This window comes from Phascolarctos cinereus, unplaced genomic scaffold (genome assembly GCF_003287225.1).
Source record: "Phascolarctos cinereus isolate Bilbo 61053 unplaced genomic scaffold, phaCin_HiC Scaffold_5;HRSCAF=322, whole genome shotgun sequence".
Taxonomy (NCBI): domain Eukaryota; kingdom Metazoa; phylum Chordata; class Mammalia; order Diprotodontia; family Phascolarctidae; genus Phascolarctos; species Phascolarctos cinereus.
The window spans coordinates 15,169,572-15,313,750 of NW_027555958.1; the positions used below are offsets into that span (position 1 = coordinate 15,169,572).

Sequence of the window (144,179 nt, forward strand, 5' to 3'; positions counted from 1 at the left end):
TTACCAAAGGTATTCACCACTCTCATGGAAGATATCATGCACAAAGCCCAAAAAGACATTGGATTCTCCATAGATGGGGAAGTTCAGATGCTTCTGCTTGTGGAGAACATTTTACTAAATGCATCCAGCCACAGGACACTACAGGACATCCTTAATGGCTTCCATGGCTACTCAAAACAGATCAGCTTAACTATCCACACAGGGAAAACCAAGTGGATGAAAATACATATTGTCTAAATGATGGTATGCATTTGGAAGGCACAGCCCATTGAGTTAGTCCATCAGTACATCCATTTTGGATAGATACAGCAAATCAATAATTATGTGGAATTGAACAGGGCAGCTGGATAGCACAGTGGATAGAATGCTGGACCTGAAGTCAAGCAGACTCATCTTCCTGAGTTCAAATGCATCCTCAGACACTTACTAGCTGTGTGACCCTGGGCAAGTCACTTCACCCTATTTGCCTTGGTTTCCCGTCTATAAAATGAGCTGGAGAAGGAAATGACAAACCGCTCCAGTATTTTTGCCAAGAAAACCCCAATGGGGTCATGAAGAGTCACTCGTGACTGGAAAAGACTGAACAACAACAACAACAGAATTAAACAAGAGGAGAGCAGGGTGGATTTAATTAAAAAACAACCACAGCTTAAATTAAAAAATTATTTTGAGCGGCTCCTTGATGACAAAGCACATGCATTTAATATCGGCATTTCTCCGCTGATGCTCTACAGTTGTGAATCTGGAATATCATGATCTCAGAGGAATCAAAATGATTGCAGGTACCCACAAGACCAGTGCTGCGGTGAGGAGAAGTCACTTTCAGCCTGAGTGCTACAGTGACTTGCACAATACTTACGGCGAGCATGTCTTGGGGAGGAGAAGGAGTTCTTTATGTGGCAAAGAAGTACAGAGCTGAGCAGTTCCACATTTACTATAAAGGGAAAGGACAGAGATGCCATTGTTTTCTTCAATGCCTGAACTTTTAAAAGGGAAGACATGGTGCCTTGTCCTCTGTCTCAGCTCTCTGTCTCCCTCCCTCCCTCTTTCTCCATCTCTGTCTCTCTCCTGGTCTGTGTTTTGATCTGACTGGCCGCAACACCAGGAGAAGATGCTGAGAAGGCATCAGACTGCATGAGTCTCAGGCTTCCTAGGACCATCACATGAAGGTCATTGATCAGTGGATCACCTGGTGAATGGCCAGCAGTTCAAGTGATAATTGCTAGAGGATCAGCCAGACAGTGGGAGCCAATGATGGTGAGGTGGTTTCCTCTCTCCACTTGTGATTTTGAGACCAAACAGTAATGAGTAAAAAAGGCCTTTGGATGTGTCTATAAAAAGATGGAAGGTAGGGTGGGAGGTCAAAACCCAGACATTACCAGGAGGGGCTATTTACAGCCCACAGAGATGTCCTCTTTCCTTCTATAATCCACATCGATCACTAAGACTGAAATCCTTAAGGATCCCCGTCTTAAACTCTTCCATTTCCATAAACAAATCTGCGTGATCCAGATCCAGGCATTTGCTTCTTTGTTGACATATTGTTGGTTGACGTTGTGGGGATGTCACCCATGGAGGGCACCCAACACCACAAACTTGGCCACAAGCCCCCACATGAAGCTAATCCAAGATGCTCCTCCAGAATCCCAGATTGATTTGGGAAGGGCCTCACTCTGTAGGGCTTAGAAGAGGAACAAGAGTCTCAGCTTAAGCCCTTCTGCCATGGATGCCTTTTTTCCAAAAACCATCTCTTATCTGTTCTCACCTGAAAGCCAAATCCTGGTCCTCACAGGGGCTGGTGGCACTGAGTGGTTAGTGCTTCCTCAGGGCGTCCCTTTGAGCGATGGTGCTTTCAATTCAGTGGTGCCATCTTAGCTATACACATACCTGTTTTATTGCTGGCACCAGAAGAGTCCTTGACACACTTCAAGAGTCCAGAAAATCATGGTACTGAGTGAGAAGGTGAGAGGGAAAGGCCTCTTGACTTACAGAAAAGCTCACATTTACGGCTATTTTGTAACGTAGAAGATTTATGACTTTCAAGTATAAAACACATCATAAATGTGGATATAAATAGGCACGAATAAAGTCAAAGTCTCCACTGAAGCCCTGGTAAGTACAATTACAGTTCACCAGAGAGGTGTTACACAATAGCTTACAAAACTCTTGTATTTGCTCATTGCTAAGAGGGAAAAATCTAATCTTTCCCTGGCATCTAAAGCCCTTCGCCATCTGGTTCCCACTTATTCACTTATTCATCTGATTAACAAACATAATCAACCACCTTCTATGTTCCAGGCAGTGGGAAGTACTGGGTATGGAAAGGTGAAACCAAAACAATGCCTGCCCTCCAGGAGCATATATTCTATTAGGGAGTGAGAGTGGGCAATGTGCTACAGTGAAAATATGGCATGCTGTGTCTAGGGGTAGGGGACCTAGGCTCAAACCAGCTTCTTTTGTTAGCTTGGGCAGCTAGGTGGTGCTATAATGGATAGAGCTCCAGGCTTGGAGTCAGGAAGACCTGAGTTCTGGCCTCAAACATTTACTAGCTGTGTGACCCTGAACAAGTCACTTCATCTTGTTTACCTTAGTTTCTTCATCTGTAAAATAAGCTGGAGAAGGAAATAGTCAACCACTCCACTATCTTTGCCAAGAAAACCCCAAATGGGGTCATGGAGTCAGACGGGACTGAAATGACTGAACAATTATAACCCATAGGACACTGGGCAAGTCTGCTAACTTCTCAGGGCCTCAGTTTCCTTATCAGTCAAAGGAAGGAGATCAGACTAGATCAGTGAACATAAATTCAAATAGAAACAGATCCCTGGGGTGGCATTTTGTCTTAGGAAACAACAAATGGATATGATTCATGCTGTATTTTTATTTATTTTGTTAAAGATTTCCCAATTATGTTTTCATCTGGTTCTGCATACTGGGCACTTTTGCAGGCTGCATGACGCTGAGTTTGACATCTATGGCCTGGATGGTCCCTGGGTCCCATCCGGCTATGAAGTTATGATCCTATGGCTCTTGTCTTGCTACTGGACTCCAATGATTGACTTTGTGCAGCTCTGCCTCACTTAAATCCAATTCATGGGGAAGTCACCCTTGTGATGTCATTGATCCTCTTCGAGAATGAAGGAAAGACAGCAAACAACAATGACATGATCCTCTGAACATTTACTCAGAAAAGTGAACAAGCGAACACACATACCAACTTTTCCAGCCTAATTTCATGTTACTTTCCTTTGTATAATCTTGTTTCAGTCAGACTGTATCATGAGCTGTTCCTTGAACTCAAGACTTGCTGGGTCATAGGAGCATAGATTTAGAGCTAGGAGGGACCTTAAAGGGCTATCTAATTTAATCCTCTCATTTTAAAGATGAAGAAACAGAGGCCCAGAGAAGTTAAGTGACTTGCCCAACATCATAGTTGTTGAACTGAGATTCAAACTCAGGTCCTCTGTTTTCAAGTCTAATACTCCTCATTTCCTGTGTTTGCTGTATGCCATGCCTGTGTTCCATCTCCTCCTTATCTCTCTTCCCAGAGCCTTTAGCTTCTTTCAAGGAGCCATGTCCTCCATGAAGCCCCCCAGAGTTGTTCTTTTTTTTTCTTTTTCTTTTTAGGCAATTGGGGTTAAGTGACTTGCCCAGGGTCACACAGCTAGTGTCAAGTGTTTGGTCTCAGGTCAGATTTGAACTCAGGTCCTCCTGACTTCAGGGCTGGTGCTCTATCCACTGCGCCACCTAGCTGCCTCTTGAGTTGCTCTTTTTTTAAGGTCCACTGAATTAGCAGCTCTTCTTATTCATCTGAAAGTGAAAGGCTTTCAGCACTGGTCCACATATGTCCCCAAGGTTGCCAAGGCAACTCAGAGCACACTTATGGGATGGCTGCTACAACCATGTTCCATGGGGTAAAACCTCCTGCTGCACACTTAGTTATGTGTGTGTTGTATCTTATACTCAATAGAGTGTAAGCTCCTTGAGGGAAACATCTGTTACACTTGTGTCTTTGTGTCTGTGCCTGGCACAGAGAGGGCACCTGCTAAGTGTTGAGTTGAGACAAAAATGGTGTTTACCATATAAGATGTCATTGTGAGGACCCAAAGTTAAAGTCACAATGAAGGAATCCTTAATTTCTTGAGCTCATGGTTCAAAATGTTACTGACTATAGACTAACTTAATTTTCTTATGAAACAGTAAAAATCTATGAGGCAAGTAATTCTTTTTAGCTTTTTACTCAGTTTGGATCAGGCAGGCCAGGACTGCATCATGGCAGATTCAGAATGAGTGGGATTCAAATGAGTCAGATTGTATTATAATTCACCACTGATTTGGAAACAAAAATGCCCTGAGCAGGTTAGCCTTAAAAAATCCAGAAGAAAGATACTGTTTTGCCAGCTCAGAAAATCTCACTTTCTTGGGCAGAACTGGAGAAGCAGAGATGGTTCTGCTTTCAGAATCAATGGGTTCCCAGAAAGTATATCTTGAAAGCAGCTCTCCAGACCCATCACAATATAAAGATTGCTAGCTTTGTGTATTTGGTCATCATTTAATAAAGGGCATTTCTTCAGCACTGCTTTTATCTCCACAGGGAGCTGAGAGGCCCCAGCAAAGGTTCTGATAAAAGAAAATAGGATTGTGTGACACTGAGAAATAAGAGGGCCATCGTGCTCCCAAGGGGGCAGAGAAGGCATGGAAGAGATGAACTCTGTGAATGGACGTAGATGTCTAGGTTTCCCTTTTCCTTCTGTTACCTTGAGAGAAATTTCCTGGTCGCCATGCAGGGCACCAGGAGGAGGCAGCTACTGCGATTAATGAGATTTGGGACTGCCTGCTTGACATGTGGAGAACTGAGACACTTGGCAGCTGCCAGATTACAAAGTAGAAGGCTTTCAGCATTGATCTGCCCATCATCCACCTGAAAAAAATGACCCACATCTCTTTGTTGTCATGGATCATCTTGGGGGTGGACAGCAAGTGACTGGGGGATTGGGGATTGGCCACAAGCTCTCCTGGTCAGAGTCAGAGTCAGGGTTGGGATCAGCAGACGATGAGCCATGGACACAACTAATGATCCCCAAATCTATGGGTCCCAGAGACCTGGCCAGGAACTGGCAGCTACTGAAAATTCCATTGGCTGTTGATGAGACGGCAGGGCAAACAACTCTCTCCCCCTATGTTTCCCTTGCTTTCTCTTTGGTATAGTCCCTGATTCCAAGAGAGGTCCTGGATACTCACTTCTTTCCTTCATCTTTAATGTGACCTACAGGGTGTATGGGGTGTTCCAGGAGCTCTAGCACCTTTTCTATGAGGGCTTGCTGAGTCCTTTTCAGGGCTGCTCATCCACCTTTGGGTCACCTTTCACCTAACTCTCACCAGTGGCACCAAGAAGCTGTAACATGCACAGTGGCCACACCCCAGTAACCATCTTAGCAGATGGGCTAAACCAGGTTGAGGGTAACTGACAGGCCTCAAACCCATCGGTGAGTTAGGGAATCGGCTATCCCAACTATGAGAAGACTTTCCCCAGCAGAACGGGCAGATGAGAATTTGTTCCAATGGCCATGAAGATGGCTGAAGTAGGCACTGTGGAGTGCTTAGAGCTTGGTCAGGCATTGAAGATGCCAAGGTCATCCACTGCCTCTGGGGCCACTGCCAGTCATCTTGACTTTTGTCCTGCCATTGGACTTTGATGACTCAGGAAGAGAGAGTGAGGCTGCCGACTTTGTACACCTGTCTCACTTAACTCCAATTCACCCCCAAGTCAAGACATCACCCACAATTTCATTGGTCCTTTTGGAAAGACAACAGCAACAACCACGACCTACAGAAATAGGTGGCTCAAGACTGTTGCCCAGTACCACGATGACATTGGAGGGCAAGTGGAATGAGTTTCAGGAGATGGTTGGGGGAGGGGGACTCTGTTTTCCTTCCATTTTCACTATATTCAATGAACTATGCCACAGTATATTGAGTTCCTGTGCCCTCCGTATGTGGGAGGTCATGGTGTTGAAAGAGGAGATTCTGGATGAGGGACGAGAACTAGAGCCATGGATTTCCTATTTTCAGTATTTTGAGCAATATTTCATATCATCTCCTAGTTTATATTCCAAACCCGCCCAGTCCACTGCTTGAAACCACTCGCCTTGGCCGTGGTGGGCTAGGTACCAAGTTGGTAGGCTGAGTACTCTTTGGCAACCACTGAGAATACTAAGTAGCCTTTTGGGAGGCTGTGCCATGCCTCCTCCAGGGAGGACCTGAGGTAACTCCTGGGCTGGTGGCTGGAGGAGAGGTTCCTTTGTTTGATGACTCAGATGCCATATGCACACAAAGTGACCCGAGTCATCCACAAATGTTGTTTGAGAAAATCGCCACTGTCAGATAAGCAGGGAAAGGTAATGTGAAAAATGAAACAGAATCTTTCTGAAGCAATATTGAATGACTAGGGCAGTGACATTCACTTGTTCATTCAACTCTCATCTGGTGGGCATCTCTTAAAAATTTTGTGCAAACATGACTAATGTGGAAATGTTTTGTTTGACTGCACCTGTATAATCTAGATCAAACTGCTTTCCTTCTCAAGGAAGGGACAGGGGAGGGAGGGAGAGAATTTGGTACTCAAAAGTTTAATAAAAAAAAAGTTAAAAAAAATTTTTACATGTGAGAAAAAAAATTATGTGCACAGCTTTGGGTAGGCCTTGAGGGACATACAAAGACAAATAAGACACCATGTCTGTTTCTTCTGACTCTCAGAATCTATGATTCTGTGACCTGTCCTCATGTAACTTACAACTTAGACATGGGGATGACATGAACAGCAAGCAGTGGGGACTGCATGTATCCCACTGCAAGCACTATGTTCCAAGCCAAAAATGAGGACATGGTACCTGACAAAGTTTTTCCTCCTTTGTGAATTTACTTTTGTGAATTTTTTGCCTGGATCTAGGAAGACTCTGTGATTTTGCCAGCATTGGGAACTTCTGTGTGAGAACTCCCTCTATTAGCATAGGCTGCAACCAAGCTTGAACAGCTAAGTCTAAATGAGTGGCCTGAGATACAAAAAGATTAAATCATTGGTCATAGTCACAGAGCTAGTATCAAAGGTAGGATTTGAACCCAGAGCTTTATGACTCTAAGCTTAGTACTCTCTATTCTTTATACTAGGCTGACTATAAAAATATTTTTTAAAGTGTAGACATTATGTCCTATTTAATTACACATTTAATAAATCTTTTTTTTTATCAAAAAAGCGTAATTACATGAAAGGAAATGCTATTTACAAAAAAAAAGTATCTATTAGTGAATCCAATATCTGAGTTGTCATCTTCATTCATTGTTGAAATCAATGATGGTCTGTTCCACTTTTGTTTGAATAACATAGCTTCCTTGCTCAATAATTGATTATTCTTCTTAAGTACTTAAAATGTCTCCTGGCAAGTCTCCGAGTAATCCATTTGTATTGTCAAGAGAGATTTTACAGTTTCTGCAACTGTCAATGATTTTTCTAATACCTGAAATCAGCAAAGTGATTGTCTTCGTGGGAGAGTTCACAATGGGCAGTAAGAAGATGAATTGGACTCTTTTCCTTTATGTTTTCGGTAAAATGCAAACTCTGTGAAGGCAGGGGCTGTTTCATTTTGCCTTTGTATGCCCAGTGCCTTGCACAGAAGGAGGCAATAAATATTTGTTCAACTGAAATAAATTTGGAGTAATTATCTTTCCATGAATGACACCTTTAAATACATTCAAACATGTCTGATCTGCACACACTTTCATCTCATTTGGCCTTTAAATTCTCAGAGCCCAGGACACATATTTAAGAATCCATAATTCATTAAAAATCATTGTGTGAACACTCACTTTAGGGAACGGTGGTTGGAAAAATCATGTGTCCTGGGGGGCAGAGCCAAGATGGCGGAGTGAAAGTAGTGATTTGCTTGAGCTCTCCCCCAGACCCCTCCAAATACTCATAAAAAATGGCTCTAAACAAATTCTGAAGCAGCAGAACCCACAAAAAGACAGAGTGAAACAAATTTCCAGCCCAACACAACCTGGATGATTGATCAGAAAGGTGTATTGGGCCGGGCTGGGTGCGCAGCGTGGTGTGGGCACGTAGGCTGCAGTGAACCTGGAGCAGGCCTCAGAGGAAATCTTGGGCAGCTGTGAAGGTTTCCAGACTCCTCAACCCACTAATGCCAAAGACAACTTAGAAGGTCAGTGGGAAAAGTCTGTTTCTGTCGGTGCTGAGACAGGAAGGTGGGGTTTCAGCTTCATTCCCCAAGAGCATGACCCTGGGTGGTGGTGGTGGTGGGGGGACAGCTGCTTCCTGAGCTTGCAGCCCACAGACTGAGGGGGAATCCAGTGGCTGATCAGAGAGGGATTGCAGGGATCTCTTTGCCAGTGTTGAGGCAGGAATCTCTTGCTTTGCCCATGTTTGGATCTGGGTCACAGTTCTGGGTGGCAGCGCTGGGGTGAGGAGGAACGCTGGCATGGTGGAGCTTGGAATGGCTGTGGAGAGAAGCCCTTCCTCACAGTTACAGGACAGAAAGGAATACTTGTGGTCACAGGCCAGGAAAGGAGTAAACACCTCACCCCTTATCATACCACCTTGGAAGAACTGAAAATTTACAGGTCCCTACAAGTATCTCTGAAAACAGCTATACAAACCCCTGAAGCTTGGGACAATACATTCTCCACATTGGAAGCAGACTCTTACCTTAACAAAGAGTTTAAAACTCAAGTAATTGGCTGGGATCATGAGCAAGCAGCAAAAAGAGTCAGACCATATCTTACTTTGGTGAAAAGAAGATCAAAATATACAACCAGAAGAAGACAACAAAGTCAAAGCTCCTACATCCAAAGCCTCCAAGAAAAATATGAATCAGTCCCAGGCCTTGGAAGAGCTCAAAAGGGATTTTGAGAAGCAAGTAAGGAAGTAGAGGAAAAACTGGGAAGAGAAATGAGAGTGATGCAAGAAAATCATGAAAAACAAGTCAACAGCTTGCTAAAGGAGACCCAAAAAATACTGAAGAAAATAACACCTTAAAAAATAGCCTAACCCAAATGGCAAAAGAGGTCCAAAAAGCCAATGAGGAGAAAAATGCCCTAAAAAAAAATTGGCCAAATGGAAAAGGAAGTCCAAAAGATTACTGAAGAAAATACTTCCTTAAAAATTAGAATAGAGCAATTGGAAGATAGTGACTTTATGAGAAATCAAGACACAGTAAACAAATCCAAAAGAATGAAAAATTAGAAAACAATGTGAAATATCTCATTGGAAAAACAACTGACCTGGAAAATAGATCCAGGAGAGAGAATTTAAAAATTATTGGACTATCTGAAAGCCATGATCAAAAAAGAGCCTAGACATCATCTTTCAAGAAATTATCAAGGAAAACTGCCCTGATATATAGAACCAGAGGGCAAAATAGAAATTGAAAGAATCCACAGATCTCCTCCTGAAAGAGATCCCCAAAGGAAAACTCCTAGGAATATTAGCCAAATTCCAGAGTTCCCAGGTCAAGGAGAAAATATTACAAGCTGCCAGAAGGAAACAATTCAAGTACTGTGGAAACACAATCAGGATAACACAAGATTTAGCAGCTTCTATATTAAAGGACAGCAGGGCATGGAATATAATATTCTGGAGGGCAAAGGAGATAGGATTACAACCAAGAATCACCTACCCAGCAAAACTGAGTATAATCCTTCAGGGGAAAAAATGGTCATTCAGTGAAATAGAGGACTTTCAAGCATTCTGATGAAAAGACCAGAGCTGAATAGAAAATTTGACTTTCAAATACAGGACTCAAGTGGAACATGAAGAGGTAAACAGGAAAGAGAAATCATAAGAGACTTATTAAGATTGAACTGTTTACATTCCTGCATGGAAAGATGATATTTGTAACTCATGAGAACTTTGTCAGTATTAGGGTAGTTGAGGAAAAAAATTATATGTATATAGTAGATAGATAGATAGAGGGCACAGGGTGAGTTGAAGATTAAGGGGTCATATCTGGAGAATAAAATTAAGGGATGAGAGAGGATTATTGGAGAAGAAGAAAGGGAGAGGTAGAATGGGGTAAATTATCTCACAAAAAAAACAGAAAAGTCTCTCACAGTGGAGGGGAAACAGGGGAAGGTGAGAGGGAATGAGGGAATCTTATTCTCATAGGATTTGGCTTAAGGAGAATAACATACACATTCAATTGGATATGGAAATCTGTCTTACCCACAGGAAAAGGGGGAGAAGGGGACAAGAGAGCAGGGGGATGATAGAGAGGAAGGCAGATGGGGAAAGGAGGTAATCAGAAGTAAATACTTCTGAGGAGGGACAGGGTCAAAAGAAAGAATAGAATAAATGGGAGGGCAGGATAGGATTAAGGGAAACAGAGTTAGTTTTTCACAACATGTCTACTATGGAAGTGTTTTGCATAACTGCACATGTACAACCTATATTGAGTTGCTTGCCTTTTCAATGAGGGTGGGTGGGAGGGAGGAAGGAGAAAATTTGAACTCAAAGTTTTAGAAACACATGTTTTTAAAAAAATGTTTTCACATGCAACTGGGAAATAAGAAATACAGGAAATGGGATACAGAAGTCTATCCTGCTCTACAGGAAAATAGAAGGGGAAGGGGATAAGAGAAGGAGGGCAGAGATTGAAGAGAAGGCAGACTAGGAGAAGGGGTATTCAGAATGTATGCCATCTTGGGGTGGGGGGAGGGGTGAGATGGGGCAAAAATTTGGAACTCAAAAACCTGTGGGAGTGAATGTTGAAAGCTAAAAATAAATAAATTTATATTAAAAAATATCATGTGTCCTCCTGGAAGAGAGGTGGGGGACAATAGGTACAGAGCATAGCATATACAGTCAGACACAGTTGCTTCAATGATCAGTTATACAAGACTCTTTTTCTTTATTATAAAGGGGTGTGTGTGTGTAATGTGTGAGGAAGTGAATATGATATAAAGGGAAAATAAAAGGCATTAACAATGAAAGAAAAAAAATTTTAAATAGGAAAAGCGCTTTTGAAAAGGGTCCAGAGTCACAGAATTTGAGAGTTGGAAGGGACCTCCATGACTCATATATGAAAGAAAGTGGCACTATACCATACTCCAACAAGTTGTCATCCAGTTCTGCTGGAAGATTCCAAGGCAGCAGAGCCAATTTGAGGCGGCCCATTGCATTTTGGGAAAAGCTTCCTGACATCAAGCTTAAATCTACCTCTTGATGACTTCTGCTTTTGGCTTTGGGTTCTGTCATGTGGGACAAGGGGATGATGCCCTTCAAATAATGGCCCTTCATGGCCATTGCGCTCTACTCCCAACTTGGATGAATATGCAATATTTGATAGATACTATCCAGATTTGCCTCCCAAATGTCTACATCAGGGGATCTTAACCTTGTCTGTGTCATGGTGCCCTTTGACAGCTGTCTGCTGAAGACTGTGGACCCTTTCTAGGAATCATGTTTTTTAAATGTAGAAATAAAATCCATAGGATTTCAAAGAAAGTCAATTACATTGAACTAAAGATGTGGTTTTCCCCCTTACTCAAGTTCATAGACCTCTGGGAATCAATTCACAGATCCCCAAGTCTATGGACCTCAGGTTAAGAATTCTTCCTCTAAATCATTAGGTTCTCAAAGTGGGTGGTACCACGCCCTGGGGGGTGCTGGAATGTTGGGAGGGTGGTGGTGGTGGTGGTGGCCTCAGGTGCAATTGAAGGCGTTGAATAAAAATAAGGGGGTGGTGGAAGCATGAGGAAAGAAGAGAAGAGAAGAAAATTTTGAAAAACTGTTCCTACTCATTTGATCTGTTGTGTAACAGAGTTAAAATCACAATGATTACATTGCTTTCTAAATAAACACACAAAATGCAAGTTATAACTAATCAGTGGTCAAGTTCGCCAACAAGTCTTAACAAGCAAATGTTGGCAGGTGATCATGTTGCACATATCGAGAAGTCCAGCACGCATTGGCAGGAATATGTGTGTGTAATGACTTATTTACAATATGATACTATACGGATACGTGATGCAATATTGCATCATCAAAAATTCAATGCAGGAAAAAAGCCACAAATTCGCAATAAATTATTAAATTTAAGATGTGTCATTTAAAAACATTAGTTTTTGAAATGATGCAAATTAAAAAAAACTGTTAGAGTTAAAGAAAGTAGATTTCCAGAGGAGCACTGAGTAATTTTTTTTTTAAAAGGGGGCAGTAGGCCAAATAAATTTGGGAACCTCTGGTCTAAATAATCTGAAGCATTAACAAAAGAACTCTGCCATTACCTACTCAACCCAATTGAAATAATGGTAAACGCTACTATTGGCAATTTTTCCACTTTTCTTGGAGGGTCATAATTTGTCATTTATTATTTAAGTTAAAGAATAAGCATCAAAGGGTATCAGAACAGAGAGTCCAAGGTGGAGCCCTAGGGGAGAGGGAAGAAGGGAGGACACTTACACTCTTCTTCATTCTAAAACCTTAGATTGCTTTCTCTCCCCTTTTAAAATCTTTCTGCTATTATAGATATAGTGTATTCTCATTTCTATGGAGCTGCTGGGGCTTATCCATTCTGCCCCTCCTTTTTAGAAAGAGCACCACGGAAAGCAGTGGAGATGTGTGAGACTCAGGGTCAGGATCCTGCCTTAGACTCTTTGAAAAAGTTTTTTAAGCTCAAGGGGCACATTTTCACCCGATAAGATGGAGACATTGTTGGCATTTTTTCAAGAATGGGCATCAGTCTCACTAATCTTAAATTGAGACACGATGGCTTCTCTGGGTCACACACTTTGGCAAAATCACAAAATGTGAATATTCACAGTAACAGTTTGTGTCAAGTAGAGGGACATCAACTATGTTAATACAACTGTTGCAAATGTGTACCACAAATGTTGTGACTATCTGACCTTTTCCAGAAAAAGTTCTTAGAAGCTGGATGCTTTTTCCCTCTGAGGCTGGTGTCAGCTTTCTTGGAGGCTGTGTGGCTCAGTGGGTGCAGGCACTGGGTTTGTAATCCAAAGACCAGTTCTGCCACGTAGAACCTGCACGACCTTGCTCGAGTCACTTAAGGAGCAGAAGGAAGGGAACAAAAAATTAAGCAAATATTTGTGAGGTGCTGGGCTCTGTGCTAAGCTTAACCTCTTGCAACCTCAGTTTCCTTGTCTGTAACAAAGGAAGGAATTGGACTAGATGACCTTGTTTGACCTCTCTCAGCTACATGTCTATGATCTGAAGATTCTAGTTCTGGCTTTGCCAATCAGTGCCTGTGTGACCCTGGGTAAGTCACTTACCACCTATGGATCTCAGTTCCTCATCTGTAAAATGGGTGTGAAAGTCCCTCCTTAGAAGAGAGAAATGATGATCATGTAATTGGCCACTTGTCTCATCTTGCAGGATGTTAAGTGTAAGCTCATTTCCATTTACTCTAATTAACGTTTCTTGGCAGCATGGCCCCTTTTGGCAGTCTGCTGAAGTCTGTGACCCTTTTCCAGAATTGTTTTAAACACTTGAAGGAAATACTAAATTTCACTTAGAGGTTACTGAGAATAAAGATGTAATTTTTTCCTATCCAAATTCACTGACTTCCTAAAATCTATCCACAGACTCCTTGGTGGAGGATGGGGTATCTGTAGACCCCAGGCTAAGACCCCTGCTCTGATACTTTCATGAAAATGTCTTATTAAGATAGGAATAGTCTTCTATTCCTTTTGGTTTGATGATTCCGTCATGAACAGCAAGGCAAGGAAAAACTGAGGCCCAGAGAGGTTCGGTGAGTTGTCTGAGGTCACCCAGTAAATAGGAGACAGAACCAGGATTGGAACCCAGGCTCTGGTTCCAAAAACAGCATTCTTTCCTCTTGCCCTATTGCCTCTCCACAAAAATATCTCAAATTTCTATAACGACTTACCAAAAATAACTTACATTTCTTTAGTGCCTGGGTAACTCCATCGAAGACTAAGTTGCTAAGGCAGTATCATCCTGCCTGCTTAGAGGATGTTTCCTATACTAGTGAACTCACAAGGCCAGGCCTTTTCAGTGTCTGTCTCACATTTCTATGGCACAATGCCTACCACACAGTAGGTGCTTAATGAATAGCTGTTGATGGATCGAAGGTTTGAAATCCAGCAGGCCTGAAAGAGAAGCAGCACACGTATTGTCCTCACTTTACAGCTAAGGAAACTGAAGCGCAGAGAGGTTCTGTGACTCTCCCACAATATTATAGATGGTGAGTGCCTGAAATAGGATCAAAGTCAGTTCCTGACTCTAATCCTTGGAATCAACAAGAAAAGCAAAACTCACCTGAAATACAATGGACAGATTGGAAAGAAAGCAAAGGCAAACTCTGTTAAATTTATGAATTCTTCCTTACAGGAAAAACAGAGGGAAAAAAAATCTATCTCAAATGCAATCCTAAGCACCCAGAAAAGCCAAGGAGATAAGCTCAAATGGATAACTGGGACCAAAAGAAGATTTTAATTCATATAAACGCTCTCGGAAGGGATGATAAAATTTATGAAAATGGAAAATAACACACAAGGACATGATTGAATCAGCAAAAAACCAGAAGCGATGCAGGAGATAGGGGAGCTACAGACAGTCTGAATGAAGTTGAAGAGCAGATCCAGACCATACAGGAATTGAAAAGACCCATAAGAACAAAGAGAGACAATTCAGGGAAAAATGACCGACCCAGACGACAGATCGAACAGATCACATCTTAGAATTACCGCTGGTCCTCAGGACACGGAAATGAAAAGAAGGGGGATGGAATGCTTCAAGAAATTACTCGAGGAGGCTTCCCAGAATGACCATGAAGAAGCCGGGCTCTGCAAATAAAGGGTTCCAAGGAGAAATCCACACTTGAAACTGTCAAGTCCATGATCATCCCACTTCAAAATGTAGGAGATTAAGAAGGTAAATCCTTTAAGCCACAAGAAAGTAGGAAGAAAAAGTCCCCTATCAAAAGGTACTAATCAGATTGTTCAGCCAAAGCCAGAGAACACGGAGGCTGGACTAGAATGTGTGTTAGTCTGAAAGACGTGAGCTTCGGTCACAAATCCATTCCTCAGCCAATCCAAGAATTCTGTCTGAAGGCAGGCAATGAACTTTTCGAAGCCAATAAGCCTTCAGAGAATTTGCAGACCAAAATCCTCCATCGAAAAAGGTTTTTAAGCAGAGGAGCCAGCGCCCTGGAAAAGATGAGTGGCTACTAAAAATACTGGGTATTTAAAGTCTGTTAATTGTCACCGTGGAGCTAACAAAGTAAAGATCTACAGGTCTCTAAATGACAGGTCAATAGAAATATTCTCTTAATGGGTAACTCAACACAGTATGCTTCTGTAGTTCGGGGTGGAGAGCATCCATGGAGCATGTGTGGTATTGGACCTGCCCTGGCTCTTTCCAGTGGGCCATATGTGCTAGGACCCCATTGGTCTCTGTGACAGGAGCTGGGGAAGAGGGCCCTGTATCAAAGAGGACTGGAGACTGATCCAAGAAGAGCTGGCCAGTCCATAGGCTATGAAAAGGGAGGAGCTAGAGTTTCCAGTCTTTTTAAGGCGGCTTCTGACAAGACTCACAGAAAATGAGATGAGACGGATGAACTGTTATCAGTGCCTTTGGAGGGAATAGTCAAATTGATGACTTCATGGAACCATCGAAGCCATGGCTGCTTTAATGAGAAATAGGTTGGGGTGAGTTTTAGTTGACCTTATGGAGACTGAATGAGTCAATGGATATAATTTATGCTCTATAATATTATGATGTAGCAGCTGAAAAACCTAATGCAATATTTCATTGAAATTCACTGCAATTTTGTTTATCCCTCCATTCTCAATATGGCATAAAGACTCTATGGACTCAAGTTATTCCTTGACTTGGCTTTTTGTGGCTTTTTCAGAATTCCCCTTACCTGTAATTTCCATATAAATGGTTTGAATGACCATATATTATCCCCCTCTGGGTTATTTCTCCTACTTAATACTCACTCCTTGGTTAGGTCCTCAGTAGTTGGTGGTTACTTCGTGTTCTAGGAGTAACCCTCTGGGTCTACATGCTTAACACTATAGCTTGCGAGCCCCCACTGGTATTCTTCCCATCAACAATTAGCCATTAGACTCAGTTACTTCTTAGCGAGGGCATTTACTAAGATGGCATAATAAAAACAGTTGCTACAAAACATTCCTGGAGTATGCTTTCCACAAACATGCATCTTCCATTGGAAGAGTGGGCTCAAATTTAGAGGAGAATGATGGCAATGCAAAAGCAATTCACAACACCTGGTACTCCAGGGACCAGAAGAACTTTATCTCTTATTAGGAAGAGTGCTCACACCTCCTTCGTTGGGTATAGTAGCTCAGCTGGGTTCCCAAGGTCTGCTCTTCTTCATAGCCTGACTCCCTTCTCTGCTTGCAGAGGTCAAGATCTATGAAGTTCTTTCTTTCCTTAGGTGACTGTTTCTCTGAATCCACGTCTATCTGGATTGTGTGTGTCTTTGCTCCCTGAAGAATACATCTCTTACAGTTCCAATGCCTCCCCTTCAGAACAGGGAGAAACATGTCTAATTTTATGAAGTAGCCCACTGGCATTTTGTTAAATCTCTACGTTATCTTGGGTAGTTTTGTACACTTCTCCACTTATTTTATTCATTCTTTTTGACACTGGACATATTTTGTATTTATTTATGTATGTACATGTTAGGTGGCAGTGGATAAAGTGCCAGGCCCTGAGTCAGGAAGACCTGGATTCAAATCCAGCCTCAGACACTTACTAGCCTTCTTATACGTAAAATGAGCTGGAGAAGGAAATGGCAAACCACTCCAGTATTTTTGCCGAGAAAACTCCAAATGGGATCATGGAAAGTTGGACACAACTGAAAAATGACTGAGCAACAACAAATGTACATGTTATCTCCCCGATAGAATGTAAGCCCCTTGAGGGCAGGGTCTGTTTCATTTTTACCTTTGTATTACCAGTCCCTAGCAAAGTGTCTGGATCATAATAGATACTCAATAAATGCTTGTCGATTGATTGATTGATTGATTGATTGGTGTTTCTGCAAAAATTGTCCCATGGTTCAGTTCAATCCAGTTTGTTGTTCGATCGTTTCAGTAGTTCCAACTCTTCATGACTCCTTCTGGGGGGTTTTCTTGGCCACGATACTAGAGTGGCTTACCATTTCCTTTTCCAGCTTGTTTTACAGATGAGGAAGCTGAGACAAACAGGGTGAAGTGACTTGCCCAGGGTCACACAATTAGCAGCTGAGGCCAGATTTGAACTCAGGGAGATGAGTCTTCCTGCTTCTTGGGCTGGTACTGTGCCACCTAGCTACCAATCCTAATATTTATGGTTGAGTCGTTTCAATCGTGTCCAACTCTTCATGGCCCCATTTGGAGTTTTCTTGGCAAAGCTACTGGAGTTGTCTGCTATTTCCTTCTCCAGCTCATTTTATAGATGCAGAACTGCGGCAAACAGAGTGCAGTGACTTGCCCAGGGTTACAGTTAGTAAATATCTGAGGCCAGATTTGAACTGATGAAGAGTAGTCTTCCTGACTCCAGGCCTGGCACTCTATCCACTGTGCCACCCAGTTGCCCCAATTCTAACATTAAGAAATACAATTTCTCTGTTTCAAAAAGCCTTTTCCAAAGTCTTTGGAAAAACCCTTGGAAAGCAGACATTTATTGAGGGCCTACTCTGTGCACAGAACTACTGAGGTTATAAAAACAAAACAACAATCAAGGGGCCCTTGCCCCCAGGGAGCATACATTCTATCAGTGATAGAACATTTGCCTGGCACATAGTAGGTGCTTAACAAACGTTCATTGACTGACGGGTACACTTGTAAAGAAAAACAAAAAATACGTTTGCATTTCTTTGAATCTTGTGAATATCTTGGCCCATTAGTTGATTCAATTTGTTATTATGTAACTGGTATAGTTTAAACCATCAAGTGTTTCCTGGTTTCTGCTAGTGATACAGTATATGAAAATGAGATAATTTTATGGGTTTATCTTCCTAACATCATTTATTACTTCAATTGAGGGGGTAGGGCGGTTCTGGTTTTCCAAATATACCATCGCGTTATCTACAAATAGAGATAGTATAGCTTCTTCTTTGTCATTCATTGCTTATTACCCTATTATTTTGTTCCTTTGCCTTAGTGTTACATGTAGAATTTCTAATTCGGTGCCAAATAATAACGTAGAGTGAAAGCCTTCTTCCTTTTAATTGAAATGACTGTTTTCCCATTGCACAGGAGGCTAGCACTTGGTTTCAAGTAAATGCTTTAACACGATAAAATGTTAAGGAAAAATCTTACTATTCCCTCATTTTTTAGTGTTTTTTAAGCATAAAAGGTTGCTTTTATCAAAAGCCTATTTTGAATTCTTATGAATATGATTTATTACACTGATTATTTTCCTAATATTAAACTAAACTACCATTGCCTTCCTCATATAAATCTTAATTCATCATAAGGAATAAATGTTTTCCTATATTATCATATTATGTTTGATGACATTTTAATGACTACTTTTATTATCAATAGTAATTAAAGGTTTTGACCTACAGTTGTAGGGTTTTGTTTTTGTTTTTTTGCTGTTATCATTCTTGGGCTTGGCAATCAGAACCATATCACTTCACAGAAAGGATTAGGTAACCTTCTTCTGCCTTTCACTATTGCTGAAAACAATTTGTGTAATAGATTATTTGTGTCTTGAATGTTTGACAGAATTCATTTGTGAATCCTTTTGGCATGTCAGTTCATTAATGGTCAATTTCTTCTTTGGAAACTGACTCTCTTAGGTTACTTATTTCTTGTTTTGCCAGTGATGATATTATTTATATTTGTAAATATTTACCCATTCTTTTAAATTGTCAGTTTTATTGGCATAAGGCAGTCTCTAAAAGCTTAAAATATTTTTCTTTTGCATTTATTGTGATCTCTCTTTTTCTCATTTCTGATTCTAGTAACTTGATTTTTCTTGTTCTCTTTTTAAAAATAAATTTACTAATGTCTACCGATTTTATTGGCCTTTTCAAAGAAAAAAATTACACATGAAACATGAACATGGGCAAGAGTTGAACAGAATGGGCATGAATGGATGATGGGTTGTAATTTACATGATTGGTGGAAATAAATGCATTAATGAGATCAGAGATATATTGAAATATTTTAAAAGCTTGATCTTGGTTATATTTATCAATTTGATTTTAAAGTTCACTTATTTCTCTCTTAATATCTTGTCAAATTCCTCTTGTATGCTTGCTTTTGGTATACTGAAATATTCATTTTCTAATTTCTTTGACTAAAAATGCAAATCATTATTTTTCCTTTTTCTCTCTTTAATATTTTCAGAGATAAATTTACTTCTTAGTACTACTTCAGCTTCATCCCATAAACTTTGACATATCGTATTTATGTTATTTTCTTTGAGATAATCCTTTTTCTGTATTTTTTCTTGAAGCTGGGTATTTAATAATTTCTATAAGTGACAATTTGCAGCTTTTAATGATCAGGACATTTTCATTGTTTATTTCTACTTTTATTTCATTATGACTCATAGATACAATACTGAATATTTTTGCCTTTTGGAATTTATAATTTTTTTTTGTGGCTTAGCATTTGATTGATTCTTGTGAATATTCCATGTTAGTTAAAAAAAAATCCACATATATTTGGAGGGAAAAAGGACTGTTTTTCTTTTAGTTTTTCCATGTCTTTGAAATTCAATTTCTTCAGCACTATATTCAAGTCATGTTTCCTGTTTGATTTATGCTCTCTTACTGGATGTTGATATCACAGAAATTCTTCTACTAATATTGATTTTCTATCTAATTCTTGCAAATCAGCTAATTTTTCTTTATTAATTTTACCGCTCTATTATCTATTTTGTGTATACATCTTGAATACTGATATGCTATTATTCTTAATAGTACCTTTACATGTCACATGCTTTTTTTTTTTTTTGCTAATCTTTTTCAAGGCACTCTAGTGTAGTGAACAGAGAGTTGGCCTCAGACTCTGGAAGACCTAGGTTCAAATTTATGTAACCTCTCAATTCTTCCAGACAGTTCTCTAAGCCTGAAAAGTTGCTGACGTAGTATGGGTGTTTCCTCAACAAGAATTCCCTATATGAATGAAATCATGTTTTTCCCTTGCCCCAAATCTCTCTCAATCCTTTTAATTTGAAATCACCTTTTTCAGATATCACTGCAACTCCAGATTTTCTTGAGCATGTTGCAGCAGATAAAATTTACCCTATCTTAAATGTCAAGTCTATGTATATCCTTTGACATCAGATACACTTTCTGTTGGCAACATATTTTTTTTTAATAGTCCATTCTATCCTTTTTCTTTTTTGCAGGAAATTTCATCCATTTACATTTAAAAGTATAATTATTTAATTTGCCTTATCTTCAATTATTGTTAATTTATTTACTTTGTCCAAAATGAATGAAGCCTTCCTTACTGTATTACAGTAATTCTAATCCATTACCAAATTTAACAAAAACACTATAAAATTATTATATTTTATTCTATTAACTTTCACACTTTTACCAAAACCCAACCTCTTTTGTTAAAGATAGGAGTTTCATTATAGAATTTTCCTTTCCTTTTTCTTCCTGCCTTAAAAATTAATGTCTTTTAATTCTTTTCATTATTTTTAGTTTCATATCTACCTCTTTTTAAAAAAAAATGCCCAATAGTCTCATTCATTAGTTATCCTAAGCAATACAACTATTTTTTTTCTTTCTCTAAGACTCTATTTAGTTAATTATAATTATGAAATAGCCAGTGTTCACAGTACTTAGCTCAGGGTGTGTCTCAGATCTTTTCTAAGAGTTTTTCTATTTGTTCTCTTAAACTTTTAAGCTATTCAAATATTTATCATTTACTTCTGCTGATCCTCTAAGTCATAAAACTATGCTGACACTGGGCTTTTTTTTTCTTTCAGGATTGCTTACAGTCATCTCAGTCTTTGCATGTTCGTTTTTTTCTTTTCTTTTCTGTTTTAGGCAATTGGGGTTAAGTGACTTGCCCAAGGTCACACAACTGGTAAATGTCAAGTGCCTAGTTTGAGACTGGATTTGAACTCAGGTCCTCCTGACTCCAGGGCTGGTGCTCTATCCATTATGTCACCTAGCTGCCCCTATGCATGCTCATTTTTTTTAAAAAAAGCTTAATATTCTCAAAAGCCAAGTGTGAGATCTATTCCTAAACTCTGTGCTATCATATGTCAGCTTCTTCTGTTATTTCTCATTGTTGTAGAACAATTGAAGCCCCCTTTTGCCTTTATACCTTCAGCGTATATACAGTTCCTGAAACGCAGAAGGGGCTTAACTGCTTGAAATGAATTGAATCAGAATTGGTATTGTTTTGGTAGGTTAAAGCTTTCCTCCTGGAAGCTTACAGAATTTTTTTTTTCTTTTTCATCATTTCCAAGTTTGACCACAATGTTAGGTGTGGTACAGTGGGGATAGAGTGATGGACCTGGAGTCAGGAAGACCTATGCTCAAAATCTACCCTCAGACATTTGCTGTCTGTGTGACCTTGAGCAGTCATTTAACCAGTATACCTTAGTTTTCTCAACTGTAAAATGGGAATCGTAGCACCTATCTCTCAGGGATGTTATAAGAATTGAATGAGATGTTCATAAAGCACTTAGAATGCTTGCTCCACTCTCCCTGAATTTTGACCCTTTCCATGTCGATGGCTTGTAAACTTTTCCTATTGACATATCTCTCTCGTTTTTGAAATTTTTTGAAATTTAATTTAATTTTTTGTTACATTTTAAGTTCCAAACTGTCTCTCTCCCTCCGCACCCTACGCTAGAGAAGGCCACCATTTTGACACAGACACATCTACATCTATATCTACCTATATCTCCACATATAGATAGATCTATAAAACCATACTATGCATGCTTCTATTTATCAGTTCTTTCTCTGGAGGTAGATAGCATCTTCCTTCATAGGTCCTTTGTAGTTGACATGAATAGTCTTAATATTCAGAATAACTTAGTTGTTCATAACTATTCTTCAAACAATATTGCTGTTACTGTGCACAACATCATCTTGGTCTGTTCATTTCACTCTTCGTCATTTCATGAAAGTTTTTCCATGTTTTTCTAAAATCAACCAGTTTATCATTTTTTATAGTACACTAGTATTCCATCACAATCATATACTACAACTTGTTTGGTCATTCCCCAAATGATGGGCATCCCCCCAATTTTCAGTTTCTTGCCACCACAAAGAGAATTGCTGTAAATATTTTAGAACATGTAAGTTCTTTTCCTTATCACTTTGAGAAACAGACCTGATAGTGGTGTTGTTGGGTCAAAGGATATATACAGTTTTTATAACTCTTTGGGAATTAATTCCAGATCACTTTCCAAATGGTTGGATTAGTTCACAATTCCACCAACAGTGTATTAGTATTCCATTTTTTCCACATCCCCTCCAACATTTGATATTTTCCCCAGTTTTTAAAATTTTTTACAAATGTTCTTGTACAGGTATCTGAAATATGGTGAGCAGATTTATTTCTTCTTCAGTTTTCAGACAACTACATACTTCTCAGATTTTCCTTTTTGTTTTGTTTCATGGTGAGGCAATTGGGGTTAAGTGACTTGCCCGTGTCACACAGCTAGTAAGAGATTTTCCTTTCTTGATGTGCTTTCCAGATCAAACTCTGGACCTTCCATCTTGGGGCTCCACTGTCCAGATTGTGAAGATTGAGTCTTGTGTGGCCCACTACATCTAGGAAGTTTACCGCCCCTCCCCCCACCATTTTCTTGTCAGTTGACTTACAGTAATGCATGCATCCTTTCTACCTGCACCCTCACTTACAAATTCCAGGACTATAACCAAATTAATACTGCCATTGCTACCAGAAAGGGTATTAATCTATTTCATTCACCATCCTTGTAATTTTCTAAACCAAAATATGCCAGCCCAATACTCCCCTGTATATATTGTCTCCTCCCAAGAGAATCTAGGAGTGACATCATACTTAGAAAACTGGCCTTGAAAACAAGAAGACTTGGGTTCAAGTCTCACGGGACACATCCTAGCTTCATGGACCCTTGGTGCAATATCTTAGTGTTCTAATCAATTCTCTAAAATTATAAGACTTCAAGAAAGTGCCCATCTTCAATGTTAAAGGTACTAAACAGAATGACATATGTTTACCTGATATGTTTGCTACCATATGGAGAATTCCTACCCAGAGTCTAAATGGAAGATGAACTCCTCACAGCTGATGAGTGACGAAGTGCTCCAGGTGCTCCTTTGTTTGGGTGATGGTGCCAAATGGCAGCTAGGTTGTACGGTGGATAAGGCAAGTAAAAGAGAAAATGACCGAGGAAACAAAGGTTTGAGCTTTTGAGCACATTGATTTGTTAAGCAACACATGCCAATTACATAACAGATCAGGACTAGGACTCCTCAGCTTGGCACTGAATTCTGAATACAGGGGGGAGGCAGATTTTTTATGCATTAAAAACAATTCATCAAATAAAACCAATTAATTAAAGGAAAACAATTGACCAGGATATAAAATTAAGTAATCTAATTTCTAGTTGGAGGAACGATCAGGGACTTTCCAAGCTGGGAGGGGGAGAGTGTATAGATGTAATTCCCTGAAAACAGAAATAGAGGTATCCCACTCCCTGCAAGTGTCTAAGCAATCAAAGGAACATGGAAACAGGAACTTATTGACCAATACGGAGCCAGTTTTCAAGCAAGATATATGGGTTGCTGGAGATGTATAATTGTGAGAAAACTCCTTGTATCAATCTTTAGATCTGACTGGGTTTCTGGTCAACATAACCTAGATCCTTACTTAAGGGTCTGTAAGCAACAGGGAGAGGTGGTCCAGCTTCTCAGCCGTGCAGGGCTAGGTTCAAACGGTTCAATACAGTTTTCTCACAATTCCCACAACTGAATACAGTTTTGTCACAAGAAAGAAATTGGAGTAGACCCACGATTGAATAGAAAGGGAACTGAGCCAGCTTCAGAATTGAGTCATAAGATGGAGTCAGTGTGATTAACTCAATTCCCACAATTCCCCTTTTGATTCATGGGGGAAGGGCCAGCCAACCCCCCCACCCCGATCACTTATCTATAAACAAAATCTATAATATTTTTCATATATTCATGATCAGAATTACTTATGACAGGCAACAAATCAAATTACAATGGTCTGATTTTGAGAAGAGAGATTTACATGTCACCAAGGTAACCAAGAATACTCAGCAAACATAAACACCATGAAACAAAAGGCCTAAGTAATACAATGATGGTCATTAATATTCAATAACATCAAGTCTCCTTGTATCCTAGTAACGCTCCCCCAATGTCCATTTAATCATCACATTTTGTCTTGAGTCCCAGATGTTCCATATAGTCATCTGGTCCCTGGAGATATCGTCTCCTGGATGTTCTGGAAGAGGCCTCATTCTCAAGACAGCTCTGAAGGGGCTCTGCTTCTCTGGTTCCAAATCACTTGTAGAGATTCCTAGATAATTCTGCTACAATCTGCCAGTAACAAGACTTAATACAATTTAGTACAATTTCTATACAATCTTTCACCCACCATAATAGAATGCTGAGCCTAGAGCCTCAAGACCAGAGTACAAATCTAGCCTCAAGCACTTATTAGCTGTATGAACCTGGCCAAGCCGCTTAACCTCTCTCAGTCTCAGTTTCCTTATCTATAAAATGGACAGCCTACCTTTTCAATATTTCTTCACTGGGTACTTCTTTCCTCTCTTCCTTCCAAATTTGTTGTAAAAATCAAATGAGATCATATTTGTATAGAACTTTGCAAAACAAAGTACTTACAGAAACACAACAATTACTGTTATTATGAAGCCTGAGAATGCTATGGGGCCTTCTCAAGGAGATCCACTCAAAAGAGACCAGTTTAATAGTCCATGCAAGAAAAAACAAATGCATAAGAATGCCCACTATCCAGATTACGGCATGCCCTTAGATGAAAGAAGTAAGCATTTATTAAGTGACTACTACATTCTAGGCACTGTGTTAAATGCTTTACAAATATTATCTCACTTGATCCTCACAACAACCCAGGGTGGTAAGTGCTATTATTAGCCTCATTTTATAGTTAGGGAAACTGAGGCACACAAAGGTTAAGTGACTTACTAGTAAGTCGGCACACAGCTAGTAAGTGTCTGGGGCCAGATTTGAACTCAGGTCTTCCTGACACCCTGCCCAGTGTTCTATCCACCGTACTAGCTGCTACGGTAGAGATGAGGGAGTCCATCTCCAGGGCATTGCAAAGTCCCCCTATCACATAAAGAAGATACACCTGAGAAAGTGAAATTTCACCCATCCTCAGCAGAGTGAAGGTATTTGAACAGGAATTGAATGGCAGCAGAACCCAAGAGAGTAATCACAAACAAGTAATTCCAATTCCGATTCCTAAAAGAAGGAAACTTTATTTCACGCCCAAAAGCACTTTAGAAAAATAACAACAAGGTTACTAGAGTGGTAGATCAGGGGAATGCTGTAGACACTACACCTGGATTTTGGCAGCAAGTGTCCAACCATCTCGAAGAGATATCTTTGGGGAGAAGATGGAGATGTGAGATGGATGCCAGGACGGGGATGTGGATTCCCAACTGCTGAATTACTGGACCTGAGCTAAGGGCATTGATTGTCATCTTGGAGGGGAGTCTTAGGATGAGAGCCACAGTACACTCCTTGGTCCCATACCATTCAAGATCTTTATGCATGGCTAGGAGGAAGGCAAAGATAACAAGCCTTACCAAACTGCAGTTGGCATGAATCTAGGAGGAAAAAATGTAGGAATCTTTTGGCAGAATTGGGATCCAAAAGGACCTCAAGAAATTTGAATGATGAGCCAAATGCGACATAATTTCATAGGGACAAATGCAAAAATCGTATGTGTAGATTAAAAATCAATTGCATTTATATAGGCAGAAGAGATTTAAGTCAAGGGGAAAAGACGAGCACATATCAGTGGCCCATTAGCTCCATCTGAGTCAACAGTGTAACTGAGAAGCCAAGAAAGTTCCCGTGACTCAGGGAAATGTTCCTCCTCTGTATTAAACAGGACCAAAGACATCAGGAGTGACGTTGTGACTCGTGGACGAACTGGATTTATGTGAGGCAGAGCTGCACAAAGTCTTCAGCTTACTCTTTCCTCCAGAGTCATCAAAGTCCAGTGACAAGACAAAAGTCAAGACAATTGATGGTGGCCCTGGACGCAGTGGATGACCTTGATAGCTTTTTTGGTTTTAGTTTTTTTAGGCAGTTGGGGTTAAGTGACTTGCCCAGAGTCACACAGCTAGTAAGTGTCAAGTGTTTGGTCTGAGGTCGAATTTGAACTCAGGTCCTCCTGACTTCAGGGCTGGTGCTCTGTCCCCTGTGCCACTAGCTGCCTCCTGACCTTGGTCTTTTTGATGCTTGACCAAGTTCTAAGTGTTCCAGAGAGCCTGCTCCAGCCTTCATGGCCATTGGAACAAGCTGTTCTGATCTGCCCTTTCTGCTGGGGGAAGTCTCCCTGTGCTTGAGGTAGACATCCCCCTAACTCACAAACAGGTTTGAAGCCTGTCAGTTCCCCTCGATCTGGTTTAACCCATTAGCTGAGATGGTTTACTGGGGTGTGGCCACTGCTCGTGCTACAGCTTCATGGAGCGCCAGGTAAATGCCAAAAGTGGATGAGCGACCCTGAGAAGGGCTGAGCAAGCCCTCACATCAGAGGTGCTGGTCCTCCTGGACACCCCCAGGCATGCGGCATCAGGCAAACGAGGGAAACGCTGTAAGCAACAAGGAAAGTGGTTTCTTTTTTTAAAATTAATTTATTTTGATTTATCAACCACCACTTCCATAAGCTTTTGAATTTTAAATTTTTCTCCCCCTCCTTCTCTGCCTTCCTCTAATATAGGCTCTACATATACATTCCTATTAAACATATTTTCACATTAGTGATGTTGTAAGGAAGAATTAGAACCAATAGGAGGAACCACAAGAAAGAGAAAACAAAAGAAAACAGAAGGAAAAAAAAGCAAATAGTATGCTTCAATCTGCATTCAAACTCCATAGTTTTTTCCTTGGATGTGGATAGCATTTTCCATCATGAGGCCTTTGGAGATGTCTTAGATCCTTGCATTGCAGAGAAGGGCTAAGTCTATCAACATTAGTCATCACACAACGTGACTGTTACTGTGTACGACGTTCTCCTGGTTCTGCTCACTTCACTCAGCATCAGTCCATACAAGTCTTTCTAGGTTTTTCTGAAGTCTGTCTGCTCACCATTTCTTATAGCACAACAGTATTCCATTACATTCATATAGTGGTTTCTTTTTTTAAAAAAAAAGTATTGAGCAGTCTTATGAGAAAGGCATTATATACACAGGTCAAAGTGGGAATATCTCAAAAAGACTTAACAGTGGAAGGGCGTGGAGAGAGAAAAAACAGCTGAGAAATTTCATCAGAGCAATTAGAGGCAATTCCCAAAGAACAATTAGTTTTTATTCCATGCCAAGCGCAGATTATTTTCCACAGTGTATTTTCCAGGGCTCTTTTTTTCTAGTCCTCTTTTAAATGATTCACCATTTCCCTTGAAGGGTTCCATTTGACAATTTTTACTTGGTGCAGCTGATCAAGGTAAACTGTCCCCCCCCTCCCCTTCTCTTCATTGCTGCTTAAGGTTCTATACGACCTCACTTTAGTCTGTGCAGATCCTCTCAGGAGCTGGTATGGTACCTCTAGACCTTGAGGTGTTGGGTGAAAAGTATCTTTGTGGGTTTTTTTTAGCTCCATTCTTTCCATTGCCAAGAAGAGTGACTTGAGTGAAACACAAGCATTTAGCTTGTCAAGACCTCCCCTCTACCCTACGAGGACAGAAACTCTTTGAGGGCAGAGACTATTTAATGTTTATCCTGGTATCTTCCCCACTTAGCCCAGTGACTTGCAGAAGGTAGGTGTGGAATGTTTGTTGACTTAATTGAACAGCTGTTAGAACTCAGCCACATAGCCAGAGAACTTGATTCCCCCCTTATTTTCTAGCTATGATAATAAGACTTTCCTTCTGCCAGTTCAGCTTGGGAGCTTAATTCCAATGTTTATGCATGCCAGCAGTACACTAGGCAATCCAATCAAACAAGCATTTATCATGTGTAAGGCACTGTGCATACAAAGACAAACAACAACATAGATGGTTCCTATCCTGGTCCTACCAGCCTCTGGTAGGGGGAGATACTGCACACGGAAACATGGTCGCTTTGAGTACGGAGCAAACTCTAAGGAAAGACTTCCCATTGGGAATGGAACAGGAACTGAGCCTTCAACAGAGGGAGGGGGGAGGGCACAGAAGACCACCTAGGAAAAGCAGAGGCAGGAGGTCGAGTTTTAGGGTTTAGGGAAACACCAGTAGACGAGTTTGGCTGGTCCACAGAGTGCATAAAAGGGAGTGATGTGTAATAAGCCCGGAAAGATAGGTTGGAGCCAAATTATGAAGCACTCTGAACAACGGACAGAGAATGAAGTTTACCCTTGTTCGTGCCTGGGGCTCTGCCAAGCTCCTTCATTGTGACTGACCTGAGGAAAGGGGAAAGGTCAGAATTCATTGGTGTTATTGACAAAGGCTAGACTACGCTGCTCTCTCAGATTTTAAACACCCCGTTTCTCTGTGCCCATAGACCCAACAAATATTGATATGATCAGTCCTGGGTTTGGAGGCAATTCGTTTCCTTCACTTTTGCTTCAAGAGCAACGTGCACAGGCCTAAAAATCCCTAATGCAACCTCAGACCCTGTTGTTGGCCATGCTAAATTCCTGCCACTGAAAGGGATCAGCTGTCCTTGTACATGAGAACCATTTTGATTTTCATTCGGCACCCACTCGTGAACCTGCCAGTTAATGGGGCATAATTTCTTTGCCTCATTCTACTTCCTAATTAGAGACCAAAAAACGGAACATTATTATATCCCATTTGGCTCATGAAGAAGAGGCAGCCAGGCATAGTACAGTGGTCTCTAGGGTGGGGGCCCCACTTGTGGCAAGACCCCAAAGGTGTGTGATCAATTAAGAGTGGGAAGATGAGTTGCATACCATCCTCTCCAGAGGGCCACTCACTGGGCTTATTTTCCAACACACTTACACTGTCCCCTTCACTTATTATAGCTCAAATGCCCCCCCTCCCCCCACCATTCCACCCCCTTCTGCCCAACCCCCTCCTTTTTCTCAGTCAGGTGTTAGTCTCTCAGGGCAATTATAGCCTAACCTTAACTCTGATACCCACAGTAGCAACTTTGCAGGTACCACTAGGAAAATCTACCTCACTCCTCCCCTCCTGAACATACCCACCAAGAAAAAAAGTTTTATATAGATTTGGGTGCATGATCAAAAAAGAGCCTTACACATGATAAATGCTTGTTTGATTGGATTGCCTAGTGTACTGCTGGCATGCATAAACATTGGAATTAAGCTCCCAAGCTGAACTGGCAGAAGGAAAGTCTTATTATCATAGCTAGAAAATAAGGGGGAATCAAGTTCTCTGGCTATGTGGCTGAGTTCTAACAGCTGTTCAATTAAGTCAACAAACATTCCACACCTACCTTCTGCAAGTCACTGGGCTAAGTGGGGAAGATACCAGGATAAACATTAAATAGTCTCTGCCCTCAAAGAGTTTCTGTCCTCGTAGGGTAGAGGGGAGGTCTTGACAAGCTAAATGCTTGTGTTTCACTCAAGTCACTCTTCTTGGCAATGGAAAGAATATCCACTATGGCATAGTGGATAGAACCAGTCAGTTTTATAGGACTCCAGTTTGAGTCCCATTTTGGAAAACAGTGGCTTGGCTACGTGACCCTGGACAAGTCATTCAACCTTACTGCTAAGCAACTCTCTAAGACTAAATTGTAGGAAAATGCTGAACTGCATTGGTGGGAGTTTGCTCATCCAGAATTCCCTAGATCAGCGAAATCACAGGTCAGCCCACATCCCTAGGCTCACGAAAGGAGAAACCAATCATGACTACACATCACGTTTCCTGTATGTCCTTGTCCTAGTTCAAACCCCTAAATGGGAGGGAGTGCTTTGGGAGACATTATTAGCTTAACCCTTGATACAGGACACGAGCTGGAGAATCAGCCCTTGGATAATGGAAGGACTTGGACAAACCTCATTATGCCCGGAGCCAAGAGGGCCCGCCTCCCCAGCTCCCTCTTCCCTTCCCTTCCCTTCAATGAACCTTTTTTCTTCATCAAACGAAGCCATTAGATTGATCTGACAGGGACACATATTCATTCTTTAGCAGTCTTTATTCCAGGGGCCCACCAGCTATCACCAGGCTCCTACGGTTTCAGAGCCCTTCAGACAGCTGGGAGGTGCACAGGCAGCCTTGTCTTCTAAGCCCTAGGGGAGGCCATGGTGTTGTTTCCCTCGTAACAAGAGCTCTGAAAGCCCAAGTTCGTTTAAAGCTGTGAGGCCAGGAGGAGGAGAAGGCACTGAAAGGCGAGACATCCCTGACAAGACCCTCAATCTCTGGTACTCTAGGCTTTTTGGAAAGAGTGGAAGAGGACAGGTTGGTTCTGGGGCAAAGGACTTCCTTTTACACAGTTGGGGAAAATAAAAAGATCCCCTAGACTTTTAGGACAGACTTTAAAGAACCAGCTGCTAAAAAATTTAGAAATGGAGAGAACCTTTAAAAAGGTAACTAGAAAACCCAGTTGTCACGGTGGCCCTTCCTCTGGTGGGCTTCAGGCGGGCCTTTTCAGGACCCATTTTGGTTGTTCGGGTCATGCATCCCTTTAGACTGGAAGCTCCGCAAAGGTGGCAGCGAAGTTTGTGTGGCGAGCTCAGAGGGCACTGAAGTCGCCGGGCCAGGCTTCAGGCCTTGTCACTTACCTGGGTGACCACGGGCAAGTCTCAGAACTTTTCATAGCCTCAGTTTCCTCCTCTATCAAATAAATGTTCTCATACTTGAAAGACACACTAAGTGGAGGCGTCTCGGTTTTGCAGAGCTAGAGCGAGAAGACACCACCCGGATGCTCATAAAGGGAAGGGGACTTGGGCGCTTAGATCCAGAGCACCTGAAGAGACCTGAAGGTCACCCGATCCAACTCCCTCACTTGCGAGACATGGAAACAGGCCAAGGAAGGCTGTAATCAGGTCAGAGGCCACACGTAGCAGAGCTGGGATCTGAACCCAGGTGCTCTGATCACAAATTCAGCGCTCTTTCCACTATACCATGCCCTTTCCCAGAGGGAAGACCTGAATCTCATAGTCTGCATCTATCCCCAGGTCCCACAGCTGGTAAACGTTTGGGTCTGGGCTTCAACTCACAACCACTGATGTGCGATACCACTCGGCCGCTATGCATGTTCTAGAAATGACTGACTCAACCGTAGGACTGTTTTACTCCAGTTGGGAGTGTGGAGTAGAGGGACCTAAGGTTCTTCTCTAATGCTTTGGAGACAAAGAGAAGAAAACAAAGTCTCTTCACACAGTTCCTGCGGCCTCACCAAGAACCAATCCTAAGGCAACCATGAAGACGAAGGGGCCCCGGCTCACCAGTGTCCAAGTGGAGGGAACCTGGTTGGTTCCTCCCAAGACATCCTCTGAGCTGGGGCCCTGGTGCATGACCAGAACGTTCACGGGTGGTTCTAGGTAGGAAAGGCAGCTTTTGTTTGCTGACTGACGCCGACGCTGGAGGAAAGAAGGAGGCCGCTGTGGAGAGGAGAGTGAACTCAAAGCAAACGTCTTTATTGTACACAGTACAGAATGTAATGCAGCTTGGCAGGGTGCAGATGGCCCTGCTCAGGGGAAAGGCTTCCAAACCCACTCTCAGATTCAACCCTTTCTGCCCTGGAGACGTTCTCCACTCTGGAAAAGAACCCAAGGCCATCCAGGAGCTCAGTGCGTCTGGTTCCTGGGAAGGCCACACCAATGCCACCATCCTATGCCTTGGGAGGAGAGCTCAGGCTACAAAGAATTAGCGTCACCCTGACTAAAACAGAAGAAACCCATCCAAATGAATCCCAAACCAGTGAAAGTAAAAAGAAAGGAAGACAAATTCTATACAGCATTTACAACAAATAAATTTTTAGCCAGCTTTTTTTTTGGGGGGGGAGGGGGGAATAAAATACATATATGTATAGAGTATGTGTAGGTTAGAGAGCTATAATTACACCGTCTGGAACAGTTCTCTTGATTACAGTATGGTGCTAATTAGGCCAAGGTCACAGGTTCAATTTCTATGGGCTAATTAGCTTTGCACAGAGAAACACTCTGTTCCTAGCCACAGACTACACCCTTCGTCTCAGCTGATGACCCAGCTCCCAGTGTGCTCTTGGGGATGAGGGGGACTATTTGAAACCACGTGGCTGGCCAAGCGTGGCCCATCACCCATCAATGGAAAAATAACTCCGAGCACATTTTATTGATAGTGAGTCAAAAGCGTCATCCCCACAAAGACTCATCCGTTCACTCTAATTATACTCGACGGCCGGGGGAGCTGAGACGGACACCTCAGATTACGGCACGGGAGCACCGCCTAACAACCGACATTTGCCCTAACTAGGCTTCAAGGTCTTCTGAGCCTTGTTTAGTTGCTGACTCACTGACAAAGAAAAAATAATCGATGAATGGACCAGACCGATATAAAAGGGAAGCATGGCGGGGCATGGCACTATTTTACCTGTTGGCATCACGCGCGTCTCAAACCCCATGAATCCTGTATGCAGGGTTGATAGGAAGAAGGATGAAATGGAAGTCATCAGCTATATCCACAGAAATAACCTCCAAGGTTCCCACACTGTGACCAGGTTCCAAATTGACATGAAACGCATTATGTACATACACTTTCCAGAGAGAATATGTCAGTGAATATGGGTAACTATACACAGAAGAGCTAGGAAGAGTATCCATGCTGCCCCGTAAGCTTCCAAAATGTACAACACAGGTGCGAATGTTCCATCAGGGTAGCGGGTGCAGAAAGCATAATGCAGACGGCAGATGGGCTTCGGGCCTGGCTCTGGTGGACCCCGAACAAAGCCCTTTTCAAGCTGCTGCAGCATCTTGGGAAGGTCAGCACAGCCCTCTCTAAGGAGAGTGGCGCTGAGCTCCCGAGAGAAAGGATTTTTGCTTTAGATACCAAAACTACAAAAACCAGTTTTTAGAAACTGCTTTGCCAAAACAAGCATTCCCCCCCCCCACTCCCAAATTCCAAAATCAAAAGCAAAACCCAATACTGTCAAGAGTGTTAATCACCCTCTAAAAGTAAAGCCATCCCCAGCAGAGCCTGGTGATCGGAAAGAGGATGAAGGCAGCTTGTTCCACTGGTGACAGGAGAGGGGAGAGGCTCCTAGGGAGAGTCGAGGACATAGGACCTGAGAGCCATTAAGTGGGTAGTAACACTGTCCTGATTTTGCGTCCTCTTTCTTAGCCAAGAGAGAACAGGTTGAGTCTTCATTTCCGATTGAAGTCTTGTCGCTCTGAAACTCAGAGCTATGGAGTTCCAAGTCTTTGTGATTGGAGCCTCTCTCCCCAGCTGAGCCTAGCTAGTTTTCGGTCAGAGTAGAATTTCTTTTTCACCTCACTGTCTGTGCAAATTAGAGCTCCTTCAGCAGAACGGGAAGGTACCTATGAGCCTTGATCAATGCAAAGCAATTGTCACAACAACTTTCTCCTGCCACAGCCTCCTCAAGTCCATGAGGCCCATCTGTCCCCAACATTTTGCTTTGCATACACTTACCAGTATGAAGTAGTTGACATGAACTCAAACCCCACTGGCATCCTCTTCTCCCTGACTTCTTTAGGGTGACAGTTGAGGCTCCAGCCACATGTTGTGGCTCCTTCCTGCTCCCACCTCCCTGGCTAGTATCCTTCCTTCAAGGGTGCCCATCCAGGCCGAGGCCCACCAGAATAATCAGGGGCAAGCTTTGGGAATGGCAGGAAAAACTCCCCCAAAACAACCAATAATAATAATAACAACAACATTAATAATAATAATAATAATAATCAAAGAAAATCACTGCCTTCATTTGCCTGAATGGGAACTGCTAAATCTGGCATTGGAGCTGCTGACTCAGCCACTCAGTAAGCAAAGCCTTCTGCATAGGGGAGGCTGGGGCAACGATCCATGTCGAGGAGGTAAGCGGGGTTGTCCTCAAAGTGAGTCAGGGGCAAGGTCTCCTCCTCATTCAGGGGGCAGTCGGACTCGGCCTTCAAGAAGGGACGCTGATTGTCTGGAAAGGCCATGGAGAAGAGAGCGTCTGGATCGCAGACAAATTTGTAGACGTACCGCTCGCCGGCCACCTGATGGAAGAAACACATCATCCGTCTGTAGGCCTGAATAGCACATGAAGGATGGAAGGTGTGGGTGGGGGTGGTGTGTCTCTCTGGGAGCCACCAGGGAAAGGGCAGCATCTACAGTGTCCAGATTGACCCCACCACATCTTGCCTTCTGCTCCGTGTTGACATCTCTCCCTAGCCGTTACCCTATTAATAAAGACCACCACTTTTTCCTTTCATTGTTTGCCTTTGAGGGTCTCAGTCCACCTACACCCTCCGGCAGGTTAAAACTGACTTTGCTCTACTGTTCACTAAAGAATGAATCAGTGTACAACCTAGTAAAACATGGTTTTGCTTCAAGTGATGCCAACCATCTTTTCAGAATGGAGGGGACTTGGGGGGCCACGATGGAGACACCTGATGCTTTCACAGCTGATCTCAAACTCAGGCTCCACAGCATGGGCTTAAGATTTTGAAATGCTATGAATCCCCAGATCAGAGCACCTGTGCTCAGTGGAAGGCCTGAGACACATTCCAAGGTAAAAGAAAAAATTATCTTACGATCACTGGATATTCTGCATTCCCCAGGCCATCACTTCCTTATGCTAAAGTCAGACAATTGAGAAACTACGTAAAGATTTCTGAGTAATGTAGTAGCATCTCAAACTCTTGCCTATTCAGTTTGGAATGAATGAGCCAAGGCCTTGAGGATTTCCCCTCTATTCTCTCCTTAGCATCTCCGAGGGGTTGGAGAGGGAGAGAGAGAGAGAGAGAGAGAGAGAGAGAGAGAGAGAGAGAGAGAGAGAGAGAGAGAGAGAGAGAGAGAGAGAGAGACTTTTGACTCAGCTGAAAGCTTAGAGAAGACTAGGTGGGACAGATGGGAGGCTAAAACCATAAAACTGACATTTCCTATCATCTATAGACTTCAGTTATTCAGCCTAACCATCATGGAGGAATGAAAGTTGCCTCCCCTCAATATGACTCACATTCCAGTGTGTGCTCACTTTATTGGCCGGCTCTAAGAAAATCTCTAACGGGGGGAAAATAGCTTTGCTTCAAGAGCCTCGATTTAAGAAGTTTGTTTATTACAGTGCCCAGACAGAGACATGATTCTGATCATTTCAGAAGCTCCTAGCTGAAAAGTAAAGTGCCACAGTCCCCAGTTCTGGAAGATGACAAGTTGGATCTGTGAACGTGGTCAGCTATGTCCAGCACTCTCTGGGGCATGAGCAACATTACAAAACCTGAGGGCTTGACATCTGTGATGGGCTCCTCTACGATACTGGCTGACTCTTGGAAGAGAGTCTTCAGGAATGAAGGTGACATATTAATGATCAGCTCAATCTGCCCTGAAATCATACTACTTCTATTTCCACTTATCACCTCTAAAACAAATGGTTCTACCTGATGTGTGCACCAACTTTTGGGTCTCGTCTACCTTTTTAAGGTTCCTACTTACTCCTGGGCCACATGACATGTGACAGCCACTGACCACAAGCTGATTTCACTGTCAGAGACCAAGTGCTTTCTCAGAAAATTTAGGAGTCTGTAAATGGGAATAGCTCCTGTCTATTTACCCACTAAGTCAATGGGTCTCCTAATGCTCATGGCTTGGCTGCCCCCATCACTGCAGGGAAAGAAGAAGGGCATGAGCCTCCTATAGTCTCTGAACCATCACACCTGGCGGGGGGAGCAACAAGGTTGGGAAGAGAACCAGAGAACATTGGGACTGTTCCTCTTCTTCACATCTGCCCTCTACTCCCCTTCCCACCATGCCAGGCAGGGGCTGACAGAATGTTCTCAAGATGCCCTCACAATAGGGTTTAGGGACTGGACCTGTGATTTCACTGAGTTGGCCAACATTCTGGAGAGAAAACTCCTCCTATCAATGTAGATTAGCGCCTTCTCTACAACTTAAGAGTCTCAGTCATCTGGGGTCACGCAGCCAGCAAGTGGGAGAGGTAGGCCTGTGACCTTGGCAGTGTGGCTCAGTGGGAAGAGCACCGACTCAGAGGACCAGAGTTCAGAGGCACGCTGTGGCATGATGCTCCCTGGCTGTGTGACCTAAGGCAAGTCACCTAGGCTCTCTGAGCGGGAGGATCACAGCATGGGCAGTAAGCTCTCCAGCAAGCATATCCACCCAAAATGTTGCAATATAAAACATCAGGAGTTCATAAATGCCCGCCTCCAAGGAGTAGTGAGATAATTCGAAGGGTCACTAATTTCTCGTCCCTCTCATCTGCTATTTACTCTATTTTTGGCCTCCAAACTCTCTCACTTGCCCCATTCAAGGAACTTCAACGGTTCTTTCCAAAAATGTTCTAACTTAGCCCTAAATCTCCTTTCTGGTCGGCATGTATTCCGCTTTTAGGAAATCTGGCAGTAGCGGGACCTGGGGCCAAGCAGGCACTGCCACATCCTAGACGTCACCTCAATTCTTGGCTCTATGACTCCAGGGAGAGCGTCTGGATTTTCCAGGAAATCTCAGCCTTCCTGGTTCACTGTGAATCACTGAGCTAATGCTCCCACTCTCACAGGCTCTTGTTCTGGCTGGCATAAGCAGGCCCATTTCAGAAAAGTCATTTTGTAGGGAGTCCTTTCTTTTCCCCCAGGCTTCTCCGGGGGCTTCCCGGGTCCCTACCTTCTGCATGATGCCCTTTTCATAATAATAGCGCAGAGAGCGGCTCAGCTTGTCATAGTTCATTGCTGGTCGGTTCTTCTGGATGCCCCATCGTCGGGCAACCTGAGGAAAGAGGAAAGCAGAGGGTGACAAGTGGGCCCCACGGGCCTTACCTGTGCCCTGGCGCTTACGGCCTGGGCAGCGCCACACCTTCCTGACGTGGTAACAAAAGGGCTCCATCTCTGCAGCCAAAATGCCAAGACTAAGCCCAAGAGGGGCCTTGAGTAAAACGACTACAAGCCCTTTCAGGCTGCAGCGGGTTCAGCTCCTGTCTCAGCGGAAGCTGACGTGCTTCTGTTCTTCCATGTCTGAATTATTGACCAATGCCCAGAGCCATCAGCATGCTGCCGTTAAGTGCTGTGGTTTCTGTAGCAGTCAATAAGGAATAATTAGAATGGTCATCCCTGAAACATTAGAAACACACTAGTGAGTCGCTAATGGGCTAAGAGAACAAAAGTTCAATTCTAATAAGATTGGAGAGGGGCCGGGAGACATTCACTTCTTGCAGCTTCCACAGTGAAGGGGAATCAGATGGTTTGAGTCTGCGGCCGTCCAATCCGAGGCTCCCAGGGGACTTTCAGAATGGGCCTGAAAGCTTAGAGCACCATTATCCATCTAATGAAAAATTAACAGGGCTTCCCAAACAGTGCTGCAGTGCATTAAATCCCACCCAGTCCACCTGAGGCACACTGACGAGGAGATGTAATCTGAGGCCTGAGCAGACAAACTGAAGCAAACAGCCAGGAAGCCTTTCTAGCGGCTTGATGGACTAGCAGGCAAAGCCATCTTTTAATCTCACATGAAGATACAGGGAGAGACACTGAACCCCACAAACACTAATCACTTCAGCTTTTCCTTAGAAGGATCCTCCCTATCAGAGTCATGGAGAATAAACCATCCCCAAAGTGATCCAGCCAGGAGCTTTCACTTCTTTAGCTACATTTTAGAAACAATTTCTGCACAAAATAATTGCTGACTGATCAGTTGCAAATCTTTGTGCTTTTACAAACTCAATGTTAAACATGTGGTGTAGGAAGGGAGAGAACCAAAGGTAATCAGACCTGTATGCTCTGTCCTGGGTACTCATGGCACTAAGGGTCTGTGCTGGGGAGACAAAGACAAAAAAAACCCATTCCTGCCCTCAAGGAGCCTGCGTTCTACAGGGCAGTGGGGAAGGAATCTGGCTTGGTCATCATCAACAGTTTCTCCATTCCTATTTAGCATATGAAAATGAACTGTAAAAGCATAAGCCCACAGCAAAGAAAAAATGTACGCAGAAGTCAATTTGGTGCCCAGACCTCTACCATATCTGTCTCAAGGCTCAAATTCAATAGATCTAGAGAAATGAAGGTCTTCATTGCTGAATCTGAACTTCGAGACTCAGTTTCTGGTAGAGGTCTAGGCACCAAATTGACTTACATGTACATGAAGGCACTGTCCAAGGTGCTGGGGCCATAAAGATTTAAATGACATGAAGCCAGTACACGCATAAGTGATTTCACTTTAGGTGAAGAAAAAGTATCGCCCTAATTTTAGCCTTAATTACCTGTTATGGGCTGTGCTGTATTACTCAGATATGAATTCAACATAAAGGTCAAATAGTCAAGCAGCTTAAGAAAATTAGAAAAAAAAATCAGATGCTACAGAATGGAAACCCTTTGTACCATTAATGGCTCCGTGATCTAATTAACATGGGAGCTTGCTCCAGAACTGCCCCCACTCCATTCCCTCTAGTCTTCTTATCCTAGGGGTATCCTGCCCACAACTGCCCTCTCTTCTGGAGGCTGAGGGCACGCCGGGAGCCCTCTTCCCAACCTATGGCTATTAGCATGCCCATAAGCCTGGGGGCTCTTGTGTTTCCTCTACAGCCCTGGTCTCTCTCCTTTTCTGATCACAGTAGCTTCTACATAAGCTTCTTATGCTACAACCAGCATATGCCCAACCTGTGTCTCCACAGACTGGTTGTGGCAGCCAGGCCTCTACTGTCCAGGATGCACCGGCATACTGGGAGGCCCTTCCTCAGGGGGCTGGCCACTAAGAGATGAATTCTTTGGTCAAGGCAACCCATAGAGAAGAAAAGATATAAATAAAAAAAAACCAAAAGGAACTAGAGGGAGAAGGGATAAGACAGAAAATGGTCCCTTCCCCCTCCTAGTGTACAGTTTGGTGGACATGCTCGATTATATCGGAGCCTACCTGCCCTCCCAGCCCCCAGGATGCACGTGCTCTCAGCACATCCTGCAGCTCCACAGCTCAGCTCTACCCCGACTTCACTCACAGAGGCAGAACATTGGGGAGAGCTCCTGGGAGTGTCTGCCCTGATCTCAGGCTGCTCTGGTAGCCATAGAGACGAGTCCTCGCTCAGCACCCACCCGCGCCTGGCTGAGCCCACTCAAGAGCTCGTCCTTGGCAATGCCTGGCACACAGCACGTCCCACACAGAGGGCTGCAGGCTCGGCTGCTCGGGCAGCCAGCAGTACAGAGAGAAGCCCACTGTGGATGGTGGATCAACTATTCAGGCTCTACAGAGTCAGACACATGACTGGGTCCTCTTTAGGATGACCTAAGGACCAGTTGTTTCCAAGGAAGGCTCTTTTTAAACATTCCTTTTTAACACTGCTTTTTAAACATTCACCCAGGGGAGGGGGGAAGGGCACAAGACAGGCACTGGGGAGCTCGGACCTGAGCTCCAGACAGGACCAATTTATTTCATGACCTTGGACAAGTCACTGAACCTAGTTTCCTCATCTTTAAGAGGAGGGGACTGGACAAGTGATCACTAAGGTCCCTTCTGGCTCTACAGTCTATGAATCAAATCAGTGATCTGCCACATGTTCTCCCAACCCTTCTCCCCCACCCCCAAATATTCATTAATGCAGATTCACAGCTAAAATGGTTCCAGATTAAAGTAGAGTCTGTCATAATTGAGAGGGTGCTAAGCTGGATGACTATCAAAAGACATTTGATTAGGGGGACCGCCATTTCCCTGCACAGTGTAATGGATATTGTGGCTAATTACCCAGCATGCACCACTCAGCTCCGCAGCTGCCTACAATTACGTCCCCAACGGCTTTTTCCTTGGCTTCACCCTTCAAACTACTCATGAGATGTCTCCTTACAGCAATTCCAAGGTGTTACTTGGAAAACCCAGCTTTGTCCTGGGACTGCATAGAGTAGGACCCCCAACCCACGTTGGGGATTTATAAAGGAATGTTCTAGAGGGCAGGAGAAGTTATTAGTGGAACCAAATCTGGACATGGATGAATGGGAAAAGGACACGAGGCATCACCGAGTTGGGGGCAGGTGGAAGAAGAAAAGTTGATTAGTTCAAGAAGGTTTAAGGGTCCAGCACTGTGGGCTGCACACAGTAGGTGCTTAAGAAACCAGGACTAATTCCCTCCCTGATGTCTTGGCCACATGGTCCCATTAGTTCTCTAGAGGACAGTTTCCTTATTAAATGAGAAAGCTGGGCTGGTCTTCTGGCTCCCCCTCTTCCTTACTGACCAGAGGGCAGAGTCTATCCTCACTGGGACAGAGGCTCAGAGCCCGGTGCACCTGCGGCTGCACAGTCTGTTTAAGTCTAAGCCTGCTGTAATAAAAGGGCCGCCCACAGGACAATGTGGGTCCCAGCAAGGTTTGCTGAAGTCAAGGTCCCAGGCTCTCCCCTCGTTCGGCCGTGTCTGTGAGGCTGAGGGGACACAGGGCATACAGTCTGAGAGCTAAGTGAGGGATCTGTGAGCCATCAGCCACCCCTTTTTTTTCTCTCTCTCTCTCCACCAGAACCCTAATGCAGCTTATGTAACTTAACCATCATCCTTGAATCACCCTTCTGGCTCCAGAGCTGGGTTGGGTCTTGATGGAAACAGAATGACTCATTCTATGTCTTGATAATACAGGTTAGAATAACCAGGGGAGTCTTCTTTGGAGCTGCGGCTTTCCAGGGAAGCATGCTGTATAGTCTCTAATCAGGACTCAATGACTTCAGGCCCTAAGAACCTGCTTTCCAATCTCTTACAGTCATGGACTGAAGAAAGTCCAAACACACTGGCCCACACAACAGACACAACTGGGCATCAGCGTCTCAGCCTCGTTTCTTGTTACTTACTCTCCAGCCTGGGCTCTCCATGCTCCAGAGAGACTGTACTGTCCTCCTCCCTCCTCCAACACACCTCACACTTTCCTACCACTAGGGCCTCTGCTCCTGCCATCCTTTCCCTTTTTTGATAGCCAAGCCCATTCTTGAAGCCCAACATGAGTCACATCTTACATGAAGCCTTCCCTGAATTCCAACAGTCAAGGGTTCCCCTTGAACCTCATTAATGAACTTGGGTCACACTGTGTAGGGGCAATCTGCCTGTGAGTCTTCCTTACTCTTATGACTCCTTAGAGCTCCATGAAGCCCAGGATCATATTTTATCAAAATCTTCCAGCTTTCCAAGTGCCTAACACAGCATCCTACATGCAGCAGGTGCTCAGTATTTGCTGAGTTGAATTAATTTACACGCCAGATTTTCCTATTAAGGTGCTAAAGTTGCGTTCTATCTACTACCCTAGCCTAGCCCAGTGAATGGGCCACCCAGCCCTCAGATAAAGAACAGAGAACACTTCTATTTCTTTCTAATAGCCCGGTTTCTCTCTTCTCTTCTACTAAAACTTTTTTACACTTCAGAATAACTGGAAGACAAAAGTTGGCCTTTCTGCAAGATGCCGGATCCAAAGCCCAGCCTGATTTCTCGATTCACAGAGTACTGAGGAAAGGGGAGCAGAGCTGCAAGCCCTTTCCTTCCTCATTAAGAGCTCGGAGTCTATTTTGGGGGCAAGAGGAAATAGGAACGGTTCCATGTGGAGGCCTTTATGGCCAGAGTTTGAGTAAACAGCGAGGAGAATGTGTTATTTACAATGGAGGTTTGGGTTATCTGCAAACCATTCTGATGCCACAGACCATCCTAAGGCTCAAGTCCCCACGACTGACTGGACAGCTTCGTCACCTGCTGCCTCTCGAGGCCAGGCTTGCCCCCGACAAGCAGGGCTTAGACAAAGATGGTGCCACAGCCCACTGTCACAGCCTCCCACGTGGGGCTGCCAAGTGGGGCAGAGAAACAGAGCACAGATGGGCTTCTACCCCCACAACCCCAGACATGGGGGTCTCAATGGGAAGAGCAGAGCCAGAGGCAAAACCAGCCCTTCCCTGAAGCCTTTTGGTAGAGATACCAAGGCTCACTGGGAACTCTCTAGAAGGTGGCCTCTGAGATGAGATGTCTGTGGTCAAGAACTGAGCCCAGCTGGGAAAGGCAGGGAGGGTCAGCAGGCCTCCAAACACAGAAACAACAGAGGAAGTCAGAATAAACTCAACCACTGGCCTGTCCGGCTGATGAAACGCATACCTCTTCTGGCTCTATCAGCTTGAACTCCATGCCCCGGCCCGTCCAGGCAATGAAGTGGGCATTGGCTGGGTCATCGAGGAGAGTGACCAGGAACTGCCACAACTGCAGGGAGCCTCGTCTCTGGTACGGGGGCCCCTCCCGATACATGGTGGGCTCCTGTTTGACTTTGCCTGCTCGCACAAAGAGATGCCTGTAGCTCAGCCATTCCAAGGTGTTGAGGCAGTTTGGGGGAAAGTTCATTAACTTGTTTGACCTCCTTCCCTCCCTCCCTCCTTCCCTCCCTCCCTCCTTCCCTCCCTCCCTCCTTCCCTCCTTTCGTTGACTTACCCTCCAGCCTTTCTGGTACCACACACGTATCATCAAAATACAATCGAGGATCTTTGTCACATGTAAAACCTGGTTGGGAGATTCAGAGAAAAGGGCAACGTTTGGTTTTTAAAGATCTCGATGTAGTTCTAGATTAGACCCTTAGTTCTGAAGGCTGAAATAAGATGATACAATCTCCTGGTATGGTGCTGCTGCATCTAGGCTCAGAAAGACTTTGAGGGTTTTCTAAAAACTTCTGCCTTCATGCTCTGAAAGAGCTGACTGAACCGCAGTCCCCAGGTGGAATCAGTTCTTGCTGTAAGACTGACAGGGCTTGTGGGGAGGAAGAAAGGAGTTAACTGCACATTTCCTCACACCTCGCTTAGAAATCCAGCAAGGACTAAGCATGACTGCTGCCCCGGCACCTACGACTCTGCCATGATCTGAAGAGGCCTGCCTGAAGGGAGCTGCCACACACCTAGGACCCTGTGGGCCCTTCCTGGGCGAGTGCTAGTTTCAACCTTTCTGATAACTCTGCATAAAGAAAACCAGCATCACAAATCTCACACGTTGGGCTGGTCAAACAAAATGTTTTCCTACAGCACCCCAAAAATGAGACTCAAGAGAAGGTCTGTCCAGGAAAAAGCCACCAAAATAGCTGGAGGCCTATAGAAAAGCATCTGGGAGTGAATAAGAATTGAGCCTGGGGGACCCTGGTGACCAGGTGTGTGGCTGAGGAACAGCAAGCCCAGATAGGACAAATGACTTGTCCAGGGTCACGCATCTCTCTAAGAAATTCAGAAAGGTGACAGGAGGCACAGTGGGAAGAGCCCTGGCCCTGAAGTCAAGTCAGGAGGACCCGAGTTCAAATCTGGCCTCAGACATTTATTAGTTGTGTGACCCTGGGCAAGTCACTTAACCCCAACTGTCTCCAAAAGAGAAAAAAAGAAAAAGAAAGAAAAGATTTTCCAAGAATGGTGGAAAATTATGGGAGGAAAAGGAGAGGCTCAAAAGAAGACCTGAAATTCCAGGGCCTTGGAATTCTCTTTAGGATCATGATGGGGCACCCTAAGCTATCTCCAGCATTTCCAGGTAAGATCAGAGGCACGAATATGCAAAGGATAGTCCATTTCCTAGGTGTGAGAAATCTCTCCCCTGATGAAGACTGTGACCCTCCTACATTTTGAAACACCATGACTGGGTGACCTTCAGAAGGCATACAGAGACTTGTGTCTCTGCTAAGTGTCAGAAGTAGAGTGTGCACCGCAGATCCTTCTGGCTCCAGGGCTAACTTAACTCCATCCCCTCTGATGGCATCAGCAGCTGAAAAGAAGCAGCGAACACCCCTGAGGGATGCCTCCACGGTATCCACCTCCTCGTGGACAATCACTGCTTGGAGGGGAGGGGACAGAACGTCCGCAAAAGGTGGCTCCCACTTTTTGTGCAACTGGCCCCTCTGACTGGAGCAGCATCAGCCCTGAAAGGAGTGAAAATGCAAGCCATGGAGGGGAACAGGGAGAGAGAGGCAGCCAATTCCCTCTCAAAAACATGAGGGTCACTGAAGCATCTTAAAAAAACAGAGGCAAACAACAGAAGGAAAACTACGAGAAGGCCAGACAAGCAGGAGAGACAACATTTATTATCTCATAAAAAGCAAAGCCAGCTGTCCACAAAAGACTTGTAGCTTCATGCACAACCCTCTTTTTCTGCTCTACTGTGTATACGGAAATGTCCACCCTATTGAGTCTCAGAAAAAAAATAAAAATTAATTTAAAAACCTAAAGAAATACTGTGAAGTAGGGAAAAAAAAGATAAAAGCACAGCCACCCTTTAAGGAAAATAAACATTTTAAGAAAAACCCTTTCCAATGCCGAAAGCTGTTTTGACCCCATGGTTCCAGAGGTTAAGATCTCTCTCAAGTTTGGTCACTGAAGCGATTTGTTGTCATGAAAAGCAATCTGAGACAACCTTCTGTTCCCCCAATCATCCGCTTAGAATGGACCAATGAGAGCTTTTACATTGTTTTAAAGAGGGGGCTGGGGGGGGAAACCCCAGATTCTGTGACACTGAAGCAAGCCAAAAGGAAAGCTGGGGGGTTTTAACTCTGAGACCTGGCCTCTGAGTGCAGGATTCAGAGCACTGACCAGATCAACTGCTCAGTAAGCAATACAAAGCTGCTGGAATTCCTCTGAGTGCTCTACACGCAGGCCCACCCCTATACCACGGAGTCCGTGGAAGTCCACAGCAGAAACACACTGCCCGTGGCTTTCCTGTGGCGCTCTCTCTCTTGAATGTCCATCTCCCCGCCCCCAGTCTCCTTCAGTCAGAGGTGTCTCTTCCGAATTTATAGTCAGCATGAATACAAGGTTCCACTGAAGCAGCTTGTGGGGTGTTTACAGAACTCAGACCTGCAGGGATTGGGACAGGCCTCTACACAACTGGTTTCTTGGACAGAGCTGAAGGAAGGTAGGGCTCTGGAAAGAGAATGTAAGTCTAGGTTCCCTTTCTCTACCCTTCTCATGAACAGAAATGGTAGCAAGAGACAAAACGTGCCCTCCTGGTGTGTGTAAGTAGGAACTCCTGGGGCCTGAGGCTGCCATCTTTGATTCCCAACTCTCTGAATTCCAAATCTTCCCTATCTTAAGGATAGGGACCCATCCTATCCCTGGGTCAGTCTGTAGTATTGGGATCAATGCTAGTTGACAAAAAAGGAACAATTTTCTAAAGTCTGCAGGATGAAAGAAAATGGCCTTAGAAGCACACACACACACACACACACACACACACACACACACACACACACACTCTCATACACAAACACACACGCATATACACTCATGTACAAAAACACACACATACACGTACACACTTCTATACTGAACAGAAGCAATAAGGACTGAATCACAGAATCATAGTTTATCCCATACCTGGAAACAAAACCCCCATTACATATGTCATCATTAGTCATTGGCCTTTATTTAACAGATCTCCAGCGGAGGAGAGGGGAAGGGAGCGGGGAACCTGCTGCTTCCGCAGGCATCCCAACATTCTCTTTGCCAGCTCTAAGGAAGGTTTTCCTGATATCAAGCCTAAAAATCTGCCTCTTTATAAGCTTTCTCAGCATTCCTGGTTTTTCCCTCTGGGGACAAAGACAACAGGACTCCATTCTTTTCCACACAGCAGTGTACCCCCCCACCCCCCCCAAGTCTTTTCATTCCCAGTAGCTTCAATGGATCCTCACGTGGCCTGGACTCAAGGCCTTCCATCATCCTGAACATCTCCTCTGGCCACCGTCAAGCTTATTAACATCTTTTGTAAACCTAATGCTCCAGGCATGGTCTCTCTAGGACTTCTCTTGTACCTCCTTGCTCCTGGCAGCCCACACCTCTCTAACACAGCCCAAGGGGCTGCAATGGCACTTCTGTCTACCATGCCAGCCTCTGGTCTCATTGAGCTTCAAGTCCACTGAAGCCTCCAGATCTTTTTTCAAACAAACTACTCTCTGACCATGATGCTGCCATTTTGTACTTGCGAAGTAGCTTCTTTGGAAGTTAATCCCTCGTGAGTTTCATCTTCTTAGATGCAGCCCAATGCTCGAGCCTGTAAAGATTCTTCTGGATCTTGACTCCGACGTCCAGTGTTTGCTCCCTGTTCCAGTGCTGGGTCATCTACAAAGGTGCTGAGCATACCACACAGACCTTAATCCAGAGCATTGCTAAGAAGGTTGAACAGCCCAGGGCCAGCCAGACCCAGATGCTTGTACTGCTCTTTTCTATGCTGCCATCAAACCATCAAGGACTGTCCTTTGAGTCCAGCCATTCACCCATCTCTAGGATCCTCTAATTCCTTAGTCTGAGAAGCTCATCAGATACTTTACCAAATGCTTTGCTAAACCCTGCGTCCACACCTTGATAACCTTTCAGAAAAGCAAACAAGGCCTGTAATAACTTGGTTCTTGATGGGCCCGTGCTAGAGCTCTAGAATCATCACATCCTTCTCTGGATGTCCACTAATCATCTCTTTGATAACTTACTTCAGAATTTTCCCACGAAACAACGTTAACCTTACTGTAAGACTCTCATTTTCCTCTCCTTTTTCTGAAAACTGGGACCTTTGCCAGCACTCTCCCATTTTTCACCATTTTTCATCTATCAGTGATGATGGTTTGACATCCCATGGGCCAGTCCTTTCAGCCCCGAAGGATGCAGTTCATCTGGGTCAGGTGACCCATTTTCATCAATGACAGCTAGGAATTAACACTAGAGACGCTTCCACATGCGTTGTTGGGGAAACTTACTCGCCATGGAGCTCCAGCCTGGATCACTATCCCTTCTTATTTGCTTTTTGTCTTGTCCTTTCCAGTCTGACAGTCCTTCTTCTTGGGTGAGAAAACAGAAACAGCCTAAAAATGAGCACCTCGGCCCTTTCTCCATTGTTGGTGATGGGTCCATCTGCCCTGAGCAGCAAGCCAAGCCCTTCTCCTGTCCTCTTCTCTCCCCTCTCTGTCATCCTCAACCCCTGGAACTCTTCTCACACCATGATACGCATATTTCTGGATTTGTTCTGTTACCCACCTTTGTTTCCATCTGCTGCAGAAAGAGACTGGCCTAGAGCTGAGATTGCACTGGCAATGGGTCCTTCCTGGAGAGGAAACTCCACCCACCAACGCAGGTCAGCATCTTCTCTGCTTGGTTGTAGAGAGTGTCTGCAGCCAAAAGGTTGTGACCTTTCCCTGGGACACACAGCCAGGGTGGGTGACGGGTGGGACTTGAGGACAAGGGTTTGGGCTGCCTGTCTCCACTACACACCACCTTTCTCTTTGGTCCCGTTGGCTGCTGAGTTCTCTGAGCGTTCACGTCAGCCTCTTCAGACAATTTTCCTGTTTATTCCTCAGTGGAGCTGTTTCCTTTGGGTCATCCCATCCCTTGTGATCTGACTTTTCCTCTGACCCCTCTGAAACCCGTCCTCGCCAAGCCTAGGGTGCATGTCAGACCACGTGAAGCTTTTCATTCCAACTCTGTGATGGCACCTTGGATTTTCCCCACAAGGTTCCCTTCCTTCATTTCATTTCTTCTAGTCTGAGATCAGACCTTCCAAAGAGCATCCTGATGGGCCACGCACTGGGAGACTAGAACCGGCTCTCCCCCCCCCCCCCGTTCAGTTCATTATTAACTTCTACCTAGACAACTAACAGTTTCTTCACTGGTCCCTTCATGCCTAAGCTCCAATGCTGTACCCCCCTGCCCTATTCCTCTTCCCCATCATGGCTTTCATAGAATCTCTCCAATGCTCAGCAACATTCAAAGCGTCCCCTAAATAAAGCTTCACTTCTTAGCCTGGCATTCAAGGCTCTTCATATCCAATTTGGCTTCTGGACAACTGCAGACTTACCACTGCTCTTCCAAATTTCAGTCAACTCGACCCTTGGAGCTTCCTTTGCCTCACCTTTCTGCTCCTCCTCCCAACTTGCTTCCTTTGCCTCACCTTTCTGCTCCTCCTCCCAACTTGCTTCTCTATAAACATCCTACCCGTCCCTCTGAAGGCCGGACCCAAAGTCACCTTCTCCCTGATGGTCTCAGCTGGAAGGGATGCTCCCCTTCTCTGAGTCCTTACAGCACTTCCTCTGGGCTGTTCACATGGCACGTCTCATCCCCTGCCTTTTCTTGTAGGTCCCTGTGTCCTTTCTTGATCTCTATTAGCTTGGGAGCTTCCTGAAGGTGGGGACAGGTACATCCGATGCACAGTGCATACTACTCACTCACTGAATGAATGTTAAGCAAACAAAAGGGACCATACAACCTCCTAGCCTTATAGGATACAGAGGAATTGGATCAGAGCTATGGGCAACTAGAAGGTGCAGTGGATACAGCACTGAGCCTAGACTCAGGAAGACTCCTCTCCCTGAGTTCAAATCTGGCCTCAGATACTTCCTAGCTGTGTGACCCTGGGCAGGTCACTTCACCCTGTTTGCCTCAGTTTCCTTATCTGTAAAATGAGCTGGAGAAGGACATGGAGAACCACTCCAGTATCTTTGCCAAGAAAACCCCAAATGGGGTCCTGAAGAGTCATATACAACTGAACAACAAATCAGAGACACACAGTGGAATGAGGCTGGACTTGAGTAAGGAAGGGCCTGGATTGTATACCCATGGGCAATCACCTAACTGCTATGAGCTTCAGCTTCCTTTTCTGTGAGGTAGGGACAATACCTGCAGAGCTTCTGGGATGGATGTGAGGATTAAATGACATACTACACACATACAGACACGTATACACACACACACACACACACGCATGTGCATGTACATGGAAGACAGGGGACCCGCACACCTGGAAGGCAGGACGGACACACACACAGAGTGTATGTCTCAAAAGTCATTAAGCTACTGAAGGCTGCACTAAGACTTTGGGGACGCCCTGTATATATTAAGTGCTTGGAAAGCCTCAAAGTGTTATATAAATGTCAGTTATTTGGTCTTATTTTTGTAATCTAAGGCCACAGGTAGAATGCCAAATTACATATTCTCTCCAAATCTGTTCCTATCCACTAATTTTATGTTTCAGCTCTGAAAACATATACTCAGAATCTAAGTTGGAGAGTCCAACGCCATATTTCAAAGTGTACAGGCCTGCTTAACTTAGCAGGTTATTTTTAGGGTCTTTTTTTCTTTTTCAAAGACTAAAATACACACCGTATAGAAAGGAAGAAAAGAGAGTCTAAATTAGATACTAGGTATGGCTTCCTGAACCCCTCTGGTGTAGGCCTGCCTGTCGATGGCTTCATGCCTCTTGCTGAAACATCTGGCAGTTGCCGTGAGTTTGGGTGAAATGTCAGTTACATCTGCATTAGCGGTGGCACTGGTTGTGGACAGGAAGGAGGTATTTGTTTTAGGGAGGAGGCGGGGAAGCATTAAAGGGTTCCAGGTGGCTGCAACAGGAGAGAATAGTATCACTGAGATTGATCACAGATGCAATCGCAGACACTTGTTTTTCTAACTGCTTCTATGGGCATCATCCACGGATGGGAAAAACATGGCGGGCTAATTTAAGGTAGTTGATTAGACTGGGCTCGAAGAACACACCTGACTTCTCAAGTTTGTCTGGGGGATGGAACTGTGAGGAGACAGGAAGAAAGCAGCCAGGCTGAGCTGTGGGCACAGAGCAATCCAATGCCTCTCCAAAAACACCCTCTTTGGGTACGTGCTCTTTCCCTAAATGGGGCAATTATATGAAACACTTCCCACCCTCTTTTTCTGCCCCTCAGTTGTATACTGCCAACACCAGCTGAAGGAGCTTGGAAGCGAGCCCCTCGTAACCGTGCCTGGCCGAGGCAGGGGGCCAATGGGCAGCTCTTTCTTGCTAGCGAGTGGACACTCTCTCAGAACCCAACATGACCATGTCTGGGGCTGCAATCTACCATGAATCTTGGTGTTCTGAGCTAATGACTCCCATAAAACCTAGTCCTTCTTAGGACTGCCTATGACCTCTTCCACTCAAATTTCCCAGTTCTATGGAAAGGAGGTTCACGTGAGCAGACATAAATATTGTAACCCTACGTGAAGGACATCCCTGAAACAGCGCTGGCTTTCTATTCAGGAAGGGGAGCCTGAGAAGCCTCATCAACAAGGCAACCTATGTTCCAATATAGCTGCTGCCCCCTTCTCCAGACCCTCTCCAATGCCTCAGCCTAGTGCAGAGGGGACCCTCAATCTGATGGATGATATCAGCGAAACCTTCACTAGCAATGCCCTGCTGCTGCATCTGCAGTCTGAGGGCTGTCCAGTTAGACTCAAGGTGCTTCTAACCTTACATCTGGGTCAAAATAATCCATGAAGGCAAGCTACAAAGGGAGGTGTGAGGGGCCAAAGTACTCATCAGGACCCTGGGAGAGCCCACACTGATGACATTTCAGACCTTTCAGGGATTAAGCAGGTAACTAATTGACAGGAGGTTGGCAGCACACTTTCATCCACGAGTGACAAGACATTCTGTTCTCTCTCTGCTGTTTTACCTCTTGAGCTACAGGTAGCCTCCTCTGCCTTCACTAAGACAAGTTATAAATGGCTTGCTCTTCACCACGTGGCCCCCTTCAGAGCGACAGCTACTTATCAAGGCAATGATAAATGGAATTCATTTTTGTTATCCTTAGCCCTGTCTACTCTGAGATAAAGCTAAGTCAGGATCACAATTCAAAAACTTTATTCCTCGGCCTTCCTTTGTCTGCATAAAACTATTGTCAGCAACAGAATCCCAACTCTTCTCAGTGATACTAAAAAAGGTGATGTAATCTTCACCTTCTCCGAATGTTTCAAGTCCTCCTCTGATGCCTAATGATGCTACTGGAAGCTGCAACACAGTGGAATTCAAATCCACAGAGGTCCAACCCCAAGCCAGAAGTTCTCTCAATACAACAATGATATTCAACCTAGCCCAAATGTATTAGGAACCTATCACACACCCAACCCGGTGACAGGTGATAGAGACACAACGACAGAAATGAGAATAGTCCCAGGCCTCCAGGAGTTGACACTCTAATGTCCAACACGTCCACTGTTCAAAAACCAGCCTGGCTACCATGTGAAGTGTGTTGTCAAGCTCCAGCTGCCCAGGAAGACCATCAGCTAATGGGAAGGAACTGTGCTGAGTGCAGTGAAATCTGGCCCTTGAAGGAGGTGAGTGCATGCCGTCTGCAGAGAAGAGAGGGAGGTCTCTTGTCATATGAGAGAAGAAGAACAAAATGGTGTCAGTATGACCTCCCCATGGTTCAGCATCTACACGAAGCTTCAGAAACCTCCTCCGTGCTTCCTACAGCTCAACTAACCTTTGTACCCATTATGTAAACACAGCTGAGCCTATGACAGGAAATGGTAGCTTTTGACATGCACGATTCTGGACTTATTTGGGGCCACACAGCCCAAAAGGTTAACTGCTTACCATCATGGCTGCTGGAGAAATAGCCTCCTCTCATGTAGGATGACTGGCAGTTAGGCACTTCTGAAAGCAAAGCACAAAGCGGGATCAGTTGTGCAACAGAATGGAAATGTGCATTTGACAGCTGAATCCTATGGGGGGGGTATGTGACAGGGAGCTGGCCCCTTAAACCACCTGTTCTACACAAGGACAGGCCTCTTCAGTCCCATGATGGGAACCACGAAAGCACGAATCCCAGGACACAATGTGGGAAATGGACAAGGATGATCAGCCTAGGCAGACGGGAGCAAGAAGGGCAGGGGGAGAGACGAAGATCTTAGGTCTCTGCTCGGGGGTTCATTGTTTCCTTCCCATTTAACTGTGCCAAAGAGAGAAATCTGGGCATCAGAGGCAGTCCTGGACAAACAAAAGGTCAGGTGGAGGGTCCAGAAGAGTGCCAGCAGCCCACCCTGTCAGGGGGAGGCAAGAGCACCTTTATTACTATCTGTGGAAACGGCGACATCAGATTAATACACTTCATTTTTAAAGTGTCTGACAGTCATGCTGTCTTGGGGAGGGGAAAGAGAATTTAGAACTCAAAATCTTAGGGAAGTGAATGTTGAAAACTAAAAATAAAGAAAGAAAATGCAAAAAAAGTGTCTAATATTAAGAAAAAGAAGCAAGCTTTGCAATCCTTGTGGACTGCTTGAGAAGTCTCCCCATCTGCTCCATCTGACTGCCCATGTTCACATTCAGAGGTCAGAATATTTTTAGACCTAAAGAGATTAGGGGATTTAAAGACAGGCCTAAAGCTAGCAGGACTGGGAGATTTGGAGGGTCTGGCAAGGATATTTCTACCATCTTCTACCCAAGCACCTTCTTCTTTGGAGAGCTTCTGACCACACTGCCCGTCAGTAACAGGCAATGACCCTGCCCATGCTGTGGGTGCCAGCTCCTACCTCCCCACTCTCCAGGCCACCACAATCTGGCTCAGATTTGAGGAACCTGGATATGGCAACCTGCATATCTTACTTTAAACTGTCTGAAAATCTATTTGAGAAACAGGACTAGCTGAAAATAATCTGCTTCCCAGGTCCCAGGAGGAGCTACTCTGAGTCACAGGAGCTCCCTGAAGCAGCATCAGAAAGGGCTGGGTGAGAATTGTCATGGAAATCTGAGAGTGACAAATGCCCCGCCCTGGGGTTTTGTGTTTTTCTGGCCCCAAGCAGCCAGCAAGACCTGACTGGCTGATTTTTCACTCCTTCTAACAGGTGCTGAACTTGATGGGGGGAGGATGGCAGAACGTTCTAGTTCTCCTTCCATCGGGCCCCTCAAAGAGAAGCCAGATCGCTCTGCCTTGGGTAGCCTGGGCCAGCGAGGGCACAAGGCGGTCAGGGCTAGTGCAGAGGCCACAGCCTCTGAAACGTCCCATCACGAGGTCTGGGGGCAGAGCAGAATGGAGCCCCCAGCTGTCCAGGGTAGAGAAGGAGAAAGGAGAGAAGAGAGCCAAGAGACAAATTCCAGTCCCTTCTTCCCGAAAGGGCTCACTTCATACCACTTGCCAAAGTGGGTCACGCAGGTGCATTTTCAAACGTGGGCTGGGTTCTAACATGCTTATTTAAGCTGAAGGTTTAACAAGACTTTCTGTAACTCAACACCAATCTTTCCGTTGCCTTCCCGGGCCACATTTCTGAGGCGTGTGACCGAATGGCTCTGGGAGATCACTGGAACCTTTTTCCAGGTAGGAGGCATCACAACAGACTACACAGGGACATGGAAAAGCAACTGACAATGTATGTCTTTCCAGGGAGAGCTAGGCTACCTGCAGCTCTGAATTACAGACCACTCTCAGAAAACCTCTCATTATAAAAAGGAGAGTGATACATTGAATAGTGAATCTCTCTTTCGAAAAGCTATTTTGAGACCCTCAAGAGTTTGGCAGATTCCAGCAGACTACCACAAAACTGGGAACAAGGCTACAAGCGGTAACGAAATACACCTCACTGTGCTGCTCTCAGGCCTAATCAATTCTGGAAATGGCTTCCTAAAAATTAGATCCTAAATGAGCTTTTATTTGGGAACTCCATCTGTCTCCATAGCATCCTATAGGGAGGTCCCTGAGGGGCCTGGTGGAGGCCCCACTGGGGTGATCCTGACCCGCTTCTTTCTTTTCCCTTGCCCGCCTGCCTGTCTGTCATCCACACGACCAGGGGATACGAGCAGCAGAACCACCCAAATCTGAAGCACGCAAGGCTGCAACCTCAGGATGTGCAGGTGAACCTGGACCAGGTGCATGCAGGGCCAAGGACAGAGAGGCTTGGGCCAGACTTGCTGTTGGAACTGGAATTTACGGCTTCTCCATTTTCTGAAACCCTTTGCCATGCTCAATTAGAATATTTCTTCTTTTATGAGAGATGCTGTTTTTCTCGCCTCCCTTCCCATCTGGGGAGGCTATGGGGGCACTGTTGCTCTTGTGGGAGGATGGACTCTAGCTGTGACCCCACAGTTTACAAAGTGCTGAAGGGGTTGCAAGTGGAGAAAGTTTAAGAAGCCCTGGACTAGACCATCTCTAAAGTTCTCTTCCAATGTTAAGTATTGTCTCCTTCTGTTCTGGCAGGTGGCCTTCCCTATGCAGTTATTTCTCCGAGTGTCTTGTCTCACCTACTAGATTATAAACTCCTTGAGGGGAACCGATCTAGCCTTCCTGTGTCTCCTCAGTAAGCCTCAGTTAGGACATCACCCTCATGACAGCATCAGTCCTCTCTGAGAAGGACCATCACCATCACCACCGCCCCCCCCCCCCCACCAAGCCGTAGCACAGTGCCTTGCACTCAGCCGGTGCTCAGAAATTGTTCTTGGAATGAATGGCCTCATACAAACCTGAATCAATGCAGTAATCCCTGGGCTCTTGCTTGATGCCCATTGGCGACTGGTAACCACGTGTCGGCGGCACTCCGGGTATGCCTGCAACGCCGTGCTCGTAGAGAGGGTCAGGATACTCTTGTTTGAATCCCTGAGGTGGTGGGGGAGCTGCAGGGACAATGGGCTCGGACATCTGTCGGTGGTAGCCCGGACGATTGTCACCAGGAGGGAAGGGGTGGCAGGGTTCAGACATCTGTCTCTGAAACCTGGAGGAAGAAGGAGCAGTCATCTTGTGCAACTAGAGATATCATAGAAGGACACGGCCCACAGCGTATGGAAGGAGCAGACTTCAAAACCCTAAGACCGCCTGGCTTTGGGCCCAGCTTACATTTAACAGCGACAAATATGAAACTCTAAACTTGCGTTCGGACAGGGAGACAGCCCATCTAGACTTTGGGTCAGCAAGCTACAGTTGAGGGCCAACATTTTTTTCCCATCTTTTATACAATAACACATTATTTAAAAATGTGAAAACCATTGCTGACCCCTGGTCTAGACAATTTTTCACATAGAAAGGAACTGTAGGTTGGAGCTGACTGAAGAAAGTGCAGGGGTACAAATAAAAAAGCAAGGTGGTCCTTGCTCTCGGGGGCTCCCGTTCTATGGGGGAGACAACAGTGAAGATTTCAGCCGCAGCCAGATGGTGGGGTCCCCGGCTCCACGGGGTAGCAGGAAGCAGATGTGAACGCCTTTTAGTATCATCTCCTCCGATAAAGTCATGTCATTTCTAAGGCTGACCCGCTTGACAGTGCCAAGGCCTTCCTTCTCTGGGTCCTCCCTTGCTGTGGTTGCAGGCCCTGCAGGAGCCATCCCCAGGCTGCACCTCCACGAGCGCTGCTTCCCTAAGATGTGGGCTGACAGCCTGGTTATTCGCAAGGCTCCTGGGCTGTCACCATCTGGGTCTGAGGGAAGATGCGGGTCAAGGGGCTTAACTTGACTGGCACAAGCTGCCTCCTGTCTCCTTCAGGGGTGCCACTGCTTTAGCTATGCATAAATTCTAGAACGAGAGGCTGGTCCTACCCACCTCACCCTGTCTGGGCTGGAGAGGGTCTAGATCAGGAGTCCTGAACCTGGGGTCTAGGAACTTGTTCTTAAAAATATTTTGAGAACTGCATTTCAATATAATTGGTTCGTCTGTAATCCTATGGATTTCATGCACTTGAAAGAATGACTGTGAGAAGATGTGGGTCTGGAGGCTTCACTAGCCTTCTGGCAAAGGGGTACGTGACCCAGAAAGGGTGGTGAATCTCTGCTCCAGAGGATGACAGCAAGGAGAAGGAGGGGGCGTGAAACCCTGACGAAGAAGGTGGCGAAGAAGCGGAGAGCTTTGGCAGACAGCAGGAAGACCGTCAAGGGGACAAGGAAGCCTTGCTCTGCTTGGTTCCAGACAGCAGAACTAGAAACAATGGGTGGAAAGCTAGAGGATCAGGTTTTACATAATATAGCAAATATTCTAGAACTGATAACAGCTAATAATACCAGCTAACATCTGTATAGTGCTTACTACATGCTAAGTGCTTTACAATTATCATCTCATATAATAATCCTCAAAAGAACCCTGTGAGGCGAGTGCTACTGTTATCTCCATTTTACAGATGAGAAAATGGAGGCACAGATGGCAGTAAAGTGACTCGTCCAGGGTCACATACCTAATAAGTGTCTGAGGTCAGATTTGAATTCACGAAGATGAGTCTTCCTGACTCCAGGCTCTATGCACCATGGCGCCACCTCAAGATCTAGAACTTGAAGGAATCTCAGAGACCACCTAGTCTAAACCCCCATTTTTACAGATGAGCAAACTGAGGCCCGGGGAAGTTATGGGACTTGCCCAAGGTCACGCAGGTAATGAGCACTGGAGGCACCTCTGATACCAGTGCCAGCCTGCTTTCCGTCACATTGGACTGTCTTCCCCATCAGTGCTGTCCAAAGTGGGAATGGGCTCCTGCACCCTAGGAGCCTGGAAGCTTGCACCTCCTGGGGGGTCTTCTCATCATTCTTTCCTTCATCCATAAAACAGGACTAAGACCGATGAGTCTAGTGCTTTGCAGATTCCAAAGCACTAGAGAAACAAGAAACGTGGGCTCGTCTCCTTTGTGCTGCAGGCCACGTGCTGCTGACAGAGGGGATGGAGGCCCTAGGTCACCCCAGGTTGGTCCAGATGACCCTTCCAATCCCGAGGTGCTAGAATTTCACTTAAAAAAATGCATTTTTCAGATGAGTGTGCTGGAAAGAAGGACCCGCTGCTTATGCGGCAGTCTGGTGCATTTACCAAAACACTGTCAGCGCAAACGATATCATTTTAGAACATGGACAATGGGAGCAATAGGTGGCCAACGGATCACACCCACATCAGTGGGGACCAGGCCGACCCCTAGTTGAGTTCACTCAAGTGTGTCCAAGGCTGGGGTTGAGGGGGTCGGTGGTTGGGATCATGGCCCTCTCCAGGTCGGCCACCTCCACACTTGTTTCCATGCATGGTGGTCTCTTAATGGGCGCTGAGGGCACATTCGTCTGAAACCTGAGTTTCGAATGTCTGACATGGAGTGGGCACGGGCACAGCGTGACTTGAAAGGGATTTTCAAACAGGGAACAGGGACGAGGCCAGAAAAGGAAGGGTTATTCCCAAGGCTCTTTGCCTCTCTGGAGGGTGAGGACATGCCTTTTCTCTCTCTCCTCACATTCCACTTCCCTCCCCGTCCTCCACCCGCCTCCTCCAAACACCTTGAAAGGCACTTTCTATCAATCAATTGCTTTTGATGGCACTGAGACAGCCCTGGTCCCCGTGGCCTGTAACCAGAGTCTTTGCAGCTGACAGGCCCGGATTACTGGACTTCCGCTCTGTGTCCCTCTCTCCTTCCAGGATGAAACCCTAGAGCTCGGCTGGTACAGCCCTGTCAGGAAAAGGCATTTTCAGATGGCCACCAGCCAGAAATCACTGAACGCAACTTGAAGGCAGCTTAGACATCAGATGCATCTAATTACTGCACGGATTCTAAAACTCAGGCCATTTAGGAACAGCATGTTGGGAGAGGGATAGAGAGAAAGGTAAAGTGCAAGGGAGAGCATGGAACACCGCCATATTCAGGAGCAAGCTTGACGCCGACCAGGGGACTGACTCGGTCCCCGTCCTTGAGCTTGGCAGACGTACCCTGACCTTTGCCTGAACCCTCCCCCTCCCCACAGTCCTGGGAAGGGTCTCGAGTGTCTTGTGAGCTACACAATGGGGGCCCTTCCTCCAGCCCTGGCCCCCGGCAGAACCCCGCCATCCTGAGCCCAACTGCATCGAGTTACAGCCGACGGCTGCTTTGCTACCCGTTTATTTAAGGAATTGGTTATTTGTTTGTCATATTTCTATGGCGCCTCCCTCCGAAGAGCTCACCCACGCTACCAACATTTGGTTTACATTAAGAAAGCCACCAGATGCTTTTTCTGCATTTCCTTTACTCTGATCGCTGCCAATACACACAGTCAACACAATGCTCACGGCAAAAATGGGAGAAGCGTGCATTAGACGAAACTGTTAGCGGGACACCCAAGTGCCCCGGGGGCCACCCCCCAAGTCAGCGGCAAGATAACCATGAAGTCCCCCAAGAAACCAATACCATTTAATGCTTTCATTAGGGTCACAAAGGAAGGGGCGAAAACAAAAAAGATGTGCCAAAAATAAGGAAGGTCGGAAGGAAATGGAAAGAAAAGAAGGTGTATAATGAATATACAGATTGCAATAAGACAAAGGTGGGATTATAGCTACAGGCATGGGAATGCAATCCACATTCATCATAAACAGCCCCAGAAGAGAGAAGTTGATGGACACCATCTATTACTTCCTATTACTGTTTACTCTTCTCCGGTGATAGGACTTAGAGAAAAGCCATTGTAAAAAAAAAAAAAAACAACCCAAAAAACAAAAGCCTCAGTCCTGAACTCCAAGAAGCCTCTTCAGCACAGCCTGCCAACCCCGCCTAGATTCAATTTTGCCTTTCCATAAAATATTAAAAGGTCTGCAAAGATAACATCCTCCTAAGGCTTAAGAAATGTTTAATCGATTTCTGTAGTTCAAACACAGGAGCAGTGAGGTGATCAAGGGTGTAGACACGTTGGCATGATATCTGAAGGCCTGGATATACAATGTGTCTATTGATAAAGCAGAATAGCAACAGGAAAGATCAGGGTTTATTTAAGTTTAAAAAAAAAACCCACAAAAAACAAATTCCTGATCTCTCGAGAAAATGGAAATATGAAGCCTAGAACAGCAGTGAGGCAAACTTAAGCCTCTGAAAGGAAAGCCTATTCATCATTTCAAGGCACAAATACAAAATATTAGCAGTCTTCTGCAGAGTAAATAAGATCTTTTTTTTTTAAATTTTGAAAATTTAAATCAGATATGAAAAAATGTTTTGCAAAAAGTTTGAAAACATATTGAAGCTCAGATGTTAGCATAAAACGAATTTCTTAATAATATGTTGCATTTGAGATCATATATTCATGCACTCTTTTTTTGTTTTATAGTTATGTCAGAAAAGGTCCTGAATTACACGAAGGGCCCGATTTTATGGAGCTCCCTATGATTTCTCTAAAGATTACTTATATTTCTTTGCTGACTCCTTATCCATTATTTTTATATCCTCCATTAAACTAGATGAACTTGACTAACACTATTACCCAAGGGTATGCTTAAAGAACAGACACTTTAAACAGGCTCCTAAAGAAAGGAGATTTGAAATCACGCTACAAGGTAACGCTTTGAAGGAGGAACTCCCAGAGAAGAGAAGGCTTAGGTAGGGACCTGAACCTGTTTTGAAGGTCTTTCAGGTGGAAGAAGGATCAGATCAGCTCTACCAGCAGCAATCATCAAAACAATCTAGTACTGGCTAAGAAACAGAGTGGTGGATCAGTGGGACAGATGAGGTACCCAAGACAGTAGTCAATGACCACAGTAACTCAGTGTTTGATAAACCCAAAGACCCCAGCCTTTGGGATAAGAATTCACGATTGGACAAAAACTGCTGGGAAGACTGGAAAACAACAGGGCACGAACTAGGTATAGCCCAACATCTCACACCGTGTAGCAGGATAAGGTCAAAATGGGTCCATGATTTAGACATAAAGGGTGACGCCATCAGCAAATCAGAAGAGCCACAAATAGTCTACCAGATCAATGGAGAAGAGAAGGGTTCGTGACCAAACAAGAGAGAGAGAGCATGAAATGTAAAACGGATAATTCTGATGACATTAAATTAAAAAGCTTTTGCACAAACAAAAGCAATGCAACCAAGATTAGAAGGAAAACAGAAAGTTGGGAAACAATCTTTACAGCAAGTGTCTTATTTCTCAAATACATAGAGAATTTAGTCAAATTTATAATACAAGAGAGGGAAGGAGAAACATTTTGACGGAAAAGTCTTGTAAAAATTAATGTTAAAATTCTCTTGACATGTAATTGGAGAAAAAAATAAAATACTATTTGAAAAAAGAAAAAAAAAGAAAGCTACTTCAACAATCCAGGTGAAAGTCAGGTAACAAGCATTTATTAAATGCTCATTAAAAGAAAGCCAAAAAAAATCCCCTAGACCTGTTCTATCAGGTTTCCAAGGGCGGGCATTCTCCCCCTCTCCCCTATCCCCCAGCAAACCAGAAAATGGGGAAGAATTATAGATGGGCAGAATTCAGCTCAACTTCCAAGGAAAAACATTAAGAAACGGCTGAAAATGAAAGGAACCACCTCACCATTAGTGGAGATGTTCAGAGCAGGAAGTCAATGATGACATGGTGGGGCCCCTGTGAGGCAGTACGGCCTAGCAGCTTCCATGCTAGACCTGTAAAGCCTGGAAGGCCAAGGTTCGAATCCTAATGCTCACAAGCTGTGTAATCCTTGGCAAGGCACTTCACCTCTCAATCTCTCTTCACCTATAATATGGAGAAAAGGCTTGTCCCTTCCTACCTCACAGGACTATTATAAAGCTCAGTGTTTTTTAGGGGAGCAGGCTAGAGAAGGTCAAGCTGCGTCACCTCTATGGTACCTTCCCAGAGCCGAGAGTCTGTGCTCTGGAGCTAGGAACAATCCGTATCTCTGTCCCTTATCCTTATGGCTGCAACCATCACCACATCAGAACAGGTCTTTCTAACTCACTGGGAATCCTTCAAAGAAGGTGGAGCTTGATGGTGCATTACAAACGCTGGTTATTTTACAATCACCAAGTCACAAATCCCTGGTTTTCTTGGGACTGAAGTGGGGATATTTAAGCATTTCCACCCTTGCTAGGCCCGAGGCAAAGGCCTTTGGAACTTCCAAGAACCCCTGAGAGCTTGGGCTTCTCCAGCAAGATGCCCATGGCCTGGCTCCTCTGGCTCAGACAGGAATTTTCAGCCTCTCACTCCCCGTCTTCAAGTTTCTCCCTCTTTCAGCTTGAACAAGTAAGAAACTAAAAGTTGGCATCTCCTCGGGGGATTTCTACTCCTCACTTGAGTTTTTTTCTCTTATTTCCAAAAACCAAAAACCAAAAGAGAGAGAAAACTTCTCTATGCTTCGCACTGTGTCCATAGTTAATCTTGTCCAACTCCGAAGGCTACTCAGATACTTGATATAGCTTTTATTCTTTAGGAGAGATAGCTTTTCTAGCTCTTTACCTCTCTCCTAGTCAATACCATCAGCATAGATAACATTTACATAGCACCTACTGTGTGCCAGGCACTGTACCAAGTACTTTATAAATATTATTTCATTTGATCTTCACAATAATCCAGGAGGTAAGTGCTATTAACACCCTCACTTTACAGACAAGCAAAGTAAGGCAAACAGGTCGCATGACTTACCCAAGGTTACACAGCTAGTAAATATCTGAGGCTGAATTTGAACTCAGGTCTTCTACACTCGAGGCCTGACACTCTATCAACTGCACTACCTTTCTATTAAAAATTCTCTGGCAGTCTACAAATCTTAAAACTCACCTTTGCAAGACAGAGCCTCAAAACCTTTTTCTATAGGGGCCAGAAAAAATTAAAACAACCTTGTTAAACAGAAAATTTCATGTGATGCTAAAATGAAAATTTAAAGTCAATTTAGGCAGAAATTTAAAGAAGCTTCATAGCGGCTAATGAGCTACAGGGTGTGTAATGAGGGCCAAATACACAGAAAACAGCTATATAATTTGAGAGAGAAATCTATGTCTTATATATCCTTGAAAATTAAGGACAAAGAACATGAAACTATATTCAATGGATGCAAAAAAAAAATCTCCCTTCTATTCTACAGTCTGTATTATGAAAAATCAAGAAAGGGACAAAGAGGGAAAGAAAGGAAGAAATATAGAGGTGAGAAGACTAGTAGAGAAAAAGACAGAAGACAGATGAAAGAGGAAAAAGAAACCACATATGCACATGTACATACAGGTCAAGGTAAGAGATCTCAGGACACAGAGACAGACTTTTATATTGACATAACATCTCCATCATGTATCTTTTAAAAATGTCATTAACAAAGTCCTGTTGCAAGTTTATAAGAGGGACAAATGAACATTTTAATTTGGATTGGTATTTGTTCCATGAAATGGGTGAAGTTAAATGTCAAGGCATCAGGTCCAAACTGGCACCAGGCAAAGGTGCAATGTCTTGCGTGTTGAATTCTGCCCTTATGAAAACAGGGCTGTTCAATGGGCATTGTGCATATGCACTGACGAGGACAATGAAGGCTTTGGCTGGTGGAATGAGGAATGGGTGTTGGACAAAAAAAGGGGAAGGATCATTTTTTGACCTGAAAAAAAAAACAAACCCCCAAAACTCTGCCATCAAATTCTAGTTTATATTCTTAATATTTTCATTAAAAAATTATCACCTTCAAGATGACAGATCATAGTTCTAATGAGCCACAGGGTGTGTAATGGGGGCCAAACACAGGAAGCAACTACATAACTGGAGAGAGTGCCATAGAATTTGATCAGAGACAGATCATAACTCCTATACTAGATGAGGGACAGTGCCTGGTACATAGTAGGTTCTTAAGAAATGTTTACTGGATGAATAAATGAATGAATGTGGGTCTAAAACTTTAAAATCAAGAAGCATTTCTCTAGTAATCTACTTTGAGAGAGGGCCTCAAAACTTTTTTCTACAGGGGTCAGAAAAAAATTAAGGCAACCTTTTTAAACAGAAAATTTAACATGAAGCTAAAATGGATTTCAAGTGAATTTAGGCAGAAATGCTGAGCACCAGGAACACGCATCCAAAGAATGAAATAATCCCTACTTGGAAGGAACTTACATTCTTACATCAAGGAGATTATAAGTGCATGCAGAATAAAGAGGCAAACGAACACCACGTGGTGTAGGGAAGGAGGGCGCTGGCAGCGGAGGTGATCAGGAAAAGCTTCGCGCACAAAGTGATGTGATCTGTGTCTCAAAGGAAGAGAGGGATTCAACAAGACTGGAGTGAGGAAGAAAGAACAGGCAACGCCAAGGCTTGGCGACAGGAGGCAGATGCTGCGTATGAAGAAGAGACAAGGTCAGCTTGGCAGAATCACAGGGAACAAAAGGGGAAGCAAAGTGCAACAAGAATGGAAAGACAGGTCAGGCAGAGCAAAGTTGAAAAGCTAAACAGAGAGAAAGAAGGGGAGGAGTGGCGCAAAGATGACTGAGCTTCTGATCTGCTGGAGAAGATGAGATCACGACTATGCGCAGAAAGATTAGTTTTGGCAGAGAGAAAGGCTCCCTCTTTCTCAGAGACTGGGAGAAAGGAAGACAGAGTAGGAGATGATGTCAAAGGGTCTTGAGAAGAGGGAACTCAGGTCGAATGGCCTCAACTCTTTTAGTAACATAAGAGGCAAGGTCCTCAACTAGGAGGGAGAGGGTGGAAGGAGAGGTGTGTGTGGTAGGCTTGAGAGAACGTGTGGAAATGCTTTTGCGAGGAATAAGATATGGAATCAATTAGGGAAGAATAAAAGCATTGCCTTGCTACAGTGAGGGCCCAGTTGAAGCTGCAGCAGCTGAATGTGTATCATAATGCCCAGACAGCACAGTCTGACTCCCTCCACCTCTATTCAGTAGTGAGTAGAAGGGGAGGAGGGAGGAGGAGTAATTCAGGGCTGAAATCTGTCCAGGAATGAGCAGCAACAGGACGAGGGCAAGGGATTCAGGAGGAGAGGACAGTGGAAAGCTGACCGTGCTAAGAGCAGGGTGAAGATCCGAGAGGCAGGGAAGCCAGAACAGGCAGGGAACGCCTTGAGAAAGAGGATGGGAAAAGAAGCGGCACTATCCATCAGAAGCTGGTGCTCCAGTAACCTCGGATCCTCGCTTGTATCTTCCACGTGACGGTGTGAGGTCCCTACCAGAGGCAATCAGCCCCACCATCTCTTTGCCAGTTTGGGACAGCATGATCCGGCTCTTCCTTCTCGCTAAGACTTCAAAGAATGAAAAATAATTTTGGGAAGTGGAATAAAGCTGACAGGGCAAGCAGACCTACAATAAATGCAAAGAGAAAGGGATAGTCAAATAAACCCGATACATCCCAGTTATCCAACCTGGTGACACAGTCCACGTAAGTGAACTTTCCGGATCTCAGAAACGTACCCCAACTAGGTGTCTATTTATTTATTTACTCTGGCAAATTAGGAGGTAGCAGGGAGGATTTTAAGCATTTGGAATGGAAATCTTTTAGAAAATGCATTAAACTCTACTTTGCTTTCATAAGCAGGATTATGTGCACCATGACTCCACCTCTCAGGGATACAGGTATAGCACAAGGTATGACAATTACGGTGCTTTGCTGTAAAACAGTGATGTTGCCTCTGAAATAGAAAGCCCCAAGATTTCGAGTTCCTGTTGGATGGCCAATCCACAGACCTCATCTATCAGTAAACAGTATAAGACCAACAGCATAAATGGATTATGAGCTGGGTTGGAGTCGAACAGAAGGGAAACAGCAGGCTGGACTGCCTCTGGGAAACTGCCAAGTTTTCTCAACACGCCAGTTCTCTCCCTGAAACACAGGGAGATCTTTGCAATGGCCACGGTGTCTCAGTGCTGTCTTATGGAACACCACTGCCTCCACAGAGTCATGACTGAGGACTGACCAAAAGAGAAGAGAGACATCGGGACAAACCCTGCGTGGGAGGATCTGGACAAAAGTGACACACGGCTGCGGCAGGCCCGGACGCGTCCCTGGGAGGGATGTCCATATTGATGGGGTCCCTGAGCCACCTGGGGATTTGAGTCTCCTCTGGACAGTTTGTCAGTCACTTCCTTTGATGGCGGATTGTCGAGCCATCTAAAGTCTTGCCTGACTCCTCCTAATGTACTACTTCAAATCTTGTATGAACTGGGAAGCCCTCCCTAAAGTGCTTAGTATTAAAGTAAGAAGCAGAGTAAGCAGGCTTTTGGTGGGAGTAGGATGCTTCTTAGAGGATCATAAGGACAGGCTCGAGGTGGGAGACACTTCAGAGGCCATCTAGGCCATCCCTCTGACTTCACAGATAAGGAAACTGAGGCCCAGAGAGGTTAACTGACTTGTCCAGTATCACACAGGTAGCACGTGTCAGAATCTGGCTTCAAACTCATGGCCCGTGACTCCAAGTTTGGTACTTTTTTCCGTTGTACATTGAGGCTTCAAATACTATTACCCGGAGAGGTGAAGCCTATGGGCTTACAGAGCTAGAGCTAGGAGGGACCTCACAGGTCAACTGGTCCAACCCTCTCCTTTTACAGATGAGGAAACTGAGGTCTCAAAAGATTAAATGACTTGCCTAAGGTCACACGGACGGTAAGGGACAGTGCCATGATTTGAACTCAGGTCCTCTGACTCTAAATCCATCACTCTTTCCACTGTCCATAAGCTCCTTGAGGGCAGGGGCTATCAACTTTCTGTCATGGTACCTTCAGTGCCTAGGCACAATGCCTTGCAAGCTGTAAGCAACTTAACAAATATTTGTTGAACTGTTTATGAATTAAACAGGTTTTCTTTTCTTCTGGTGAGTAAGGGGATTTTACTCTCTTTGGAGGTGTCATTGTATCCCAGAGAGAGTAAGGTTTACTTCGGATTAAGATTTCACCAATCTGAAGTCTAATGTAAGGAAAAAAAAAATCTGTCAGGAGAGCGGGTCAGGGAGCGCGCAGGAACGGCACTGAGCCGTGAACCAAGAGTAAGACTGAGACAAACGGAGAGCAGGAGGCTGGTAGACATCCCAGGAAAGCAGCAAGTACCTCGTGGCGGGACAACACGCACAGCACCGCTAGGGGCACGAGTTAGCCAGAGAATAGGGTTTGTGTAAGAAAGTAGAGGAAGATCCGACTGCAGCATTATTCAACACTGCAGGTGCTTAACGACTGCTCGGTACCTGGCTCCCTGTACAGTCAAGGCAGTAAGGACCCCACTGTGGAGGACCTGAGCTCTGAACGAAAGGATCTGCCCTTGAATTCCAGAGGCAGTGGGACCGGCAGAAGGGTTTTGACCAGGTAGGACGAGCTGGACAAACTGGTGGTTTAGGAAGACTGGCCTAGTAGCTGGGGGTAGACCAACCGAGCTGCTGAGAGAAAAACAAGGCTGAGAACTGAGCCTCGGGGCTGTGCCCACATTTGGAGATGGGGGAGGAAGAAGGAGAGCCAGAGGACACAGAGCAGTAACTGGAGGAGGTAACAGGAGAACCGGGACAGCCTAATGTTCCGGATGTCCAGAGAGAAGAGAATTTCACACTGGATGGTGGAGTCAGCAATGTCAAACCAAAGAAAGAGAGGACGTAGAGGCTGCTGAATCTGGCGACCAACAGCTTCTGGGAGCCTCCTCTAGAGCAACTGCAACAGAACGGGGAGGGCTGGGAGCCGGACTGCAAGGTGCGTAGGATGAGCGGGTGAAGAAACAAACAAGGAGCAAAAACTGCATGGGGATTCTGTGGAGGTCACCTCCTCTCTCCATTTCACAGGCCAGAGAGGTACGGCAGCATGCGGCAGAGTCAAGGTTTGAACCCAGGACCTCCTATGTTACCGCTGGTACAATGTGCCTAAACTTGGGGGTAATCCTTAAGCAGCCCCAGGCAGGGCTGGTCGTACATCACCAAGCATTCTTCGGCTCCCAGGAATACAGTGGGGAAAACATGGCCAATCAGCACATCAATAACAGGCAAACTTAAGGGAAAACGAGCCCGACTGGGCCAGGAGGCCCCTTCGTGACTGGCAACCTTGGGAACCTCACCTCACCGTTCAGCCTCCATCTGGGCCACCAAAAGTGGTATTTTACCTCCACTTTCATCACCGCCAAATGGAAAGGCAGATAACTCTAAAGTGATTAATATTCTCCTCTTACAAAGAGGGGACCGCACCGCCTGATACAAACACCTGAATTCTCTCAGCTCTTCCTACGTGGGGGATAACTGGGTTAGAGCTGATGCCAACCGAGGGGGCAGCGAGAGGTGGACCCATACCAAGAACAGCTGTCTGTGGCTTCCTTTGGCACGCGCTTCTGAAGGGGCTGGGAGACAGCAATCTTGGCTCAATCTGAGGAAGTCTAAAATAGATGATCTCTGGACACTCAGGCCTCCCCCCACTTGGACACCTCCCATCCACTGGTCCCACCCCATGGGGGGCCGAGATGCTCCCGCTGCCCTGGGCATCTCCCTCACGAGCTTCCTCCTGGTAGTTCTTGCTACGTCTACGTGGATCCCCTCCCTTCGGGAATGTCAGTCATATGCTTTAATGCTACAGAAATGAAATGTCGAAGTCAAATTACTCAAGCATACCTAATCATTTTAACGGCAGGCGGCCTTTGGTGAACACACAGTTAAGGGTCACTGGGGAAGCGGCCTCTTGCTCATTTTACAAGAACAGCATCTTGGCCTTTTACAGGGCCCAATATTAACTTATGGATAAGGTAACAAACGAGCGTTTATTACTAGGTGCTAGGGCCCATGCTAAGGGAAACAACCAAGACAGTTCTTGCTCTCCAAAAGTTTCCATTCTCCTCGAGGAAGACAAGGCGGGAGGGAGCTTGAGCACACGCGTGGCGACGACTGGGCAGGGTGAGTGGCAGAGCCCAGGGTCCCAGGATCTCAAAGCTTTCGCAACAGTTAGCAGGCGGCTAACTCAGAGGTTTCAAAGCCAGGCAGGGGCCTGCTCTGGGCCGCTGTACCCTATGGAAGGCCCTGCTTTACCAAGGCATGCAGCTGGGGTTGGTACTGCCTCTTCCCTATTCTCCCCAGGGCAGGTAGAACCAGGGGGGCCTGAGTGCCAGGCTCCAAAAGTACATTCCAGGGAGTATAATCCCTTAATAAGGTGAATTTGAGAAAGAAAGACATGTCATCCAATTCTTCTTTCTCGGATAATTAAGGGGACAAATGTCACCCCATCCCACCTCGGGCCCCCAATACTTCTGGACTATGATGCTCCAATTCCTAGTTTTCAACATCTTTTTCTGAGATTCCCATTTGACTTGCCCCCACACTTCTCTTACAGTAATACACACAGAAATGCCCTATCATTGGCTTGTTTAGTGGAGGGATGGTGTGGGAGAGACACCACTAAGGAGTGAGAAGGTGCCTCAAAGACACAAAGAACCAGCAGACCAAAGACACATTTCACAATTTTGCCCAGGGTCCCCATTTTTTCTTCAACTACACAGCACAAACATTCTCCACAAGAATATATTATTTAATTTCTAACGATGGGAGCTTAATTTACACTGTTAAGAAGACTTCCATCTATCTGTTTGCATAAATCTCCCACACAAGCAACAGTGGTTGGAGAAGCAATGTTAGTGAAACTAGGAGAATGATAGCCCAGCTTTATCTCCAGTCACCCCCAGATCACTACCTCGTCATGGTGGAAGGGCCTGTATAGCTCAATGAAACCAGAAGGTAGGCTGTGCAGGGTTACCCAAGATGGACAGGTCATAGTGGAGAGTTCTGACAAATGGTGATCCACGGAGGTGGGGTGGAGGGGAGAAAATGGAAACCACTAAAGCATCTTTGCCAAGAAAACCCCATGGATAGGACTAAAATGATAAGAGAGATGACACTGGAGAATGAGCTCCTCAGGTCGGAAGGTGTCCAATGGGCTACTGGGGAATAGCAGAGGACGACTACAAGCAGCTCCAATATTGACGAATGGGTGAGGCCAAAGCTGAAGGACACTCAGCTGCGGATGCCTCTGGTGACAAAAGGAAAGCTCAATGCTGTGAAGATCCATACTGCGTGAGAACCTGGAATGTGAGATATAAGATCTACGAACTAAGGTAAGCTGGATGTGGTCAAACAGGAGACAGAAAGATTAGACATTGTCATCTCAGGTGTGAGTGAACCCGAATGGATGAGAATGGGTGAATTTAAATTCAGATGATCATTACATCTACACTATGGGCAAGAAGTGATGCCAGCACTTCCTGGCAAACAGAGGGAGAAGAAATGAAAATAGTGTCAGATTGTATACTCTTGGGCTCAAAGATCACTGCAGACAGTGACTATAGCCATGAAATTAAAGGACCCATGCTCCTTGGAAGGAAAAACTGTGGCAAATCTGGACAGTGGAATGCAGAGACGCCATCTTGCTGACAAAGGTCCACATGCTCAAAGCTATGGTTTTTCCAATAGCAACGTATGGCTGTGAGAGTTGGACTATAAGGAAAGGCGAGCGCGGCCAAATCGACAGTATCAAACTGTGGTGCTAGAGCAGACTTTTGAGAGTCCCTTGGACAGCAAGGAGATCAAATCAGTCAATACCTAAAGACACTGACTCAGGCGATTCACTGGAAGGTCAAATACTGAAGCTGAAGCTTAAATGCTTTGGACACATAATGAGAAGATGGCACTCACTGGAAAAGACCCTGATGCCGGGAAAGACTGAAGGCAAGAGGAGCTGATAGTAAAGGATAAGATGGATAGATTGTGTCCTGCAAGCTCTGAACATGAACTTGGAGAGACTTCAGGAGATAGTGGGGGACAGAAAGGCCTGGTGTGCCATGGTCCAGGGGGTCCTGCAGAGCCGGATACAACTCCATGACTGAATAACAAAAGCTGAATGTACTCATCATACTGGCCACCAGGGAAGCTAGAGGGCTGGGTCAGGGTAGCTGGATGGCTCATCATTACTGGGGAAAGTATGTAAACGCACTTTTGGGCTCTCTTCTCCAGCCTCATCCTTCTCGACCTCTCTGCAGCCTTGGCCATTTAAGCACCCTCTTCTCCTGGAGTTCTGCTCTCTCCTGGCTCTCCTACCTGTCCGACTGCACCTTCTCATCATGCTCCTTTGCTGAATCTTCTTCCTCGTACTTAACTGGAGACATCAAGCATCTCCAGAGTGTGTGGAAGGTGGTCTCAGAGGGAAGGTCCTGGCTGGGATGGGCAGGCACAAGGTGGGATCTGGGCTGAATCTTAAAAGGCAAGGGGGAGCGGGCAGAATATTCCAGGCCTGAAGCAAAGGAAGGCCCGGTGGTCAAAGATGAAGGAACAGGGAGTAAGCCAATGTTTGCAGGGGAGTAAATATTAAGAAAACCAGTAACCAATGAAGTGTCTGCTTGGGAAGGGCCTCTGACATGAAACAGAGGCTTTATATTTGATCCCAGGGCTAACCAGGGGAGCAGGGCACTTTACTTTGGTGTTCAGGACTCCAGCCCTTTTAGCAGTGCTTGGCATACAGTTAGCACTTAATAAATGCTTCTTCTTACTTTCGTGAATTCATGAATTCTCCACTGCCTCTCCCCTCTGACTGGAAGGCAATGAACTCTTTCCAAAGCCTTCCTTCGTAGAGGGCTCAAATGTTGGCATCAGCAGGTCCCCAGGATCCCCTGCCCCCTCCCCAGGTTCCTTTTGTGTGTGGTCTTCCCCCATTAGACTGCAAGCCCCTTGAGGCAGATGCTGTCCGTCTTTCTCTTATTTGTATCCCCAGCACTTAGCACAGTGCCTGGCACGTAGCAGGCGCTTAATAAATGTTTACCGAACCGAACGGAATTTATTCGCTCGCTCCCTGCATGGAAGGCCCTTCTTCCTCCTGGGGATCCACTCAAGCTTTTCCCCTCCATTTTCTGTTGCCTCCTTCAGACAGACCCCAGGGCGGGCAAGCTGGAATATCCTGGTTCTCTAAACACATCTAACAACTTTGGCCTTCCCTGGCTCCCAAGCCTGGAACTCTTCTCTCCTTCTTTTGACATCTCACAGCGCTGGGAACCTTGTCTTTGTGACACCTTCTACACTCCCAATTATATGCTAGGCTTTTGTACAGCTCTTCTCTCTCAGACTAGACTCTAAGCTCCCCGTGGGCAGAACCTCATCCAGCGTTAAGGGGACAGTGGCAGAGCTGGGCTTGGGCAGGCTTCATCTCAAAGGCTGGATCAGCGAGGCCGGTGAGGAGTTAGGAAGCTGGGCTCTTACGCCATGCTCCTTCTGGACCGCATCCAAGGTGCTTCAGAAATAAGAGGGCCTTCCCGAATGTTTACCAATGTTAACTGAAATCACTTCCCCTGAGCAATGGTTGTCCAGATAGAGTAGAGCCTCCCCCTTGCTCTCGGTCTGTCTGTGTCCCCAGCACCTAGCACAGATGGTTAGTACACACTTGTGGAATGAGTAAATGCCTCACCATCTCCTAGCCAATCAAGGCAAGAGGGGTCTTCTGTTAGTAACCACTCCCGCCATCCCCCACCAGAAATAAGACTGTCAACGTTCAGTTTACGTTGTTGGTGCCTTTATGGGAAAAGGAAAAGAAGGGAAGGAAGAACCTGGTGTTTCATTTAAAACCAAAGGTGGTGGCAGCAGCCTTCCCGGTACACCACAGATCCAGGCCTCAGCCAGGCCCTTCCCTTCTCAAGCCCAGGAGGGAAGGCGGCCCATCTTACTGGTCAGGACCAGGGCAGCAGCAGCCCCGAGGCTGCCACTGCCCCAGCTCCCATTTCTGAGGCAACCTCGTGGTTTTTACAAACCTCTTATTCTCATTGATCTTCCTAGCAGCCAGGGAAGGAAAGTGGGGAGACAGGAGAGGTATCAGAGGGATGACTTCGTACGTGGGGAAACTGAGGCTAGGAGCCAGTAAGTGACCTGCCCACATCCCATGGCTGGGAAGACCCCAGGTGGGTCCGTGACTCATCTATGGAACCTGACATGCAATCTGAGCCCACTTCACCTCCAACAGTCCTACTGCTTTCCGTGGGGAGAGGAGATGTCAGACAGGAGTGAATTCAGAAACACCTCAAGCCCTGGATTTTAACTGGCCGGGAGTGCAGAAGCCAGCTTTGGCTTTTCCATGATCCTGGACGGGTCTCTGTACCTCCATCTTTCTCGTAGGAAAGCAGAGAAAGCACTGCCACAGAGGCAGGAGATTTCTGTTGTGAGGTGGGTCATTCGAACAGGCTCCCGGGTTTAGAGTTGGAAGCCACCTCAGAGCTGCTGAGACGAACCTTTCTGTTTTACAGATGAGGGAACAGAGGCCCAGAGAGGCTCGGTGCCACTGTGAATGTCTGAGGCAGGATTTGAACCCAGGGCTGCCTGACTCCAAATCCAAAGCTCTGTTCACTGCATGCACCACACCACCTTTTATAAATAAGGTACTTGGCTAAGATAAGTAATGAAGCTGTCTGCTGAGACTGGCTTTTGGAGACCTGCCCCACTATAAATGCACAAGGCAATGAGAGAACACCAGGCAGACAACCCCCAGGCCTTGGCTGGCTGTTAGTGATAGACTAGGAGGAAAGAAGCCCGAGGTGAGCCCCAGGCTGGGGGGAGGGCCCTGTGCTGACCTGTCTAACAGTGAACGTCTCTATCTGCCTCTCTCCAATGGGGACAGCATCATTTCCCCCTTCCTGGCCATCTTCACCAAGATGGCAAGATGTCTATGAACCACAGGGCACGTCTCTGATGCCCAAGGAGACCGAGACATTATGAGGGCTGGTACCCAGGGCTCAGACAGCAAGAGACTAGATAGCGGCATTCCTGGGCACGTGGCAGAGGAGAAAGGCCAAAGGGCAGGGATGTGGACCCAAACTGGAGCCTACCTTGGTTCAGATGGATACTGGTTCTCGGGCATCATCTTTGGCATCGGCATGGGTTGATGTGGTGGCCGAGGGATGGCAAAGGTTTGCTGCTGTTGTCTGGGTTCATGAAGGGCGTGGGGGGCAGGGACGGGAGTTGGAGCGGGAACGGGGACGGGGGCAGGGGCTGGGCCTACACCTTGCACAGGGCCTGCCGTGGCAGCGTGGGCTGAAGCCTGCACAGAAGCGGGAGGGGGTAGCAAGGAATTCTGATGGGCTGGTGACAAGGGGGTGGTGGGAGGGGTTAATGGCTTGAACCCAGAGGGGGGCTTCCTATCGTAGGCACTGTAAACAGAAGAAAAAAGGAAAAGGACCGTAATGCAGCAAGTAGGCCGCTAGCCTGCCCCCCCTGCCCCTTCCAAGGCTTCTCTGCATCTCATTGTTGCCAGGAAGTGAGAGCATTAACACAGTGAAATTGCTGGCAGCCCCAAGGGAACGCTTGTACCTCAGAAAAGTGGCTACATCACAGACTTAACACTTGGAGTGATTTTCTCAAAGATAATTTTAGCCCTTGCTTGCTTCCGGTTTTTTCTTTTAAATAATCATTAGGGCTTTTTTTTTTTCAGAGGATGAGGAAACACACATATACCACCCATAGGTTCCCTTTAATATATTATATACTGTATAATGTATTTTGTTAGAATGACCTGGAATGAACCAGGCTTTCTACCCAAGAGTTTATTTCTGCTAGAACATTACTAGAAATAACATGACTTCTCCCCTCCCATACCCTCCTTTGCCAGGCAGATCTACATTTACTGTATTTAGAGCAAAGGATGATTTCAAGTAACCCCTATTCCCACAGGCCTGGATATTCCTTAAGTAAAGGGCACAGCGGCAAGGCCTTCTGCATCTGTTCCCATTTCTAGATCACATCTCTGGCGTTTAAAGTTCACATTAACATAGGACAGACCTAAAGGGGGAGGGGGCAGGAGAGGAGGAGGGATCCACATACTGGAGGGCTTTGAAGGGGATTGTTTCTAGCCTCTCAGGCTCCTTGAGCCGCAGGGATCTCTGCATCTCCTAATGGGCTGGGCCCTGGAGAGGATGCCCCATACATCCCACGCTCCCATGGGGCCTTGGCCCGGCCCCCCAGCTACTTACCAATAGTTGTAGAGGCACTTCTCGCCATAGTTAGCACCAAGGCCTTGCTCATGGCTACAGGAGGACAGCTCGGCAGATGGGCTGTGCAGCTCACGCTTGATCTTGGCTGGAGGCGGGGCATGAAACACCACTGAAGGCACCAAAAAAGAGAGAGAAAGAGAGAGAAGGGAACAGATTAACAGGAAATCCATGTGTCCTCCTTCAAACCGTCACTGAGTAAGCAGAACTCATGTCAAGCCAAGTGACAGAGAGCCACACACCCGAAGGCAAGAACATGCCATTCTAAACCAATTCAAAGCAGTTTAAAGATGGAACCATCATCTGACCCTTTTATTAGCCAAGTCTATGTCCCACATTTCCTTGTCCAGAGGCTGGTTTCTGAAGAGGCTCAGCCCAGATCCCACCTTCCACAGCAGGTCTTTCCCAGGCTGGCCCTGCCCACGCCCTCCTTTCCTCTGAGGTTATTTCCAGTTGACCAGATATCTATATGTCTTATTTGTACATAATGTTCCAATAGCACCTCCTCTGTTAGACTCTGAGCTCCTTGTGGGCAGGGACTGCTTTTGCCTTTCTTTTGTATTCCTAGCCCCTTAGCCCAGTGCCTGACACGTAGTAAGCTCTTAATAAATGCTTGTTCATTGAAACCTTTTGAACGATCTTGTATTTGCTGGGGTCCCTCACTGTCTTACGCAAGTTGGTGGCAGATCTGCAGGAGTCAAAGCGCTTTAAAAAACAGGTCACAAAAGATAAGCAAGTGCACTCTGAAGATCACACACCTCACTGTCTGCTCTGAATTTAATGCCATAATTTCTACAATATTTCCTGATGGTAACTATATAGTTCCTGAGGTTACTAGAACAGTTTATGCACCACTGGAAGAACTTTTAAAGTAAAAGACAATAAACATTTCGATAAACATAAATGTGCAAAAATCAGAGAAAAATCTGATTCTTCTATTGCCATTTGGGTCACCTACAATTGGGATTTTCCTGAGATCTCAGTGTCCCAAGACCAGGAGTCCTTACAGTATCATCAAGAAAATGAGACTCCTGGGGCAGCTAGGTGGTGCAGTAGATAGAGCATCGGCCCTGAATTCAGGAGTACCTGAGTTCAAATCCAGCCTCAGACACATAACACTTACTAGCTGTGTGACCCTGGGCAAGTCACTTAACCCCTCTGCCTAGCCCCCCCCCAAAAAAAAAAGAAAAGAAAATAAGACTCCTGACAGCAAGGGGTGGTCCAGAATTGCTGAAAGCCCTTTTCACAAGTGCAAGTCAGTCTACTCTTCTATTAAATTCTGGGCTCAAGTAGGGCCTGTCCAAGGTACAGGTACTCACAGAGTAACTCAAGCGTCTACCTATCCAATGGCACCTCACAAGCCTTGGCACATGCAGTCTTCACCCACTCAACCATTTGGCTATTGCGATGTGCAGAATTCTGGGCCAAACTCTTCTGGGGAGACACGGATTTCATTAAGGAAGTGTGACAGCACTCTATCTTTTATGCTATACAAGGTAAATTGGGGGAAGCAGCTGTGAGTTGAAGGAAACAAGGGATTGTCAAAGGTGGAGGTAAGGTGAGAATGGATTCCAGAGCTAGGGCGACAACCAGAGAAAAGGCCAGAAGACAGAAGATGGAATGGAGTGGGTGAGGAAAGCAGGAAGGTCAGTTGGCTTGATCACGGGGAACAGGAAAGGAAACAGTGATGCACCAATACAGAAAGGTAGGTTGGGGCCAAGCTGTAATGGACTTCAAAGCTGATCAAGCTGCTATCTCATCCAAGGACTGACTGGAATTTACCGTGTAGGGAGTACCAATGAGGTGGAACCCACGACCTGCTAAAGTGATCCCTTCTATTTTAAGGCAGTTTTTTCTTATTTCACCCCTAAGTTTGCTTCTACAACTCCCCCACACCGCTCCCAGTTCTGCCTTCTGGAGCCAAGCAGAACAAGTCCTTTATCCAGGAGCCAGCTTTTCTGACAGCTAAAGGGAGGTGAATTGTTATATCCTTCCTGGGTCTGCTCTAGGCCAACCATTCTCAGGTCCTTCAACTGACCATCATACAATATGATCTCCAAGCCCTTGCTCGTCCTCGTCCCCTTCCTCTGGATACTCCTCAGCTTACTGATATCCTGCCTAAAACATGGCATCAAGACCTGACCGCGACATTCCAGATGTGGTCTGACTGAAGGAGGATGCAGAACCACTCTCCATCCCGGCCCTATTCCTGGACCTTACGCATCTTCTAATGCTGTCTAATACTGTAATTGCTTTCCTGGCTGCCAATTAAGCAGAGCTATTCAATCTTTATTTGGCTTGCTTTCTCTGCCAAGAAACACTGGAAACAAGAGGGAAAAAAATGACTCCTTGGGCTTGGATAGCTAAGACAAGTCAGATTAATAAGAAGGTACCTCATTGTCCTCGATGGATTCAAACCCTGGGGCCCAAAGGAACCAGTTCCTCCAGCATTGAACTACCACATAGGCCTGCTGTGCCAGTGTCAGCCAGATGCGAAAACCACAGGAAAGGGGCAAGGCACCACCACAGAAAAGTGAATGTGGCCCCAATTTTCTAAGGCGGTAAGAGAGCAGAATCTGCAAACTGTAAGGCAGTGCACTTCACTTGGACTTCTGGGACAGTTCTGGCTTCGATATCAGAAAGATGAATCGCTAGTGAGTGAAGAGGTGATGACAAAGAACAGGTCATGCCAGACTAACCTTATTTCTTTTTTTTTTTGACAGGGTTATTAAACTTGTAAATGAGGGGACTGCCATCCATCTAGTTCACCTAGGCTTTGAAACAGAAGTTGATAAAGCATCCCGTTTTATTCATTGATGAAGACAGATAGTTATGGACTACTAGTCATTACAATTACATGAGGGTAACGGGTCATCACCATCTGGGCTTGAATGCCGAGACTCAACACGTAGTTAATTCTCACTCAGTGGCACTAGGGTAGAGCACACTCCAGTGGGGAGGCCCAGAGATCTGTACTTAACCCTATGTGACTGAACATTTTTTATCAGTGATTGGGATAAAGACATAAATGGCATGCTCATTTTTATAGGACACAAAGCTGGGAGGCCCAGCTGGATGATAGAGTCAGGATTCATAACAGATCATGAGAGGCGACAGCACTGGGCTGAATCTGATAAGATGAAATTCACTGATGATAACCATACGCTCTTAACCCTACACATACAGGATGAGGGAAGCAGTTCATCTGAAGAAGAGCTGGGGGTCTAAGGGCACCATAAGCTCAGTCTGAGTCAGCAGTTCAATGTGGTGGTCAAAAAAACTCATTGGATCTGAGGCTGTATTGAGAGGCCCGGCTTCTCCCTCTGCCCTCTGCTATAGAGCACTCTGCTCAATTCCTACTTTAGGAGGGACAGTGATAAGCTGGAGACCAGCCAGGGGAAGGCAATGGGGATGGTAGTGGTCCAGGTCATCTGAGAACGAGGTGAAGGAGCTAGGCTACTGAGCTGGGGAAGAGAAGCCTCAGGGCTGCTTTTAAAATAAGACTGTGGGAGGGAGCTGAGGCTTGTTCCGTCTGGCCCCCTGGGACAGAACCAGGACAAGAGGTGGAAGCTAACGAAGACACAGATTTAGGCTGGAATTCAGGAAACAGTTGCTGCCAATCAGAGCTGTCCAAAGGCGGTAGGTTCCTCCTCTCTGGAGAGCTCTGAGGTGGACTGGACAAGCTGATCACTTCTTAGGGACATTACAAGGGACGTCCTTGTGTGTAGGGGTTACTTGGTGCCCCTTGGGGTCCCTTCCAACTCTCCAATTCTGTTATTGCATCGTGGAACTCTGTGGCCAATAAAGCCAGCTGCAGAACAGAACAGGAAGCTAACACTGGAGAGCACTGCATTTGGGAACCTGCGTCGCATCGACGATGCTCCCAAGTTGCCTGTCCATCTTTTTAATATCCAAAGGCTCCTGATAACTCTCTGGCTGCAGATCAGAAACTAGCAATTCTCAGAAGATTTTTTAAAAATCAGGTTAACTCTCAGCGAGCTTGTGGAACACACCAGATCTTTTCAAGTGCCATCTAACTATAAGGAAGGACCTTTTGTGGGAGGAGAGCCATTGAGGCTGACTTTGGCCCTACAAAGTCAAATGCTCTTGTAATCAACGACCTCCGCTACTCCTTACGTTCTTCAGACCGCTCATCTGTCTGACTCTCAGGAGGTGATCTGTTAAATCAATTTCCTATCTGTGGTCTGAGATATTATCAGAACATACATATACCACTCTCAAAAGACTTGAAACAGAAGAAAAAATGGGCATTTAGATCGGTGGTTGTCGATGTCCCCTCTCTCACCATCTCTTTGGGAGCTTCTTCTTTCTTTTAGAGTACAAAGATCTTACTTGGATACATGTATCCAGTGCTCCAAAATGATGCTCATATATATTCCTTCTTTATATTTTTACGAGATCACAGGATTTTAAGAGACCCCAGAGGCCTTCTTATCCTATTCCCTCATTTTTACAGATGAGCAAACTAAGCCCAGAAAGGTGAAGTCAGATGCCCAAGGCCACACAGACAGGAAGTATCGGGGGCAGGATCTGAACCCAAGTCCTCCAGCTTTAGAGCCACAAGTTTCCTTAGGTCCAACAACACTTGCCAGGATCTTTCTTATGTGTTATTTCCACTCCACCTGAATTCTACAAACATTTACTAGGTGCTAGCCAAGTGGGCGACACTGTGCTGGGCAAGGGGCTATAAACACAAAGATGTAACAGCCCCTGCCCTCAAGGATCTTGTATTTTATTGGAGGATGCAACTCTTCTTGGATTCAACTTCCAGAAATCCTTCTGACTCCAGGTCATGATACAAACGCTGGCTCTTCTGTCCCCTTTCACTTCCATCCGCTGTCTTCCATCTCCTTTCACCTATAAGTCTTCTGGCTCAGTTGTTATCATGACAAACTTTCTGGAGCTTCATTTCCCCCAGTGCTGTTTTTCCATGTTTAATGAAGCAATATTTCTTGTAATTTTCCAACATCTTTCTCTGCAGATTTTTAACGAGTGAGCTTGTATTAGCTTCTATTATAAACCAATTCTCTGGCAATACTCTTCTTATTCACCAAAATTTCCTTCCCCCGACTCACTGCTTACTTCCAAAAGAGTTTCAGGCATTTAACTCTCCATCGCAGTGATCAGCAGAACTGGCCAGGGGAAAATTCTAGTATACAATCTGTCTCCCAACTAGACTTTAGAGACATTATGGAAAACTCCCAAATAAGAAGAATTCTGTGGCAAGGTCTTGAAAGCCTCACTTGGCCTTTAAATGGTAACATCTGTTTGGCATCCCCACATTCAGCTGATTATAGGATCACAGATTTAGAGCTGGAATGGACCTCAGAAGTCCTTCAGCCTAACCCCCTCATTTTGTAGATGAGAATTCCGAGGCTGAGATATTAAGTGTTTTTCATATCCCTAAAATACCTAAGCTACAGTCTACAAAAGTTATTCCAGGTGACCACTCCACTACTGTACAAAGTAATGAAATCAAGCTGCTTACAGGAGATCCAGCCTTCCATCAGAGCTGCCGCCGAAATCTATTCACTGTAACCACTGAGCAAACAAGTGTTTGGTCTAGTGCCCCTAGGGGCAAGATGTGATAAAAACAAATGGGACCTGCTTCCTATCCTCAAGGAGTTTGCAATCTAGCAAGGGAGCGAAGGCAAATTTACAAATAATCATAATACATAAGACAACGTACAATGTGGCATAAAGTAAAATAAGAGTCCAGAGAACTGTGTTTATCTAAAAGATCTGCAGAATCCCAAGGAATCAGGACACCAAATAATACTCCACTGCCCACAGAGCTACATCTAAAAATAATTTAAGTAAAAAAGGAAAATGGCGGTTGTTGTTTTAATGTCTTTACTATACAAGAAATGAAACATTCAACGCAAACCAATACTTCCATCCAAGAAAGGGCCTGGAGGTTCCAAATATCATTTCCTCTGGCAGGAATAGGAAGGAGCAGAGAGATATTATGATGTAAGGTGAAAATGTCTTTGAATTGTGTTTGCTTTCTTTCTCTTTCCTTCCTGTTTTTCAGTCTATTCATCTTTCAAAACCGAAAGGCAGAATGGGATAGTGGCTACAGGCCAGCCTTGGAGTCCCTCAGGAAGCCCTGGGTCCAAGTGCTTCCTCTACGCTTCCTGGCTGTGTCACCCTGGGTAAGTCACTTAAATCTCTCAGTGCCCCAGACAACTCTCTAAACTCCTGGTTACATAAGATGCAGATCTTAGATCTGCCTCAGCAGAGGACGTCTCTACACCAGGAATTCCCCACACTTGCAAAATCACAGGTGTGGACCAAAAAAACCAACTTCACTAAGTAAGTCCAAGAAGAGTCATCTCTGTATAGTCACAATGCTTAAGTCTACATTTGAGAAGATTATTTTGCAAAGAGGCATGACTCACTTCAGATATCCAGACATAGGAGGCCCCAGATAGTCAGAGTGGCCAGCTACCAACTGAACTTGCTTTAATGATAACTTCACTTGTCAAAAGGCAGAAAAAGCAACAAAGGGAAAGTATATTCTGGATCTGCTGGGTTAGTCACGATAGGGATCTTTGGGAGGAGGTAACCATTCCATCTTAGAACTGACTACAGAGAAGAAAAGGAGGCCAGCGGAGCCTCATAGCTGTCTAAAGAAACCGAGATGGAAACAGAGAACTCGCTGACCTACTTAGACTTCAAACGAACAAACACAGAGAGGATGGAAGCCATGGGAGGTAACTGGGGAAGAACAGAAAAGCAAAGAACAGTCCTACAAAGATGATGTCAGGAATGGCCCACTGAAGACTGGGCTGAGACCCACGAGTCAAGTTGAGGATCCCCAGTCAGCCACGACAGGGCGTCAGGGGGCATCGAGGCCAGCTCCTTCATCTTACAGATGAGCAAGTGGGGCCCAGAGAAGTTAAATGACTTGCCCAACATCACCGAGGCAATGTCAAAGGTAAGATTTGAACCCAAGTCCTCTGACTCCAATCAGCCCTGCTTCCCCTACACCATGCTACAGCAACACTTTTAAAAAAACAAAAAACTGTCTTGCATCTGAAGGGCTGTCATGACTCAGAGCCACATAGCCTGGAAAAACCTCGCTAAAGAGATGGGCCCTAATTCCAGGGAGAAGCTTGGAGTCGTTACAAGCCCCGCAGTCTCCCCCAGCTAGGCGAGCCCACTCTCCTTCTGGCCCATTCTGGGCTCAGTCACTCTCCGCGTGCCATTTGTTCAGCTTCTGGGCTGCTGCCCAATCAATCAATCAACCAGTAAGCACTTACTAAGTACCAACGTGCCAGACACTGTGCCACACGTCGGGCACAATGAAGATGACCCCTCCCCCAAAAAGAGAGAAAGAAAGAGAGGAAGAAACATCTCCTGCCCTCAGGGAGCTCCCATTCTACAGGGGAGACAAGCGTGGACAAAATGGAAGCGACATCAGTCCAGGACAGCTCTGGGGGAAAGTCCCTAGCAGCTGGGGAGAGCAGGTAAGGCCTCACGGAGAAGTATGAGGAACTCCGGAGCTAACTGAGGGATTCTAAGAGGCAGAGGAGAGAAGGGCATGCACTTCAGGCATGGAGGCACTGAGCAGGGGGAGAAGTGCCATGTGTGAAGGAGAGCTGGGCCTGAGCATTTGCCGAGGGGCAGTAACCAAGAATAAGGCTGGAAAAGTAGCTTGGAGCCAAGCTGAGAAACAACTGAGACCAATATAGGCATCTGCATTTGATTCTGGAGGTGACTGAGAGCTACTCGAGCTTCCTGAGCAAGGGAGTAACATGGCCAGGCCACCGGGCTTTGGCAAGAGGGCGAAGGCTAGAATGGAAGGGCAGAGACTTGGAGCAGGTCCACCAACAAGGAGCCTACTGTGACAGCCCAGTGAAAGGTAACGAAAGCCTGGCCTGGGTTGGTGGCCATGGGAGTGGAGAGAAAGGAGAGATGCGAGAAGGGCCGTAGATGCAGAATTTAGAAGATCGGGCACTTGACTGAATGTGCGGGGTGAGGGTGAGCAAGGAGTCAAGGGCCGGTGGTGATGTTGCCAGTTTGTGTGAATAGAAGGATGGTGGCATACTCGAAAGAAGAGGGATGGAGATTTGGGGGCAAAGGTAACGAATTCTGTTTTGGATACTTGATTCTGAGATACCTATGGAACAACTAAATGGAAATGTCCAACAGGCAGCTGGTGATGGAGAAGTGGAACTCGCAAGATGGACAGCTCTGGAAGGGGGAATGGCAACGTGATGGCAACTGCGTTCACGGGAGCTGATCGGGAGGGAGAAGAAGAGAAGGTCCAGAACGGAGCTTGGGGATACACTCTCAGTCAGGGTAAGGAATATGATGGAAAAGTGGCAGTTCAATAGGCAGGAGACCCAAGAGAGGGCGGCATTATGAAAAGCCAGCACACACACCCAGGAGAAAAGTGTCACACGTCACAGAGAGGGCAAGAAGAGTGAAGACAACTGAGAAAAGGCCACTGGATGCTGTCAAGAGCTCAACTAGAGCTCAGCCGAGTGATGAGTTTGGAAGCCACTGAAGGGGCCTAAGAAGTGAGAAGATCCGAAAGAGACAAGTGTAGAGAGCCTTCCCCGAGGAGCTGGGCTCTGAGAGGGAGGACTGCTGGTCATCTTTCGTACTCGAAGACAATGACATCACGATGTTGGGGTCAAGGTACGGTGTGTCTGACAAGCTTGGAACGCTCTGCCACAGGCCCAGCACAAATAGTCTGCTCGAACATTTGGGATGGAGATGTCCCCAGATTTGTGTAGCTCACATTTCCCTTTCGCTCTGTGATTCTGCTTTACTCATAGAGCACAGTACCTTCTTAGACGCAGGGAGGTCCTGAGCTGGCATCTCCCATGTCTCCCAATCGATTCCTATGCTTCTCAAAGAAACCTTGAATGTCCTTGTAATGCTTCTTCTGACCTCCATGTGAGCTCACACAGAGATCGAGGAGAGATATGGCATGAAAGGGTCAAACTGCATTTCCTACTCTGCATAAATAGAAATTTTCTATCCACCTTGTTTTCTTTGTGGGCAGTCATAATTTTTATCTTTTTATTATTCTGTCTACAAGGATCCTATTACTCCCAGGCTGGGGGGCAAGAGGAAGGGTCCATGATTCAAAAATAAGGGCTCTCCTGGTCATAACAGCAACGTTGGGCCACTCTGCTCTTGCCAGATTTCCTAAAACCCCCCACCTCTTTTTGATGATCTCTTAGACCCTGACTAGTTTGCACAATGAGGCAGAACCTCTAGATGTCTTGGGATCCCTTTCTAAATAGCACCTGGGGAAAAAGGAAGTCAACATACCTGCCTAAGAAGCAACATGGTCCTTTTACAACAGGAGGAGTGAATGAGCTAGTTGGTCCATTTAGAGAAATGCTCATTCCTCCTGTGGCACCTGCTCTTGAGTCCAAGCCTGCGGATGTGAACTCCCTGACAAGCTGCTGGCCCCCCCCGGCCAAGTCTGCCAGCAAGCTTCCCTTTGTCATCAACCTGAATCAAATCCAGAGGAGAGGCCTTTTAGGATGACTGACAGTTTAATTCAAGGGGAAGTTTTCTAACCTTGTGTCCAAAGACCGGCCTTTTGGCATTTTTGAATCCACCAAGCTCTCACTTTGCCCCAGAGTCCCAGACAGCATCATTTACGGGCCCACGTACTGAAGGATTTGGGCTGCAGAAAAGGCCGATTCTTTTTGTCTGTATGCTTTGCCTGCCCTTAAAGACTTGGTCCTTCTTTGTGTTTTAACTTCTTCCTTCCCTGAGGTAAGCGTCCCTCACTTTTCCAAATCAGAAGTGGAGTCATGCCCTCAGTCATTCAACTAGCCAGGTTCTCCCTGTGTTAGGGGGGGATTCTGGAGAGAATCTAGCCTCCTGCTTCTCCAGTCTAGCAGGGTCTCCATTATTTAAGCTCCGACCACACTAGGCCTCTGGACAACAAGTTCCAACAAACTCGAAACACCTATGATGATAGTCCAAAATCCCAAAATTGGACACTTCTGTCCTATTCTAGAAGCATGGTCCCTGAATGGGCCATATGAGACAGACATGACAGGAGTGAGCCCCAAGCCTCCGTCCCCCTCTCACCCTGCCTCGAACCCCTTTAGACAGAAAGTGACAGTTACCCATTCTTCCACAGTTAACATGGGGGTGGGATAGAGGAAGAAAACAACTAGGCGAGGTAAGTGGAGGAAGCAGATGTAGGAGTCTGTGGAAATGAAGGGGGAGAAATATCGGTGAATGAAAGAGATGTCTCCCTGGGGAAGTCATAGGTTGCCTGGATCTTGGAGTCCTTGTGTCTAAAATGATGAGGTTAGGTTGGTCCAGGTCAGTGGTGTCAAACTCTGACAGAAACAGGGCCACTAAACCGTGCCAAGCATCCCTGCAGGCCGCAGACTGACTTAGAACGTATGAACATAGTTTACGTTCTACTACGTTTTAATTTATTTCACTATTTCCCAATCACATTTGAACCTAGTGGCTGGAGAGAGTAATGTCGCCTGCACTGTTGCTGGTGGCCATCGTGTTCGACACCTCTAGTCTAGATGAGGACACTGTCCCTCCCTGTCCACCAGCAGCAGGACTCTCCTCATGTGCCCTGGTTCTCATCCTGACCAAAGAACTGGGTCATCCAAGACCAGGCTATTGAGCTTTTAATGTCTGGGGGTCTTGAAAAAGCCCCTCTCTGCCAGCTAGATAGGAATGTGGAAGGCTGAACTTGGGAAACGCCTAATGCTTTTCATCACGGGACTTGAGTTCTAACCCTGGTTCTTCCTTTTACTTCTCTTGTAACCTTGAGCAAGGCAATGCAACTTCTGGGGACTCAATTTCCTCATGCAGTAGAGAGCGCACTAGACTTGGGAGTCAGGAAGACCTGGGTTCAAATCCCACCTCAGACACCTTCTAGCTGTGACTCCAGGGAAGTCATTTAGCTACTTTATGCCTCCATTTCCTCCCCTATGAAATGAAGACCAGATGGCCTTTAAGATCCCTACTATCTCTAAGTGGATGAACGGATGAAAATTCTATCCTAAGAATCAGGTCAGAGCCATGGCAGCATGAGAGGACAAAGGGTTAATTGGATTTGCAGTTAGACCCTGGGTCAGCATGCTTGCTCTACCACTTACTAGCGAAGAGAGCTTGAGCCACCATTCTGCTTTTTTCAGACTCAGTTTTCCTTTTAGTAAAACGGGGATAATCTTTGAACTTCCTACTTCATTGGGGTTTGTTGTGAGATCATACTGTAAGTCTTAACATGCAACATAAAAGTGAGTACTTCCTAAACATGCTCTTAACTTGTTGAAGGTTTCCAGTTGGCAAAAGCCACGTGTCAGTGGTAAACACCCCATCAAGACTTGGAAATGTGGCCACCACACGCCACGCTGCCTTGAGAAGCAGACAAAGGCGAGGGGTCTACTTGGGGATAACAGGCCGCCAGTTTCCTCTCCCTCTTTCATTCTGCATGCAAGGGCCTGTGGGCATTCCATGGGTAGGCGCCACAAGAGGTGGCTTTCCCTAAATCTTCAAGATAGGTGCCATGCTCCAGACAAACTGACAGCTGCACAGAAACAGCAGCTGACACCCCTCAAGGATGTGTTACAAAGCGCTTTATCTAACCCCAAAAAGGAGGGACAGGTTTAAGTAAAAGGAAGATGACTTTAAACACCCATCAGGAAAAGGCTGTCAGTAAGCACATCACCAGGGGCTTGTATCACCCGCCCATCCCTGCTAAACACATGTGCCCGCAGTGCTTGTGAAGGACCATGAACAGCAGGGGAGGGGCTGCCTGACCTGGGGTGTCAAGGTGCTCGGATGGAGAGCTGGAGCTCTGCTGTGGCACCACGAAGCCAGGAGGAGTGCTGGGCAAACAAAACATCACGGGGCATGCACAAACTTGTCTGGATGGTTAACACGGACTCTGCCTGGCAACAGTTTCCAAAAATAAAGCTTTGAAATTTTACCAAATTTAGTTAGGGAGCATAAGTTCTAAAAACAGAACTGCTGCAGGTTTGGGGAATATGTTGCTTCCTTGAATTCCTGCTCTAACTAGACTCTTCCAAATGCGAATTTTTAAAACAATATTGGGAATATCACTAAGAACTGTCAAACCATTAGAGCACATCGTGTTGACATTTTCAACTTTCAAAAAACTTTCCACAAAATTTCAATGGCTTCCCCCAGATGTTCCATTTTTCAAATATCAAACATCTCCTGCTAACAGTCAGCCAGCTCCTCATGCCCGTGCTGCAAGGCCATTCTGTAAAAGATGAAGGAAACGGTCCTGAAGGAGAAGGGTAAGACAAGGTGCCGACAGCCAACTACGTTCCAGGGATACGACCTGAAATGTCTGCGTTTGATTTTAAAAATACACTTTAAAACAGCCAATAAGGAAGGAATTCTGTCTCAGCTCCCAGTTACACTTTTAATGACCTCCTATACGAGAAGCCATGTGGCTTTCCTATGGATCAACGTCTTGGGGTTGACTGTCCCAGGCCAGCGTATGCACCGAAATACTCTAAAAACAAGGCTCACCACACAAAGGGGACTCTATTTTAACCCTGGTGACACTAAGTCAGGAGGCGACACGGCCAGCTGCAGCTGGCAGAACAACGTCAGCACTGTTGTACGCCATCCCCTCTAGAACCCGCAGATTTCAGAGAGATTTCCAGATACGAAACCTGATTTCTAAGTTAGGGAAATAAATGAGTAGCAGTAGGAGGAAAAGATTTCTTTTCACCCCAGTGAGCTGACTGCACTTGGTTGACTCCCCTTAACTCTGCACTCTTCCACCACTGTGGTATTTTTCTTATTGTCATTTAGGTCTCAGTTGTGTTAAGGGACTGTCACGGCTGAGATTCAACACCTCTGTGATGACAGGTCTTTCGGTGACTCCAATCTTTACACCCAGAGTGGCGGCTGATGATAGACGTGCCTAGGCTTACTGTGGCTTGGTATGACACTTAGAGAGACAGAGGCTCAGGGTGCCTCTAGGATTTCCTCAGAGATTTATTTGGGAGAGTTACAGGACTTCACCAGGCCTTGGTTAAGGATTATGGCAGTGAAAGAAGGTGATATGACAGAGGGTAAGGCAGACAACAGAACTGGGGCAGGGGTGGGGGGAGAAGAGGGTATGAAAAGATCAAAGAGTGGCTGAGCTTGAACATGGTGGTACCCAAGTCATAAAGCTAGTTCCTAAGTCAGAGCTAGAAACAGAGCCCAGCATTCCTGGGCTCCAAGCAGCAGGTCAATTGCAGAACAGAGGTCACACTGGATTGGTGGAGGGAAGCTCCTCACTGGAAGTTCCCTACACCAAAGTAATCTCAAATTAGGACAAAAGAGGTCTTTATGTAGTGAGGGCCCAGCTGTTTCCCACTCTTCCTTGTCTAGCAGAGTGCCAAGGTGGGGGTGGGGGTGGCAAAAGAAACAGGGACTCCCATGAGAATCAGAAGCAGAACCAAGGTCATGGTTTCTGCCTTAAAGGAACTTCTGCCTTATGGGCATCTGACCCTCAAACATTTCATGAATACATTTGCCTCCCTATCCCCTCACATCTTAAAACAGTTTCTCTTGTGGTCTCGGCACTCCTAGGGCAGGGAGACAGAGCTGGGGGGCCTGAAAGTTCCAGGCTTAATCCTAAAAAGAGATGAGTTCCGTTTGGGCCTCATCTTCTAGGCCAACTTTTAAACCACATACTCTGTTCAACTTTTCCTGGGCTGCTTCTAGGGGGGCATGCTTTCCCTAAAGAGAAGGCCACATTTAAATCACAGGTCAGGCTCTTGTTTCTTCTTTTAGGAAGATATTAATTCCCATTTCGATAATCACAGCCCACCTTTATAAAGAGACCTGTTTGTCCTAACAACCCTGGGAGGCTTGTGGAGACAAGCAGATCTAAGTGAAACACAGGAAAGCATTCTGCCTGCCCTGAAGCCTCAGAGAAAGCCTCCATGTTACTGTCATGTCAAGTCGTCCCCAAGTCTCCATATCACCGAGATGGTGACAACTTCTGGAGCCCAAGCGTCTATAGGGAAAGGCCAGCTTCAGTTTTGTCTTTGTATCTCCTGAGCTCAGCATACACCAGGTACTTAATAAATGTTGAGTGTGTAACATAAATGCAGAATTCTATAGAACGTACAGACATATACTATAGCCATGAAAACTTATGACTTCTGGGTCACTCTGTATCTACTTATATATTCTCTCTCTCTCTCACACACACACACACACATTTCGTTTAATCACTTTTTAGTGATGTCCAACTCTCTGTGACTCCATTTGGGGTTTTCTTGGCAAAGATACTGAATTGGTTTACCTTTTCCTCCTCCAGCTCATTTAACAGATGAGGAAACTGAGACAAACAGGGTGAAGTGACTGGCCCAGGGTCACACAGCTAGTAAGTGTCCGAGGCCAGATTTGAGCTCAAGTCTTCCTGAATCCAGACCCGGCACACTATTCACTGTGCTACCTAGCTGCCCATATGTTTATATGTCTCTGTGTATGTGTGTGTGTGTGTGTGTGTGTGTGTGTGTGCACGCGAGACACACCTATATATAGACAGAAGAATGACTGAGAGGAGAAACAAAGTCAGTTTGAATTTGATGTGTCTACAGTTAGAATAAAGTTGCATTTTAAGTTTTCTTTCGAAAAAGGAGTAGGACACTCAAGTCCTCTGGAAAATTGTCTTTTCCGATACACTGATTTTGTGACCTTGGAAAAAGGTTCATCTACTTCCTGGTCTAACAGGACAGAGACAGACATCTGTAAAGCTTTCCCCCGCATACGGCTGAAAAGTGTTTATGTAAGTTTAAGTCTCTCTCTCTCTCTCTGTCCTTTAGGGGATAAAAAAATATCAGCATCTTCTGCCCCATCTGATAGCTTGCATTACCTCCTGAGGTTTCAGACTCTGACACCCAAGGACAAAATGCCCAGGCCTGCTCTTTTTTTCTAATGAGGAAGGGAAGACATTCTTGCTTAAGACCAATTTAACATGGGAGACGTACTGCAGAAAATAGAAGGCCTGATTTGGTCATGTACCTTGGGGCACAAAAGCAGATGGATGGGGCCTTTCTAGTGGGGAGGAATCAGGGTTAAGGACTGAGAACAGAGCTCACTGACCTTGGGACAATTTCCTGCAGTGGGTTTTATCCACCCAAGATTGCACCATTAGAAGATCTTTACCAAATGCCCAGGGTGGGAATTTCCCAATAGCAATGGCTGTAGAGACTCTAGAATATTAAAGTCGGCCACCCCACACAGAGCACAGAACATCACACGAGTTACTCTGCTGAGCCCAACGACAAAGAGAAAACCACTGGGCTGACAGTGGGAAGGTCTGGGTTCAAGTGGCAGCCCTAACACTTACCAGCCCTGCATGTCAGCAGGACCAAGTCATGTATTTGCCCTGATGAGTTTCTTCATCTACAATATGAGGACGACACCTGTCCCACCCCTCTTGAGTCACCGGGAGAAAGAAAACTGCAAACACCACCCCCACAACCACAACTCACTCTATCCTCTGCTGGCAAGTCTACAGCACTCTGCAGCACGTGAAGGCAGGGTGAAAACATCCGCTGGACCTCCTGACTAGACAGATGAATGCTGCAGAAATCATTACCACTATTTCACAGATGAAGAAACTGATGCTCAGACAGGTAAAGTATTTGAAATGGGATTAGAAACCAGGTGCTACCTCCCACCCCCAGATCTTCTCCCACTGCGCCCCCCTGCTATGGGGAGAATGCCTGGTGCCCATCATCCCAGTGAGGCCTTCTGGTGACGAATCTGTACCTCTAGAGTATCTGAATTCTAGAATTCAGCCTCTAACATTCCTGTGATTACTGGGGCTATGCTGGTCTGGTGTTGTTTTGACAGCTACAGAGGCTGGGATGGTCCTAGTGTTTTCCTGAGGTTTCTTTTGGGAATTAAAGCATTTTCCTACGCCCTGGATAAGGGTTTTTAGCAGTGATGGGGAAAAAAGATGTAGAAAGGCCATCGTTTGGTAGATGGATCACAGATTTGTAACTGGAAGGGATGAGGGATCTCAGACCCCATTCAGACCAATCTACTCATTTTATAAACAAGGAACAGAGACCTAGAAAGGTGAAGTCGTGGCCAAGGTCACACACGTAGTAAAATAGCATGGCTGGAACTAGAAGCCAGGCCCTCTGCCTCTGCAGCATATCAGGCACTTTGGAAAACATTTGAGAAAGCAAGGCCTGAAGGCTCACACCTGGGTACTCTGCACAGCGGTACAAACCGATGAAACGGGGAAGTCAGGTCCGAGGGGAAACATGGACATCAACCATCAGCTGGAGAGGACAGAAGGCGGCAGTGTCTGTGAATGGCCAGAGAGGTTGGCCTGGAGAGAAGTAGAGTCCGAGGGCGAAGCTTGGCACGAGAAAGGGGCCTACTTGAGAAGAAGGTACAATTTGCCATTCAATCCCCAACAGGAGAACACTCTTTCTCTTCTGCAGAGGCATTGCCATGGAGACACAGAAACTTTCCCTGGAATGGAGGGGGGCGGTGACCAGGGAGCAGCCACAGCTCCCCTCGGCCCTTTCAGGCCTCCTCTGAGCCCAGCCTGGCTGAGCAACAGCAGCAGGGAAGCCAGAAGAGCAGGACTCTGGAGGCCAGCCAGCTGCCAATCACAAGCAGATTTCTTTCTAACAGTCTCGGTGCTGCTCAAGTTGGTTGTTTTTCCACGAGGAGCACAATGGGGTCCGGTCATTCACTGAAAAAGTCTGCAAGTGGGCACCGCCCTCCATTCACAACCAATTTGGAATGCTCCCCTCCCGGGAGAGGGGAGTGCAGGGGGAAGGGGGGCCTCCACACTGCAGTCCAAGAAATGGGAAATGACACTTAGGATCATAACAGAGACCAGCTGTCTGCAAAGGGAACCTCACACTGCAGGCAGCGTTTATGCAAGAAACTCAAACGCTGCAGGAATGGCCTGCTCTGCTCCCTAGGATGCAGCTCGGCCCAGCACTTGCTGAAGTCAGGAATGATTGGGCAAGGCAGCTCCAAGGGAGCTCCGGAAGTGCCCTCTGGCAAAAGGAAGAGGGCCAAAGAAAAACCAACTTGTGCAGCTTTGCTCCAAAGAGTTGTTTAAATCTGCCTGCTGGCTACCAGCAGAGAGACACATTCTTCAGTGATGTGGCCCTCGTGCTCAGGGCTGGGCGAGTCTGAGGCCTGCTTTCTGTGAGGGGCCTGCTCTGCAGTCAGCTCACAGGTTGCAGAGGGCTCTACTCACCAACGTCCCCACACGACGGGCTCCCAGCAGTCCCTGCTTACTGGATGCTGCCTTCTTCAAGTGCCCCTCCACAACAATTCAACAACAGCTCCTCCCTTTGAACTTCAGAATGAAGGGGAAGGCGGTCCCGAATATGGCCCCCAGTCCGGGGCTGGAGAATGGTAACTCTGACGTGGGCTTTACTGTTCAAGACAAACCATTGTGCCGGCTTCTAAGACAATTCTTCCAAGCCGGAATCCTTCCAGAAGTGAGGGCAGGCAGCCAGCTAGTCTGGTAACCAAGTGTCGTGAGAGATGAGGTGATTCCCCAGATGTCCAATCTAGCCGTCAGCTCTTATTTCAAAGGCTGTTTCTTTATGATTCTTGTATGCACCTTTCTGTCTCGGCCCACCCGCCATCAAGGCTTTGGTCCACCGGTCCTGACTGCTCTAGGTGCCACCCTACCCCCCAAATCCACTCTTGATGTTCCCAACACAGTATCTCTCTAGGACAGTCTGTGTCTCTGACCAAACCTTCCCCATTCAACAGCCCCAGATGGCCTCAGGATCTAGACCAAATTCTGATGGTTGGCCGACCACAGGCGATCCTTGCCCTATCTCTCTAGCCCCTCCACTTGCAGCCTCTTAGGTCGCCTCCTTTCTGCCTGCAATCCTCTTCCCTCCATGTTTGGGATCCTTCCTCAAAGTCTTTACTTCAGGTTCTCTTCTCCTTATTAACCAAACTATTCATTTATCATAGTTTATATCTTCCATGACGAGTCAATCATTCCTTCCTAAAAGGTATAGCTGTGGCTGGTCCAGGTACACCAACACAGCTGCCCCTCCATAGGTTTATCTATCATTATGGCTACAGGGTGAACGAGGGAAGCATACATGGCCATGTGTCAACATGCACATGAATAGACTGGCACAGCTGGTGCTCCAGTAAGACGCTCACCTTCAGAGAGGTTTGGCAACTGCCATGATGTTCAGAGTATTGTGCTGAAAGTGCCAGTCACAGACCAACAACCAGGACCCTGTCAATGAACTGAAGGAGTTCACAGAATGAAACTATCTACGACAACTGAATCTGGGCCCGGCATTGGTATTACTGGCACTCACCCACAAGATGGGCGCTGAACATGACAAAACTCCGCTCTCCCCGGATGCCAACTGGAAAAGCATTTTGTGCCAGGGCACAGATGGGGACTCTGAACGCCTCAAGGGCACACTGTGTGCATGAAAGGGCGCTGAAAAAAATGTTGAGCAAACAGTCTCACTACAAAAAGGTTAACAAAAAACCTCAACATACTATTACAGGGACTGGAATCAAGAAAGAGATAAGGGGTCAGTGAAAACAGCAAGACATTGGGATTGGAAGATTTTCTGTGACCAGATCACAGAACCCAATCCTCAGCTTCTTTCCTTCTGAACGGTGTGAAAGAGAAGGAGCCCCAAGAGCAGGGGAGAAGGGTCAACTCTGCGAACCCTGCCAGGATCCTGTGCCCTTTGGCACCTGCACAAGTGACTTGCCTGGCAGGCCCAACTGCCCACTTCCCCTTCCCAAGGCCCACCCCAAAACCCAGGGAGGTTTGGAAGAAGGCCACTGGGTTCTGCTACAGGAGTAAGAGCAAAGATAGTCTCGAGCAGAATTCTCTCACTTTTCTTGCTTTTACTAAGACAAATTAACTAGAATTTGATGAAAGAGAATTTTGCTACAGAGCTGGCTCAGTTAGGGAAGGGGGAACTGGGAACTGACCAAAATGAGAAAGCAAAGAATGGCAATGGTTGGCCAACAATAATGGCAGCATCTCATAAGGAGAAACACAAAGATAAAAGATCATCTTTGCTTCTAGCTACCTGGTCCTCTCTTCTTTGTCCTCTGCCCTCAAAGCAACTAATCACATGGAAAAGCATTCGCTTCTGAGAATGAATTAAGAGTAACAAGTCTGCTACTCTCACTTAAACAATCGATGGACATTCTCTCTGTCAATCTTTCAGTAGCAAAGGCCTTGAGGGTGGTCCCTTCAGATAAAGCAAAGAAACAAGCCCGACGCATGCCTCCCACGTACAAGAGCAAATTCAAAATTATCAGAATTCTTGGCGGAAAAGGCATTGTATCACGGTACAAATTCCCTATGCTACTACAGGACTCTAACCAGCTGGTAAAAAATAAACTGAGATTCAAACAGGGTTAAAAACCCCCACCTTACATTTCAGAATTCACACCACAATAATGGAACAAACCTGTCCCATTCCTTCCACCATACTTGATTTACTGAACAATATTCAGGCCTAGTAGTTTGTTGACTAGCCTGAAGCAAGTTACCTGTAATTCTGGTCTTTTCCACTTGTGTCTGAGACTCAGATCTGAGAAAAATGGGTTACCTGGATTTAAGACTGTGGTCCAAATTAAATGCTCTACCATGAAAGCAAATAACTCAACATTAAGATTGATGAGGCACAAGGCTCACAGCACCCCATGAGGGGGCAGCCCTAGTTTCATGGTCTCCATTTTACAAATGAGAAAATTTAGGCTGAGTTTTATTAACCTTCCCAGAACCACAAAGCTCCTTGGTTTTCTGATTATTGGTCTAGTAACATATTATTAGATGCTGCCTCTTACAGCAAATGATCATCTAGCCTTCCTTTTTGAAACTCAGCCTTTATTCGAGACCCTTACATAACATTCAATGACTTTATAAAGGGTTGAGAAGCAAAATAATAATAATAAAATTTTTAAATTCTCATTAAAATTAACAGTCACATCTTTCCTATTTGAATAGTCAATCTAACAAGTCTCTTAAATATGAAAGGGGTTGATTAAGAAATAATCCACATTTATCTCTCAGTTTGAGATTTACAGAGTACTTACTACATAACAATCCTATGAGATCACCCCCATTTTTCAGATGAGGAAACAGAGAAGTTGACTGACTCACCCCAAGTCTCACAGCAAGGACCAGAGCTGTGGTGTAAGTCCCAGCCCCTGAATCCAAGTCTAGCTAGCACCCTTTTCCATATCTCAGATAGCCTCTCATCACGGGATACTAGGTAATCTTCTAATAACCCGAGTTAAGTCGCCTCAGTCTCCATCTCATTCTGAGAAATGCGTAGGAATCTAGAGATCTATGGGCTGCCCCAAGTCTCTGTGCTCTCACGAACAGCAAGAATGTACTGCTTAATACAAGTGATTTTTCCTTTGGAGTATCTTGAAGAAACTTTCTGTACCAATTTGGCAAGCTTTTCTTTCAAATATAGAGATGAAACGGTTGTATGTCACGTTTGCACAGTACTTAAGGTTTTACACAATTCTTTCTTTACAACATCTCTATGTCATGTGAGTGAAAACAGTATTACAGGAATTTTTACAGATGGAGAAACCACGGCTTACAGGTGAAGTACTATGTCCCTGATCACACAGCTAGTGACCTGTCGTCAAACCCAGGTATCCTAGCGCCATGTCTGGAGACGTCCTTCCCCGATCCCTCACTGTGGGGCGTAGACCAGATGATCCTGGCCTTTGAAGGATGTTTGTGGAACACACACTCTGGCAAGTGCCCACCAGGCTACAAAGGTTTTGTGTAGAGGCCCAGTGCTGGGCTCTGCATTTCTGGCATTTGAGCAGCTGCCCCAGAGGAGAGGGACTCACCACTAGAAAGAGCTACAACAGTAACTCCAGAAACTGGTGTGTTGAAGTACGGAAGGGGTGCAATTGGACTCAGTGGAGGGAAGACCCACATCTATGAAATCACGGAATATGTATGTAAGTTAAAATGTCCTCACTCCACAGGTGCAGAAATGTAACCGTAAAGAGAAGTTAAATAATTTCCATAAGATTACAGAATAAGCCAAGCTTAGAACTATGATTTAGGTGATTTAGGCCTCTTTGCTTAAAGGTGTATCTTAAGATACACCCATCTGGGTCTGTATCCAGGGATATGAAACAATCCCGAGAATTGCAGGTGTCTGTATGGGCTACATAGATCCTATTCTCTGGCACTCTGCAAACTATTTTTTTAAAAAGCATTTCCTTCTCTTCTCTGCTCAAGATTGTCATTTTATAGAAGAAAAGAACTTCTGAGCTGGGAATGACACCAGACATCATTTAGGCCAACTCAATTCTTTTCTCAAAAAGAATTTCTCACATCCACAGAACCTACGAAGAGTACGACAGTGAGTACATCATTGAACCTCTCTGGATCTGTACAATTATGGGATTAATTTAAAAGGTCTTTTCTATCTAACGGTCCACAATTCTATGAGAAGACCCTGAGAGGCTAGGGCCTAGGTGACAAGGAATAGTGATACTCAACAGAAATCGCTGATGGGTCATTCACATCTGTAGGAAATAATAACACTGAACCCCACCACAAAGTTTCTAGTTGGAGATGTTTACCAGGAGAACTAGGTTTCTTGGATCTGGGTGGGAAAATACCAGAGGAAACACAGAAGGGGGGGGGTCTTTGGAGGTATTCACAAGAATCAATGTTTGATTTATTTAAGTCACAGTTAAGCAGAATATGAAGTATCCTCTCACGAGGCAGGGAAAAGGCACAGAAACACATTTATCCTAACTCATTATTTGGAGAACAATGATTTATCATGTTTCCATTAATAAAATGTCTCCTTGCTGGCTAATGTTCCTACTTTTTTTGGTGAATTCATGAATGCACTATGGTTCACAGGAAATTTAGTGGTTAGCAATGACAGGTCACAGATAAACAATAGTTAAAAATTCTCATCTTTCTGTAATTGCAGCACTGATGACTGTGCAGGGATTTAATTGACACTGTAAAATAGAGCACTTAGGAACAACCACAGTCAGGCTTCATTCAACTTGAATGAGCCCCTCCCTCACCTCTGGCAAGATCATGTGATCTTCCAGAAGCTGACTCAAGAGGAGTAACAGACACATAATAAATGCCCTGCTAAACTGAACTGAAATTGAATATCCTACACAAGGAAGCGTGTCTAGTGGGAAGCTACAGAGTTCTGTCCTTAAGTCTATCCTGTTCAACATTCCCACCCACCCTGGATTTAAATGAAGAAAGGCTGTGTGCTTATCAAGTCCACAGATGAAGCTGGGAAGGACAGCTAGCTAACATTTTGGATGACAGGATGTTGGGATCTGAGGACATCTCAGTAGGCTGGAATACTGGGCCAAATATAACGAAGGGAAATAGGGATAAATGCAAAGTTCTGCACTTGGGTTCAAAGTATCAATTATACAAACACAATATGGGAGACATCTCACTAGGAAGGTGTCCATTTAAAAAAGATCTGAGGGATTTTGTCGACTGCAACGCAAATCTAGCGTCTAAATAGAGGTTCTTAAGCTGAGGCCTATGAATTTTTTTTTAAGTTCTGATTTCAATAAGTTTCCTTTGTAATCCTATATATTTCACTTTGTACATTTTAAGACATGATTCTAAGAAGGGGCCCATAGACTTCACCCGACTGTTGTCAATGGGTCCCTGACCCTAAAAAGGTAAAGAATCCCTGATCTAGAAGGAAGGAGGTCATAGTACCACTGCCCACTGCACCCAGGTCAGATCCCGTCCATAGGACTGTGTCTAGATGAATGAACTACCAAGCTGGAGTACAAATGGGATGGTGGAGAGACCAGAAATCCTGCCACATAAGGATCAGAAACAGGGGAATGGCTAGAGGCAGGGTGAGAAGATTTGAGGCTGGGATGTAGAAACAGATACTATCACTGTCCTCAAATATCTGAAGGGCTGTCAAGGGAAAGACTGATTAGAATGATTCTGTCTGGCCCCAGAGAGCAGAACTCAGACCAGTGACTGAAGATTCTAGGGAGGTCAATTTCAGTGTGGTATCAGAAGAAATTCCTGTAATTAGAGCTGTCCACAAACGGATGGACTGCTCAAGGCTGCCATCAAAGGAGGTGTTCAGGGAGAGGCTAAGTGACCACTTTCTGAAAATGTTACAGGGGGACTCGTGTTTGATAGTGGATGGCCAACCTCAAGGGTTCCCTTCTACTCTATGACCCTACAGAAAGGACTGTTGAATACTCAACCATAAGCATCATGCTACTGTCCTACTTAAAAACTAGAGAGAAAATCAAGCAATCCAAAACATATAAAATGCTTCATTAACAGGAAAGCTGCCCTCCAAAGCGCCTGCATTTCAAGTAAGGCGTCTAAGTGATTAAAACTTATTAACCAAACCTGCATTTCCAAAGAATCAAAACTAATTGATCTCTTCACTGTTGTTACTTGCTGTGCAGTCCTGTCTGACTCTTCATGACCTCATTTGGGGTTTTCTTAGCAGAGATAGTGCAGCGGTTTGCCATTTCCTTCTCCAGCTCATTTTACAGATGAGGCAACTGAGGCAGACAGGGTTAAGTGACTTGCCAAGGGTCACACAGCTAATAAGAGTCTGAGGCCAGATTTGAACTTAAGGAGACGTATCTTCCTGACACCAGGCCAGGAACTCTATCTGCTGCAGCACCACCTAGCTGGCCTGTAATATAAACTCATAAATACATCTTCAAATGCAAATTGGGAATGTGCTAGCAACCACCTGAAAGTCTATTTCCCTCTGCTCCCAAATGTGAAATGAATTCAGAGCCAGTCCTCTCACTTCTCCTTATCACTCTTTAGGTTATAAAGAAACACAGTGTCGTGAAGGCATTTCATGGAGCCCCGGCCAGAAGACAAAAAAGCCACCTCCCACACGGTCGGCAGTTTGGAAGGGCTGGGCCCCATCACCAACACAGAACAAAGCCGGCCTACAAATCCCCTGCCTTTCATCTTGGAAGAAAACAGAGAATTCCAGTTGTCTTCAGCCATTTAGTGGCAAACTTCCCAATCACTTTAAAGCAATCAAAGAGCAATGATTAACACGTATTTACTTTCATAGAGCAAGCTGTGACCGAGCTGAAGCCATTCACCTATGGGCTCACTCTGTTTCCTTTTCAAGTTTCATGGCAATGTGCCTTAGAGATGAGGCCTGTTATTAAGGAATATTTCACTGGTACCTCTGTTCTAACAATTAGTGATTCAGAATATCCCTCCTGAGGGCTTGCCCCAGAGAGGCTGCCTCTGTGTGTGCATGTACGTACACACACACACACACACACACACACACACACACACACACACACACACACACACACAAAATGCCCCTTTGATCAGAAATGATCCCAAACTGTGAACAGTTTCCTCGGTAGAGAGGGAGAAATTGTATCCCTGCCTGGCTCAGGTGTCTGCTATCACAAACGATGACTAAGAGCCATGATTTTCTCCATGATGCAACTCTCCAGAGGGGCACCATTTTCTTCCATTTTCTCTTAGCCGTGCTCACTTGCTGGTGACTAATGCTCTCTCCAGCAGCTCTGCACTGCTCAAATTTCATCAGCAAGCTCTGTCCTTGACGGCCTCTTGGCCCATAAAAGCTACCAAACCTGTGGAGGGCAGCAGTGAAAAACGAGGGCCAAAGGAACCATCTCACTGTAGCCGTGAAGAGCCGCCTGGTGTTTTCACCATTATGTTTTATTGCCCCTGAAGTAACGAGCAATTAATGTTCATTTTAAGGGGAAAACTGTCTGCAAATGAGGAAACTGGAAAGCCTACATTTGACAGAGTAAGGGCATCAGGGTTAGAAAGAAGCAAATGCCCTATCAATATTTGGTCATGTACCACAGCACTCATCCTCCTTTAATGTCGAGGTAGAAACAAGACCCAGTGGCCTTCATAATCACAAATTGAAACAACGATTACCCGTGATCTTTCATTAACCAGAATTAGGGGGAGTGGGGAGAGCATGGGCACTTGTCAGAGAAAGCCATACCCAGAAAATGAACTCAGGGCAGAGCCTCAATAACCTCTCAAGCCAGGCAGCTGAGGTACCTGAATGGGTACCTCTATGTACCGATCTGCACTATCAGCCTACAGCAATGAACCAAGGTTCAGCAAGGTCTAAGACCCTCACCACAAGATCCTCAAATGATTCTGGTACCTGATTCCAGGGTATACATACATTTCAGAAATAGTTCAATAAGATTACCTTCACATACAATCCCTTTGAAATTCTGCTGCATCTTTAAGGACTGCTGGGATTCCAACCTTCAGTTCCCTGGTGGTGAGCCTTATCAAACTTAGCTAGCTAAGGTGGTCCTCAGACAACACACTTGGAATTCATCCCTGGGTCCACCCTCAAAGCCTTCCTCCCCAAGCTGGGAGAACTTGAACTGGCCTAGAGCAGCCTTTGAGAATGCAATTTTGCTGCCACATCTCAACAAGACATCAGAGTATGACCAGGGTAAGCAATGAACCCATAAGTGTTATGTGTGTTAAGCAAAAAAATTCAGCTAACCCCATTCCCCAAACACCCAGTGAAGTGATATTTCACTAGAGATTCTCGTAGTAGCTGAAATAAGGACTATTCAGAACGATGATGATATGTTAGAATGTCTAGAAAATGAATGGACTTTTGTCAACAGTGAAGGACTATACAAAGGTCAGCTAGGATTATTTTTTTTTATCAGTGAGAGTTCAAATGAGACCAGCGAACAATAAGTAGGAAGGTGCTTACGGTTATCAGACTGAAAATCTGGGACAAACTGTTCATCATCCGGAACTTGTGCTGTGGGGAAAAAAGACATTTTAGACCTTTCCATTTATATGAAAATGTGCAGTCAAATATTTTGCATGCAAAAGCTGGACAGCTGAGAAACTTGCCTTCAGCTAACCAGGCCTCCTGGAGTTGGCTGAGATCCTGAAACAACTCTGGAATTGAAAATAACAATAAAACAAAAGAAGAAGTTACAAGCTACTTGGGAAAAGGAGAAGTCTCCGAGCTGCTCGGTTTAAGCAATGCTATAATCCAGCCCAGCATACTACCTTCGGAATCGTGAGCCAGATCGGTGTCCAAGAACTTTCTCTTTCTGTCAATCACAGGCCTTGCTCGAAAGTCCTCAGGGTGAGATTTCTGAAAGAAGCGAAGAGCTGCATGCTAAAGACTGCTCTTAAGCGCGAAGCTTTGGAGAGAGGTGGCACCATTAACTACATAAAGAGAAGGCTCCCATTTGAAGGACTCCAAACGCAAACAAAAGGCCACATAAACTTACCCCGGGGGCCATAAAAGGGACTTGCTGATCATAAAAACCATCCATTGTGCTTCTAATGTCTTTAATATCCCTCTGAAAGGTTTTAGCATTGAGTAATTCCTGGGTTAAAGGGGTCCTGTTGTTTTGTGAATCTCAACGATTTCAATCTAGAAACAAGAGAAAAAACAGAAAGACATGAAGAATTCGAAGCTGCAGCTTCTTTAAGCTCTCAAAGAGAACATTCCCTTTCTAGGTGGCTCTCAAAGGTCACTTACAGCCACTAACTGCAGGGCTAGATTAAAAGCGTCCAAACTACAACATTTAAAAGGCAAATCTATTTGCCTATTTGACAGATTTTAATCAGAGGCGAGCTACCCTGGGACAAAACAGGAATGGAGCCCCGAGGGGGGGAGGAATAATCCACATTTCAAAAGGATTCATCGAAGGTCGTGGTGAAATGGTAGTGAGGGTGTTCATCGTGGTTATTTATAGACAAGTAGAATCTTGACAGAGGCCAGTGGAGGAAGCAAAGAGCAGAGCTCAAGTATTCAGTGATAGCCGAACTGAAAATCAAATACCAAGAGAAAGCATCTCAGCTGAACATTTAACAGGAAAATTTTTGCACCTAAATTTTCAACAACACAACTATCTCATTTCAATTCATTCTCATTCCTGACTTGCACCTTCCAAATCTACTCCAAGCCATCAGTTTATGTGCAGGGGCCACACCTTTGTGATATAAACTGCAGACACCAGTTCAAAGAAAACTATGGAATGGATGCCTTTGGAGAAACTTCCAAGAGCTTTCTGGCACTTCAAAAGGCTGGTGAGCTGACAGATTCACAAAAGTGAAGTTGTTTATTAAGCAGAATTTTATTTCTGGTTAAGCTTATTTCCCCAAAAAGGCAGTAAGGAAACTAAATGAAAACTCTTTTAGCCAATTTGAAAGAAGGGAGGATCAGAGTCATCAGATAGCTATCCTAATTTGGAAAAAACAAAATCATAATTTTAAGAAGATACTTTCTTTCCGATACATTCTAAAAGGCAGCAAAAAGCAACCAAGAAGGGGAAAGAATCTTGATTTATTAAACTATTATGATTTCAGATCTCCCTGGATTAAAGAATAATTTTCCTATTGAGTTAAAATAATACATTTTCCAGTAGGTGCCAACCATGAGATTGTTTTGAACACTAGTTATAAAAGTAGACGAAATGTTCAAAACTAAGGAGATTCCCAAGCCTTCTACATTCCTCTCTGACTATTGGCAATTCCGATCAGCTATTAATACAAAGCCAAGGAAGGCAGGAGGGGAGGGATGAAGCACAGCGCACATTTCATAACTTTGCAAGGAAAAAAAATTTAAAAAGAAACCCTCTCTATCCAAACAGAAAGAAAACTTTCAGGCTACCCTCCCCCCTTCTCCAATGTCTCCAAAGGTTATGCAAAAATCTCGAATGCTCAAGCAGAATATAAAAGAATTCGAAGACATTTCTCTCCCACTTCCCACAATCTGTCACAGTCTATGGTTTAAGAGTGTGTGTGAGAGTGTGTGCGTGCGTGTGTGTGTGTGTGTGTGTGTGTGTGTGTGTGTGTGTTCGGGGACAAGAGCGGTGAGATATTTTTAGTCTTATTATGAAATACATTACAGAATCCTTCACCATGAAATACAAAGATATTTTCCAGATTCAGAGGTAATCTCTCTTAAGCAGATCTTAACAGTTAAGCGTCCAGAAAATAAACTCCATTTTTTGTTTAAATTAATTACTTAGAATGTAAGCAAACATTCATTCTGGAGTTCAAACTACTTCCTTCTTTTTGCACCCAAGAAAACTAAGTCAAACAGTCCAATGAAGGCCCCCTCCCCCACAACACAAATCTGGCTTTGCTTTTATGAATGGCAGAGCCAGCAGCAGCAGGTAGAGACTGTAACTGGATCCCTAGCGTAGGGCCCCATTCACAAAACAAGACACACTTCCACCAAATTCCCAGCTTTCCCCATTCAAGAAAACTCCTTCCGATGTGCCCCCGCCCCCACCTCCAATTCACTAACTGCCTTAAGGCACAGCCCCTCCCCCTCCCCGTTTGAGGCAGAAAGCTCAAAGCTATACACACACACACACACACACACACACACACTCACACGGGGGGGGGGGACGGCGGTGTATGGCGAGCTGGAAAAAGAAACCCGCTTCATTCATAAAGTCACCCACATTCATAAAAACTTGCAGCCGCAACCGCGGCCAATCTTCTCCCACGTTCACCTCAACGGTGCGGGGTGCCGGCCCCGCTGCATCCCTAGAAATGTATCATCTCCGCCCGCGGCACCTCCTTCCAAATCTAATTTCAGCCCTAAACTCCCCCAGAAAATGGGGCCCCATAATCAGGCCCCCAAACTCAGCTCCCTAGCCATGGCTTTGAATCTATGTAACTCCCCTCTCCCGACTCCAGAACCCCTTTAAACTCTCTTTCGCTTTCCTAAGGATCCTGTAGCTCGGCGATCACCCCAGTCTACCCCCCGCCCTGTGCACCCCAAGATCATACTTCAATCTCAGCCCCTTCAGGCTCCCAGGGACTTCCCCTTAAGCCATGAGTGAAGGACCCCAACCTTCCCTAATGCACCCCATCTCAGACACCACTGGGGACCCCATCGAATTTCACGCTCCCCCCACCAGCGCCTAGGCAGCCCAGGAGTAGCCAAACTCAACCCCCGTCCCTCCAGGAATCCCCTTAACTGCCTGCAAGGCCCTCAAACCCTTCTGAATCATTCCCAGAACCCCCCAACTCCCCTAACGTCCCCCAAATTCCCATCAGGTCTCTCAGAGAGCCCTCAAGCTCCTTTCAGATCCACTCTGGGAACCCCTAACTTCTCGAGTCCTCTGAGGCGGCCCAAAAACTCTTCTCCAGCCCCCCTCAAAAAACCCCCAAACTGGTTCCCTGAGCGCCCCCCAAATCCCCGAGGGCCCCAGGAACCCCCAAACTACCATGTGCCCCTTCCAAAGGCCCCCAACCTCTCCTCGGCCCCCTGACGTACCCCTGCACGGGAGTCAGGACCCCCTCCCACTATGCTGTCCCCCCCACCTCACCTGCCCCCCCAGCTGTGCAGCGCGCCGTGTCCGTGTCCATGTCCGTGACCGGCAGACGCAGACCCGTTACGGCCCCCCGGCTCCGTTAGGCCCCGCCCTCTCTGGAGGCGGGGCCCCGCCCCCGCCCGCACCTGGGCGCGTGCCCGGGCCTCACCTGCGCGCGCTCCCGCCGCCGCCTGAGCGCGCTCCCGCTTGACAGGAACACCCCGGGCAGGGGCTCCGACCGGCCGGCTGCCTGCCTCCCTCGCCCCGGTCCCTGGCCCCGGCCCGGCCCGGCCCGGCGCTGTCCCGAAGCCCGCCTGCCCGCCCGCGCCGCCCCGCCGCCGCTCTCGGGCCGCCTCGCCGCCTAGCTCCCTCGGGCGCCGCAGCCGCCAACCCAGCGAGCGCAGCAGCCGCCCCCGAACTGGCTGAGCCTCCGCAGCCCCCCGCCGAGCCCAGCCCGGCCCCCCCCCTCCTCCCGCCTCTCCGCCTCTCCCATTGGCCCGCAGTCCCGCCCGCGCCTGTCCGTCAAGGCTTGTTTACCCCTTCTGTGGGCCAATGGCGTGGGGCCGACCCGCCAGCCCCGCTGAGGATTGGGCCGATTGCGTGTTCCGACCCGCCTCCTCGGCGGGGGAGAGGGGTCGTTTTACATAATTTATGCACCGAGGGCGCGGACCAATCAGCGCGCTCTGGTTTACATAATGTGGTTCGGACGTTTTTCATTCATAAAAAAACGCGACCTGAGGGAGAAGCTTCGCTGAGTCAGTGAAGCCTTTAAAGGGGCCGACAGAAGGAAAATAAGACGGGGGTTGAATCTAACGCAGGTTAGCATAGGGCAGGTTAGAGACCTGAATGAAAGCTGAACTACGCCAGAAGATGCAGACCTGGAAGGGATCTTAGAAATTAGTACCCTTCGTTTTTACAGATGGGGAAACTGAGGCTCTGAACGGTGAAATGACTTGTCCTAAGTCTTCACAGAAAGGCGACTAGAAAAACGGACACTTGAACCCAAGTCTATAATCAGTTAATCGATCAATGAACAAGCGTTTCTTTTCCAACTGTTTCCCCCCACTCCTGTTCTTCCAAGACCCCATCGCTCTTCTCAAGGGACCCTCCTAGTCTCTGCTTGTTGAGGGATGCAGGGGACTCCTTTTATTTTCCTCTCCTCCCCCCACCCTAGAGTGGGGGAGGGGTGGGGGAAGGGTGGGGACAGGCTGGGGCTGCTCCCTGCTTCCTTTGCAGCCTGGCTTTCATTCACAGCTGCAGCAAACGGTGCAAAGTTATCTCCTCAGAATGGAAGAAAGAATGGAAGAATTCGTCATTCTGGCCAAAAAAGAAACTCGCTGACCGACCTGGGCATGTGGCCCACTGAGAAATACACAGTGGGAACCGAGTCACTTATTGTTAATGGCTTTTAAGCAGACCCTCATTGATTAACCTGGACATGGAGCAGGGAAGGAGATTCTCAAAAATCCTCCTTGTGTGTCTAAAACTTGAGTTCACAGTTAGATTTAAGGTCCTATTTCTGCCCCCCCCCCATAAATTTAGGCAGAGCTGAAAATCAGGATAGAGTAGGTGAGCAGGGCTCCCAAAGCCCTTCTTCCTCTGTTTCTGTCACTGTTTATCTGACACAAGCAAACGAAGGGCAAACGGAGGGGAAAGGGCCCTGAAATTTGAGGCCACGGGCCACAGATTCAGGGACCTCAGAAGTCTTTTAATGCCCTCATTTTACAAAGGGCCTCCAAAGAGGGGAAGCGAACCTGGGTTTAAATTCCAATCTGCTGCTTACCTTCAGTGTGACCTTGGCCCAGTCACTTCCTATCAAGTTCCTTAGTTTCCTCCTCTACAGAAAAAGAAAAACCAGGGGGCAGGGCTGGCGGCGGGGGTTGACTACGTGATCCAGAGGTCCCTTTGAAGCTCAGAGGGTTTACTCTGATCCTGAAATCTTTGCTGAAGTCACACCATAAAGTCAACCAACCATGAATCCCTTGGAAACCAGGCTCGGTAGTTAGCATTCTAGCCTTGCTGGGCTGTTTGTTTTCAATTTAAGGAGTATGAGATGCTGCATTTTGGAATTCAGTCCTGTACAGCTGGGGAAAGATGGAGGGCTACTGGGGTCTGCCAAACAAATAGGCATTAACTGCAGTTGCTGGGATTCTTAACGCCACGTTCCTTCAAACAAGTAAACAAATCAGCCTTTTCCCCTCCCCCAGGTCCCTCCCCAATGTTGGGAGCTCACACAATGGTGCAGAGTAAGGCTGTATGGTACTCTTCCGGCAGGACGAGCCAGCAGCCAGGGATGTATGCTGGGGAGCGTGCTGTCTGAGCTCTTCTCCCGGTGTGACTTGGCATGCCTCCCTGACTAGCAACCTAAGAGATAAAGCTAGCTAGCACCCTTGGGAGAGGGAAAGGTGTGATGGGGAAGCAAACAGAAGAGACTCCCAGCGCACAGCCCGGGCCACTGAGAACCCCAGATGGCTTTTCTTTTTTTCCCTTCTGGCACAGGCTGTCCCCCCCAAGTCCGGGAATGCACTGTCCCCTCATTCCTGCCTCAGAACCCCTAGCTAAGATCAAATGCCACCTCCTACATGAGCTTTTGTCCTGATTCCCCTGCCCCAGTGGCTAGTTGTCTCCCACCTCTGCCCCCAAATTACTTTGTGCTTTGCTTTGTATATATGATATAGTTACTTAGGGCCATGGATCATAGACCTAAAATTAGAAGAAGATTCAGAAGCAATCTAAGCCACCCCCCCATAATACAAATGAAGAAACTGAGGCCCAAGGGGTTAAAGTGACTTGTCCAAGGTCACACAAGTAGTAAATGTCACAGGACGGTTTAGGGGACTCCAGAGACAATGTGTTTACCTTAGTGTATGTGTTGTTTCCTCTGATGAAATGTAAGTTTCTTGAAGACAACCGTTTTGTTTTATGCGTTTTTATTCTCAGCTCATTCTGGGTTTGGATTCTTGGAGGCAGCTAGCTGATGACAGTAGAAGACCTGACTTCAAATCCAGCCTGAGAAACTTCCTAAGCTGTGTGACCTTGAGCAAGTCACTTAACCTCTGTTTGTCACTGGAGAAGGAAATGGCAAACCACTCCAAGAAAATCCCACGGACAGAGGTCCACAGGGTCATGAAGAATTGGACATGACTGGAACAGCTGAGCAACAAAAACAAAAATTCTCAGCACACTGCCTAAGACAGTGCCTAGAATAAAGTAGATTCTTAGTACCTACCACTAAAGGGCTGGAGGTATACATAGAGTCAAGAAGATTTGAGTTTCAGTCCTGCCTCAGAGACTTACTAGCTGCATGATGCTGGGCAAGTTATGTAACCTCTGGAGATAATGACAGCATCTACCTCCATGCCGTGTGTGTGTGTGTGTGTGTGTGTGTGTGTGTGTGTGTGTGTATGTGTGGTGTGTGTGTATGTATATGTATGTATGTATGTGTGTATATGTGTGTGTCTAACATGAGAAATGAGATCATTTCTGTAAAATGTTTTATAAACTTTAAATCACTACGTAAATGCTAGCTATTATTAATACTAACTATAATTTTATATGTAATTATTAATATAATAATTATTGTTGTTCATAGTAAATACTTGATTCTCCTTAAAAAAAAAAATCCAGTCCTATTCACTCTGGTACCCACTGCTTTATTTTTTAAGTATGTTACCTTCCATCCAACTTAAGAGACTCCAGAAGCAATAAACAAACAAAAAATTCCCACCAAAAGCTGCACCCAGTGTAACAGGCCTCTCACATTACATGGGCTGTGCAGGAGCCAGAAACATAAACCAGTATTCACAAATACAGGCAGGATCTTGTTAATGTAGGGAGGGCCTAGTTGGGACCATGGGGCCCTGTGTGAATTTGGGAAATTCTAGGGAGTTGCCTAAGCAGCACACAGAGATTGAATGATTTGCCCAGGGTATGAGAGGTAGAATTCGAATCTAGCACTCTAGGTCCAACAGAAACAAAGTAAAAGTTGCCCCCATTTTATGTCTCTAGACAGCATCTTTTCCCTGCAGTTCTCAGTCTCCCGGCTCACAAGAGCCCATCAAATATATAGATTCAATGGCTTTGGTCATGTCCCCACTCCACCCCCCCCCCAAACCTCTAGGTTAGTGTCTGGAGTCCTAGCCATTTGTCCTGCTGCACAGTGACAAAATCTCACAATGTCCTGGTAGGGGAAGTCACCCTGACTTCTCTAAAGCCTCAGTTGCCCCCAATGTCAAATGAAGCAGCCTCTAAGGTACTGCCTAATCCTGATATTCTCTGTTGTCAAGTCCCTTCTCATTCTGACATTCTACGTTCCCAGTACCTCCCAACTCTGACAGTCTGTGTTCTGTCTCTTCTGGGCCTATGTTCTAAGTTCTAAGGGCTCTATCAATTTTTTTTTAATAAGATAAATTCTTTCTACATTCTAAGGTTCCTTTCTAACTCTAACATTCTCTGCCCTAACCACCTCCCTAGTAGACCAGAAACATTCTTTTGTTTTGTTTTGTTTCCATACGACAAGGATAATAGCACGGTGTAAAAGGCATCCATTAGATACCCCTAGCTCTCAATATATGACTTATTAAGCTCGTTTTCTGGTCATTGGGGGGAGGTATCTGTCCAGAACAGTGATTTCAGCAGGCAGCTCCCAGTGAGGAAACTCCATCTACCAATAACCCTTCTGGCTTATGACAGTTTTATGGCCGTTTTGTGAGCCCTGAGAGCTAGAAGGGACCTTGAGATTATTTAGCCCAACCCTCTTATTTTATCAATGAGGAAATCCAGACCCAGAGGTTAAGTGACTGGCCAAAGGTCATACTGGTCAATCAGGTCCTCTAACATTAAATCTAATGTTGATGGGATCATAATGTCTTGGGATCAGAGACCTAGATCTATAAGGGAACTGAGGCTGTTATCTACTCCAACCCTCTCATTGTACAGATGAGGAAACTGAGGCCCAGTGAAGTACCAGTACCATGCTGCCTCTTCCAAAAGGGGCAAATCCTCACTGTTCAACTCCTCTATGGTGGTTCCTGCCCTTTCTCCCCAGATGCCTCCCAGTGACTCTCCCCCACCCCCAATAATTGCCTTTACTTCCAGAAGTTGGAGATTTCCTTTTTTAGAATTTCCTTGTAGGGCACACACTGAGCCTGTGCTCCAAAGGATATTATATAAACAAGAGATTTCTTTTGCTTAAAAAAAAATGTGTATCACCTACTAAGAGGCTTGGAAGAGGAAGCAGTAAACTCCATGTGGGACGCCATGTTCTAGCAAAGCTATAAATGTAATTTCTCTTATGTATAAGATCAGTATCGTGGGAGGTTAATGTTTGAAGCTATAAACCCTGTGTATCCATCCAATCAGAGAGATTTAGATGACAGAGAAGCCTGGGAATAAGCACAGGGCATTGATGAATGCCCAAATGGTGAGTGAGTGAGTGAGAGTGTATATGTGTGTGTGTGTGTGTGTGTGTGTGTGTGTGTGTGTTGTGCGCTTTCAAGCTCAATTATTGTTGAACTTGGCCAAAGAAAGTATTAGACAAGATTGTGCTTGTCTGAGTAACCATCAGAGCTTGCATCAAAGTATGGGGGGTCTGGGATATGCTGAAGCCCATCTTCTTCCAGATATGGGTGCCAAGCCCAGATGCTGATTTCCACCCTCCCCCTTTCTTCTGCTCTCCCTCCCCCCAAATTACTTTGTTTACATTTTGTATTGCATTTTTATGTACATGTTCTTTTTCCTCCAGTAGAATGTAAGCTTCCTCAGGGCAGGGACTTAGTTTGTACCCTGAAAGCTCTGTGACAAAGTGGCTGGCCCACAGTAAGCTTTGCTGAATTAAATTCAACTGATGCCATGTATCACCTGGGCACAGCCACGGAGACCTGTGCGGCTTCTGGACCTGCCTAGCAATGACGACATGGAAGGTGTGTGGTGGGAGGTGGCCTTCTTAGGGAAACTCTGGGAGGAATCCCAAAGGACAGGCACCTGGAAGGGAGGCAGTGCGGGGCAGTGATTAGAGGGGATGGATTTGCACTCCTCTGAGCGCTCCCACCACCTGCTGTGTCACCTTGAGCAAAGTCACTTAAGCCTGACTGGGCCTCAGTTTACTCACCTGTAAAGTGAGGGGGATTGAACATGACGAGGTCTGAGGTCATTTCCAGCTCCAAACCTACCATCCTATGATCTCAGGCCCACTTCAGCTCTATCGGGGTTGCCCATCAGCCAGCAATGGGAAACCTCAAGTGTTCATTGTACACAAGTGTGTGAGAGTCATGAAAGAGATGACAAGGTGAAGAACAACTCTTTGAAACGGAGAATCTCCTGTTCATTGATAATCTCTCTCTGTGTCTCCCTCTCTGTCTCCATCTCTCTCTATACTGGACTTGTAGTCAAGGGACCTGGGTTTGAATCCTGGCTGTTTTACTTACTTTCTTTGTGACTGTGGGTAAGCTCCTCCCTGCCTCTGCACCTCAGCTTCCCTTACCTATAAAATTGTAGGAACTAATTTGTTTCTGACATCCTTTTGAACTTTAAATCTGTTAGACACAACCAAGATGGAGTTCATAACCCTGGTACCGTCTCTAACTCCGTGATCAAACTCTCTATGTCCTCCCTGTGCTCTGTAGAGGGGTGGGGGTAGGGGGAAGGGGAGGTGTGCTCACTTGTACACACATACACGCACAAACACACCACATATATATTCTCAGGATTGTTGTGGGCCTGGAACCTAGGCATGTTAGGACTATGTATAAAATAAGAGTAAATGAGCTCTGAGTGAGAGTTTGAGGGACTTTCCTATGAGTAAAGCCCATGGATTCTGTAACATCTGTTTTGATCACTCTGAGGTATTTTTGGTTTATTGTCTGGTTCTGGGCCATGTTCAGAACAGGAGAAGCGGATACGATGGCAGATTCCATATTGATGACGTATCGTTGTGTTAAATACAATGGAGTAGCAGTTCTGGAGTCAGAGGATCTAGTTTTGAGGCCTAACTCTGCCTCTTTCTTGCTTTTGTGATCCCCAGCAAGTAACCTACTTTCTTTGAGACTCAGTTTCCTCATCTGCTAAATGAAGGGATTTGACTAGATCTCCATGAGGCCTTTCAGTTCTACCATTCAGTGCTTCTGTGGTGTCTTGGGCAACTCACCTTCTGTGAATCTTGATTTCCTCATCTGTGGATAGGCAGCTGAGCAGTACAGTGGATTAAGGACCAGGCCTGGAGCCAGGAAGACCTGAGTTCAAATCCAGCCTCAGACACTTAGCAGCCGTGTGACCCTGGGCAAGTCACTTAACCCTGTCTGCCTCCATTTCCTCAGCTGTAAAATGAGCTGGAGAAGGAAATGGCAAACCACTCCAGTATCTTTGACAAGAAAACCCCAAATGGGGGTCACGGAGAGTTGGATACAACTGAACAAAAAGGATGAGGCTGAATCAGATGATCTTCAAGGCCCATTAAATGGATCCATGAGAGACAGTGTGGTCCAATGGGAGTCTGGAAGTGGGGAGCTGGAGCCCAATGGCAACCCTGATTCTCCTTCCATGGACGACCTGGGGCAATCATGACTTTATGATTCTAACTCTTGTAGGATATGGTACAGACTGGGGGCCTCAGGCCAGGATGTCAGCCTCTGTCAGTCTCAGACTACAAGGAACCTGGGTCCCGCGAGAAATGAGAACTGAGGGGTTAAGATGTTGCTTCTCTGTTATGGACCAGCCTCAGCTGATCCTGCGGGGGCCAGTTCCGTGAGCTTTCAGCCTGGCCTGTGAGAAATTGGCCTTCTTTTCAAGCCAATCAAGCCTTGGAGTGGGCAGTGTTTATGGACGAAGGAGACATGAGCCTTGGCTAGCCAGATGCTGCGATGTTCATATCACAAGTGGCTTCATTTACTTGGCTCTGAACAAGGTGTAAACCTTTTGCTTCACCCCTCCAAGTCAGACCATCCTTTCAACACTCTTTATCCCCTCACCCACCACTGCTCAAAGCTGAACAACCACAGCTAGGTTCAAAACAAGCCTTGCCTCCGCCCACTTGTTCTCAGAATGCTGGATTCTGGCATAAAGACTGCACAGCAAAATGACCCCCAGGCCAGAGAGGGCAGCAGCTTTGAAGTGGCCCAGGAAAGGAGCTGGTGATGAAGACACTGAGGCTCAGAGTGGCTAATCGAGGGGTTTGCCATCACACAGAGAAGCAAGAGGCATTGGTGGGCCTCAAAGATGTGTTTTCTGACTCCATGGTTACCACTCAGGCCCTCTCGAGGGGATGTTGGGGATAATGTGGTGCAAGGAGCGGCATGGGACGTCCTCTGCAGTGAGAAGACCTGGATTGATACCCCACCTCTGACCTTATCAATAACCATGGTGACCTTGGGCTGGTCACTTCCCACTCCGGGCCTTGGTTGGCTTACATGTATAAAGAGAAGGCTGAGGGCCCTTCCAGCTCAAGATGTAGGATCCCATGATGCCACTGTCAGGTCTGATGGAGGATAGATAAGCACAGGGCTAATGAGCTTCAGGCAGCCACACCACCCATCTGGGGGAGGTCATCTTTTTTGCGTCACAACTCCTCTGCAATTTGGGGAGCTTATGGACCCTTCTCAGAACAGTGTTTTTAAATGCACAAAATAAAATGCATAGCATTATAAATATAGCCAATTATATTGAAACGCAGTTATCAAAATACTAAAAAATGTTCAGGGTCCCCAGGTTAAGCTCCCCCATTTTAGGTTTTCATGCTCTCTGATGTGCCAACCGTATATTCGGTAGGTTTTAGTTCATCCCCTTTTCTTGCTAATAAAGTGCTTTGGAAGAGTTTGACTTCTCTCATGGAAAGAGAGACACAGACAGAGGAAGAGAGGAGGGTATCCACCCTCCAAGGAAATCATGGGGATAGAATCCAAGGACGAAGTCCAGGGGATACTTGACTAGGGGGCCTCCTTCCCTGGCTGGCGTTAAACCATTAAAGGGAACTCATTTGCCTGGGTAGTCAGCATTAGGTGCAGAATGTGAATTCAGATCCTTTAATTCTAGGTGGTGAAGTGGATAGAGTGCTGGACGACTCCTTTTCCTGGCCTCAGACACTTGGTAACTGTATGAACCTGTGCAAGTCACTTCACCCTGTCTGCCTCAGTTTCCTCATCTGTCAAATGAGCTGGAGAAGGAAATGAGGAATCACTGTAGTATATCTGCCAAGAAAACCCCCCGTGGGGTCACGAAGAGTAGACGGGACCAAAGCACACACAACAAGCCTGTCAGCGTGTGATGTTGGCAGTCACACTTCTCGAGGGCTCTCACGTCTGATGGATGACAGTGTCCTGTACCTGGAGGTGTGGGTGGGTGGGGAGCTATCCCGCCAGCTGCTGCAGGCAGGAATTCTGCTCATGATCAGGGAAGATTAAATGAGGAGGGCTTGTTTTCTGAGTGATGCTTGTGGAATCTTTTCCTGGCTGAATTTGAGTCTGAACCCCTTCCCCTGCTTGGTCTGGGCACTCTTCACAGCCCCCTCTGCTTTAATCATCTCTCCTATCTTCCTCCGATCCTGTTTCTTCTTGTTCCATAACTACACTAGCCTATTTTTTATTTTGATTTTCACCCTCTTACATCTTCATTGCAAGTCTGAAAGAAGTCCCTCACTGCCTCCTCTGACATCATCGGCCTGGTTGCTGGAGATTTGAAGGGCCAAATATGGTCTTTCTGTCCTTCCTGCCCATAGATGAAACCCAGTGCCAAGGCAAATACCCCCTCATTATGGGATCTATCAGCAGAGCCCATAGCAATGGATTGCATGGACATCCATGACTTACCTCCCTTGGAACAGCTTCCTCCTCTCCAACCCACTCATTTGTTACTGGAACGGAGAACACTGGTGCCCAGTAACCTCACAGACCTCTTGAGTTAGTGCTAATCAAGTCATGCCTACATTTCTAGCATTGGCCACTCCTGCCTTCCTAGCAGCTGATATTTTTTCCTCATCTTGAGATCATTGGCCATCTTGAGCCTCTCAGGAGTCTCCTGCTGGCTTCCAGTCTTCCTTGTGTGTTCTGGAGCGCATTAACCACCTTGCTTCTGAACCCTGGGAGTCTGGGGGGGAAGCTCAGGACTCTAGGTGCCCTGAAAGCTCACTGGGGGGAAAATGATGATGATGATAAAAAAAAATTTATATTAGGCTGCTCACACTCCAATGTGCAATCCAGTGGCAAAGCTGGGACAGTTAAAAGCTTCAGAAATCGAGTGGGATAAAAAATGAATTCATGAAAAAGGATTAGCATTTCTACTTAGCAAAAAAAAAACAGGAGGAAATAATAGAGAAAAAAAACATTCAAAATAGCTACAAAAGGAGTGAATGGGAGAATTTGAATATTGCCATGATCCTGGCCTCGGACTGATGTTGGACTGAAAAAAAAAAAAGAGATGGGACTGTTTGTTCTTTGAGCACGCTCCAGTGAATAATTGACTCTCAGTCCAACATCAAGCAGGAGAGGGAGTCTGGGTGGGCCTTTATGTCTTCATAGCGCCCTTATTAAAGATGACTACAAATGGGTTAATCCAATCCAAACATAGGGACTCTTGAAACCCAAGACCAGTGGAGACATGGAACAAGGAGTGAGAGCAATTTGGTTAGATTTGGTGCCTCTGTGTGATACAGTCGAACGAACACTGGTGTTGAGGGTCAGGCCGTGTGGTCTGGTCTTACACCAGGGCTCAGCTCTCAGGATTTCTTCAACAAGGGAAAAAGCTCAGCTCTCTGACTGACCCCCTCTTCTCTAGGCCTAGCACAAATCAAGCCGCTTGGCCCCATTTTACCAATGAATGCACAACAGCCCATAATCCGTCCAGCCCCAATAGATGAGATGGCCTTTTACCTTCCAAGTGGAGGCTGTACTGTTTTTGGCTTTCCCCTTGTACCAAGTCAATAAGTCCAGTCAACAAGGATTTATTAAGCACCCACTAAGTGCCAGGCACTGTACTAGTCACCCAACCTTTGTAGCCCTATCTCCTATTACTCCCCTCTGTGAACTTTGTACTCTAGACAAGCTAGATAGCATTCTGTGCCCGGCCCGTGGGCTGCACGTTTATGCTTCTTTCTATAGGGTGTTCCTTGCACCTCATGTGCCTTCTTTCTCCATCTGCTCCATTTGAATTACTTCCCATCCTTTAAAGCTCAAGGTAAAAGCTCCTTCCTCCTCAGAAACCTTCTCTGATTCTCACCTGGCCCCCTCCACCAGTTTGTAAAGATTGTCCCTCTTGGACTTCATTCAGTTCTTTCTTTGTGGCTTGAATGCAATTATCATATAATATTGTATATTGTCCTTATTAGAGTGGGTGTCTCATCCTACTAATACATGGTAAGCTCTCTGAGGGCAGGGACTGAGCCTTTTCCCCTTGATGATTAGTTCCTGCCCCACCCCCATATCTGTATTTACTTATTAGTAAACATATTATATTTTCCCACCCCCCATTATAAGTAGCATATCAATCCCTACTGTGTGCAGAGCACTGTTCCAGGAGCCAGGAAAGATAAAGAATTTAGGAAATCAACACTTTTTTTCTCTTGATAATTAATGTATTTATTTTTAGTTTTCAACATTCACTTCCATAAGATTTTGAGCATTACATTTTCTCCCCCTCCCACTCCTCTCCCCCCCACCCCAAGATGGCATGCAATCTGATATAGACTCTACTTATACATTCATATTAAGCATATTTCCCCATTAGTCATGATGTAAAGAACAATTAGAACTAATGGGAAGAACCATGAGAATGAAGCAATAAAACACAACAACAAAGGAAAAGGAGAGCAAATAGTCTGCTTCTGTCTGCATTCAGACTCCATAGTTCTTTCTCTGGATGTGGATAGCATTTTGCATTGTGAGTCTTGGAGTTGTCTTAGATTCTTGCACTGCTGAGAAGAGCTAAGTCTATCAAAGTCAGTCATCGCACAATGTGACTGTTACTGTATACAATGTTCTCCTGGTTCTGCTCATTTCACTCTGCATCAGTTCATGTAAGTCTTTCCAGGTTTTTCTGAAGCCTGCCTGCTCATCATTTCTTATAGCACATAGTATTCCATTACATTATTATACCACAACTTGTTTAGCCATTCCCCAATTGATGGGCATCCTCTCAATTTCCAATTCTTTGCCAAAAAAAGCTGCTATAAATATTTTTGTACATGTGGGTCCTTTTCCCATTTTTATAATCTTTTTGGAATACAGACCTAGAAGTGGTATTTCAACGGGTATGCAAGATTTTATAGCCCTTTGGGCATAGTTCCCAATCACTCTCCAAAATGGCTGGATCATTTCACAACTCCACCAAAAATGCATTAGCAACAAATATTAAAAAAAATTTTTTTTGGATATCTTTTGTTTTTACATCACCTGGATGTCCCAAGTATCCTTTCCATTCCTTCCTCTGAAAGAGCCAGCCTCTATTAAAAAAAGAATGAGGAAAAATGTTCAGGAGAATTAACCAACATATGAAAAAGGGCTGATGTTACATTCAATGCCTGTCCCTTTTGTGTGTATTTGTGGTCTCAGCAGAGACTATAATGCCTGGCACTCTTTTTGGGTGGTGGTGGTGGTGGGAGCAGAACCAAGTGATTTTATTGGTCTAGGGAATTTCTAACAGGAGGACTCCATTTACTAATGCATTGTTGGCACTCCATAGGAAGCTTTGTGTCTTCTAGAGTTTCTTGGGGGCACTAGGAGGATATATGACTTACCTAGGGTTATGGTAGCCCATATGGGACAAAGGCTGCATTAGAACTCAGGTCTTTCAGAAGCAGAAGCCAGTGTTGGAAGATGAGAGTCTGACATTCTGTGTTCTGGTGCCTCCCAGCTCTGACATTTGTGGTCTAAAGAGCCAATCACTGGGGGCATTCCGTATTCTCTGTTCTATGTCCCTCCCAGCTCTGATATTCTGTGTTCAAAGTTCTTGGGGCACTCTCATAGCCTTGAGAGGTAGGGCTGCCTAACCCATAGGAAGTGCTTTTCGTAAAATAATCAAAATGGAATACTCCTAATTATAATGACCAAACTCCACCCCAAAGAAAGCAAATCTTCCCCTGCACTATGGGTGCGGAATAATCAATCAATAAACATTTATGAAGAGTCTCCTATGTGCCAGGCACTATGCTAAGTGCTAGGGATACAAAAGGAGATAAAAGATATTCCCTGTCCTCAAGGAGCTTGCAATCTAATGGAACACTGCATATAATATGCCTTTTGGGATATGTTAGTTAATTTTCCTCAACATTTTCCCCCATCTTTTTAATTCTTTATTATAAAGGCTGGCTTTCTCAGAGGAAGAAATGGAAAGGATCCTTTGGGAAACACAGGTGATACAAAAACAAAAGATATCAAAAGATTTATTTTTTAAAATGTTTGCTGATTTCCTAAATTTTATATCTTTCCTCGCTCCTGGCACAGTGTTCTGCACACAGTAGGGAATTTCAATAGACAACATTTATTGTATTCTTTAGCCCACAGGGTTGTTGAAATGTTTTGAAAAAACCAGACAGCATCATTGATCTGAGTAGAAGTGACTTCTGGGTCCATGGAGTCCAGCTCCTTTGGCTTTGGTTTTTTATTTTATCAAAGAAACTGAGGCTTAGGTAGGTGATGTGACTTGCCTAGGGTCACAAAGCTAGTAAGGGTCAGAGTGCCCAGTCGGGCCCCTAGGAGCCCAAGTCTCTCTTTCTCCAGAGCCATCATCATCCCAGGCTTTCTGCTTAAAGTTACTATATCAAGATCATTATTTCAAAGGGAAAAGAAGTAGAGGGAGGGCTGGGATTGCTCCTTCAGCCCGCATGAGTCATGATGGACAATGGGGTTTTGGGGGCTTTTTTCTTCTTCTTCTCTTAGCTCCCACAAGAAAAGTTTTCTGAAATGGTATGACCCTCCTCGCTTCTCTAATCCCTTCCCACTTCCCAAACCCCAAGGCATAGTTTTTCCCTTCTTCTTGGCACTTTTTTTTTTCTGGTCTGAAAACACTGGCTGACCGGAAAATAGCCAGCAGGCATGGACGGTGCATGCCTGCTGCTTCATTAAGAAGAGTTTCAGCTCGACCCAGAGTGAGATGGCCCCGTTCTCCATTGTTGTCAAGGCAGACTCGGTCAGAGCTAGTTAGTGACTGGGAGTCACACACCCAGCCTCTGGGGAGAAAGGTAGGGGATGTTTTCTCCTACCTGTGGCCTAGGTTTGCTTCCAGAATAAATAGAAACGCCATTCAAAAGCAGAAACACACAGAAGAACAGGCAGGAGGGTCAGCAAATCACACTCCCCAGAAACACAAGGGACCCAGGAAATGAATTTTGCATTAACTGGGGTGAGCCGTGTGCAACATTTTGGTTAAATTTTTATTTGTTAACAACAAGGCAGCCTAGTCTGCTAGGCACCAGCAATTGCTGTTTGGAATAAACTGTTATTGCTTTAATGAGGGGTTCACGGTATAGAATAACTGAGCAAAGTTCAGGGCTCCCCAAGGGGAATCGTACCCCCCCCAGTTAGATCCACTCGATGGAAGTGAGAACAGGTCCTTCCTCTCCCCTCCCCCTTTCCTTCCCTGTTTATTCAGGCACCAGTTGAGGCACAGATTTCCGTGGACAAGTCAGTGCCATCTTTGCCTGTGCTAGACTCGATTTTACCGAGTAGAGAGAGAAGATGGATCTGGGATTTCAACTCCCAGCACTTTGGGATGGGTTTTCTCCTCTTCATGAGGCTGGCCTGGGTTTTGAGAGGGCTTTAAAAAAAAATGGCAGGTTTACTGCAGTCCATGCCCAGTGAGGCTGCAGGAGATGCCAACTGGCATAGGGCCTCTGGGCATCACTTCCTTATAGTTCAGGGTTGGACTCCTGCAGTGCCCAGGGGGGACTAGTTTAAAGACTGCAGGCCCTACAGGTGGGAATATGAGGGGAAAAGGTGGTGTGGGGAGGAGGGAGGAAGCATCATAAAAACCACCCACTCTACTAGATAAAGTCTGAGCTCACCTACAGCCAGTTCTGACCATGGCATCCCAGGGGACCTGACAGTGGATCATGGAAGCAACCATCTTGTTCAATGGTCTCATTTTACAGATGAGGAAACTGAGGCCTAGAGAGGTGGTGATTTACCTGAGGCCACAAAGGTTGTAAGTGGCGGAGCCAGGATTCAAACTCAGGGCTCCTGACTTCAAATCCACCTTGTGCCTCAAAATATTGGAAGATCTCCTATGAGATCTATGATCCTATGATCCTATGAGATCCTATGAGAGTGTGAGAAGATGGAAAGAAAGCCTGATGCACTTGAAGTCAGCAGAGACCTAGGGCTGAATTCCATCTCTGACATTACCTGCTATGTGACTGGGCAAATCTCTTCACCTCAGTTTCCTCATCTATCAAATGAGAATAATAATAGCACCTCTCTTAAAAGGTTGGGCAGCTAGGTGGCAAATTGGATAGAGGGCCAGGCCTGGGGTCAGGAAGACCTGAGTTCAAATGTGGCCTCACAGCATTCACCTGATGTTTGACCCTGGGCAAATCACTTATAACCCTGTTTGCCTCAGTTTCCTCATCTGTCGAATGAGCTGCAGAAGGAAATGGTGAACCACTCCAGTATCTTTGCCAAGAAAACCGCAAATGGAATCTTGAAGAGTAGGGCAGAACTGAACAACAAAAATTAGAATGTAAGGTCCTTGAGGGCAGGAACAGGTTTTTGTAGATTTGGGAGGGGGTGTTTTTTCTCCTTTTCTTTGTACTCCCAGCTCGAGTACAGTGTCTGGCAAATAGTAGGTGCTTAATAAATGCATGTTGACTTGCTTGATTAAAAAAGACCCCTTTTCCAATACAGTTGTGAGCCTCCCTTTAAGAAAATCCAACCTAAAAAAAAAGCACCCTTAACCAACTGATAAAAGGGGGCGAGACTTTCTTTTTTGAAGAATGAATGGAAATATCACTGGATTTACCGTATTTACAAAGAGGAGGGGCGAGACCCAAACCTTGTGGAAGCCGGGAGGTTGTTTACGTAAAGCGAGGCCCGCCTTCATGCTCGCCGCCCCTCCCCCCAGGGCGGGAGCTGGAGGCTGAATTCCTGCAACCCCACAAGAGGCCAATCGGAAACAATTGTATCCGATGTCAGCTCTTTGGGGAAGGTTCAGTCCCTCGAAGAACTTGGAGCCAGGAAGTGAGCGAGATAAAGGGCCCTCTTCCCCCCTGTCCGGCGGGGTGAACCCAAAAACGTAGCTCTGCGGTGCCCACCCCCACCCCAGATGAAGAAATAGAAACAAACCAATTCGCGAGCTGGGTAAAGGCAGGTCGGACGCCCGCCGCCTGCGTGCATGCACGCCCTGCCTCCGTCTCCCCCCGCCTCCCCCGCCTGCCTGCCTGGTGAGATGCCCGTGTGGGCCCCCAGCCAGCCGGGCCAGCATCACCCCCAGGGACGGACCAGGCAGGCAGTGCGGCTTAGCTGCAACCCCGCGGGAGCTCAGAAAGAGGCAGGGAGGCTTACCGGCTGCCGGAAAATAAGGCAGGGACCCTCGGGGGGATGGAATAGGACCACTGGCTGGGGATTTCCGGGCAATATTTTAAAAATATATGTATTTTTCAGACAGTTATGGAAAGGAATACTTAAAAATAAGTTTCTGTGGTGTTTTGGTTTATCATCTGGGCTCAGTACAATGCCTGTTGGTTGTTCAGTCATGTCCCAATCTCCATGACCCCAATTGGGGCTTTCTCGGCAGAGATACTGGAGAGGTTTGCCCTTTCCTTCTCCAGCTCATTTGACAGATGAGGAAGTTGAAGCAAACAGGGTTAAGCGACTTGCCCGGGGTCACACTGCTGGGAAGCATCTGAGGTCACATTCGAACTCAGTTCTTTCTGACTCCAGGAAATGCCCCGGGGGCAGCTAGATGGCACAGTGGATAGATCACTGGCCCTGAAGTCAGGAGGCCCTGAGTTCAAATCCGGCCTTAGACTAGCAAGTCACTTAACCCCGATTGCCTTTAAAAAAAAAAAGAAAGAAAGAAAGAAGAAAGAAGAAAGAAAGAAAGAAAGAAAGAAAGAAAGAAAGAAACTCTATCTACAGCAACACCTAGCTGCCCTGGTACATAGTAGGCACTAAATAAATGCTTGGTCTGGGAAAAGAGCTGAGAGAATGCACCTCCTTCCTTTTTCTTTTTCTGTTTTTTGTAGAGGTGGGGAATACTGCAGATACTGCCACTATCAGCCCATGTGCAGCCGACAGTCCTCCACACCTGGAACTCACCTTTCTCTTCACTTTTTAACTTCTCTGGCTCCCTTAAGATCACAACTATAATCCCGCCTTCTGTAAGAAGCCCTTCCTGGACTCCCTTAATGCTATTATTGTTCCTCTGTTGGTTATTTTGGATTTATCCTCTTTATATCATTTTGTACATAGTTATTTGCACTCTTTCCCCCTCATTAGATTGTGAGCTTGAAAGCAGGGACTGTCTTTGGCTTTATTCTTTTCCCCAGCTCTTGGCATAGTGCCTGGCACATAGTAGGTGCTTAATAACTACTTGTTGACTTTCTTCTTTTTTCTTCTCCTCTGTCACAAGGCAATAGTTGAATAAATAGATTAATTATTATGGGCCAAGTCTGAGCCAGGCACTTTGCTAGGCACTGGGCATACAAAGACCAAGTGAGATGGTTCAGACCTCAAGGAGCTCACATTCTAAAGAAGGAGCCACCTGTATAGGAGTGCGGTGGCCAGGGAACTAAATATGAACTGATTGCTGTATCCTTTCCAGTATTGTGAGTGGCATCTGATCCAGACTGGGTTCTTGGTAGATGCTGCATGCTTTGTGAAGCTGGGTTGGGGCATGGCTAGATAAGGGGTTAGCTGAGATTTCATTTCATTCCTCACTTAACTGAACAGCTCAGCCCCAGGCTATGTTCCAGTGCTGAAGAGGGGAGAGAGGAAGCATAGGTTGGGAAACGAAGGGGGTGTCAAAACAAAATATAACAATCACATTAAAAAAAAGACTTGTTGAATGAATATAAGACCGAGCAAGAGGGTTTGAATGGCCCATCTGATACCAAAATCCACTCTGATAATGAACAAATCAGTGAATGAATTAATGAGTGAGTGAAGTAGCTTGAATTACACACCTCTGACACTTCCTGGCTATTGTGACCATGGGCAAATGATTTAACTTCTCTGAGCCTCACTTCTCTCATCTGCAAAATGCGTATGAGACCTCTAGTCTATCTCACAGGGTTGTTGTGAGGATCCAATGATAATAATGTAGGTAACTCTGGTATGATATAAATGTAAGCTGTGGTTTTTAGATGTACAAGTTGGAACAGGTAGGGCCTTTGGAAATTACCTTGTCTTAGAGGTGAGCCTGAAAAAGCTGGTCCTGTGTTACTCTTCTTTCCCTAGGACACTTCAGGGCAGGCTTTCACGCCCAATTTGGGTGTTAAAATTTAGTATATTGGAGGCATGGCTAGATGGTGCAGTGAATAGAGCTCTAGCCTTGGAGTCAGAAGGACCTGAATTCAAATCTGACCTCAGATACTTGACACTTACTAGCTGTGTGACCCTGGGCAAAGTCATGATTGCCTAAACAAAAAAGGAAAAAAAAATTAGTGTATTGGATGTTAATTTTCCCAGTAGTGTTTTCCCCAGCAGAATGTAAGCTCCCACAGGGCTGAGACTTTCTCTGCTTGTATTTGTATTCCTAGTGGTTGTCTCTGTGCTGGGCACACAGTAAGTGCTTAGTAAATGTTTGTTTACTTAATGTTTAAGTGGGAGCCTTAACATTGGTCTGCAAGACCCTCAAGACACCTCTTCATTTCTACAGGTAGCAATAGTCTGTTGGGAAGATGAGGTTTGCAATAGGGGCAGCCTGGCTCAGTGCATGGAATGGGAAGACGAGTTCGAATCCAGCCTCGGACTCGTCTTAAATGAAAGAAGCCAATTCAAACACCAAACCACTCCAAATCCAGGACAGACCAGGATCATAGATTTAGAACTGGAAACATCCTCAGAAGCCATCGAGTCCAACTCCTTCATTTTACAGATGAGGAAACTGAGGCACAGAGAGGTTTCAAAGGACGACAGAGTCAGAGCTGAAAGGGACCTCTAAGATGCCCTCTATCATTTTATAGATGCAGAAACTGAGACTCGAAGTAAAATCATCAAGTTAGATCTGGAAGCATTCTTGGAGACCTTAAGTTTACACATTAGTCAGTCAACAGTCAGCAAGCATCTGTTAAGTGCCTACTATATGCCAGGCACTGATGATACAAAGAAAAGCAAAAACAGGACCCCTCCTCAAGGCTCTCACGTTTTAAAGGGAGAAATAGCTTTCAAATGACTATGTGCATGCAAGATAGACACAGGATAAATTGGGGGTGATCCCCAAGGGAAGGCACTAACATTGGGGGTGGGGTGTGTGCAATGGGAAAAGCTTGGGATTTGAGATGAGGAATGGAGCTGCAGACAGGTGAATTTGCCCAAGGTCACTCACTTCATGAGGACAAAGGGAGGATTTGAACCTCGTTTTATGACTCCAGGGCTAGCCCTCTTTCCTCGGTACCACATGCAGAGGGGAGACCTTCCAGGCATCCCAAGTGAAGGCAGTCCTCCAGAAAGGAAAGGGTTATACTCTCCTGGCCCTCTGGCAAACACTTTGTTTGCTTTCTACTTTGAACTGCCTTCAGAGGAATGAGGACCCAGCTGGCTGAAGAAAAGAAGGCAGAATGTATCTTTGCTCCAGATTAGAACATATTAATATTCTGTTTGCTCAAAGAACAAATATTTCTCCAGGAACAAAACCCAAGCTACAGGAGGCGGTGGCATCAGCATCTGAGGTTACCAGGCCAAACTTCTCGCCTCTGCCTGGCCAGGCCAGCGGCTAGGTTGAAAGCAATCCCCTTCCTGGGTCAATTAATCCCTGGAGATCTTGGGGGCTGATTAGCAAACTTCAGGACTGAACATCCACACCTGTAGTATGGGGTGGAGTCCTGGAAGCCACATTCTTGGAAGAACACAGGCCAAGGCTTTAGATATGGCTCAGATGGGTAGGGGAGGGAACTCAGAATGACACCATATGAGGAAGGGGCTGAAAGAATCCATATTACCTTCCATAAAACACTGGGGGCCTCAGTTTCCTCATCTGTAAAAGGAGACTGAACTAGATGGACCAGATTGAACTAAGATCCTTTCCACCTAGAGATCCACCTTTCTGGATCTCAATTTTTCCATCTGTAAAATGACAGAGTTGGACAATATGTCTCTGGCTTCTAGGGTTTCTTCCAGTTCTAAATCTATGTATGGTACCTATGGTCTTTAAACAAGCCGCCTAATCTCCATAGACCTCCATTTCCTCATCTGTAAAATGGGGAGGCAGAAGAGGGGAGGTGACCTTTGAGGGCCCTTCTAGTTCAAGAGCGATGACCTCTATGATCTTTGACCATTTGCTTCAATTCTCTGGGCCTCAGTTTCCCCATCTGTAAAATAAGGGGGCTGGATGGCCTTATTTGGCCATCTAAATGGCCATCCAGATGGCCTCTGAGGCCTATTCCAGCTGTAGATCTAGCATAGTGAGAGGTGGATGAGACCTACAGTTCTCACCTCCCAGGCTACAGGGAGGTTCTAAATGAGAGAGATTTCAAGGACTTTGCAGACTTGCTACTGTTATGGCCATCTCCATGCTGGGACGCTGGAAGGGACACTCCTGAAGCTCAGCTTCCTTCTTTTTGGCTCCCACCCTTGTGATCTTGGGCTCTGACCAGTGAGCTTTTGTCTTATCCATTCCTGGGCTCAGGCCTAGCACATTGCTTTATGACCATCTGTATGGCGCTTCACAGGTATTCAGGGTCTGTCCCTCCAAGCATTTTAGGTATATGTCATCTCTTAGTAGACTGTAAGCTCCTTGAAGGCAGGAATGGTCTTGTTTTCTTGTATTTGTAATCTCAATGTTTGGCACATAGTAAATACTTAAAAGCTTCCCTCCCTCCCTCCTTCCTTCCTTCTTTTCTTCTTTCTTTTTTTCCCCTTCTCCCTCTCTCTCTCCTCTTCCTTCCTTCCTTTCTTCTTTTTTGTTTCTTTTTCTCCCTCTTTCCTTCCCTCCTTTCTTCTTTCCTTCCTTTCTGCTTTCTCTCTCTCTCTCTCTCTCTGTCTCTCTCTCTCTCTCTCTCTCTCTCTCTCTCTCTCTCTCTCTCTCTCTTCCTTCCTTCCTTCCTGCTCTAGACCTCTGATCTTAAGTCACTTAACCTCACTAGGCCTCAGATTTCTCATCTGTTTAATATACCAGTTGAACTAGATGGCCAATGGGGTCCTTTCTGGGTCTCTGTTGTCCTGTGATCCTAGGATAACATGGGAGCTGAGAAGACTCAGGCGAGAATAGGGTGGGGATTAGATCTGATGATTTTTCAAATTTGGGGTATTCTGTGTTCTATGTTATAATTCCTAAGAATAGATCTAGGGCTAAAAGGTATAAATTTCAAAGATGTAGATTTTTATCTCAATATTTAAAAAAAAAACCACTTTTCTAAAAATCACAGGTGGGAGGCAACTGGTTATAGTGTCCCCCAAAGTTCTGTTCTTGGCCTTCTTTTCTTCCTCTCTACCAAGGGTACTTAACTTTTTTGTATATCACAGACCTCTATGATAGTCTGATGAAACCTTCTCAAAAGAAGGCTTTTAAGTGCATAAAATAAAACAATGTTGCTGTTACTGTATGCAGTGTTCTCTTGGTTCTGCTCACTTTGCTTCCCATTGTTTCATGAAAGTCTTTGTATGCCTTTCTAAGATCATTGAGCTCATCATTTCTTATAACACAGTAGTATTCCATCACGACCATATACCACAGCTTGTTCAGTCCTTCCCCGATTAATGGAAGTCATTTTGACTATTATAAATACACAAAAATAAAGAATATATGAAGAAAGATGCTATCTGTATCCAAAGAAAGAACTGATAAATAAATGGAAGTATGTATAGAACAATTTTACATACATACATACATACATACACACACACGCACACACACACACACACACACACACACACACACACACACACACACACATATATATATATTCTTGTGTCTAATTGTACCCATCTCTAGGGTGGAGAAGAAAAAAGGGGAAAAAAAGAAATTTACATAACTATATTTGGAGGGAATAGCAAGTTATACATGGTAGAATTGCAGTTTCATGTGCAATCATCTTTTTTATTGTACTGTGTTATGGAAACATTTGTTTTGTTCCCTGAATTGAAAATAAAATTAAAAAAAATAGACAAATATTAAATGCTTATATGTAATACTTTGTGTTACGTACTGGTTGTAATAAAATGATAATTAAGAAAAAAATTAAGTGCGTAAGATAAAATATCCCTGCTTTAAACTCTCTCTTTTGGCAACCTCATCAGCTTCCTTGGGTTCAATTATTATCTCAATGCAGATGACTCTCAAAATTATGTATCTAGCTCTAGTCTCTCCACAGAGCTTCATTTCCAATCACCCATTGCTATTGGACATTTCAAACTAGATATCTTGGAGACATCTTAAAGTTAACAAGTCTAAAACACAATTAATCATATTTTTCTCTAAACCCTCCCCTTGCTCCTTGGAAGGAAAGCTATGGAAAATCTGGACAGTGTACTAAAAAGCAGAGATATCACCTTGTTGACAAAGGTCAGTATTGTCAAAGCTGTGGTTTCTCCAGTAGCAATGTATGGCTGTGAGAGCCAGACCTTGAGGAAAGCTAAGCATTGTGGAATCAATGCTCTTGAATTGTGGTGCTGGAGAAGACTTTTGCTGCCCCTGGGCAGCAAGGAGATCAAAACAGTCAATGCTTATAGAAATTAATTCAGGCTATTCGCAGGAAGGTTGAATACTGAAGCTGAAGCTTAAATACTTTGATCACATAATGAGAAAACAGGACTCATTGGAAAAGATCCTGATGTTAGAAAAGATTGAAGGAAAAGGGAGAAGGGGACAGTAGAGGATGAGATGGATAGATAGTGTCACAGAAACAATGGACGTGAACTTGGACTTTGAAAGATAGTGGAGGATAGAAGGGCCTAGCGAGTTATGGTCCATGGGGTCACAAAGAGTTGGATACAACTGAGCAACTGAATAACAACAACAAAACCATTCCCTCTTCCAAACTTCCCTATTTCTGTGGAAAACACCTCTTTTCTTCCAGTCTCCAGGTTGATAACCTGATGCCTCACCCTCCCTTCCTTATAGGCATCAGTTGCCAAATCTTGTCATTTTTGCAGTCATAGCATCTCTAGTATCCATCCCCTTCTCTTCACTCGTGAAGCCACTACTACCCTAATTCAGGCTCTAATCACCTCTCACTTAGACTATTGCAACAATGGTCTCCCTGCCTCAGTGTCCTTACTCCAATCCATACTACAAGGTACAATCAAAAGGGGTTTTCCTTAAGTGAAAATCTGACCAAGTAATTCTCTATTCAGCCAACTCTAGTGGCTTTCTATTGTGCCTAGGATAAAATGCAAACTTTTTTGTTTAGCTCTCAAAGCCCTTCACAGCCTGGCCCCTGTCTATCTTTCTAGCATCACTGACTATATCACTCCCTGTCCCACCCCCTGTAAAATGAGTGTTGGGTTTCTAGGATGATCTCTTATCTGGATTTTAATTTTTTTTAATTTTATTTTAATTTTTAAAATTTATTATTATTATTATTTATTTATTTTTGGCTAGGCAATGGGGTTAAGTAACTTGCCCAGGGTCACATAGCTAGTAAATGTTATGTGTCTGAGGCTGGATTTGAACTCAGGTCCTCCTGAATCCAGGGCCAGTGCTCTATCCACTGTGACACCTAGCTGCCCCTCTAAGCTGAATTTTAGCATTCAATTGATGACCCTATGAGTGGTGTTTAAAAAAGGAACTGACTTTTTTTGAGGGCATTGAGTGATAGAAGGGATGTCAGAGGGTTTACCAGCCCTATCTTGTCATTTCAGAGATGAGGCTTAGAAAGTTTTAAGTGACTTTCCCAATGTTACCCAGGCAGCAGGCAGTGAGCTTCCTGTCACTGAAAGAATAATGCTGTGGAGAAGTTCTTGTATTTGGGACAGGGGCCAGACTGGGTGATGTCCAAGGTCCCTTCTGACTCAGAGTCTGACACCTTCCACCTCTGTCCCTGTACATTCTCTTTGTGTGCTCCGGGGAGGATCAGTGGGTTGTGGGTTGCTGCTGAGGACCCCTAGAAGTCCCTAGTTGAGAGGCCTCCACCTTGGAGGCAGTGGCTTTCAGTCTATGGGGTTGTGTCCAGGTAACCCAGCAGTGACTCTCAAGTGGCTGCCTGCATCTGAAGAGTGGCTCTGTTAGCTTCTTTAGGTAGTAATCTCCTAGTGTAAATTTACACTGGGGCCCCCAAGCCAAAATATCCGAAAGGCTTTCCTTACCCTTTGTTAGCCCCTGTATAAACAGAGCTCTTGTCTCCTTCGAATGGCAGCCTACCTGGGCTCTGGGCTCTGTTTGCACCCAAGGTGGAAGACAAAGGCAGCGAGCAGCTGCAGGGTGGAGCTCTCCTGTCCTGGCCCTCCCTCGGCTCTCTCCAGTGATTTCCACTCAATCTCCCAGTGCTGATTAGGGCTCTGGGATAATTACATCTCTGCCAGCTCAGTCTGGGAAGTAGGTTAGCCCCAACTTTAGCCCCTTCCCCACTCCCTTATTTAAAGAGGGCCTTGTCCCTGCAGAGAACTATTTCACCAGGCCTTGGAAGTTTCTGATAATACTAAGCAAACATCCGTGGTTGACCGTGCAGAAACAGCTCCATCTCTTTGCGACTGAGACTTCTCGGTTGGTCGGTTGCTTTGGTCTTCCACTCTCCAATCCTTGCAGAGGGTTGGGGTGAGGGGTGGAGTGTGGGTAAGGGGAGTCACCATTGGAATTCCAAGACTTGTCAGGGCCAGCCTTGGGTGGAATGGAGAAGCAAACTTGGCTTTGGCCACTCCTGCCTTGCCCCCTAATCCGCCTCTTATTTATCTTAAGGAAGAAAATCACGTTTTTCTATTTCAGGGATAGTTTTAAACTTCAAGATCCTAATTTAAGTAGAAATGAGTGGTTGGTGCTCCCTAGTCCAAGGGTCCTCTTGCCCCTTGTAGTATCAAGGGGTTGGAAGGAACCCTAATGGTCAGCTAGTTCGCCTCCCTAGTTTTTACAAATGGGGAAACTGAGACAGGAAGTGACTTGGAAAGTGGTGGTGGGGGCCAGGGCTAGAATCTGCTGTGGAAAGAACTCTAGAATCAGAGAAGTCCACTCCCATTTCTGATACTTATGTGTGACCTTGGGCAAATCTCTTCATTCCCTTGAGGATCATTTCCTTCATTTGTAAAATAAAAGGGTTGGGCTAGTTGGTAAATTCTCTTCCAGCTCTAAATCTGTGATCTCCCAACCCAAGGCGACTTGTGTGGCCTTCCTCCACCTCAGTTTCCTCATCTGTAAAATGCGGGGGTTGGACCGGGAGGCCTGTGAGATACCTTCCAGCCCTAGATCAATGGTCTTACTGATCAGCTTGCCTCCTCTCCCATATCCTCCAGGGTCTCTCCCCTTTCCAATTTTCCTTTGCTCACTCCTTGACGCACTCACCCTCCCCCGCTCCTCTCTCAGACAGCAGCACCCCCACCCCCATCCCCCCAACAGCAGCAGTGACAATAACACACATTTCTAGAAAGCCTCTCCTTCACACTCTCCTTTGATCCTTACAACAGACCAGTGAGGTAGGTAGTGAAAACCGTTTTTAATCCAGGGCATGTTTCTAGCGCTTTGTAGGAGCTTGTTGATTGAGTTCATCCATGTTTGATATCTCCTGGTGTGGAAATTCCTTGCATCTATGTAGAACAACTAACTGCCCTACTAGTTCAACTGTTTCATTATTTTAGGTCTTCGTATCTCCGGAGCCTAGCACAGTGCCTGGCACCTAGCAGGCACTCCATGATCAATGCTTTCAGTATTCGGGAGTTGCCTAGAAGCACTGGGAGGTTAAGGGACTTGCTTCTCTCTCTCTCTCTCTCTCTCCCTCTCTCTTTTTTTCTCTTTCTCTCTCTCCCTCTTTCTCTCCTCTTTCTCTCTCCTTTCTCTCTCTCTCTCTCTCTCTCTCTCTCTCTCTCTCTCTCTCTCTCTCTCTCTCTCTCTCTCTCTCTCTCTCTCTCTCCCTCCCCCCAGCTCTTTCTTTCTCACTTTCACTGTTCTCACCCCAAACGTTCTTTTTGGTCTTTCCCTTTCTCTCTCTCTCTCTCTCTCTCTCTCTCTCTCTCTCTCTCTCTCTCTCTCTCTCTCTCTCTCTCTCTCTCTCTTGCTCCACCCCCCCCTTCTCTAGGTCTTTCTTTCTCACTTTCACTGTTCTCACCCCAGACGTTCTTTCTGGTCTTTCCCTTTCTCCCTATCTCTCTGCCCCTGCATCCCTCCCACTTACCCCTCGGCTCTTGGTTCTGGCTGGTATTGGCCATTTGTTGCTACTTTTGTGGTTTCTAAAGACAACGTGATCCAAATAACTGTCCCCCATTGGGGAGAAAATAGGGTAATGAAGAGTTGGAGTAATTGGAACATTTTAAAAAAAACCCCAACAATTTTATGACTTTTGAAAACCGGCAGTAACTTCAGAGCTGGGAAGGAAGAAGGGGGCTATTGTGTCGCAGAACAAAGAGATAAGAATAATTTGTAATTAGCAACTCACTTTTTGAAATGCTAATGCTGCTGTTCAAGGGCCTTGGCCCTGGAGTAGGCCGAGTTCCCTTCTTCACACTTACTTCTTATGAGGCTTTCAAGTGGCCCGAGTAGGAGCAGACTCCCGAGGGCCAGGTTTCAGGGCTTTGGGAATCTGGTTACAGCAAATTCCCAGCCAGGCTATTTGCTTTTCTGTCCCCAGAATAGTGAGGCTGCTTACGGACCAACTCAGAGAAGACAAGGAGAGAACAGGCCTCCCTTGGGCCCCCTCCCATTCTCCCCCTCAAACCTCTTGGTCGCCCTTCGGGCCCAATGGCGGCATGTTCTCTTGGTGCATAACCCCTGCTGACCCAGACTGCCCATGTGGAGATTAAGGAAGCCTTGGAGAACCCTCCTGTCCAGTGATTGAGGTTCCTCTCTTCTTGGTCTCTAGCCCCATTGATAGAATAAGCACTTATTAAGAGATTGCTGCATGTACCAGGCACTTTACTAATCTTCCAGCTCGCTAGAGCAGGAAAGGACCTCAGAGGCCTCCAAGCCTAACATTGTATGTTTCAGAGAACGAAAATGAGGGAATTTCCAGAGAAGCTTAGTTTCTTGTCCAGGGTCACACTGGAGGCGGGCTTTGGATTCATACTATCTCCCTCCGTCTCCTTCCAGGGTTCCAGGCTGCTCCCTTAGCTTGGGGCTCTGTGGTGGATGATCAGAGGTGACGGTGCATTTCTCTCTTTTGTCACTTTCTGCTGTGTCCTCTCTCTGGGCCCAGTGTGTTGTGAATTTGAGAAGGTCTTAATGCCCACACCCCCAGATTCCATCAAGAGGTATCAGCTGCCTTTGCCAGCATCCCATGTAGTTGGGCACCTCTAGAAAGACCACAAAGATCAGAGGGGCACAGATTTAGAAGCGGAAGGGGGCCTCCATGGCTATCTAGTCCAAGATCTTATTTTACAGAGGGGGAGGCTGAGGCCCAGAGAAGAAGTGATTTGCCCAGACCTACTAAGGTTGGATTTGAATCCAGATCTTTTTGACTCCAAATCCTGTGCTCTAGCCACTACTCCATACTGCTAGTTCCTCTCCAAGCCTTCAAAGGATCAGCCGGTCAGCAGGGACAGGAGACGAAGGTCACACAGTTCAGCAGTTGGCTTGCCGGGGCCTTGCTGTCTTCTATTCCCTGTTAACACCCAGAGTTTACACAGAAACAGTACACTGGGATCAGGGCATGCCCCCGGGCTGTAGAGTAGACAGCCCACACTTCCCATGAAAGCAAAGCTAGGAGAAAGGGGAAGGGGAGGGAAGAGGCTGGGCCCTGACCCCAAGCCAGTTATTGGAGGGGAATGGAGTCACAGAACCTCAAGTCATCTCAGAGGTCACTTCTGAATGAGCCCACTCCTCGAATCTCTGCAGCAAGCTGCACAAGGGGTCCCCAGTGAGGGACACTCCCCAGGCAGGCCATCATTCCCCTCTAGGGCAGCTGTCATAGTAAGAAAAATCTGTCCTTGAATCAAACCCGGGAGAGGGTACCGGGATTCGTTTACTTTCATCTTGCTATGATACTTGTTGAATGGAATCCAGTTAAAGTCTAGGGGGCAGCTAGGTGATTCAGTACATAGAGACCTGGAGTCAGGAGAACCTGAATTCAAATCCAGCCTCAGACACTTACTAGCTGAGTGACCCTGGGCAAGTCACTTAACCCCCATTCCCTCCCCCCTCCAAAGTCCAAACCAGCCCTTCTGCACCATCTACCCATTACTCTTAGCTCTGCCCTTCTCAAGCCAAGCAGGCCAAGCTTAGTGTCTCTTCCATATCCCAGCCCTTCAAGTACCGAATGTGAAGGCATCACATCAGCCCTAAGTCTTCTCTTTTCCAGGGTTGTTGTTCAGCTGTGTCCAACTCTTCTTGGACTACAGCACACCAGGCCCTTCTGTCCTCCACTGTCTCCCAGAGTCTGTCCAAGCTCATGCTCATTGCTTCCATGACACTGGCCATCTCATGCTCTGCTGTCCCCTTTTCCTTTTGCCTTCATTATTTCCCAACATCTGGGTCTTTTCCAGAGAGTCACAGAGGAGGAAAATAAAGCTGAGAGTGGGAGCATGATTTGGCCAAGGTTGCCAAGACAAGAGCCCCATTCCTGGGCGCCCCCCATGCCGCCATCCCGCGTTGCCTGCCTCCCCCAGCCAGCATTGGCTCCCTTCCAGGGCAGCCTAATGGACTCAGCAAGGCTGCCGGGAGAAGGAGAGGAAGGCATCACTCATTTTCAGGAGAGCAGAGAATGCAGTTTAATCAATTCCCCTCTCTTACTAAGACAGCTTCTTGGAAATTATATTTGGCTTGACTTGGCAGTTTCTCTGAGATGCCTACATTGCATTCAGTGCAGATGAGAGCATTTCTGTTTGGAATGGGTGTTTACTGTGGGGTGGGGGCTGGGGAAGGGCCAGTCTCACAGGTTTATTCTCAGTCTGCAGAAAAGGCCTTTAACACACAGGCTGAAGGTCAGGTCCTTGTGCCCATCCTCAGCAAGCAGAACCCAAAGGCTCAAATGTCTTACCCCCCTGCCCCATCCAAGCACCCCTGTCCTTCAGATCAGCGAACGGGAGCTGAATGAGACCTTGGACACCGAGTCTCATCGTTTCAGAGACCAGGAAGCTGAGGCTCAGGGAGATTAAATGATTTGTCCAGGGTAACCCAGATAATGTCTGAAGAAGGATTTGAACTCACATCATCCTGACCCCGAGTCCAGTGCTCTACTCACTACAGCAAGATGTTGACTTCTCAGGCTCCTTCCAGTTCTGAATCTATGTTTCTATGGGATCATAAAGGGAAATTCGGGGATTTCCTGGGTTCAAATCCACTCCTGATACTTACTAAGTGGCCTTGGGCAAGTCATAGCCCTCACGGTTTCTTCATCCATAGCGAGGGAGCTGGACCAGATGGTTCTGAGGCTTCTCCCAGATTTGGACCCTTTTTTGGAGATTTTGGAGGCCACGATGGAGAACGTATTTTGCTACACATTTTAAGTCTGGAGGCATAGATGAGGATCCCGTGACCTCTGAGGATGTTCCTTGGCCGTCTGCCTATATATCTGAACACCTGAGAACTGGAAGAAAAGGAGAAAGGGCAAGTAAATTATAGTGAGAAGAAATAAAGGGAAAGAAAGTCCAAGAATGAAGACAGGAAGGGCTGAATGGATACTAGAAGAAGCGTGGAGTGAGGAGGAAAAAGTTAGGAGAGAGAAACAGACCATGGGATCACAGAATTTTAGAGCTAATCTAAGAGTCTTATTTTACAGATGAGGAAACTGAGGCCTGGGAGGGGGGAGGGAAGGCTTTTACTCACGATCACATAGTTAAAAGCAGAACTGAAACCAGAAACCAGGGGTACTCACTCCCAGTGGGGAGAGTCTTTACATTTTTTCAGTGCTCATGAGAAAGAGAAGAAGGAAGGAAATGTTGAGAGGTAGGAACGGGGCATTTTTTTCCCCAGTCACGTTGAGAGCCCATGGTATTAGAAACTCTGAAGGAAAAGAGGGGGAGAATGCGACGGGGTGGGGGGGGAAGGCCCGAGGCAAATGCAATTTACCCGAAGGGTAGTGATTCATTCTAAGTTACAGTGAAAGGCTTCGCAGCATCAGATCATTGTTTCCTGCCCTGCCTGTTGGGTGTATGGGAAGATTGTGTCAGATATTGAAAGGAATCGAATGGGGACTTTGGGGTGGTCTTAACTGTAGGAATAGATGTGATCTGGGATTGCTATCTTTTTATTATACCAGCTCTTGTATTCTCCCTAAGAGAAAATAAGCCCCTTGAGGCCAGGACGGTTGTACTTTTGTATTTGCCACCGTCCCTGGTGGGTGCTTACTAAGTGCTGGTCCATCGAAAGGATCTTAGATCCAGAGCTGGAGAGACCCTAGGGCCTATCTTGTCTAACCCCCTCTCATTTTATAGATGAGGAGCTGAGGTCTGCAGAGGGGAAGTGACGAACTCAGTGTTCTCTGGCTGGTAAGTATCAATAGTGCAGTGAGAGGCACACCTAGAGGTTTTGGGGTGCTTGGATGGGATTTGAACTCAGGCCCTTTGATGCCAGGTGCAGTATTCTTTCCTTACGGTTTGCAGAGATGTGGTGTTGATGAGAGACTGCTTGATTTTGAGTTAGAGGACATGAGTTCAGATCCCACCTTGGCTACTTGGCCAACCTCGGCTGAAGGTCCTTGAGATCTGCTCCGGCTTTAATCCCTGTGATTCCCCTGAGCCCAAGAAGTATCTGTGGCTGTGTGCCATGAAATGTAGGAGAGAGAAGAGGTATTAGGAAGGATGTAGGGGGATTCACTGTCTCTATCTCCTCCTTCAAAGCATCAGAGAAGAGGCCTGGACATCTGTTCCAGGTGGCATCCCAGAGAGCTAAGCAGAGAATGTCAGGAAGTGTCTTACTTGAAAGGGATTTCCTTCCCTCGCTGGACCACACTTGCTCTTTTCCTCATAGTCAGAGAAGAACACCTTGCAAACAATTTCCCCCTTGCAATGTTTCTTCCTTCTTCTTCAGATCCATCATCATCAGTGGGCTGTGTAGCTAGGTATGCAGCAAGCTGAGTTTTGGGGCATGCTGACTCTGTGGGATGGTGGAGTCAGAGGAGCTAGGTTCATATCTTAGCTCTGATACTTCCTGTGTGATTTTGGACTTCTGCCTCAGTTTCTTCAGCTGTAAAATGTGATCATTGGACTAGATGGCCAATGAGATCCCTTTCTTCTTTGGATCTATGATCCTGAGTCACTTCCTCTCTCTGGTTCTCAGACTAGGTGGCCTCTGATGTCCCTTCCAGCTCTGGGGACACTTCAGTTTCTCCCCTTTGGGTTTCCTGAAACCTCTGTCCTAAAGTTGCCTCCTCCCCTAACAAAACAGGAGTCTGGGAAAAGGTCTGGAGCTCTCTCCGAGAACATTAGGAGGCAGAATCATTTCCCCGCGGGCACCTACCTTTTTAGACATCTGCCAAATGTCTGTAAATGTTATTTACTGAGAGGAGGGACAGCTCACTCAGAGGGTGGTGCTGGCTGCTTTCCCCAGAGCTCGGGTTGAAGTGGTTTCAGCTACCCTCAGTAAGCTGTTTCAGGGGAAGATGGGAATCCCTGACTCCCTCATCCTTCTTCATTCCTAGGCTCCCCCCAACCCCCACCCCACAACTGACCCTCTGCTAGATACTATCCACTAGGGCTGGTTTCACAAAGGTCTTAACCTGGGTATCACATTGGAGAGCTACAAAAAGGTACCCCACTCCAAAGATCAAAGAATCCTAGAACTAGGTCTTGAAGTGGTCTCAGAGACCATCTACTCCCACCTCCAGATGTTACAGATGAAGAAACTGAGGCCCAGAGAGGAACACAAGTAGTAAGAGTCAGAACTGAGCGATTCCTTTCCTGGGATCAGTGCTGACCCTCAGACCTCATATGGCATTTTCCACCTCCTTAGTAGATGTTTTTAAGCCAGTGGCTCTAACAGAGGAGCCTGGCTTGAAGCAATGGACCCCCATGGAGAAAAGAAGAGGAAAAGGGGCAGGAACTCAGACACAATGGTCTCTAAATTCCCTTCCCACCCCCCCTCACAACCCAGCAGGATAACCCTGGCTGTATAATCCTGGCCACATCTGGGCTTCATCGTCCTCACCTGCAAGATGATGGATTAGGTGTTGTTTAAAGTTCCTTACATCTTTAAGTCTGATCTTGTGATGTTTGGGTCCCCGAGAAATGTTGGGAAATGCTCCTTTTCATGTCCTCCTTGTCCTACAAGAATGGATGATGGAGAGGACCAAGGGGCATCACAGACTAAAGATATACAGCTTTGATTTTCTTTTAGAGAGAGATCAATGTTCCCTAGGCAAGGTGTGTGAGAGCTCTCCCACATGACATGGCTGGCCATTCATCTCTCGAAGAAGAAGCTGCCAGATCTGCTTATATAAACCCTGGGGAGCCCACACATGGGATTTTGAGCAGACGAGCAGATTCTGAAAGTCTTGGCCAAGGCTTAGTTTGCAGGAGTGAGCCTGGAAATGACTGGCTTTGCATAAACACCTGGCTGGGCCGGGAAAACATATTCCTACCTGAGGCTGATGAAAGCCATTGTCATCTCCTTCTCAGCCAACAAAAGTTTCATTCCCCTGGTACTGTTTCCTTCAGGTTCTGAGTGCCAGGGAGGAAGAAGGAAATGTTCTGTACAGCTACCTCACCAAAAAGAGGTGGGGGAAGGGGAAGCTGTGGGGAGAATGAGGGAAGGGAGAAGGGATCCTCGGCTCATGGGGACCAGAAAGATTTGCCTCCTGCCAAATGGGAGATGAGTCACCCCTACCCAAGCATCACTGGGGTGCTCCATTAGGGAGGACAGGAGACAAGCAAAAGAGGCAAGCAGCCAGGAGACTTTGTCAGTTGTCGGATCGATGGTGAGAATGGAGATGAGGAAAGAAAAAAAAAAGCTGGACTTCTTTAGAAGACCTTCTCCCGGATCATACTATTACAGGTCAGGAGCTGAAGGCCCCCGGCTTAGCTTTTCATTTTACAGATGAGGAAACTGAGGCACAGAGAGATTAAATGACTTCCTCAAAGTCACAGAGGTAGTAAATATCAGAGGCAGGATTTGAATCTAGGTCACCTGACTTCAGCAGCTAGGTAGGCACCACTATATTGCATAGAGTACAATATGGAGTCAGCAAGACCTGAGTTCAAATCTGATCCCAGACACTTACTAGCTGTGTGACCTTGGGCAAGTCACTTAGCCCTATTTGCCCCAGTTTTCTCATCTGTAAAATGAGGTGGATGGGGCAGCTAGGTGGCACAGTGGATAGAGCACTGGCCCTGAAGTCAGGAGGACCTGAGTTCAAATCCGGCCTCAGACCAAACACTTGACACTTACTAGCTGTGTGACCCTGGGCAAGTCACTTAACCCCAATTGCTTAAAGAAAAAAAAATGAGGTGGAGAAGGAAAAAGGTGAAGCACTCTAGTGTCTTTGCCAAGAAAACCCCAAATGGGGTCACAAAGAGTCAGACACACCTGGAAAATGACTGAACAACAGCAAACATCTGATTTCAAGGTCATCCCACAGCTAGGCAGTGCAGAGGATAAAAACTTACTAGCTGTGTGACCCTGGGCAAGTCACTTGACTTTTGTCTGCCTCAGTTTCCTCATCTGTAAAATAGGGATAAGAGCAGCACCCACCTCCCAGGATTGTTGTGAGGGTGAAATGAGATGATATTTGTAAAGCGCTTGGTGCAGGGCCTGGCACGTAGTAAGCTCTGCGTATGTTAGCTGTTATCTTTCCTGTCTGAAGGAAAAATAAAACATATTTATTAAATTCTAGCTACGTGCCAAGCCCGCTGCTAAGTGCTGGGGATACAAATAGAAAAAAGTGAGGCAGTTCCTGTTCTCCAGGGTCTCACCTGAAATAGGAGGAGACGACACAGATAAGAGTCCAAGCTTCCTGGGGAGCCCCGGGAGTCTGGATGATGCAGCAGAGGGCAGACGGCAAGGCTTGGGCTGGAGGACACATCCACAGGGCAGATGGTAAAGGGCCTGGGCCGGAGGGTGTGTCCACAGGGCAGATGGTAAAAGGCCTGGGCTGGAGGGCACATCCACAGGGCAGATGGCAAGGCCTGGGCCAGAGGGCGTGTCCACAGGGCAGACAGCAAGGCCTGGGCTGGAGGGCACATCCACAGGGCAGATGGTAAAAGGCCTGGGCCAGAGGGCGTGTCCACAGGGCAGACAGCAAGGCCTGGGCTGGAGGGCACATCCACAGGACAGATGGTAAAAGGCCTGGGCGAGAGGGCGTGTCCACAGGGCAGATGGCAAGGCCTGGTGGTCTTCCATCCCACTGATTGTACTTGATGACACCTAGCTCATCCAAGTGGTATAAACCACCACCATCTTCTTCCTACCTTGCTGCCCTAAATGGCCTTTGGGTGTCCAGGGCCTGGGAAGGGGAAAGAGGAAGAGGTGGAAGAAGGCCATTCCCCACTGGTGGTGGTTTTCCCAGGTTAGCTTCTTCATCTTCCCCTCTTGAAGACATGGGTAGGAATTTGCTCACTGCAAGTCAAAGGCATTTGAGCAAATAATGCCTCGGCTAATGAGAGACAGCGTGGAGTATGGACGGAGCTCTGTGCTTAGAATCTGGAGGCTTGGGTCCCAGCCACGGCCCCGACACTTACTAGCTGTGACCTCAACATTTCAGCTCTCTGAGCTTCAGTTTCCTCATCTATGAAATGGGGGTGATAATATAATGTACATGCTACCCCCAAAGCTTAAAACCTCACTAAGACTTTTGGAATGCCCTAATTTGTGGAGTGCTTTGTAAGCCTCAAATCATTCATTACATATGTAAGCGTCATTTTTACGTGCACCACCTATCTATCTCATGGGGTTATTTTGAGGAAAGTGTTATAGGAATGGGAGAAAAGGTGGGAAAGTGCCAGAGAAAAAAGACCTTCTCTAAGGATCCCCCCTAGAGAGTGAACGGGCAAACAGGTACTTTGCCCTCCAGTTGGCAGTGAGATCTGCAGAAAACAGAGGAGCTCAGTCTTAGTGAGGATGGTGGGGGAAGGAAACGCGGCCGTGACCCACAGGGATCTTGCCATGTTTGTGCTGTTTCTGGTGCCAAGGAACAACTCCCTCGGCCTCTCCAGCCTCGTTCACGTGACTCTTTGGCACTCGTCGATGGATGAGGCACAGAATGAAGGTTGCTCTCCTTGATGGAAGAGGAGGGCAAAGGAGTGGAGGGAAGGTTTCTTTCCTCTCATTTTCTCCCCTGTGGAGCCATTTTGATTAAAATAACAAGTGTTGTAAGAGGAATCTGACTACTAAGACAATTCCTTCAATATACATGAACCGTTGACTCCTCAATAATGGTCAAGAGATAGGAACAAAGCTTTCTTTTTAAAAAAATTAAAATAGTTTTTCAACTAAGTAGCTTCTCTGTTCTTTCTTTCCATCTTCCTACCCTCAGAGAAAGAAATAAAAGAGAAGTAAACCCCTTATTACAAATCCACATAGTTGAACAAAACAAGGTCCCGCATTGGCCGTGCCCCAAAATGCTTGTCTCGTCTGACGTTTAGAGTCGGTCCCCTCCCTCTCCAGAGATGGGTGACCTGCTTCGCCAGTGGTCCTCTGGAGTCACGGTTGGTCGCTGCACTGATCAGAATTCTTATGTCTTACAGAGTTGTGCATTTTGTGCAATAGTGCTATTGCACAAATTCTCGTCCTGGGTCCGCTTGCTTTACTCTGCAATAGTTCATACAAATCTGCCCAGGTTTCTTCTTTTCATCATTTCCCATGGCACAGTAGGAATTTGTTACATTTGTTTACAATAATTCCATTCCCTAAGTGATGGGTACCACTATCTCCCTTAGTTTCTAGTTCTTTACTACCACAAAAGATACTTTTGTATATTGCTTTCCTCTTTCTTTGATGTCTTTGAGAGTATATGCCTGGTTGTAGGTGTGCCCAATTTAGTGATAATTTGGGCATAGTTCCAAATTACTTTCCAGAATGGCCAGACCGATTCCCAGCTCCACCAACAATGCATGGGTGTACCAGCATTAGTTTTCTCCAAGGCCCTTCTAGCCTTTTTTTCTTTTTTTTGGTCAGCTTTCCCAGTCTGTGTTTTTTTTTTTTTTTGGTTTTGGCTAGGTAATGGGGTTAAGTGCCTTGCCTAGGGTCACACGGCTAGTAAGTGTCAAGTGTCTGAGGTCATATTTGAACTCAGGTCCCCCTCACTCCAGGGCCTGTGCTCTATCCATTGTGCCACCTTGCTGCCCCAGCTTTTCCAGTCTGGTGGGTGTGAAGCAGAACCTTGGAGTTGCTTTATTTTACATTTCTCTAATTATTAATGATATGACTATTGTTAGCTTATATTTTTTATTCAGAACACTGCCTGATGATATTCTTTGACTATCTACTATTTGGGTAGTGACTGTCATTCTTATAAATTTGAATCAGTTTCTTATATATCTTGGAAATTAGAGACACTTGCTGCAGGGATTTCTCTCGTTATCTGTTTCCCTTCTGCTTTCCTATTTTTTGGCTCCTAAGGGAGAATGAAGAGTTTCTTTGAAAAAGGGGAGAAGAAATTCAAGAAGCAGCCAGGTGGTGCAGTGGGTACAGCATCGGTCTTGGAATCAGGAAGACTTGAGTTCAAACCAGCGTCACACATATACTAGTTGTGCAACTCTGGGCAAGTCACTTAACCCTGTTTGCTTTAATCCGCTGGAGAAGGAAATGGCCACCCACTCCAGTATCTTTGCTAAGAATATCCCATGGACAGTATGGTCCGTGGGGTCATGAAGAGTTGGACACAACTGAATGACTGAACAATAACTTCAAAAGGAAAAAAAAATCCAATGCGGTTCACGGTGCGAAAATGAAATCCAGAGAAGGAATAGAAGCAACCACATTTACCCAGTGGCACTTTGCAAGAGATCAGAGCTTCCAATCAAGGAGAATGCTGGACACTCTCCAGCAGAAGTAGCACTCCGTCCCTGGTCTGTATACAACCAAGAGATCATTAAACTGAAAACAGGCTAATGTCCCTTTCTACAATGGTGAACGCAAGGCAGAAGAAGGACCCAGTTATAAAGGTGCCAATGTCTGGAGCTCCCAGCACAGTGGACGGGCAGAGACAGTTTGCTGCCCCCTCCCAACTTTGACTTTCAAAGTAGAAAAGGAGGGACCAGAGGATTCTCGATTTAGAACTAGAAGGAGGATAGAGGTCATCTAAGAGATGGTCATGCACCCTCCTTTCAGATGTCCCCCCAACTATCTGGTAAGTCATAGGAAGAAGACCATCAGTCCCCAAGCCCAGGAAAACAACATCCAAGCAGAGGAGGGACACTACCCATGTCTGTACACATGTGCTCAGAGTGGATGTAATATTTATTAATAGAGCTATTAATGCAAGGAGATATATTTGACCTCCTGGGGATCACTGGAACATGGTGGGATGTAATTCACCACTGGAATATGGCAATGGAAGGACACACCATGTTCAGAAGAGATGGATTAGCTAGGAGAGATTGCTGGATTGCAGGATCAGAGGTGAGTGATGAGGGACCTCCAAGGTCCTTTATTTTACAGGTGAAGAAACTGAGCCTTAGGGAGGTAAGGGGATTTGCCCATGGTTACACAGGTAAGAGGCATCAGAGGGGTGGTTGGAATCCAGGCAGTGGAGCAGCACTTTTATATCCAGCCTCAGCCACTTACTAGCTGTGTGACCCTGGGCAGTCACTTAACCTTTGTTTGCCTCAGTTTCCTCACCTAGAAAAAGAGAATAATAATAGCACTTACCTCCTAGTGTTGTCATGAGGATCAAATATTTGAAAAGCGCTTAGTACAGGGCCTGGCACATAGTAGGTACCATATAAACGTCAACAGTTATTAGCTATTATCATGGAGCTATATTCCGATGAATAAACAAAAATATGAAAAAAGAATGACTAAATCAATGAAGAAGTATTTATTAAGTGGGCCCAGCACCTTGAGAAGTACTGGCATTATAAATACAAAAGCAAATACAGTCCTTGACCTCAAAGAGCTTTACATTCTAGTAGGGGAAGACAAGACCTAGAGTGTAATGGTGGCCAGGAAGGATTCTCTGGTTTGGAAAGTCATAGGAATTGTGAGCGGAGCCTTAGTGGAATGGATTCGCCACCTTTCCTAGGAGCAATGGCAGTATTGATTTGATTCTGGTTCCAGAACTGGAGGCTGGAGAGAGTAGCAGAGGGTGTGTGGGTGGAAACAGGGAAGCTGGTGAGAAGATGGCAACCTGGGAATGGTGGGCCATGGGACACACTCACCAACTGGGGTCTAGAGCAGGTGTGTGCTGGGAAATGCTTCATAACTGGCTTGCCAGGAAAAAAAAAAACTGTACCCATGCAACACTTTTGAAGTTTAATCTGAATGATTAACATTTCATCCATCACTTTCTTAAGTCTAGAATGCTAATGGACAAAATGATCGGTCAAGCCTTGATTTGTAGCATTCATGCAGAAACTTTGTCTGTCGGCTCTGGGGAGCTGACTCCAGCATAGCCTGGAGTGGGAGACCCAGGAGACTTGGAGCTGCAAAAGCTAAGTCCTCCAGGACATGACCTCTGGCCTCAGCGGCAAGGAGCCTGGGGAGAAGATGGACAAGCAGGACAGCAAAGAGATTCGTGAACCAGAGAGGGAGAACGCTTCATTGAGGATCAATGGAGAGATAAACAGAAGCAGTATTGGGACAGGAGCAGGTAACTTAGACTAGATGGGTTCTGATCTTCCTCCCTCCTTGGAAATTTTGTGATTCTGTGAGTATATCATACATTACCCTGCCAGAAAAAAGAAATGGATAAAAACTTCCAAGAGGAGATCACAAATTCAGCATGGAGGCAGGGCCTAGTAAAGATGGCAGGCTGGCTGTGTGGACATCTATTGATGACAATTTCATCCTTCAAAAGTCAGAGGAAGAAGTGAGCTATGCTCACTGATTTCAAGTTGCTAACTTTGACGGACTCTCTCCCAGCCACAGAAAGGACTTTTGGGTATGATTTCTGAGTCATAGGAGCGACTTTTGAAAAACTGTGAAAAACGGGAAAAACGCCACTGAGCGACTCCAGGTTTTGAAAAGGGGAAGCAGATAAATTCTTGAAACCCTAAGTTGGAAAGCCTGACTGCAAAAGAAATCTTTGGCACTCCACAAAGACATTTTTCTCAGCTGACACGAATTCATGAATTTCCCCTTGTGGGTCAGCTACTTCATCCAGTTGTGAATCCATACCGTCCATATCTGTCATCCAGTCTGGCCCAGTCGATAGCGTGCCAGCCCTGGAGACAGGAAGACTCATCTTCCTGAGTTCAAATCTGGCCTCAAACACTTCCTAGCTGTGTGACCCTGGGAAAGTCACTTCACCCTGTTTGCCTCAGTTTCTCATCTGTAAAATGAGTTGGAGAAGGAAATGGTAAACCACTCTAGTATCTTTGCCAAGGAAACCCCAAATGAGGTCACCAAGAGTCAGACACACCTGAAACAACTGAACAATTGTCAGATACCTTGTTAACATCCAGGTACAGCCTTTCATTGGCATCCTCTTAACCTACCACGCTATTCACATTGTCAAGAGAAATAATAAGGCCAGATTTACATGATAGCCCTAATGAACCCATGCTAGCTCACAATGATCCCTACTTCCTTTTTCTAAGTGCTTGCAGACAACTGTGTGCAAAAATATGTTTTCAAATTCTTTCCAGGAATTGGAGTTTAACCATGGGGTTAAACATTTTTTTTTTATCAATGTCTTGGATCGAATGCTTTTCAAACTGATGAGTAACACAGATTTGGGAGGGTTCGGCAATCCATTGGATGTGACAGTAAGTATCCAAAAAGATACTGTTAGCATGGAATAACACATGGAATCTAATAAGAGGAAATTTAATCAGGACACATTTTTTTGTTTAATCTAAGCTCATTTGGGCTCAAATAATTGAATGACCAGCTGCAATTAGTCTGTAAGTTTTCATGTACTGCAAGTTCAACATTAAGTCAACAATACAACATGGCAGCCGGAAACTGGAATGCCATACTAAGCTTCATGAAGAGAGGGTATAATGCCCAAAATGAGTGAGGTGAGACTCCTGCATGCAGTATTCTGCAGTGGTCAGTCTATGAACGGAGCACTGGGGTCAGTTCTGGGAGCCAAACTGAAGGAAGGACATTGACAAGGTAGAGTGTACACCAGGAGAAGGGAAACCAGCTTGGTGAGGGCACTGGTGGGCATGCCCAAGAAAGAACCTTTTGAAGAACTGGGGATGTTCAGTCTTGACAAGAGAAGATTTGGGAGTGGTCTTGGTGGGAAGATAATAGTTGTCTGCAAGTATTTTAAGAGCCATCATGCTTAGATTTGTTTTCCTTGGCACGAGAAGTCAGAAGCTAGAGCAATGAGTAGGAGTAGAAAAAGGGCAGATTTTGGCTTGAAGTAAGGAAAAACTTCCTAATGGTGACAGCTATCCAAAAATGGAGTTGAGTGTCTCGGGGGTAGGGAATGAGCTTTCCATTGCCCAAGGTTTTCAAGCAGGGTTTGAATGACCATTTATTGAAGAATTAATTCCAGTTCAGCTATGTTAGATTAAATATTCTCCGAGGTTTCTTTGAATCTGGAAGCCTCGAGATTCTAATTCACGCCATGTACAACAGGCCCACTGCTCCCCGTTTCAGTCAAGGCCTGCTTCTCCTCAAAATGAAGCTCACTTCAGCAATTTTCTTTTAAATCCAGGATTGCTCCGTAGCGCGTACTTCACAGTCTCCTCACCCCACCAGCCTTTCCTGTTCCTCAAAAAGATCTCTTTAATCTGGGTGATAAAACATCTGGAGGGGAGTCATCTTGCAAATGTTAAGTGTAGGGAGGGTGACCTCAGAGCAGTCAACTTTAGTACAGTGGGAGGTAGACTGGACTTGGTGGCGGAACACTTGGGAGTTTGAATCCTGGTTCTAATAACTCACTTGGTGGCCTTGGGCCTCACTTGGCTCTTTTATGAAATAAGGGAGTTGGAGTTCCATTTCCAAG

General features: G+C 45.7%; 1 protein-coding gene across 3 annotated transcripts; it reads right to left on the bottom strand.

Annotated features, from left to right (window-relative positions):
* Positions 1-31,745: 31,745 nt before the first annotated feature.
* Positions 31,746-103,308, bottom strand: ETV5 (ETS variant transcription factor 5). 3 transcript variants are annotated; one of them, XM_021005653.2, is made up of 13 exons: positions 103,146-103,308; positions 99,929-100,074; positions 99,702-99,789; positions 99,540-99,587; positions 99,394-99,444; positions 73,589-73,718; positions 72,449-72,769; positions 54,455-54,702; positions 51,599-51,658; positions 42,686-42,754; positions 42,359-42,528; positions 36,937-37,038; positions 31,746-34,319 (listed from the first exon to the last, which is right to left on the bottom strand). In XM_021005653.2, the coding sequence occupies exons 2-13, from the start codon at positions 99,971-99,973 to the stop codon at positions 34,098-34,100; spliced, it is 1,554 nt and encodes a 517-aa protein (XP_020861312.1). In that variant the 5' UTR covers positions 99,974-100,074; positions 103,146-103,308; the 3' UTR covers positions 31,746-34,097. The 3 variants fall into 3 exon arrangements, with proteins under 3 accessions (XP_020861312.1, XP_020861313.1, XP_078010817.1); XM_021005654.2 differs by lacking the exon at positions 103,146-103,308 and adding an exon at positions 102,992-103,075; XM_078154691.1 differs by lacking the exons at positions 99,394-99,444; positions 99,540-99,587.
* Positions 103,309-144,179: the final 40,871 nt, after the last annotated feature.

Coding starts and splice junctions, on each gene's coding strand:
- ETV5 (XM_021005653.2), bottom strand. CDS start 99,973: ATGGATGGTTTTTATGATCAGCAAGTCCCTTTTATGGCCCCCGGG. Junction 42,755..51,598: donor TTTCTCCAGCAGCCATGATG/GTAAGCAGTTAA, acceptor TCTCCCAACCAG/GTTTTACATGTGACAAAGAT. Junction 42,529..42,685: donor GGTACCAGAAAGGCTGGAGG/GTAAGTCAACGA, acceptor TTGTGCGAGCAG/GCAAAGTCAAACAGGAGCCC.